Source organism: Psittacula echo, assembly GCF_963264785.1.
Source record: "Psittacula echo genome assembly, chromosome: 2".
Classification (NCBI taxonomy): domain Eukaryota; kingdom Metazoa; phylum Chordata; class Aves; order Psittaciformes; family Psittacidae; genus Psittacula; species Psittacula echo.
The window spans coordinates 27,354,415-27,498,593 of NC_137737.1; the positions used below are offsets into that span (position 1 = coordinate 27,354,415).

The window sequence follows — 144,179 nt, forward strand, 5'->3', positions numbered from 1 at the left end:
ATTAACAGGATGGAGCTATAAAAGACCTTTATCTTTACTTATTGCTCTTTGGTGTTATTTGCTTTGTGACTTGTGCATCCATGTTCTACCTGTGACTCAGTCAGAAAAGATTTGCCAGAATCACTTAGAAAATAGAGAAGTGCTGTTTTCTTGTTGATTTGTCAGAAATCAGACCAAAATAATAGAGCATTGAGGTCTTGCAGGCTTTGTGGGCTAGTCACCACTACTTGTAATCAGCTCCCACATATCTACAGCAGTACAGGGTCATATGTATTGTACTCAAGTTCAACAGTAGTATTATTAATAACCACTGGTAGTAGCTGTAGTCATGGCACAGTGTTTGCAGTCTTACTCTGGGATAGGGTCATATTTTGTTGGGCATAAACAGAGTGGCTTATTAGTATCTAAAATTCTTCACTGAATTAACTGATTTATGGATGTTGTCTCTTTGGGTCATCGATATGGGACTTACGAATACATCCTAGATGTTAACTTTTGTCAATATAAAAATGAATAGAAGGACTCTGCCTAAGCTTAATTAATGTCCAGAGAGTGGAAGAGATCTAGGATTTCCTTCATCACTGCCTGACTGATCCAAGTTGAGCTCTACAAACTGACAGTACCAAGCACCCACAGGGGATGAAAAGGACTGTCTCGTGGAGCAGCTGTAGGCTTCTGTGTCTTTCAGAAGAGACATTTTTTTCCCAATTCTCTGTAATAGCAATCTATGCTAGACCTAGCTGGGGTAGTAGAAAATAGAAAGCCCACAATTTCAGAATATCAGCTGGGGCAATGAGAATGGGCTAAGTTCTGTTGACTAGATAAGCTTAATTATACCATTGGTGAAGCTAGTCAAATGTTTGGGGATATTAAACACATTTTCCCAAGGAACAAAACCAGAGATATGCATTTTATTCTTTCTTACAAAGTTTGTGAATCTGTTTTATGAGAGACTTAACTGACAAATGTGAAAAGTTTGCAGATTTCTCAAGTAATTACTGTAATTCTTCTTGCCTTTAAACACAGCTCATGTCAATGTGGTTCATTGCTTTTTGTGAAATAAGAGAAAATATCTTTTTTTTTTCCTTCTAAGTAATACAGTGATATAAATAGTAAGATAGTAGGAAGCACAGAAGGCAGTAATTCTGCTGAACACTTTGTAAACCTTTAACAGGAAAACTTCATACATTATCAAAACTTCATACTTTATCAAAATGGTGACTCAAGCTGATAAAGACCTGTAGAGATAATTCACAAGACTAAATGTCAACTTACGCACCTATTTCAGAAAGATGGGGAGGAAAGAAAGGGAAAGGGAGGAGGAGCTGTCTTATGTAAGCTAATAACTTATTGTAGGGCCTTCTCTGTATCAGGAGAAAGACATACCAAGAGGTCTTAGTCCATCAGACCAGAAGTATTAGGAAGATGATGTTTCATTAGTCTAACTAAAGAAAAGGACTAAAGAGACCATTACGTGCCTGAACATCTGTTGGGCAACACAAGCAAGAGGAAAAAAATGCCTCTGAAGTTCTTACTTATTGTTCTTATAATATTTTCTTTCAAGAGGTGAGAGAAGTAACTGGAGATGGGCTTTTCTATATTTTATCCTGAGGAGTAGAATGTGATCAACGAAGAAAATTTGCATGAAAGTGATGGTGAAATGATGAAATTCATGATTCTTTAGAAAAAAGAGTGGAATGACAACAGAATAAGGACAATAAATTTGAATATAGGATTATTGTTATTCATGGAAGGGCAGTTTAAGGGAAAAGGGGATAAGAAGAGTTTGAACTAATGAAAACTTGTTATGGCCTTAAAACACAAAAACAAGTGGTCACTCTTTCATGCAGAAGTACGAGATCCTTGTGTAAGAATAATTTATTAATAAGTAGAGGTTGGGAATGACTTTGTAGGCAGCTTTTCTGAAGAATAGCATCTAGCAGATATACTGGGTGGAAAAACTGAGCAGAAGCCAACAGTGTCACACTTCTATGAAAAAAGCACAATTCACAAAAGCACAGAAAAGTCATATGCAAACCACATGGAGTAGTGTTTTCTCTGCGTAGCACTGTTAAGTTGTCATCTGGAGTGCTGTGTCCAATTTTGGCTGTATTTCAAGAAAGATGTGGGTGATAGGAATTACAGAAGAAAGCAAAATTGAAGTAGTATAAAGGACATGAAGGAATTACAGAAGAAAGCAAAATTGAAGTAGTATAAAGGACATGACCTCTGAGGAAAGACAGATGGAACTGGGTTTGATGCAGTGGAAAACATGCAATTCATTTAAAAAAATTATGAGAGATTATTGCAAAACCAATATAATCCTATCCGTATCTACTGTGACACTGAATTACAGTAAGGAAGACAACAAATAGATACTAGGAAAATGGCATTAACTCTATGTATAGTAAAGTACTGGGCCAGGTTACTAATGGAGCTGATGGTGTCTAGATTGTTGATATTTTCCCTTCCTTTTCTTTCCCTTTTTTACCATATGAGATGCAAATGAAACTCAGATTAAGTGGTAGGCCATAAAATATGGCAGCTCCACTCCAAAGGGGCTATTTCTGAGAAAAGTGGATAAAAGCTGTTGAAACCATAAGGGCCAGAAGTTACGTATTACATAGTGTAGACATAACTACTGATACGGTTTGTTCACTGTTAGGGTTTCATAGTGTTTTACTAACATAACCCTGGGATGAATGAAGTTGTGTAGGTAGAAACCACATTTTCTGCTTCTGAAAGGCCTTATTCAAAGTCTCAGTCATATGTCACACTGTCGTGGTTTAAGCCCAGGCCGTAAATCAGAACCACGCAGTCTACTTCCCCCCCCACCCTTCTTCCCTCCGCTCCTGGAGGGACGGGGAGGAGAATCAAAAGAATGCAACTCCTATGGGTTGAGATAAGAACAGTTTAATAACTAAGGTATAACACAAATCACTACTGCTACCACTAATAGTAATAATGATAAAGGAAATAACAAGGAAGAGAATACAACCGCTCACCAACCGGTACCTCACCCCCCACCCTGCAGTGATCCAGCCCTTCCGGGAACTCTCCGTTCTACATCCTGGGCATGACGTGCTGTGGTATGGAATACCTCTTTGGCTAGTTTGGGTCAAGTGTCCTGTCCCTGCTTCCTCCCACCTTCTCCTCCTCCCTGGCAGAGCATGAGACTCACAAAGTCCTTGGTCAGTCTAAACATCGGTGTTATCAGCCCTGTTCCCAGGCTGAAAGTCAAAAACACAGCGCTGCACCAGCTACTAAGAAGGAGAAAAACTGACTGCCACTGCTGAACCCAGGACACACACCAAAAAGTTAGATGATGGTGAATTATCAAGGGCTCACATACAAAAATGTGAAGAAAATATCAGATGTCTTTACTACAGGGGTAGCACCTGCCAAACATCCTTCTTTGACCTGAACAACATTTTGAATGTGCTGTGCAGTGTGTGGACAGCACAGAGAATTTCAGTTATTTTGTCCTTTAGTCTCAGACTCTCAGAGGGAGTTACCAAGGGACACCTTCTTCAAATATTTGTATATCTCAACAGTGCCAAATCCTTATGACAAAGACCTCTCTGTCTTTTGCTCTAGCCTCTTCCACTCCAGTAATCTGGCATTTTGTACATATATATAATTTAAATAACATGAAAGAATCAAAGAGGTGTCATTCACACAGGAAGCATGTGTTTATTACTGAAAGATGTTCTGATTAAATATTTATATACTCCTAAGGGTATAAAGGGTTATTTATATATACTATTTTCCTAGTATCTAAGGGTTGTTCAACATCTTTTTCTGTGACATGGACAGTGGAATTGAGTTGTGGTCAATGGCTCGATGTCCAGCTGGAGACCGGTAAAGAATGGTGTCCCTCAGGGATCGGTGTTGGGACTGGTCTTGTTCAACATCTTTGTCGGTGATATGGACAGTGGGATTGAGGTCACCCTCAGCAAGTTTGCTGATGACACCAAGCTATGTGGTTCGGTTGATACGCCGGAGGGAAGGGATGCCATCCAGAGGGGCCTCGACACACTTGTGAGGTGGGCTGATGCCAACCTTATGAAGTTTAACCGTGCCAAGTGCAAAGTCCTACACCTGGGTCGGAGCAATCCCAGGCACAGCTACAGGTTGGGCAGAGAAAAGATTTAGGGCAGCCCTGCAGAGAAGGACTTGGAGGTGTTGGTCGATGAAAAAATGAACATGAGCTGGCAGTGTGTGCTCACAGCCCAGAAAGGCAACCGTATCCTGGGCTGCATCAAAACGAGTATGACCAGCAGGTCGAAGGAGGTGATCCTGCCTCTCTACTCTGCTCTTGTGAGACCTCACTTGGAGTATTGTGTGCAGTTCTGGTGTCCTCAACATAAGAAGGACATGGAACTGTTGGAACAAGTCCAGAGGAGGGCCACGAGGATGATCAGGGGACTGGAGCACCTCCCATATGAAAACAGGCTGAGAAAGTTGGGGCTGTTCAGCCTGGAGAAGAGAAAGCTGTGTGAAGACCTCATAGCAGCCTTCCAGTATCTGAAGGGGGCCTATAAGGATGCTGGGGAAGAAGTGTTTTACTGTGAGGGTGGTGAAGGCACTGGAATGGGTTGTCCAAGGAAGTTGCGAATGCTCCATCCCTGGTGGTGTTCAAGGCCAGCTTAGACAGAGCCTTGGGTGACATGGATTAGTGTGAGGTGTCCCTGTCCATGGCAGGGGGGTTGCAACTAGATGATGTTAAAGTCCTTTCCAACCCTAACTGTTCTATGATTCTATGATTCTGAGGGTCAGTGAATGTCATCCTTTGCATCTAAAGGAGACTGTGCAAACGCCCATACACACTGAGTATACACTTCATGCACTTCATGACTCTTACAAGCCCGCACCAGGACAACCCACGGTTAAAATGGATTTGATTGTTTTTTGCAAAGATGTGTACAGAGTAGCTTTTAATCTGTACTATTTAATCTAGAAAAAGTAAAGTTTAAAATACATAGTCACATCCAAGTTATATGGTCCCTGAGGGCACGAATGGGAAAAGGCTAGGATTAATGAGGAATTAACTTGGATCAGAGGATATGAAGCAAATTTCTGAAGGCAGCTGCCTTGTACTACCTGTGTGCAAGCTATAGCTGATCACCAGAATAAATTACTCTAATTATAAACCTGGCTTAAACCTCTTGGGTTAAAGAAGATGTTACTCCTGCTAATAAAGTTCCATTGCATAGTCATAAATTTGTTTCCCTTGGTGGGTAATGAGAATGTATTGGATAGAGTAGGACCTGAGCATGACATAAATGTTATGGAATAAAGGGTGGAGAGTGTACTGGTTTCAGCAGGGTTGAGTTTAATTTTCTTCACAGTAATTGGTATGGGGCTATGTTTTGGATTTTTGCTGAAAACAGTGTTGATAACACAGGGACATTTTCATTATTGCTGATTAGTGCTCACACAGTCAAGGCCTTTTCTGGTCCTCACACCTCCCCACCAGAGAGTGGGGTGGGGGAGCAGAAGAAGTGGGGAGGGGACACAGCCAGGACAACTGAACTCAACTAGCCCAAGGGATATTCCATCACGTATGGTGTCATGCTCAGTATATATAAAGCTGGGAGAAGAAGAAGAAAAAGTGGACATTCAGAGTGATGGTGTTTGTCCTCCTAAGTAACCACTATGCGTGATGGGGCCCGGCTTTCCTGGAGATAGCTGAACACCTGCTTGCTGATGGGAAGTGGTGAATTAATTCCTTGTTTTACTTTGCTTTTGTACATGGCTTTTGCTTTACCTATTAAACTGCTGAGTTTTCTCACTTTTCTGATCTCTCCCCCATCCCACTAGGGACACCGAGTGAGCGGCTGTGTGACACTTAGCTGCTGCCTGGGATTAAACCATGACAGGTAGTTATTTTTTTTGACACGACAGCCCATTCACATGGTCTTGGTCGTGTTCTCTTCTGAAGAAAAATATTTTGGCACTTTAGACAAAAGCAGTGGGATTTCTGCCAACAGTGGTTCCTGCATTTCAGACTTCTGTGTCCCTGATAGCTAGTCCTGATGCTGGCTACCATGGCACCAAGTTCTAGTTCAGAAGGAACAAAACTGACAGAGCTGGGAGGAATAACAAAGTATTACACCTGTCTGTCATGTAGATAGCTTGTGATGAGAGTCAGAGCAAGACCTCTATGTCCCAAAGCTGGCTTAATCAAATCACAGTGTTTAAAAGGAAGATGCTGGTATCTTCTAAATACCCTGGTAAGCACTGTATGGTAGACTCTCAGTTATCACTACAACCTCCTTTTTCTACTTCTTCCTCCTTCCACTTGAGAAGAAACAGTATTCACTGACCTTAGTCATTTGCATATACTACAGACTGGGATCTAAAAATACCTCCTTTTCCCATCAGTTCCCAATACAGGCCTTCAGCTGACAGGAGCAGAGTTTAGAAGCATGTTTTGTCCAGTGTCATCTTTAACAATCTATGCTCATGAGAGTGAGGAAGCCCTTCACATGGACCAGGGAGTGCTCAGGCAGCTGAGTAGGCTAGTGAGATACAGATCATCCTAGGTTTTCTCCTGTTGATATGAACTCTAAATCAGGACTGGTTTAATGCAGTGCTGAACTTTTTTAGCTCTGTGTTTGCAGTATTAAACTAGTTACTATAGAATCATAGCATCATAGAACGGTTAGGGTCAGAAAGGACCTTAAGATCATCTAGTTCCAGCCCCCCTGCCTTGGGCAGGGACACCTCATACTAGACAAGTTGCTCAAGGCTCTCTCCAACTTGACCTTGAACACTGCCAGGGATGGAGCATTTACCACTTCTTTGGGCAACCTGTTCCAGTGCCTCACCACCCTCCCAGTACAGAACATCTTCCTTATATCCAATCTCAACTTCCCCTGTTTAAGCTTGAACCTGTTACCCCTTGTCCTGTCACTACAGTCCCTAATGAATAGTCCTTCCCCAGCATCCCTGTAGGCCCCTTCAGATACTGGAAGGCTGCTATGAGGTCTCCATGCAGCCTTCTCTTCTCCAGGCTGAACAGCCCCAACTTTCTCAGCCTGTCTTCATATGGGAGGTGCTCCAGTCCCCTGATCATCCTCGTGGCCCTCCTCTGGACTTGTTCCAACAGTTCCGTGTCCTTCTTATGTTGAGGACACCAGAACAGTACTTCCAAGTGGGGTCTGCTATGTGAGTTTACATTTCTGCATGCATCACTGCCAGTCATTCTTAGACTTCTGTCAAACTTTCCTTCTGTTGTACTAATTTCTAAATAGATTACAAGAACTAATGAACTTCTGGCTGGACCTTACTTAACATGGGAATTGAAAACATCTGATGAAGGATATTTCCTTTTAAGGAGGAGTTGGTGCTTCCAAGGTATGCACAAGAACATACCTGAGTAGCTCTTATACATTCAGAAAACAATTAGGCTTTTCTATTGAGCAACACCATGCCAAAAAAGATTAGACTATCAGAGACTAGTTTTTGAAATGCATTAATCTTCGTTTATGTGCCTGTGATTATGACAGAAAGGGTAGGAACATTGAAAGATCATTGTAACTGTTGTCATGTGTTTTTTAATTCTTCTTTTTTCTTTTCAAAATGATGTCAAATTATCTCTGCTATACCACCAAATTCTATTTGAAGATCTCAAATTGTCTTATAATTGTCTAATGAATGACTTTGTACAGGAATAAATTCAGGTAGCGCATCAGTTAATTAACTGATCCATAAAATAATTCATGTTCAGAGAAGCAGTATTTCATTTTAAAGGATCTTTAGCTGTCTTGCAGAATGATAGTAAAATAGACATTCCAAAAAGTGAGTCTATTTTGGATCAGTTTCATCAAGTGAAAGTCAAAGAAAAAGAAAAAAATCATCTTTAAAGCGGTTGCTACTCAACTGTTTGATTTATTAATGAATACAAAATCGTTTAGGTCAATGAAAAAAGAAAGAAGATTTTTTCCTCCTGTTCCTCCTTGTAACAGTCTGTGTCATTCACCACGACCCAGCTGTACTATTCTGATGAACTGACATGGAACTTATGGAAATAGTTAGAATATCCCAGCTGCACTACTCATTACTAAATATCCTTGAAGTCAATATGCACTGTGTGTTTCCATTTTTGATGTCATTCAAAAAAACTTTTTAATGAATTACAAGTAAATTCATACCATATGTCCAAGACAGCAGTCAGGAGGAGCTTTCAGGCAGTATCAATGTGAAGGCATTGAATTTTTTTCTTTTCTTACTGTTTATATTGGATTTTTTTCTTACTGTTTATATTACTGTTATTATATTTTCTTTCTGTTTATATTGGATGCTATCAATAAGCAACAAGAAGACACTATCTGAACATTTCTAATTCACTTTTACACCTCCAAGCCACTTGTACTGTAATGCTTTGGAATTCAACATTCTGCAACATTCCCCTATCTATTAACCTGGTAAAAATGAATCTAGGCTCAGAATCCATTTGTTTCTCCTGAGAGCTTGGAGATTTATTTATATTTTAATCAAGAAAGCTATTACTCCCTCTTTTCCAGCCCCAGACCTCAGTGTGATATTATGATGGCTTTAACCAATGAGTCCAACAGGGAAAAATCTCTCTCTTACCACGAACACATGAAAGTCCAGCCATGGAACAGAACACAGCCAAAATTTACTGAAGTGCTAAAAATGCTCAAGAGGGAAAGTGAGAAGCCCTCATCCACCAGCAGCTCAGAACAGTGTGGAACATATATTTAAATTCCTGCTCTTCTGAATGTTGGCCGTGGGTCTGGCTTTGTGTCTCCTGGAGGAAAAGGGTGCCCCAGTACCAGGACACAAACCCTGCTGCACTGGGAGAGAGGAGATGCAGTTGTGCTAGTTGAATGTCCAATAGCTGGTAGGGCATTTTGAGTCCTGCTTTTGGTTCAGTTAATACCAAGTTATGTACACAGTGTGACATGATTTTACAGGCAAGATTAGACACCTGGTGATTAGCAAATTCTGCTTGCTAGTGAATGTGGATTAAAATTCTCTTGGGAAATTTACGGGTCTGTGCTTGTCTCTTACAACTTACACCGAGAATGGGATTCAGCTGAGAGAATCAGACACTACATGTCAATGCCTGCGTATGAGCTTTATGTCCAAATTTCCACTATAATCAGCAGTCAATAACATAGATATCCACTTAAAGATGAGCTGACCATGAGTGGATATCTCACTTTGTAGACTAGATCTTTGTTGACAATAATGGGAGCTGGACAACTTCGCTACAAGCTGACATGTAAAATGATGTCTGTGAAAGTGGGACCTGTACCCTACTTTGAATGCAAGGGTAGGTACATCATGTCTTTTTTGCAAATGTCAACTCAGTTTTTCCTAGGTGAAAGCCTGTAAAGAACATGGTTCAGGTTGCCAGAATTTTCAGTAAGCACACTATTTGTTTAAATAAACCAAATCCAAAATTCATTCAGCTCTAGAATCCTCTTGAAATGTTGCACTGGACGAATCACTGTAGTTGACATTATCATGAAAACCAAAACTTTGGGTTTAGGATAACTGTGTTTCTTGCTGTCTGAGACAGTACATAAGGCTCACTCTTTCAGAAAAGAACATCTGACTTGGTTAAACCTTGCATTATAAAAAGCTGTGCTTGTGGTTGTTTCCTTCTCATTGTTTTAATTTCACATGTCACCATGTGTTTTGAAAACATTATGAATTTAAAGCAACACAAAAAAAGAGTCACCAAGTGTGACTTTGGTAAATATTAAGGACTTGCGTTCAGTGATATTTTACATGCAGAAAAGTTATGTGGCTTGTTGTGTCGATGGTTACAAATATGAAAAAAGGCTGAAATCCACAGGTTTTAAACCATGTATATTAATTTCTCCTGCTTTGATGGTCTATTTTATATAAAGCCAGGAATGTTACTATATTGGATAAAATTTGGTGATTTCATTAAAATTTTTATTGAAAAAGAAAGACTGCTGTATCATAGGCAAGACCTTATCTACACCAGTGTAGCATAACCTCTCTGAAATAGAGAGAGGAAGGAATAAACCCCACCTCCCAAAAAAACCCCAAGTGATGCACAATACAATTGCTCACCACCTGCTGACTGATACCCAGCCCAACCCAAGCAGCAATCTGGGCCTTTCAGGTGATTCCTCCCAGTTTATATACTGGGCATGACATGCTGTGGTATGGCATACCTCTTTGGCTAGTTTGGGTCAGGTGTTCTGTATCTGCTTCTTCCCGGCTTCACAAGCCCATCCTCACTGGCAGAGCGTGAGAGACTGGATGGTTCTTGGTTATGGTAAGCACTACTGAGCAACAGCTAAACCATCAGTGTATTACCAGCATTAGTTTCATACTAAAGCCAAAACACAGCACTTCACCAGCTACTAGAAAGAAAATTTGTCCCAGCAAAACCAGGACACTATATCACTCCTCTGGGCTTATAATAATAGGAACTTTGGTCTAAATCTAAAAATTTTTAGAAAACAATTGTTAGAAGTGAGATGTTCTAGCAACTTAGGATTTATTTGCTTTTTTATCTCTTCTATGACTAACTTGTGTGATCTTAAGCAGGTAATTTTCTCCTCCCATTTACAGAATAAAAAAAACCAAACCCAAACAAAACACCTAGAGAAGATTTTATTGAAGTTGTTAAATATTTATCTATTTATGGAACAGAATGAAGTACATCATTCCTGATCCACAGAAGTGCCGTGAAAATACAAAGATACAAAGAAAGGGTGAAATGCTAAGGTTCTATAGACAGAAAAATCTTATGTGTACCTGATGCTAAACATCAGGCATTAAATGAAAAAAAATCCAATAAAATTTTCTTCTGAGAGGGTGAAATGTGTGGGTTAGAGCACTGAGGTATGCATTTTTAATTGGGAATGGCACTTGCCCGCAAGAGATGATCTAGCATTTCTGTGGTATTGGCAGACATGTTAAAGCCAAGGTTAACTTTCCCATTGAGCAGAAGAACTTATTTAATGAGTCTCACTTTTTCAGATCAGATTTTGCTGAATGTTATGGTGTATAGGAGAAGCTGCTGACCTTTCTAAAGAAAGCACAGAACCATACTGGGCAGGTCAGAAAAGCCTTGGCAAATCTGGAAGGCTCCAACAGGATATATCTTCTGTTTAAAGCTTAGACATTTTGTAAAGCATTGTGTGTGCTGAAGACTGTGGAAAAGCTACCATTGCATTTTATGCAAAGTCACCTTCCATCCCTCATTTCCTCTCCCGTATGTTGAACGATTTGTTTAAGGAAGAAGATAAGGATCTCAGTAGCTGAAGCTGGCACTGTTTCTTAGCTCAGTAACAACCCTGGCATAATAGTAAAGCAGTGACTGTACACAGTGGAAGCACTCTAAGAAAAAGCTGAAGGAGTTGGTGAATCATCAGTATGCAGGGAACACACACTTGTGTGAACACGCTCAGCCTGAATGTGCTGCAGCTAGCATTTGCAGTCTGGGCTCTATGTAAAAAGTGATAAAAATGTGAAGGGCAGTCTAATTAAAATACTTAAAATGCTGCACTGAGGTAATTCTAGGTTACCACCCACTATAAAAACGTGCCCTGTCTTGCATGCTGTGTAGTAATAAGCAGAGGCGTAGAAAGGTGCTGTGGCAACCAGCTTACCTCCTACTCCAATTCCTGGGGCCATTTTTTATCCCCACCATCCTCACCCAAAAATAACTATTTTCTGTTGCTACTGGCCTCACCAGCCTTTTTGGGCAGCTACTGGCAAGGCTCAGTAATCCTTGTCCCTGCCTTGTGCCTCCCAAAGGTCACAAGGACAGGTGCCCTTGGTGGACAGGTGCCGTTGGTGCTGCTCTGTGTGCCACTAATGCGAAAAGGTAATCTGAGGCCCAAACTTGGATCTGTAAGAACTTGCAGAGCAAACCAAAAAATCCCTGGGCATCAAACGAAAATCCAGATGTTTCCCTTCCCTCTCTGATCATGCTTGGTATTCATCCATTGTCCTCTCACAGGGGGAACAATTTTATTCTTGGAACCATTATTAACACCCTTAAGTTAGTATTATCTTGAGTTTTGATAATGACTGTCATCTGGGACTAAAGATGTTTTTGTAAGCATTGCTTACATTATTGACTGGGCTTCAACTGCCTAGTGAAGCAGCAAAATGTGTTATTTATCTCCATTATTTATCAAGAAACTAGGAAACAGTATCTGAATAGACAATCAGTTAAGTCAATCATAGTAAAGTAAACCTAGCCAAGCCATGCTGAGTGCTAGCATTGAGCTCCAGCTATACAATCTGGCATTAAAATCTAGTAAGTTGTGGTAAAAATATAATTTGAAATAGACAAGTGAATTTCTGGGATATGATGTCCTTCTCACTGCAAGGCTCTTGAGTGTTACAGGCTGGTGTGGGATATGCAGATGAGATACATGTAATGACCAGTTTGACAAGTGTTTAGTTGAACTTTGCTACTAAAGATCATCTGCATTTAATGTGGAAGGAATAAAATTATGCTTTAAACTTCTGGTAATAAATTACTAGGAAACAGACTGGAAGTTTATGTAGTAGCAGGCAGGTAACTTGATATAACCACTAACAGAGAGAGGGATAAAATCCCTTCTTCCACCAAAGGGGCCAGAAATAGACATGGGGAGTACTACTGATCTGTTGGAGGAGTCAGCTAAAAATAAAAACACAGTTCCTGTTTGTTCCTATCACTTAGAATTTGCAATCCTCATGAAAGAGGTACCCTCACACCTTCATTTGGTTACTGCTGATCTCTCCCCTGTAGACTGATTTTGTATGAACGGAGCATGAACTTCTCTTCAGCCAGAGAGAAAACTTTAAGTCAGGTTTCTTATCTGTAAAACTTCTCTGTTTTACAACTCCATTGCAAAATGCACTATCACTGCCTATCAGAGGGTGGTTTATGTTTAAAATTTTCAAGAGATAAAAGGTTAGGAACCAGGAAACAGGGAGTGGGGTTAATTTTACGTTACCTTTTGCTTTCACCATAAGGCAATGAAGTCATAGCAAGACTTTGCAATGAATAGCACACATTCCTTTCTAGTGTTAACTAATCCAAACAATCGTCACTAGCAAGGGGGCTGGGCAAGCTGCACGGCTTCTTAGCTGTGTAGAAGATAGAAGAGTTGCTCATCAGATCTTGTATTTTACCAGGTCAATGTATACCAGCAGGCAGAGAACTCAAGGAATAATCCTCACGTTGCATTGAATTTTGCTGCATTGTAAGTCAGCCCAGGCGAAACACACTTAGACAACTGTAAGCAGAACAGGGTCTATATTATTACAACTTGGTGATGCAAGGGCGTAAAAGGTGACAAAAGAATGTAAAAACTTCAGAGGTGTAAGTTTGTCTATTGTCTCGGATATTTCCTTTCTAAAAAGAAATTTTAGACACTTTCTGAATCACTGTCTGTCATAGGCCACAATGACCTTGTCCAGGAGGAAGCACAGTGATGTGCTTTGGAAGGTGGAGAGATCAACCTTTCAGTTTTATATTTTGGAAATTAGCATAATTTCTCAAAAACAGAACAAAGCCTCCAGAGCTAGCAGTGAAAAATGATGTATTTCTTCTTACACAAATCATATTGTTTTCCAGGAGGTTATACCTAATATTGGTAAGCTGCCACTCATTTAATACCAAAAAGTGCATTTTCCATACAATACAGAGCATTTCCAGCCTTAGGGATATTGTGTGAATGTTTGTTGGGTAGAAATGGCATGAAAATTATAAATGAAATGCTGATAAGATGACCTGCCACAAAAGTTAAGTCTGTGTCAAATTTCTACATATTCCGATGTCTCTGTGCTTAAGAAATGAGAGTCTTAAATGTACAGCAAAGATGAATTTTTCTGTCATTTTCATGAGCACCTGGGAAAACCACGCCCAGGAAAGTTGGAATTGTTTCATGTTTCCCTAGAAGGCATCCAAAAATGGCATCATCCCCTCCTTAAAAAAAGTACCTGTTCTCAGTTGTCCTTCTGACCTATCTCCACGGAACCAAATTCCAGCCAAATTTGACATCTGTATAACACTTGAAACATTTTTCCTATCAGTGTTCCATTTCAGCTGGAGTTTTCCAGAATACATTAACATTTTTTTCATTTCTTTTTCAAATCATCCCAGTGGCTAATTTCCTTGTTATTTCCAATTAGCAGGATCTTACCTGTAAGACAGTAAGGTTCACATTAGTGTCAAAACAACTTTAAAGTGACAGGGTTTTTAGGCAGAGGATTTCTGAAATGCATGAAAATAATGAAAATGCATGAAAATAATGAAAATGCATGAAATAATGAAAAATCAAATATCATCGGAGGTAGATTTATTATTTTTACCTAATAGGCATTAGATGTTTTCAAAAAACCTTTGTGAGCCACCAAGATCTCCTTTTTCTACTTTTTAGTTCCATTATATATATAAATATATTTAATTTCTCTCCTCAGAGGCGTGCAAGAGCCAGTCCTTTAACGTTTGCTTTTCATAGAACATGTAATGATGAAAGGCCTAAAGAAGAGGAATACAGCTGGAGGCTGTGACAGGGTTTGAATGTCTTGAGCCAGACATATTTTAGAACCAGTTTTTACTCCAGGATTACATAAACTTTGAATACAGCAAATTCTTTGGCAAAGGGAGAACAGGAAAAAACAGTGAGATCTTTCTAAAATTTGTAACTTTTCTTGATTAGACCACTGATTTCTTATGTGAGGAAGATGTGTTAATTCTAGAGTACCTGCCATTCCCTAATGCATTTGGACACTACATGGAGAAAGGCAAGTCAAACCGGAGCAGGTGCAGATTTAGAATCATAGAATCATAGAATAGTTAGGGTTGGAAAGGACCTTAAGATCATCTAGTTCCAGCCCCCCTGCCATGGGCAGAGACACCTCATACTAAACCATGCCACCCAAGGCCTCATCCAGCCTGGCCTTGAACACTACCAGGGATGGAGCATTCACAACCTCCCTGGGCAACCCATTCCAGTGCCTCACCACCCTCACAGTAAAGAATTTCTTCCTTATATCCAACCCTGTTTAAGTTTGAACCTGTTACCCCTTGTCCTGTCACTACAGTCCCTGATAAATAGTCCCTCCCCAGCATCCTTGTAGGCCCCCTTCAGAGACTGGAAGGCTGCTATGAGGTCTCCATACAGCCTTCTCTTCTCCAGGTTGAACAGCCCCAACTTTCTCAGCCTGTCTTCATATGGGAGGTGCTCCAGTTCCCTGATCATCCTCGTGGCCCTCCTCTGGACTTGTTCCAACAGTTCCATGTCCTTCTTATGTTGAGGACACCAGAACTGCACACAATACTCCAAGTGAGGTCTCACAAGAGCAGAGTAGAGAGGCAGGATCACCTCCTTCGACCTGCTGGTCATACTTGTGATGCAGCCCAGGATGCGGTTGGCTTTCTGGGCTCCGAGCACACACCGCCAGCTCATATTCATTTTTATATCGACCAACACCCCCAAGTCCTTCTCTGCAGGGCTGCTCTGAATCTCTTCTCTGCCCAACCTGTAGCTGTGCCTGGGATTGCTCCGACCCAGGTGTAGGACCTTGCACTTGGCATGGTTAAACTTGGCATAAGCCCACCTTACAAGCGTGTCGAGGCCCCTCTGGATGGCATCCCTTCCCTCCAGTGTATCAACTGAACCACATAGCTTGGTGTCATCGGCAAACTTGCTGAGGGTGACCTCAACCCCACTGTCCGTGTCACCAACAAAGATGTTGAACAAGACCAATCCCAACACCGATCCCTGAGGGACACCTTTCTTTACTGGTCTTCAGCTGGACATCGAGCCATTGACCACAACCCTTTGCATGCGGCCATCCAGCCAGTTCTTTATCCACTGAGTGGTCCACCCATCAAATTGATGTCTCTCCAATTTAGAGAGAAGGATGTTGTGTGGGACAGTGTCTAATGCTTTGCACAAGTCCAGGTAGATGACGTCAACTGCTCTAACCCTGTCCATCAGTTCTGTAGCCCCATCATAGAAGGCCACCAAATTGGTCAGGCAGGATTTCAACACATATTGTGAAGCAACAACTGGGTAAGCAAAGGGAATCAGAATGGATCTTTGTCCAAAGAAAAAAAGTTCAATATAAAGTCAAAATTTTCCCCTGGATCTGTTTTTCTTTGTGGAGGCAGCTCTTCCCCAGAACTATAATCCTGCCCTAAACATGGCTGGATTGTAAATTGACTTCATGTAAAGTTGACTTAAAGTCATGCAAAGTTTGAGTGAATGTTTCCTTGCTGGTTAGGAATTTTCTTATGCTTGAAGATCCTTTCCGGATGGATTTTTAGGGTCCAGAACAAAATACTTATGGATGACTGTGGATTTAGCTATAACTTATAATTGTAGTTATTGGAAGCGCTGTGACAGATCTAAACACTACTGCTACTTTGAAATAAGTGCTACTTTAAAATTAAATCACCTCCTGATCCAGCTTACTGGATTAATGAAGGTGGCCGTGACATGTAAATGAAACAGAACAGTTTGGCTTTTTAGCTAAGCTTTAAACTCATGTATTTAAGAGGCAGGGACACTTTCCACTAGACTAGGTTGCTCCAAGCTCTGTCCAACCTGGCCTTGAACACTGCCAGGGATGTGGCATCCACAACTTCTCTGGGCAACCTGTGCCAGTACCTAACCAGCCTCACAGTAAAGAACTCAGACAAAAATAACAAAATATTCATTTACCATTGGGAAAACAAAGCATAACCATTCATATAAAGCATTAAAATATAGTTTGCTCCTTTACTGTGTGCAGTTCCTGTCATGTGGAACATTTGTTTTTTAGCATTTCATGCCGTACTCTGCAGGTTAATTACTTGAGACCTCACTAGCCCTGCAAAAATCATAGGGCTTTCTGACTTTGTATTTATTATATGTTTGATACTTGAAATAAGATAAAAAACATGGAAAACAAACTCTACTGTGTAAGTTATGTGAAGGTGAGGTGGTCAATTCAGAGAACACTGCTCTCAGGAAACTAATAAAAAACCTTCATAGCCAAGAGAGGAAAACCCACCAACAAACTCCAAACAAATCAAAACCAGTGGCCCAAAAATGTTAAAGCAGTTAGTGCTTTTCCTGGAAGTTAACTATTTACTCTGTTACCTTCACTGAAATGCTGATTTATTTCTGATGTCAATTCAAGTGCTAGATAATGGAATTGGATCACACAAAATGTATTTGCGTTTATACCAATCTCAGTATCCAGCATTTTTGGAGGTTTGCTCAAGTTGGCTCTCTTGTTAGCCAAGTTTATTTTTCATATATGCTTATCTCAAAATTGAAGGACCCAGTCGGGAGTGCAAGTAGAAAAGCCAAAATGCTGTCAGAAAAAATTATGCTTGTAGTATTTTTAGATTGCAGAGCTCAGTTAAATCTCTAAAGGAAGATTGCTTTGGAAATGTATAGCCTCCATTTGCAACCCAAAGATATCCAGCTAGAAGTGCTTTCCAGTTTTTTGCAACAGTTCACGGTATAATTCCATAATTATATTATTTAGGAAGGATTTTTCGTTATGCTGACATTAGTTGAAGTGGAATAGAAAAATACAGAATATTCTTTAAAACCAACCAACCAAACAAACAAGGGTCTTCCTTCATAATTTAAATGATCCAAGCCTATGTAGTCACAGTTGGCCTTCTGCTAATGTATTTCTCAGAGAACAGAAAGCCAGCTCTGCTAAGGCTGGTCTGGGAATCACCTCACTGAAAGCTTGGGTAGCTCAGTCTTGCAATCCTGCCACTGAAGTTGCATCTTAAGAGACCACTGCCTCCAAATCACCACACAGCCTTTTTAAATTGTATCAACGTAACGAATTCCACGACATAGTGCATTTCAGCCAAATACCAATGTCTCCTATATTACTGGGAAAAAAAGTTGTCTAATTGACTTGCACCCTCAGAGTGGTCCAGTTGATGGCACTAGAGGTATTAAAGGATACTGCCCCCTATGTCATTAATGAGAGAGGCTGAGGTTATTAATATTGTGGAAGATATTCTGTTAGGTAATGAGCATATACAAACATTTCTTACGTACTTTGTCATATCCTTACTGATGCTTCTATAAATGATTTTTTGAGGCTTTTTTTATTTTAAAGAGAGACCACATAATCAAACAAGCATATAGGGAGCTAATACTGGGAAGAGGTGGGCATTACAGCTGAAGGAAAGAGGGCAGGAGCACTATTGGTGTGCAGAGGGGAGAGCTGTGTAGCTTCAAGGGCAGTGGCAGCTGATCAGTGTGGCAGGATTTTAATATGAGCTTTTTATTATGAGTAGTCTTGTCAGTTCATGCATTTCTCATTGCAGGCAGAGGATGCTTCAGATGCTTTACGTCAGCTTGTCTAGCTTGAGCTAGACAAAATAAATTTTTCATTACATTTTTGAAAGCTTATTAAATTGACCAAAAAGTATTAGAAAATACTATGATATGATGGCTTTTCACTATACTATGACCTTGCTCACCTTGAGTTAGTAGTTACTGAATGTTATCTGATCTAATACAGAACTTAATGAGGAAACAAAAGTACGGGCTGTTTTGAATTAGACATTAAAGTATGGACAAATTTAAAGAAAGAAGAGATCATTAGTCAAATCAGTTGTCTGGCACCAACTGGAAGGCTTCTGAGGCATCCCCAGAAGTAAAGCAGGAAACAGAAGGTTTACCATAATAGAAGGCTTATGTTTTCATGCTGGGTTAAAACTCCAGATGTGCAGATTAGGTAATGTAAAAATGAGAGTTAACTGCTTTTTCACACTGACTGGATTTTTGGCTGTAAAAATTGATCAAGTAATTCACTGAAATATCATATACAGTATATACAGAAGTAGCCTAGCTTTTGTTGGATGAGCAGAATGGAAAAAAAAAAAAGGAAGCTCTAAGAGGAGATAATTGCCCAGCCCACATATTGGGGAAAGTTTGGAAAACAAACACATCTTCAGTTAGAATTTCTAGTGCTGTACGAATAAACCCACTGCAATAAACAGAAACCATGAGTTGAAAATATGAATGGTGTTACCTTTGAATAGGAACATGAAAAATGACGTTAAACTTTTCATCCATTCTGGTGATTTGTACTTTTGTATTGAACAAATATCAATGGCGTTTGAAGCCTGGACTTTTCCCAAAGCCTTCCAGTACCCCCAAACCATGAAAGGACTTGTTCTCTTTGATAATGCTGGTTAGAAAGCAAATTGCACTGCCAAGCAGCATGAGGACCAAGTTTTGCACTTTGAGGTTTGAACCCTTGCTGGGTGGCACTGAGGTCCTAGAGCACAATCTCTTCTCCGGACTCTTCATCTGCTGATTGACCTTAAAATACAAATGAAGAAGCTAGAAGCGAAGAATGGCCTCTAAGACTCTGTCTTCTTCTATTAACAGCTCCAGGGTACAGCTGGTGATACCACCAGCAAGGAGGAGGTTTAGTTCACATGTTCCCCTTACCAGCAGAGCTGGCTAGCACAGCTCCTACAACAGTGAGTGGATCCAAATTGAAAACAACCCTTCTCTTCCATGGAAAAATGCAGCTTCCTGCTGGCCAAAACAGTTCGTAAGCTTTTACCAAATCCAGCATGTACTTCTGGCCAGAGAAAAATATCAAAACTGGGATTTCAAAAGTAGGATATTTTGATTTTGTTCAGTTGTGAATTACAACTTCTTGCATTTTTTCCCTTTACTTTTTATAAATAGATTTCTGTTTTCCTTGTTCTTCTCAAATATAACACTCAACTTTTTATTTTTTTTTTTTTTTGCTGAGGAAAAATCATCCCTCCCAAAAATTGAACACATTAGAATCAGTTAGCTATTCATCAAATCAATGAAAATCAGGCAGAAATGAAGCCTGGGAACTTTCAACAGGAGAAATTATTCTAGAAGCCATGAATTTGATCTGTAAGTTACGTCATCTTTGATCTGTAAATGACATCATCTGTGGTTGTTACTAACATTGACTGAGGATCATCTCTTTCAGTTAGAGTTTATGGCTTTTGTTGCCATTTTTAATGATTTACCTTATTAGTTATTCCACCTGTAACCAGACAATGTGCGTTTATAACTTATCGTGGTTAGGTATGTGTGAAAAACAGACCTTGAACTAACACTTGCATGCCAGAGGTTGTCAGGGGTGAGGAACAATTGTCATAAGAAGGCCAATGCCAGATGGCCTGTCAACACTATCAATATTTTAATAGGCCATAGCTTGTCTACTTAATCATTCTGCTTTCTCTCCAAAAGGTTAGTGATGCTCCAGATGTGAAAGAAGGCAGTAAGTGACTGTGAAGTTCTGGAAGCTGCTTCATTAAAGATTAAGGTCAGGTAGCCTAACAAATTAGAACTATCTGCAGGTAGTCTGCTTCTCTTCACAGTTATATTATATGAATCAGCAATCACAGCAACAGAAATACTTCTAACAGAACAAGAATGTTAGAAAGAATTCGGAGAACTGTTGCGTCTCTGAGACTCTGTAGCAGTACCAAAAGTGGGCAGCATTTGCTGACTGGGTCCTGAGCTTTTGATGCAACATATTACTGAAGATGCTTAAAGTAAAACCATCATTTCTCTAAAAGTGAACATGAGTTCCCAAGACAAAAGAATCTTAGACATGAAAAGTCCACCAGAAAACACCCCAGGAAAATTATATATAGGACCACAGTACTATCAATGAGGAAAATGTCTGTTTACCATAACCTTAGATGGTGAGACAAGATGAGTGAACACAGGTTATCAAGTAGCTGTAGATCTGGATGTGAACACGAAACAACGCAGCCAAAAGCAAACTTTGTTTGCTGAGTTCTGGTAGTTTATTTCTGATGCTGAGTTCTGGTAGTTTATTTCTGATGCTGCCTTCTTGTCTGAAGTTTCAGGAATCAGAGTTGCAATTTATACTCATCCTCATTACTTGTGACTAATGGGACAGAACAAAAAGAGGTTTGGCATCCTCCCCTGGGTAGTGACCACTGTGAAAGAAATAAATTATTGACAGCAATTTGTGTCAGAGTAGCTCTCAAATACTACTGCTGCAGAAGAATTCATAGCTGGAAGAAGACAGAGAATCATCTCTGATGATTGCCTTTGACAAAGTTTCCTTACAAACTTGATGTTGTGGTAATGGCTTTTTACAATGAAAATGACCATTTTACACTATGCTAATAAATGTGTCCTAAGAAGAGGTCATGCTTGGCTGTTATCTTCTGCTATAGATAAGCCACAGAGGGGACAAATATACAGTCCTAAAAAGTATAAGCCTGACTCATCGTGTATTTCTTCTTTTATGGAACAAACCCTGGAACATAGCCCAGGCATATCAAGACTATCAGAGCTTAACTCTAACTTCAACAGGAGTTCATGCCTGCAGAGCCAAGAGCTCCCTCAGGAGAAGGGACATGGGCAGTGGGGCTTAGGAAGGTAAAAATGAATGGGAAAGGAGTGGAGGGACTTCATTAGGAAACCATGAAAATCCACCACACAGGAATCTGAAAACAGTGAGATAACTGAAGCCATACATACCCCAGAAACACTGGGTTTCTGGGGTGTGGTTGGCATACTCCTCTGAAATATTGCAAAAGTCTCATCTCAAAAGATGCTTTGGAATCACTGAGGATTCCAAAAGATGCTTTTGGAATCACTACATTTAAGAAACTTAGATGAATTAGCAGCTCCAAACCACTCAGTATCACTGAGGGACCAGCTTTCAGTTTCTTCTTGTTGATAGATGATACCATGAGTAAGTTTCCGAACCCCCTTATATGCCCTTGAAAAAATCTCCTCCACCAAGTCTAATGCTCAGGAGTTCATGCAAATTGGAAAGCTGCTGTAACAGCTTCTGTGAGGGAGACTTGCTCCAGATACTCATCATGGGCTTTTCTCCTCCCTACTCAGATTTGATTAAAAAAGCTGTGCCGATGATTCTACCAGTATGGTGAGAATAGAAACATATCCCTACCAGCACTTCTCTTCATTTGGCTTATTATTAAAAACATGGCCAGGGTATTAGCCATGTTAAAGCAATAATACTGCTTTCTTCTCTTGGTGCTAAACATGAGGACAGCAGTTTGCTATCAACCCATAAAAAGCTCATTTAGGCTGTAAGAAAGAGTTAAGCTTTTCCAGCTCACCTTAGGTCATCTGTCCAGTAAAAAGTATTCATTAAAAATTCTATAATATTTCTTCAAAAGGGCTCAAACTGAAGTTGTTTCTCCTTTGATCTGAACCGTGGTCATCACAGCAATGTTCATCTCAGCCACAAATCTGTATCCACACCTGGCCCCAACTTCAGATCAATAAGACCCATGCAGAAGGGGTAGCAGAGCTCTGCCAAGTGGACACATGCTCGGTGGGAGTGAGATAGTGATGACTGTCAGCACTTTCCCTCTTCAAAGGGCTCCAGAGCAGCGAATTCTTCATCTGCCTTGGGATATGCCTGGGGAGGATTTCTTCATCCCACCCCCCAATACTCAAAATTGTCATTTGGTCTCCTTAGAGTTTTGCAGCTGACGAGGTGAGAAAAGTACAGCTTGGGAAGCTCTTGCTTCTCCATCTTTCTTGATCTCTCTATGCTGGGTTCTGCATTTTTTTTAATGCTTTTTTTTTTTTTAATTTATAAAAGAAAAAAGAAGAAGCAGATAACTGCATTTAGCTATTATTAGTCTCTTTTCTGAGAACAGATTTGTATAAATTATAAAAAATACAATAAATATATATGTACATTATGCAACATAACATAGCATAATATAATATAAAGAATCTACATATAATATAGTATATTATAGTGTATTAGTATATACTATATATTATTGTATATTATACATAAGGTTGGCCCTCTGGAAGTTAAGACGCTCTCTAAATCTGTAGCTACCTTTTAAACTTCAGGCTAAGGTACAATTCTGTTTAGATCAAAGAGTTTTTATGTGGGAGAATCTTTCTGTGTCTCTGTAACAAAAGGATTATCAGTGTGTTAACTAGTCTCTCATATCATAGTGTGGAAGAGTATGCAAGTCAGTGATGTGCAGTGATTTATGCCCCCAAAATGCAGGACTACTTTAAAAAATGGATTTCCCTAGATGCCCTGCTTGGCATGGGGGAAGTTGCTGCTTGTGTTCAAAAAAATATGTTGGGAAATACTTAATCCTAGAGGAATCACACTGGGTTATAGTGAGTCACACCTGTGTTGGGAATGTAGTGGAGAAGAGATATGGGGAGGACATGCCAGAATGGGAGCTGGATTGGCTGCTGTACCTGGAGTAGTGTTCTTTGTGTGGGGTCACAACATGTGTTTATGCTGCTCCTGGAAGGACTCCACAGCTGGACTATGTGCAAAGTCTGGGAAGCAGAAAAGCTGCAATTAAACCCAAGTGAAAACAAGCAGTCAGTCTATACGTTAAGAAAGGTGGTTGGGCGTTCCCCTCCCCTTTTCTGCCAGGGTCACGAGAGCACAGGGTTCTTGTGCTAGAACCAAGCCATAACTGTACACTAAGACTGTGAATTTTCCATGCCAGAGCTGTACCCACAGCATGAGGCCCCCACTCTACTTTAGCACTGTGCCTTTTCTCCAGGTGACAGTCCCTGGGATGTGTAACTTCATCTGCACAAGGTTATTGTTTCAGGGCAGTGGCAGGTCTAAAAACACAGGAGTAGAAAAAGGAGCCAGAAGAGCCTATCAGAATCTGTTTCCCTTTTTCAACACAGTCGCAACTGTGTAGTATTGTATGTGTGTGAGCCTCTTCCCTTGCATTTCCCCTTCACTGGGCATCTTCTTGCTTCCTTGGGTTTTTCTTCCCACATGTTGCTTTTGTCCAAATTGGAAGCTTCCCGTGAATGCCAGACACTTAATTTGTGCAATGAGGCCTTCCCCAAAACCAGGCTTGTGGCTCACCAACAAAACTTTGCGATCAGGAAAGCCTTTCTTCTTCAGAAGTGACCACAGTAGACTTTGGTTTGGAAATGAGGAGACCTTTTCAAGTTGTGACTCATGGCCACATTTACCATTCTGCTCAGTACAGGCTTAGGCAACAAAGACCTCATCTCACGTTGTGCTCCAGAGAATTGCTTTAGAAATTATGGAGGTGAAATGAAAGAGACTGATCATGTAAGAATATAATCACACTATAGGATTGTCATATTGTCTGCCCATCTGATCTTTCTTTCAGTCACAGAGATGTTTCATGAACTAATTTAAACTCAATTGTGGTTATTATTTTGGCAACACTTCATCAAAGGTTCTGTCATGAACACTGTAGACGAGCTATGTTTTTCTTGCCTCACTATTTTCAGTAGTCCATGACATTTGATGAGAGGATATGCAGTAACTTGCACTTATCTCAAATTGATCCAGAAGGATATATGGATATATAGGCACATCTTTCTTCTCTTTTGGGCCTTCAGTTTGAGTAGGATATAGAAGAAAAAGTGCGAATAGAATTAAATTTTTTATTACATAAGTTAATGGAATGCTGCAATGGAATGGACATTGTACATTAGAGTAATTACATATTTTTGAATAAGAAATAGCAAATGATCATGTGGAAGGAGAAGAAATGACTTAACCTAGCTAGCCACTGGATGGCAGAATTGCTCTATTTAACTATTGCAAAACTGGGTTGCTGTTTTCTTCAGATGCAAGTGAATAAACAAATCAACTCAGATGCAAAGTAGTTATTTACAGTGTAATAAATCAAACTAGAAAACCAAAGTCATACACTGAGTAGGAAGTACAATTTGTCATTGCGCAATTTATGATGTCCCACAAACATTACTTTAATAGATTAATCAATCAAAACTATTTGAGCAGTTGTCAAAACCCTGAACTTTACTTTCCTTCTTGTTTATGCATTTCCACTATCTTCAGATTCATTTAAAAAAGAAAAGAAACGTAAAATGCTGAAAATGTAGAAGTATAAAGATCTTACAAAGTGAAATTAGGCTTCCTGATCAAATTCTGATTGTAATAAAAATAAATTACAATTAATAGGTCTAAACATTGAAATTACAAAAATGTGCCTCATTTCCCAGTTGAGTTTTTTGGAAGCTCATTGCCTATATTGTTTCAAGGAATTTGTTTCATGGTGTTGAGTGTACTGTTATTACTTGATTTTTTTTCTTGCTGACATTCATTGGATCTCACCTTTTTCCTCCCTTGAGGAAAAGTGGTGTGAAGATTTCTGTAAGTCATAGCATGGAAGGTTGTGACATGATGTCTGCCTCCAGTGAGATATGTTACTAGTTACCCGTGTAGTACTTCAAGAAACAAGCGGTCATATAAGGCTGATAACCTCGGTAGTACAATAATAATACACAGCAACAGCATCTTATTGATAAGCTTTACTTGCAGCCTATTGCTTATATGGAACCTCTCCTCTCCAACTCCATTTTCAGCTGTGATTTTGACTGTTTTTCGTGGGGAGATATAAACCCAATGACAACTGCAAAGTGGGTGGGCACCATTATTTGCCCAAATCAACCACAGAAAAAAGACAGCTTAAGAACTACTGATTTAACTTTTATTGTGGTTTTGTTTTTTTTTAAAAAAAAACCCAACCCAAAACAAGTAAAAAAAAAAGCAGAAGAGAGAGTCATATGTTCATAGTCGCATGTTTTTTCAGTTGGCCACTTTCCTGTAATAACTTCTGAAAGATGACAGCAGCCTACATTTCTTAAATGTAGAAATTTCTCCCAGTTTGTGGTTGAATAAAATGGTACCTGGGCACTCAAGACATGGAAACAGCAGTGTTTCCTTACTCTTTCTGAAAGCTGGTTGTTGCTGGCCTGTTGGCACACCAACCTGCTGAGTGGTACATGCATTGCTTCAACCTTTGATTTGACAACCAAATAAATGGATGCATTGGAAAGGGTGCTGGGGTTACTGGAGAAAGATGGGGAGGCTTCTTTCTGGTGTATGGAGAACAACCAGACATCATCAGAGCCATGACTCATGTTTTCTTACTTGTTTTAAAGGTTGAAAGGCACAATCAGATGCCTATTTTCAGATGTACATAAAAAAAAAAAGAGGAATTAAATGAATAACGATACCCGTGAAGGCTGTAGAAGCACAAAGCCACGATGGAAAGGCTGAGAGTAGCTCCAAGGGTTTGCATGTGGAAATGGTGGCATGTTGCCAATTCCAAATCCCAGGGATGCCGTTCTTGCAGCAAAGCAAATTCTTTAATAGGCATAATTCAAAAACAGAAGGATAAACAGTATTTTTATGAATAGCTGACTGGTTCATGTGTGGAGGAGGGATCCCCTTTACAGGGAAATAGAGCAGTACCCCTGAGACCTAAACCCGCTGGATAGAACTGAAAAAAAGACTGTACTTGGTATTACCAAAGACTCCTACACAAACCTGAGGCATGAGCATAAAGGAAAAGCTTGCTTTTCTGTAACGAGAAGTCCTGGCACACCACCAGTGTCTAGCACACAAATTGGCTGCCCTATAGAAGGCATATGACTTACGGATCCTAATTCTTTCCGCTCAGAGCATTTAAAATGCAGAAAAAGAAGCAAAGAGGAGTATGATATACTAATAAAGAGGGCAGAGGCTGACTTGTGTGGGTGCTGAGGCTGCTGAGCAGAGGAGCTGTGACAATGGGACACTAGTCACAGTGCCCAAATCCTCAGCCTGGGCTGGGATTCCCTATGTGGCTTTTCCTGAGATAGCCCTTATTGGCTCTGGCTCCCTGGCACTGCTCTGCTACTTTCATTCCCATCCTGATTTATAAACCAGCTGCTATAGAAAGTGGGGAGGAAAGTGATAGGGTATAGAGGTCCAACCCAGGGGATGTCTTTGATATTAAAGCTTTATGGATAAAAGCCTTCCATTCTGTACATTCAGTGCTTATTTCTCATAAAGAATTTAAAGCAATTGTAACAGAGCCTATAGTATAAATATACTGTGGGCCCCTAATTTATTCTCAGAGCTTTACTGATGCCGCAACCCACGAACAGCAATGCGTGAATAAAAACTTATATTTGGTTACAACCACGGTTTACAGTGCATAGCTTTGAGGCCTGATTCATTCTGTCATAAGGCCAGTTCTATAAATGGCATTTACAGCAACATTAGAATGATGCTTGGATGAATCTGGCTTTTAGTGTTTTAATAGTTAGGTTTTTCTTACCCATCCGAGTCATTACGTGTTGAAAAAGTAACAGTTGAATGTAACTTTCATGGCCACGAGTCCCCTAGAAGAATCATAGAATAGAATCATAAAATCGTAGAATCATAGAAGAAATGTACGGCAGGTCTCCTAACACTGCCTTTTCTTAGGACTGTGGCTATGGACTAAGAATTGGAACATGTTATAGAACTGAAGTGTTGGGCAATATATTTGGGTTAGTTAGTATTTTTTGTGGTGTGCTAATCTGTCATGTGGAAACTTAAATGCGTGATATCTTTGTTGGATATAACTGTGTTTCACAGTTTACACGTGAACAACCCATATGTCGTGGCTGGAGGTGCAAAGGGCTTTTCTGACACCAGTGACAAAATAGTGTGAAGGAAGCCAGTATGAGCTGGCTTAAGGTGGCTACCTTTCGGGGTTGCAACACTGAATTACCTCTAAACAAGAAGAAAGCAGTATTACTGACATAAGAGATCTACTACTAAAGTCCTGCCAAGCTTTGCCCTTCACTTTTACTACCCTGATGAAAAGTGAACAACGCAATCATCAGAACCAGCACTTATTGCAGGATTAAGTTGTAAAACAACAACAAAAAAAAAGTTAAAAGTGGTGGTGGGTTTTTTTTGTTTGTTGGTTTTGTTTGGTTTTGGTTTCCTGTTGCTTTTTTGTTGTTTTGTTGTTTTTTTCTAAGAAATCAAGGTGTGGACTATTGGTCACCTCTCTAAGTCTCTCCCTTGCAGAATTAGACAGGAGTCCTTGCAAAGAGACCAGGTTTTGTCAGATGTAGCTGTTGCAGTCATGCTTGAAAATGTGAGATAACAGAGGACAATAAGTTGATGACGTGTTTCTGTAAATACATGACCATAAAGTAACTGAAAGGAAGTATGGTTTCTTTTAACATTAAACATTACAAAGTTAATTACAGCTCCGTTTTTTTGTTAGTTCCAGTTCCTATAGGTAGCATATCTTGAATTTTAAGGGAGATTAAATGAGTATGCATTGGTTCAGCATTTATTTTGAAGAGTGTTTTATTAGAGCTATAGAAATGCATCCTCTACAAATCAAGCTAAAAATGCCTTTTATTGGAAAATATTCAGTTTGTGTCTTAATCTAGGACTTCTTCCTTTCTCCTTATTTGTTAAACAAGTTAAAAAAGAAATATCAAATCATCAGGGAAGGCACAGATACCAAAAATTAAGTTAGTATTATTTTTCTTTTGTTTCGTTCTTGACATTTTTATTACAAAAAGGGAAATTAACACCAGATTGAGGAGTCTTCACTTTTCTTTCTTTGAAATATTAACATTACTGCACTTTAAAACATTATTGACACTTTTAACTGTCAATAAGTCCATTTTTGATCAGAAAATAAAACATTAGCAAGAATATACGTATCTCTAGTGCCCTTTCCTTTTTTTTCCTGTAGTGTCAGAGTGCCTTCCTGAAATTATCGTGAGTGGCAGTACCTTTTGCTTTGTTTATAGAATCTCTCTTCTATATTTCTCTTTAATATTTAAAATAGCTTGGAGCCTGCAATTTGGTTCTGAGATGCAATAAAATATGTGACAGTGGGCTCAGCTTTCTCATAATCAGACTTTTTTCTGCTGAACTCTGTTTTTTTAAATAAACTATCAGTCAGCAGTTAAGGGCTTAAGTCTCTCCTTCAGTTATAGCCATCCCTGCAGTTGTTTTCACCTCAAAAATTTATGAAAAGAGTTTTCCCTTTAGCATCCCAGTTGAATAAGAAAAATGTTACTGCTGCATCCCAATAGTTCAGGCAATATTGTAGATGTCCAGAGGGGGAAAAACAAATAAATAAACGAAAAAGGAAAAAATATTTCTGTATGACTCTGAGCAGTATGCATACCCATTTTATGGTTTCCATTGTATCAGTTCAAGGTTTTTACATGGAAAATTCAGCTGTTTTATCACTGTCTGTATAGTGCTTGTTAGTAATGACTTGTAGCCATACAAGCCTGGGCTACAATCTCCTAATATCTTAATAGGGTTGTGCCTGCTTGATGCCTCAGTGAGAAACCTCCAAGGAAAGCAAGGGTTTGGGAGGTCCCTGTCCCTGGCCTAGCAGAAGGAACAGTGCTGAGGAGACATGAACCAAGCACTTGCCATCAGCACCAAGGTGACTTGCTCTTGCTCAGACTGTTAAAGCCACTGTGTCACTGATATTTCATCTTGTGGCATTACAATCTCTCCAGTTAAATTCCTACAGAAATCCATCCAGGAAAGTCGTTCCTTATAGAATGCTTTCCTCACGCACAGCAGTGCTGGCTGCTTTAGGCAGCTGTGGTGTTTCAAGATGAGAAGGGCTGAGCTCAGCCCATGGAGACAGTCACATCTCAGGACAAGCCTGACACAAGTTTTGCTGTCGTTACCTCACTGAAGACAGAATGGGGCTTAACAGTAAGTTACTAAGAGTAAATTTAAACTTAGAGTTTGTAAATGCACTTCAGGATCTTCTTGGCTGAAAATGCTGTGATTGTAAACAAGATATTGCTGTAGGGTAAGAGCAGTCCATGCTGTGTTACCTTCTGTGCTGCAAAGCAGAAGCACTTCCTTCTTGGGCATGAGGGAAGCAATGGGATGCTAGAAGATGAGATACAGAGTCTCTCCTCACTTCCCAGCACTTTCCAGTGCACCTTGTGAGGGGACACCTGAGTAAAGGGCGTGCATGTGTGTAATCTCATACCCTGCTCTTCCTAACTTCTGCTTCTGCTTCCAAAAGCAAATCAGACCTGATTTCACACCCACTGCAAACACCATAGCAGATGGACAAGGCCAGGACTTGCTCAGAATGGCTGTAAGGTTCAATTTTCAAGTTTTTATAGTCATATGTGAATAATTCAGCATAATCAGTTATGTATATCTAGAAAGAGGGCATAGATGCCAGCTGTGTTTATTTTAAAATATTTTATCTTGCCAGCTTTGTGGATGCAATCTATACCTGGCCTTGCACACTGCAGTTGGAACAGATCTTGTGCACATATGAGGCTTTCCTTGGGAAAGTCACAGGAGCTATCCTGCCCATGGAGCCAGCCCAGTGAGAGAACGCCTAAGCACATTTTGTCCTGTGTTGTTATTTCCTTATGCTTTGTGACAGTTTCCACTTCTGGCCAACGCTGACACTGTATAGAAAGTTTTCTACACTGGCACCCCATGCTTTGCTGACACATGGTGGATGTCAGTCTCTTGTGGTATTTCTCATACATGTGCAATGTATCCTTATAAATTCCCTATAAATTAATTATGCTTTGCAGTATTAATGAATTGCAGTGATGCTTTGCAACTCTGGGGATGTGGATGATGTTACCCTGGTGTGATGGACAAACTTAAGCTTAATGTGGGAAGGAGAAGATTGGAAGAAGGGACATTTTCCATAGAAAATGCAAGAATGGACTATATGATGAACATTGGCACTTCTCTGAAATATCATATACATTCCACAAGCTTTTTAAACCAAACTAATGAATGGGAAGAGAACAATTGCATAATAAAAATAAACATTCCTCCAGTGTACGGATGATAACTTGCTCATGCAAATGGTGGATGAGCCAACCAGGAGAGGAGCGCTGCTGGATCTCATCCTCACTAACAAGGAGGGTCTGGTCGAAGCAGTAAAGGTTGAGGGCTGCCTTGGTTGCAGCGACCACGAGATGGCGGAATTCAGGATCTTGTGTGGTAGGGCCAGTACAATAGCAAGTAGAATTGCAACCCTGGACTTTAGCAGGGCAAACTTTGGCCTTTTCAAGCAATTGCTAGGGGAAATCCCATGGGCAAGGCTGCTTGAAGGTAAAGGGGCCCATGACACTTGGTTGGCATTCAAGAACTGCTTATTCCGAGCTCAAAAGCACAGCATCCTGACATGTAGGAAGTCAAGGAAGAGGGCCAAGAGACCTGCGTGGCTAAATAAGGAACTGCTGGGTATGCTCAAGTGGAAGAAGAGAGTTTACAGGTCATGGAAGGAGGGGCTGGCCACTTGGGAGGAATATAAGGCTGCTGCTAGAGGATGTAGGAAGGCAGCTAGGATGGCTAAGGCCTCCTTAGAATTAAATCTGGCGAGAGGGGTCAAGGACAGCAGAAAGAGCTTTTTCAAATACATAGCTGATAAAACTAACACCAGAGACAAGGTAGGCCCACTGGTGAATGGGGTGGGTGCCCTGGTGACAGAAGATACCGAGATGGCAGAGGTATTGAATGCCTTCTTTGTCTCTGTCTACTCTGCTGGAGGCAGTTCTGAAGAGCCCTGTACTCCTGAGACCTCAGATGAAGCCAGGTCACTGGAGCAGTTTGCCTTAGTCGATGAGGAATGGGTTAGAGACCAGTTGAGTAATCTGGACATCCATAAATCCATGGGTCCAGATGGGATGCACCCGCGGGTGCTGAGGGAACTGGCGAAAGTCATTGCTAGACCACTCTCCATCATCTTTACCAAGTCTTGGGAAATGGGAGAGGTGCCTGAGGACTGGAGGAAAGCAAATGTCACTCCAGTCTTCAGAAAGGGCAAGAAGGAGGACCCGGGTAACTATAGACCGGTCAGCCTCACCTCCATCCCTGGGAAAGTGATGGAGCACCTTATCCTTCATGCCATCTTAAGGCATGTCAAGGATAAGAGGGTTATGAGGGGCAGTCAACATGGCTTTACCAAGGGGAAGTCATGCTTGACCAACCTCATAGCCTTTTATGAGGAAATAACACGGTGGATGGATGATGGCAGCGCAGTGGATGTGGTCTACCTTGACTTCAGCAAAGCATTTGACACAGTCTCCCACAGCATCCTCATAGCTAAATTGAGGAAGTGTGGCCTGGATGATCAGGTAGTGAGGTGGACCGCAAACTGGCTGAAGGAGAGAAGCCAGAGAGTTGTAGTCTATGGGGCGGAGTCTAGTTGGAGGCCTGTATCTAGTGGAGTGCCTCAAGGGTCAGTATTGGGACCAGTATTATTTAATATATTCATCAACGATTTAGATGAGGGAATTGAGTGTACTGTCAGCAAGTTTGCTGATGACACTAAGCTGGGAGGAGTGGCTGACACGCCAGAAGGCTGTGCTGCCATCCAGCGGGACCTGGACAGGCTGGAGAGTTGGGCAGGGAGTAGCTTGATGAAATATAACAAGGGAAAGTGTAGAGTCCTGCATCTGGGCAGAAACAACCCCAGGTTCCAGTATAGGTTGGGGAACGACCTGTTAGAGAGTAGTGTAGGGGAGAGGGACCTGGGGGTCCTAATGGACGGCAGGATGACCATGAGCCAACACTGTGCCCTTGTGGCCAAGAAGGCCAATGGCATCCTGGGGTGTATTAGAAGGGGGGTGGTCAGTAGGTCGAGAGAGGTCCTCCTTCCCCTCTACTCTGCCCTGGTGAGACGGCACCTGGAATATTGTGTCCAGTTCTGGGCCCCTCAGTTCAAGAAGGACAGGGACCTGCTGGAGAGAGTCCAGCGCAGGGCAACTAAGATGATTAAGGGAGTGGAGCATCTCCCTTATGAGGAAAGACTGAGGGAGCTGGGTCTCTATAGTTTGGAGAAGAGGAGACTGCGGGGGGACCTTATTAGTGTATATAAATATATAAAGGGGGAGTGTCACGAGGATGGAGCCAGGCTCTTCTCAGTGGCAAACAATGATAGGACAAGGGGTAATTGGTACAAACTGGAACACAAGAGGTTCCACTTAAACTTGAGAAGAAACTTCTTCTCAGTGAGGGTGACAGAACACTGGAACAGGCTGCCCAGGGAGGTTGTGGAGTCTCCTTCTCTGGAGACATTCAAAACCCGCCTGGACACATTCCTATGTAACCTTATCTAGGTGTTCCTGCTCTGGCAGGGGGATTGGACTAGATGATCTTTTGAGGTCCCTTCCAATCTCTAACATACTGTGATACTGTGATTTGGTCTAATATTGCTGCGTGACACTTTTGGCCTGAAGCAATCTTGTAAACTTGTATTTCAGATTACCCATGGTCTTGCTCAAGAAATCTAATTAGACTTCAAAGATGTTCCCACTAAATTGAACTCCATAACTGCAGCAACAGGAATAACATCAGAGCCTTTGGAAAGGAAAAATATGAATACTGCGAGAAAAAAAATGTAGGAAAAAGCTTTTAGGAAGCTGTTGACCATGGGTCAAACCATGCCCTCAGATATGTATATGCTGTTCCAATTGAAGCTAAGGGGAATTGTATATGCCTTAGAGCAGAATATGATCCTTTGCTTTAGATGACAAAATCTTCCATAGCCAGATGAGAAATTCACATTCGAAAATCAACATATGCTATGAATTTCACTGTATTGAATTTCCTTATATAGCTATTTCTGCAGTGAAGAAGATCTTTCTGCTTTGTAAAGGAGTTTGAAAATCACAACTTTTCTTCCCAGTGGAGTTTACTGTTCCTAGCAGTAGCACCACTTCCATACAGCAAGCCTTTTGAAGTAAGTGCAGTTAATACAGAAGGGAACAACAGTGTCTTCTGGGAAGTTAATCAGGAACCACATTTATTAAAGACTTTATTAAAGGCTGGAAGGGACCTTTCAAGGTTTCTAGGCCAACCTTCTGCTCAAAGGGGAGTCAACACTGCATCAGACTAGTTTGTTCAGGATTTTGCCCAGTTTGGCAGACAGACACCTGTAGGACAGACACCCCACAAGTTCTCTAAGCAACCTCTTCCAATGCTTAATTACCCTCAGAATGAATATTTTCCCTTGTATCCAATCTCCTGTTCCAGCTTATGTCTGTTATCTGACCATGGACCTTGGTGAAGAGGCTGACTCCATCTTTTTGATAACCTCCCCACAGGTGCTGGCAGGCTGCTCTTTAGCCCCCTGAAGCCATCTCTTCCCAGGTTGAACAAGCTTAGCCCTCTTCTCACAAAAGTGCTGCAAATCCAACATTCTCAGGGGCCCTCCACTGGACTTGCTTGAGGTTCTCAATGTCTTTCTTGTACTGAGGTCCCAAAAGTGGATGTAACATCTAAATGTGATCTAATGAGTGCTAAGTAAAGGTGGACAATCACTTCCATCATTTTACCCGCTATGCACCTATTAATACAGCCCAGGATGCTGCTGGCTGGCTTTGGTGACAGGGTTCCCTGCTGTCGCCCGTTCAGCTTGTGTCCACCAAGGGTCCCTTTACAGGAGAGCTGCTACCCAACCTGGCAGTCCCTAGCCTGGATCAGAGCAAAGGGTTAGTCTGCCCCAGGTGCAGGACTTGGCATTTGCTCTGGCTGAATTTCATGAGACTCCTGTTGGCCCATTTCTCTAGCATGTCAAGACATCTACCTTAATCCAAATACTCATCCCATGTGGAAAAACCTTAGAGATTCATACTGTGAAAAATATCTTAATAGATTTCCACTGTGCTGACTCTTACTTTCAGAGTTATCCCAGTAGTCTTTTCTTGTTTTTTAACTTTCCACTTCTTGGTATTCAACAAATGTAGGAGTTCATTTGGGCCTGTGCTGTGTCAAAGTTGGAGGAATCTCTGCCAAAATTTTTAAGTTCAGAACTTCAAACTTTGAACAAAGCCTAGGAGTGAAATGCTGAAATCCCACCCCCTAAAGAACATTTTTAAGGTTGTAGTCACTATACTAGAGGACATTTATAATTGATCCTTGTTTTAACTGTTTTCAGATGTACCCTTGTTTATGTCTCATTTTATCTTAGAAACAATCTTTAGAAACAATCTCATTGCCATAGTTATATTTAATTAACAATTCAGTTTATAATAAAGGGAGCCTCATGTGTCAAATGATCTGAAGATGCCATTTACAGCAGGGCAGTTTAAGGCCCATATATAAAAACTTTGTCTTCTATGTGACTCAGGCAAAATCCCTCAACTCTGGCCCCCAAACCTTGAAGCTTCCTCAGATTTCTAGGCCCTTTCTCTAAGATTTACTGAGTTTGAGTCTAAGTTACCCAACCACAGGTTAAGGTTGGGTTTTTTTGTTTCTCTCTTACCCTCAGAAATACTTCAGCAGAAATTCTAAAGATAGGAAAGGGATAGATCCCAAAGGATGCAGAATCAGTGCACTGTAAACCAGGCTTAAGACACTGAAAGAGCTGTGCTATGAACCATGGCAAATGGACATGGAAATTTATCCAGGAGGTAGCAGATTCTCTGGGTAATTGTGATGTGATAGGTACCTTTCCCATTGTTGTGAGCTGGCTAGTAGGTAGAAAAGTTAAAAAGAAGTAATAGGCTGAGCTAGTGGCTAAAGAACTTAGTTCTGTCACAGGAAAGTTAGAAGTACTGCAGTCCTTTCAGTTGTAAATCTTATAATCTCCTTAAATAAAAATTGTTTCCACATCCCTTTTGAAACTCTGCAGGTTATAGGACCAATACAATTATCTCATTTAAGAAATGTTCCCTTTCTGAAGAACCCTCTGTAAAGAGCCAAGGTGATAATTAGCTGAGTAAGTAGCCAACCAAGGGCATTCCAGGACAGCAACCCACTCTGGAAAGAGTTTGGAGAGAGGTGAGTGGGAGCCAGCCAGCCACAGGTATAAAGCTAGAGGCAAGGTCAGGCTGCTTTACATGCCTTACTCTGTTAAGGCCAGGTCTAGCATGAAGTGAGTAGGAATTTAGAAGTAAGTGGCTGGACAAGATTTCTGCTCTGCTAGGGAGACGGGAGCAGAAGAGGTTGGTGTCTCCCTATTTTTTTGTGCTGTAGGAGGCTAGTGGAAGAAGGGGCAGCTGGGAAAAGAGGCTGTTAGGAATTGCTCTTGCACCCATTCATAAAGGTGGAAGGAAAGAAGAACACTGGAAGCACTTTTTCCGCAAAGAGAGAGGGAAACTCGTATGAGTGCTTCTCCTTTGGGGATGACAGCATATGTGTGTATGGATATCAGGGTATGATAGCTGACCCAGAGGACAGTTGGGTAATGGAGATATTCACTGAAGACATACTGCAGCTGCTGAACAGTTTAGTCCTCAAAAAAGCAATTTGCTACTGCTGAGACCTAGGCTAACAGAGGGGAAGGAAACATGACTGCAGTAACAGGTTTCTCTTAGATGGTTTATATATATGTGCCCTCTCTTAATGAAAGTGCTCTTCTGGAATTAGGATGTCCAGCAGGAAGGAAAAGAGGAGCTCTCATCCAGCAAACAGGTGTTCAGACATATAGACAGACATACTATTTGCTTACTTAGTGCAAAGCTGGTAAAGCTCAGAGGCAGTGGGTTGCAGCAAGTAGCATTTAGGTGAGCATCAACCACATAAAGAAAAAGGAAGGTAGGAACTTCTGGAAAAAATTACTCTGAAAAAAAACTGGAAATCAGGACATTGTTGGGAACTTTCTCTGAAACATTCACTGTACCCTGTGCAGGGCTTGAAAGATAAGTAGAAAGGCAGAGGTAATGCTAGGAGGGTGGTATCTGAAGGAGATTTCTGCCTCACTAGGAATGGAGCTACTTGCAGACTAAGTAAAAGCTATGAAGAAGATAACTTCTGCTTGAACCAAAGGGGAACCAAATTGCTAGAGCTTGGATTCAAGAGAGCTGTGAGTGATCAGCTTTCCTTCATTCAACAGTTTCAGAGCTAAACATGGTAGGACAGTAATTCAGTGTGAGACCTCTGTTAAGGAGAAAGATATGAAAATTCTGTATCAAATCAAGTTATACGAATGTTAGGAAGTATTATAAAAGGAGTAGGAAAAGACTCACATCAGTATGTCCCTATGCGAATAGGTGGTTCATCTATATTCTGAATCTTAAAAATAGCTCTACTTTCTTATCCTTAAGGAAGGAAAGAAGGCAGGAGAGGATCAGAAAAGGGCAGAAAAGATGATCAAAGACAGAGAAAGTCTTCAGTATAAAGAATGACTGGCTATGCTAGACTCTGCACTCTGGGAAAGGTGACCTAGGGAGATGTGACAATTTCTACAGAAGAGAGTGGCTGGGGCTCAGAGTCCGCTCTGAATGCAGGGCCACTGAGCAAAGTGCTGTGTTAAGAACAAAAGGAAACAGTTCTTCATGCAGCATTTCCAAACTCAGTGAAGTTTTTCTTCTTTTAAGTAAGTTCAATGGCACTTACCTGAAAGTGAGAATTACTGATTAAACAAACTAATCAGATGTAGGAAATTCCCTCCACTGAAAAATGATTGGAGGCTGAGGGAATCTCAGAGAAGTAGTATACACTTAGAGTGTGCTTATGCTTCCCATGGCACCTCGTCTCCACTGTAGTAGAGAGCTACACACAGCTAGATGGACTCTAGGTCTGAAAAAATCTGGCTATTCTCATGGAAGACTGGTATGAAAAGGCAATACTCCTGTCAGAACATTGAGAGCACTTGTCAGTTCCACATCCCTAAGGGAGGGAAGGCTCAGTGCCACCTTGTGGATACTGTAAATAAAATCCTATTTTATCATCCTGTAGAAAGGTGTCCTCGGGGAAATGAAGTATCTGAAAAAAAATCATTCCAAGGGACATCTCAAAAAGATTCTTAAATAAGTCTCTCATGCAATCAATAGCCCTTAGAATTAACAAGATTTCAGGTTTGCAATGCTGGTGACTTCAGGAGTAGCTGTGCATAAATTGACTATAAATCTTACATCCAATAAAACTTCAATTACCCAAGTTTGTAATCAGAGCAAAATTATACTACTGTTTTCTTCACCAAAGCTTGCCCAAGAATAACAATTCCCTTATCTTACTGGTTCAAAGGACATTGCAGACTCAACTTTGTTGGCAATGTGGAAAATGTAGGAATGATTCGTGTCAACAATCAGGAACTCCTTGTGACCATTGTACTTTGTGTGAGATATATAGAAATGATCCTGATGTTTGTTTATGTCACTACAATGATGAAAGGGAAGAAGAAACAAAGGAATAATCCATTTACTGAACTGCTTAAGTGCTAGCATGGTTGGGCAACCAAGAGACACATCCTGTTACAGGATGTTGTGAAACTTAAGTACTGAGCAAATAGGCATACAAGGTGTGGAACAAATAAAGCTAAGACTGTGGTTAAGCTTGTAACAAACGTCTCCTTGTTAATACATTACCAAGAAGGTTGGCAACCACCTCTAAGGAGTTTCTTCACCAAAAGGAAGACCCCAGCAACCAAGGAAGAACAATAGAGAGAAGCCACGTCGACATAAAAGAGAAGACAGGATTGGCTGAGATCCAGGACCACAAAGTATAAGAGACTGAACCCCAAAGACCCCGGTGTGCGTTGTTGGCGGAGCGGAGACTCCCCGGCGCACCCAGAGCTGCTTGCTTATTGCCTCTTGATATTAATCAATTGTAATAAAAAGATTAAAACCAATTATGACTAAATTGGGATATATATAACAGCAAGCACCTTCACTGGCCTAGGGAAGCATGAGGAACTAGGCACTGGCAAAGTAAGGAGTAAAATTTGGCAAGATAAAAGCAACTGAATTCCATAGGAACTTGGTAATCAAATGTATCATAAAGCTTAAATGATAGCAATTAACCTCATAACACACTTTCCTTCAAGACATTTCAAGTGATGTTGGCAATCATTGGTTAAATTTTCCTTCCTCCTCCCTTCCCACCCCCCAAATAACTGAGTGCATTAACACACTTGAGAAAAATCCGGACAAGCAAAATTCCTGGGTAGCACAGGAATTTACAGTCAATTATGCACTGCACTATTTTCAGGTAGTTCAAATCCAAACAGGTTTTGGATGAATGAAAAGGGGAGAAATGGAAAATGTAAGAATACTCCACAATGGCTGCTAGCATAAATTCTTTGTGGTCCAAAGGGGAGCATCAGCTAAGACAACAAATAAAAAGCTTCTAAAGTTTTGACTGCATGATCAGGTTCTGCAAGATTTTGTTTTTTTTTTCAAAGAAGGAATATAACACATTATATTAATATTCTTAATCCGTTATTTATCTGATCTCAAAGGGCATCTTATGAACTTAATATTCAAAGATGCTCAGCATGTTTTCTCCTAACATAGCCTTCAGCTGAACTGCAAGGGCCCAGCAATTTCACAGAATTGAACGTTGGACAAAAGCAAAGGCTTCTTTTTTTTTTCTTCATTTATTTATTTATTCCTTCCCCCCACTTTTTTTTCTCTTCTTTTTCTTTTTTTTTTTTTTTTTTTCCCTTCTCCTCCGGAAATTAATTTACTCAGATTTCATTTGAGGCAGCATGAAATGTCTCACTCTGTCATATGACGATAAATAGTTCTTCTGGGAATGCCACTTTTATTGCTTTGCAAAATGATCTGTCTGACGCATTGTCTTTTTTTTCTTTTGACCTAAGGACTCTTTCCTTTTTAAAAAGCAAGACTTCACTTACAAAAGCATGAAGAATAAATTGGCTAACAAATTATTTACTATTTTTGACACAGAATCACAGAATCATAGAATAGTTTGGGTTGTAAAGTACCTTAAGATCACCCAGTTCCAACCTCCCTGCCATGGCCAGGGATGCCTTACACATGTCACCACAGGCTCTGTTCAACCTGGCCTTGAACACCACCAGGGATGGAGCATTCACAACTCCCTTGGGCAGCCCATTCCAGTGCCTCACCACTCTCACAGTAAAGAAGTACCCTCCTTGTATCTAATCTAAACTTCCCCTGTTTAAGTTTGAACCTGTTACCCCTAACGAAGTGTCCCTCCCCAGCATCCTTGTAGGCCCCCCTTTAGATACTGGAAGGCTGCTATGAGGTCTCCACGCAGCCTTCTCTTCTCCAGGCTGAACAGCCCCAACTTTCTCAGCCTTTCTTCATACAGGAGGTGCTCCACTCCCCTGATCATCCTCGTGGCCCTCCTCTGGACTTGTTCCAACAGTTCCATGTCCTTTTTATGTTGAGGACACCAGAACTGCACACTATGCTCTAAGTGAGGTCTCACGAGAGCAGAGTAGAGGGGCAGGATCACCTCCTTCGGCCTGCTCCTTTTTTTGATTAGAACCTATTTGTGAACAAAGAACCCCTGTGTAAGGTGATGTGCCTGTCTTCCATTAGGGAACACTTCAAGTCGTGGTTTCAATGTGATAGCAGCCTAGCCATTGTCAGAAAACAGGATATGTATATAAATTTTTAAAGGAAAATCCTCTTATGCTTGAGAAATTAGGGGAGGTATCCCACTTTAAATATATACAAAAAGTATTGTAAGACTCTATCTGTATATATAGTACATATATTTTTAAAATTTGTTCTGACAGGCTATTTAGCAGTCAGAGATGGACTTCTTAATGCTTAGGAAAGGTTGATTTGGATGGAACATGCAGACACACACACGTAAATGTATACATAAAGAAATATTTACAAACGATAAAAATTGCCACCAGAATGGTGGTACTGGATGGGAAATGTGGGGAATGAAGGTGATAAGATTTGCATGAAAAAGAGTTTGGGAATGAGCTCTGAGGCCTTGGTGCTTGACAAGCCCTGGGGTAATGAGTTGGGGCATTGAAGGACAGGGAAGGTCGAAGAGCAAGCCTTGGGAGGATGGGCCAGGATGCAGTTGTGGCAGGAATCTCAGTTGGAGGCCAGAGGATGTGGGGGTTGTGAGAGGGTCTGCAACATTGTGATTGGTCTATTTACCTGGAGAGTTTCACAGCGGCCAATGAGATTGAATGTTGTATGTATGTGCAGGTTGGGAAAGTACCGAACAAGGGGATAAAAAGGGCTTGGAGATAGTAAATGAGGATTTGAGTCTGCATCAACTTGAGTCTGTGTCGTGAAATGCCACAGGGAAATGTGTCTCTGGGGTTTGTATGTTGCATACAGCTTGCAGAAGCTGTGAGGTTATCAGATTCAAAGCTTATAGCAGGAGCATCCCAGTGGGTATGTTGAGGACTGACTAGTTCACCAAGAAATAGCCCTGACTTCTTAACTTTGGAAAGGAGCAGAGGAGTGTGACTGCATCTGACCAGTCTCAGAGATGCTCTGTTTAGCTCTGTACTACAGACTTGTTCTTGTCTGCCCCAAAATAAAAAAGCTCTTCTCATCAGCTGTTTCCAGATGAAGCCCTCTGATTCAGTGCCTGCAATTTTCAAGAAAGGCACAGTGAAGATAATTTTCTTTGATAGCTCAATTTAGATATGGAGAGATGCACCAGAAACTGAGAAATATGGGAAGTATTTATTTTAGCTCTTTTTTTTTTGCTTTTTCACAGAGGCCTGGGTACAGCTGCAGAATGATTCAAGGACAGAAGCCAACCTTAAACACTTCTGAAGAGAAGGGTAATCTAGAGAGCACTACATTTAAGCTGTAGAAATCTTTGAAATTCCTGCTTTGTCCAGAGCAGAGTAAAGCGAAAGTGTGCCTAAAAATTCTGTGGAGAACACATCCACTGACATGTGTCCTGTCAGCAGTTCAGCCACAAATCTTACAGCCCCGGTGATGCTTTCAGAATGGATGTGTTAAGGCTATGGTCAAAGGCCACAGAGTCGGAAGGGGGTTTGTGGGAAAGGCTGCTCCTGTGAGCAATTTTGAGAGCAGAGGAACCCTACTCAGGAACAGGTCCTGAGCTCTCCAGATTGCTGAGGCATAAACAACAGGCTTAGGGCCCTGGGAGGGGGACTTGGCAACCTGGAAAGCTGAAAGAAATACATCACATGCACTGATTTCAATAAGCATATGTGATGTAACTTGGCAATATTATACTTTTGTGGTTAATCATTTAGTTTTATCAGCTTGCATACACATCATATTTATTAAACAGTAACTGTCCTTCATGAATCATGCAGTTCAAGGCCAAGAAAATAATCAGAGGCCATATTATGCTCTGGGCTGAGTAGATGATAGAAGGGTTTGGAAAAAGGAAGACACTGCTTTCTGCCACACACCACAGTTTTCCTGGGATAAGGTGCCAGGAAATGGTGATGTTTGGGCCTCTTTAGTTCTAATAAATCAGACTGGCAGCCTACTTCTAGGCAATATGAATTCTGTACAGTCCAACCCAACTTGGATCAGTCTAAGGCTCCCAAGGAAAAAATGAGCAGCCAGAAGCCGCTACACCACACTGAGAATACCTGTGCTCTAAATACAGCTTCAGATCATTTAGTTTTCTGTAAAACTAGATTTTTTATTTAATTCATACAACAGATTTAAGCCATTTAGTTTTAAACCAAGGGTAGCAGGAATGCATTTCCAAGGTTCTTCTCTTTATTGTAGACCTGAAAGCAGAAGAAAGCACTCACTTTTCAGATTAACCCCTTACTAGTTGAAATCAGTCTGTTAACAAAGTTTTTGTTGCCTTTTAGTGATCACCAGCCATATTCAGATCTTCATTTAAGCCACCTGTCCCTGATGCCACCCTCTCTGTGTACTGGATCAAATTCTTCACGTACAACAAAGGGAATCATGCAGGTAGAGAAATTCTATAATAGTGCGCACCTACATGACTGGTGTCAAAAAAGTGTCTGAAACCTGGATCTCTTCCCTCTGCTGGGTTTAGAGGCTGTAATTTAGGTATCTTTCCTCTTGGGAGAGACTGAGCAACAAGCCTGTTTCTTGTCAATGGTACCTGCAACAAAATAGCAGTTGCGTTATGTTGGAATCAAATTAGGTCATTGTTGTGCCCTCATCGACAACTTTGTGGATGTGAATAAAAACTGATGCCAAAACTTCTTTCTGTAATTATCTGGACATTTTAAGTTATATAGGCAAGATTTATTAGCTGGATTTCAGGACATAGGAAGAAAGAACGAACTTTATCTAGATCGCTTACTGTCATTCCACAACACATAGGGTATACAACACAGCTTGGTGCCAGGATCACTGTCTGTAGGAAACTTAAATGTTAACAGTAACCTTAGTTTTGAGATTACTATCAGATGGCAAAATAAAGACCTACGTCTGTAGTTCAAATTGTGTGCGTGGAATTCAGATCTAGGTTTACGTTTACTCTGAGTTGGTGACAACATTAATGTTCCCTCAATCAGGGACTTTCAAGGTAAATGTGTATGTCAAGGGCTGGTTGCATGTGCTTGCTCAGTATGCCAGTGAAGGCTGGTGACTCCTGCCTCTGTGAAATGAAATTCTCAGCCTTAACCTCATCAGGCATCTATTGGGATTATGTTCCTTGCTTTGACAGAAGAAGCAACAAAGGTGAATGAATGTCCTTGTGATATTGACTTCTTTTTTTTTTTCCTAGTTTTGCTGTACAGCTCTTCCAAGGTGTTTCTGTTGTATTGTTAAGTCCCGTACACTAAGTGACGTGATGACTGAGCAAATATCAGTTGTTACTTTAGTTTGCTCTCTCATGCCTAGAGCAAAAACTGGAGCACGAAACCAGCTCCTCTACCACCCAACAGGGCAAAGCAAAAGAAAGGCTATCATAACCACCTGTCAGTCTATAGATTATATTTCTACAAAAATTATCTTGTCCTCTACCAAGTGCTAGTGCCTCCTTGTGCATTCATGCTTCTGCTGCATTGGGCATGGCAAACAAGCTGCACCTCCAAACTGCTAATGGCTACTGTGTCCCTTCCTACCTTCTCAAAGTTCATCCTGAACATGCATTCATCTGTTTGTCTACATATGATAAACATGGTGTTGTGTTTTATCTCTCCCAACACAGTATTATTCCCTTCAAAAAGAGTTGTAATCATTTGCTTCCCTTTGCAGACATTGCTCTTCAATGAAGGTGCCTTCTATTTTTAAAAGGAGGGCAGCATCTGTTCCTTAACTTATTACAGACATAATAAGCATTACAAATATGAAAAATCCATATGGATTAAATATTGATTTTATTTTTTTAGAGAGCAAGTACAATAATGTTGCATTATAATAATGCAATGTCATAGTTGTTACAGCTCTGATAGAAAAATAAACATCTCAATATACTACAGTGTCAAGTCATTAATAAATAACAAAATAGAAGTTAGTAGTCACCTGAAATTAATAAACAGCTATAAAAGTATACTATTTTAAATAATAAAATGTTCAGTATATTTGCAGATGACAAAAGCAGTGATTTAAAAGTATCATTTAAAATGTAATATGAACAGTAGGAAGTTATAAATTTATTAAAAACCTCTTCCCTTACTAACATTCTCTATGCATAAACTCTAGAGAAACATTATCTGTATATACTTTTTTTACAAAAGGTAGTATATATGTTAAACAGAAATTTAAAAACTGTAGCATTATTAATAGCTGTCACACCATTGCTAAATAAGACATTTAAAAATACTTTATTTTTTTAAGCAGTAGTAGGTAAAAGTGAAGATTTTAGCACAGTGAATTCATCGAACACTAATCCCTTCCCAAAATAATCCTTCCTCTTTCAACATGTCCCTTCAAAATAATCTGAAACAGCCCAAATACAGGTATCAGGGTGCTGGGATTTGGGTAGAAGCCATTATTTTAACAAATGTCTGATTTATTTTTATTTTATTAAGTAGGTACTTTTTTTTTTTTAATGTGTGCAGAAAAGGAAACAAAGAGAACATGCAATCCAGAGCAGCATTTATAAAGCTTAAGAATCTACCAATTTTAAGTTTTTTTCTTTTTCTCCCCTCCACCTCCCGCCCCAGAAAGGCTAACCATCCTGAGCTGGCTTGCACTCAGTGAAACCCACTGGTTTGGCTTGCTGTGGAAATACATTCACGCTGGCTAATTTTAACCTTTTTTCCCTCTCCATGAATTTCAATTCTCTGCAAGATCCATGAGATGTCTGTACATTGGAGCAGCATCATTAAAAAGTGGTGTTCTTCTCAACTACTCCTCTAATCTGCTTAGCAAACAAATCTTTCCCCTCTCTTGCAAACAACCTGAGCACTGTCAGTACACGTCACGCACAGTCAGAGCAGAGGAAGTGTCACCCAGCACTGACTCAGCACAAATGCCTCTATGTGAAGTGCCTTTTTCCAGCTACAGCTTACATTCCTTAAGGTTGGCTGGTGGAGATCCTGAGAGTGGATCAGGATCAGTGGGCAGATGCCCAAAGACTTCCCAGAAGCTTTAATGTCAGTCATAAGCATTCAGGTTTACAGTACATACTGGCACAGGCAGTCCCTTGCTACATTACATACAAGCATTTTTTGATGAGTACAGATGCTAAAGCCTGCAGTGCTGAGGGTTTCAGGCTGCACAAAATGCAGTTTCAAAGCATGGCCAAGCAGCTTGGACACAAACTGCACCACCTCTGCTGAGCCAACCTACTTTGAAGAGGCTTCCTGCCCTGGCAAACAGAGAACTGTGTTCTCAGAGCATCACCTCTGTAGGGATGCTGTGGGAACTGCACGACACATCACGCCTGCTGAGGATGCAGTCCTTCTTCAAGGCCTTGTGCAGGTAGCAGTGATCTTGCATCTCTCTGCCTTGGGCATCACTAGGTCTTATGGCCACTTTAGGACTAAGGGCTGTTGGAAACTGCTTCACACATTCACTCCCACGGTTTGCAACACGTGTACATTTAGGTAAGCACACTAAGCAGGAAACAAGTATTATATATGGTCAGACTGGGAAAATAATTTTTTCCACTGCTGTCTGAAGAATACCTTACATAGCAGGTTATCATGACACTGCAGAGAGGAAAAAATAAATCCAGTTGAAAATAATGCATAAAATGTAAACTATGCCTATACAAATGTCCTTCCTTTTTAAGGTTCTCTTTCAACATTCCTTGTGAACGTAAGGGAATTTCAGCTGGGCACAATGAAAATTCCTTGCATACCATGTGCACGTTTTCTGGATGAAACAGCTCTTTTCCCACACACTTCTGTAGCAATGTTATTAATGTACTTATAATGCTTAGAAATAATCAGTTCACGGTATTTCTTCATTGTGAAGTCTTTAAAAAACTCAGAAGTAAAATGTATACTTTTTAATTGTATAAACATGTCATTCTGAAATGTTAGAAAAATAACCAGTTAAAGGTAAAAAAAATGGGATTAGAATTTGAAAAGTATACATATGGATTTTGGCATTAACAAATCTGCTGTTGAAGAATCATACACATACATGGTCCGTTTGTGGAAGCAAATCTAAAAACAACTCCCAGAAACAATTATAAGATGCAAGAGTATCTGCTGGTGTATTTTTGGGAATAGGCATCCAGTCGAATTATTTGACTTTTTTTTTTTTTTTTTTTTTAAGAAGAAGAAACCCAGTAGAAGAAGTTTTATTTAAGAAGTTTGGAACATTCTATTCTGAGCCTAGATATTCCCCCCGCTCCCATGTTTATAAGCATCTTTGATGCACAATGCATTGAAAATGAATATGAACTAATTAGTCTTTAATATCTCCCATATTAAGCACTATAGAAAGCAGAGTCCTTCTGCAATCGCTGAGGAAATTCCTTCTGAATTACAGGCTGCTTTCTCATTTAAGGTCATGTGCTGAGGGAACACAGCTCCCTAAATAGTGAGGCTTTTGTTGGGCTATTCATCTCCTGCAGCAGCTCTTCTGAAAAACATGGTCAAAGGCAGAGGGAAACAAGCACCAAGCAAAGCCAGAGTTTCTCATGGATAGATTCCATCCCTAGAAACAAAGCCTCCTCCAAAGGATCCTGCTCTATATAAACTCCTCATGGGCCTTCTAAAAGTCTTGACCTGTCACACTGGCAGCAGCTTATTCGTTTTCACTGGCCTCTTCCACAATACAGCAAAACCATGAGGGAGATGCAAAAAAAACCCTTTTCTTTTTTTTTTGCCTTTTTTTTTTTTTTTTTTTTTTGTTAATACACTTTCTTTTTAATCTCAGGACAGCAAGCAGTTTACAGTGCAATTCATCCTGTAAGCCTGCTCTGTTTGACCAGAGCATTTTAAACATTCAGGCAGGTGTATGACAAGGAAATACTGGCCGTGCCCTTTCACAGGCAGCACTGCAATGCCAACTAAGTGCTACACAAGAAAAGTAGTATCCGTTTGATGCTATGTATAAGATGAGTGTTATAACTTAAATCTTTCTTTCACAAAGAACATTCATTGTCCCCTACCCATATAACTTGACACCTTCTAACAGCAAAAAGGAATTTCTAAAGAAAAAACATTAGCTATCACTTCGGTAAATGCCTTAAGGGCCATTATAGGAAATACATTCTGAGGAATTGTTTTTTGTTACAAAGAAAACTAGCACACTGTTTAAAGAACACAATCACATATTTCATTATATACTCAGATATTCTCCACTAAGCTTTCAGTTGTTTTTTTTTTTTTGTTTGTTTTACTAAGTGAAACTGATAACCAGAAATTGTGTTTCCTACTCAAAAATACTAATGAATTGTGACAAGGACAATAGCAGCTAAACCTTTATCAATATTCTCTCTTTGTCCCACTGAAACCAACTGTTTGGAATCTGTTAATTTACAGAGGAGGAAAATGGTTCTACAGGTTTTAAAAGAAAATGAAAGTTTAAGATATACATGATAGATTACAGAATTAATCTATAATAAATATATTACAATTAAACTGTCACTAAAATCGGGGTCAGTGTAAGAAAAACCCTTTTCTTTATAAGAGACACTTTTACCTGTTTGGTAGAAAGCTCAGAGACTACTTTCAAGACTGCTTTAGTACACTGAATAGTCCAGTTTACATTTTTAAAAAACCCAACCCCTAAGATCTAAGATTTTATGTCAATTTAATGTCAGGCCCATTGTCTCTATATTATTTTTCTCAATTCCACTTCATGCATGACCCAAGAAACTGTGAACACTCACATAGCACTTATCATTTGTTCTGTGTCCTCCCTTCCTTTCACATGTATACTCCTCAGATTTCAGTGTGAATTTGCAGAAGAAATACAGAATAAGAAATAGGAATATATACTAATCTCTACAAACTGCATATAAAGTGGTCCTGCTTTGTTTCTGTAATTCTTATCTACGACAAGTACAGATCAATATTTACTAAGAGTAATTAATGTTGCTAAAATGATACACTGCATACTGTCTTCTGAGATGATTTTCCTTTTTGCCAGCAAGATTTTAGTGCATTAGAACTTGAATATTTTCATAGGGTTTGGCAGCATAAAGTTAGTAAATCAGGCTGACTCTTCCAAATAGCTTATAACAATAACTCGTCTTCTACCACTGTAGCCAGTTTCAGGGGTAAGAAAACGCTTCTGCTGGACTGTGTAGATCAAATTCTGCTCTCAGATAAGCTTATATTGGTCCCACTGTGTTTAGAAGAAAGTTGCCCATTTCTGAAGGCAGAATCTGATCCCACATTTATGAAGTCATTTAAAGCGTTCTCTTGAGAAAAAAGACTCCTGTTTTCTCCACCTCCTTCCAGATTGCAGGCTTTTTTCCACATCACACTGAACGCATTTCTTATGTCACAAATGAATAGTCACAAAAATGGAAGTGGTTATGTCAGAATTCACAAAAACTAATTCTGTCCATTAATTTACATAGAAAGAAGAGCACGTGTGTAAAATCAGACTTATGTCTGACATTATACAAAAAAGAACAAACTTCATTTAGCAAAACACTGACATGTAGCTAGCAAATAAGCACAGCTCTGGTGTAATTTATCTATTTGCAATGGAAATGCTGCTGACTCCAGAGCTGAAGTCAGCTGGCAGTGATCATTATGCAGACTATGTTGCTGGACAGAAGAACTCTCGCTTTCTGTAGCCACTCAGTTTCCAAATACCTTAAAAATTGTATAAAAGTTTTTACGTTGAAACAAGTAAAAAAGCTAAAAATTACTCTTTACCAGATATAAATTATGTTTAAGTGACATCATACGTATAAAAAATTGTATATATAATTTACCTCTGTGTGTGTATGCGTGTGTGTGTACACACACAACTGTACACCCACACCAGTAACTCATTCAATCCAATTATTTTTATTAAGTAATGAGGAAAAGCTAAGAGGCTAAAGCAGACAAATCAGTGGAATCTGTCAACTGAGAGAACTATAAAAGTACCATTTACTCTATTTAAGAGCATTTGAATAATTTCATCTATTGCTATATTATACAGCAGTGTTAATATTTCAGTCACAGCTTTTGTCCGTTCCCACAGAGCACATCAGTACTAGCTACATGTAGAGTGAGATCAGTGCTTTGTCAGACTGGTTCATATCTACATTCTAGGCCAAAACTAAATAAATTAGAATATGCTAAAGTGCTACATCAACACTAATGTTCCTGAACAGTAGTAATGCACATTTCTCTTTCCAAAAAAATAAATCATTAAAAAAATACAGCAGCTATAGTTTCAAACATAGTCACATTATGTGAATATGCTTACATGTGACTTGGTTACAGTATTCAGCATTGCAGGACACAAAACCATGTGGCAACAGTCACAACTCCGACGGAGTACAGAAGATAACTTTAAAAAAGTTGAGTGTGATGGAAACAGACATTTGCAGAAAACACACTGTCTTCAGAATTCACACTTGAAAGTTTCATTTAATCGTAACTTGCTGATGTTGATATTTATTTCCTCTGGTTTGTCACGTCTGTATGTTACTGTTCTTGTACAAACAGTAGGCAAAAACATCTTATCCTTGAAGGAGAAGATACAATTTTGTCAATGATTAGCTAACTTGTATATGCAAGAAAAAGATTACTGAATATAATGGCTATTGAAATCAATTACCTTCTTTGTTGCAGATACTCTGTAATCAGCTGAAGATTTAATTTTATTGCTACTCCCCTGCAGAATTATTTGCCTGATGATAAGGACAACAAGCAACCCAATCAGAAAGGTAACTATAAAGATTATGGAAAAGACTCTAAAGTAGCTCCGTCCAGGGAAACATTCTGCAATGAAAGGAAAACACTAGTGTAAAGTCTAATGTATGGAATAGGCACATCCCTCAAACAACAGGTATATTGACCGCTGCCTAGTAATGTCACATAAATGTAACACTAGCTTGATAAAAGTTAAGGGAAAATAACTTAAGGGAAGTGAAGGGGAAAAGTTGCCATATACAAGCTTTTAAAGCGGGCATATCAAAAAAGGGAATTTTGATTAAGATCTGCTGTAGAAAAATGGTGGAACTATTATTCCTTTAATCTACGAAACTGAGACTTAGGCTTCATTGTGTTGACAACCATAAATTCTTTGTAAACCACTCAGTTTATAGCTGAAATATAGGATGAAGTGTTAGAGACATACAGGGCCAAGCCAGTTTAACCTTCACAAGATTAGAGTGTAGATCATTGGTGAAATATGTCAGAAAAAGTGGTTTATTGAATCCTTGTCCAGTGCTCTCCCCACTGGTAGACCTCTTTCACACAGTAAGCTTTATTAATTAATTCTAAAGTTATGAGAAAAGTATTCACAGTTAATTTTCTCACAAGATAAAAAGAGGTACAACTATATGAAGTGACAAAAGGTAACCATTTACCTGCATTTTTGTTGCAGCATGTACTGACTGAGCTCTAAGAGATTTTATGAAAGAAAATGTATTCTTTCCGAGCCCTCATAACTATAAAGTATTTTATACTTGAAAGGAATATTTAAACATTACTGAACATGAGGTAAGCATTCTACTTCATTCTTCCTCATTTCTGGTGATGTCAAATAATTTAAGCATATTCAAAGCAATAAAATATACTATATACCATAGCATATTTTTATAAATATTTCTTTAAGCATTGCTCAAGCAGGATTCATTATTATTCAATGTGACTCCTCAAGGAGGTGGGAAATCTGATCTAGCAATGCTTGCCAATCGCATTTCCTGTTATTATTTATCTTCTACTTTCCCTAAAAATATGAGTGATTTTTCTCTTTTTCCTGCTTTCTTCTTTCGTTATTGTGATAATACGACACACTTTTGAAAGACACTGTAACAGTGGTAAATTCTATTATTAATCCCAACAGATTATCATGTCATTAAAATTACCTAGAAAATGTTACATACCTGAAGTTTGGTCAATATAATGCAGCAGGTAAGAGCATGAGGCTGTGCATTGGTCAAGTTTTGCTTGGGATGCATTGTTAGAATGATGGCACTGAACACAATTCCTGTAAAATAAAGATTTAATTAAAAACCTATGTCTTTCTCTGCATTCCCCTTACAGAGATGGTATCAACAGGCTGATGTATTGCTTGTACATAATGCTTTCCTGCTGTTACTAAAAACATTGCAACATTTATTTATTCCTTTCTGAAATGTGATGCCTTTCTTAGCATTTTATCCTTGTGATGCTTCACTGAACAAACTAGTCAGAAGTTGTAAAGTAAAACATGCTTCCAGCCACCTTCATCTGGCCTCTGCTCTGCATTTTGAGATGTGAGTTTTCCAGGGGAAATATCATTGAGATGCATGCTGGAACTGAAAGGCGGATAGGTGTAGGAAACACAGCTTTGTTAGTATTTTTCTGGATGCTATGTTAAGACAAAGCCATCTAAGTTCCCACTGCTGGGTAGTTCAAGGGGTCAGCAGCACAGTGTGAGCCAGCACTGTCAGTTTTACCTACCATCTTCACTGTATAGCCTTGCTGAGGATGGACACCACCAGTTATCCTGCAAAAGCCCTGACTATGCCATGTTCTGAATTTATTAAAGGCACACATTTCACAGTTCACATTTCACAGACTTTGAACAAGTGTAAGCCAGCTGCACTAAACACATTTTATACAGTGAAGTCTTAGCAGTCACCTTTTCAGACATGGCCCACCATTCAGTGATGCTGGCTTAAAGCCACTGAGGGCTTGGTCTAGCTTCTCTTCTCCTTGGACTGCTCATTTTAACCTTCACACTGTTCCTTTTTTTACAAGGGCAAGAAAAAATGACATACTTTAAAACTAGCACAGCAACGAATAAAACTGAGTAGCAGAGAATGTTGATCTCTGTGTAAGACCAGCCCTGCTCTGCTGAGCAGTGGCAATGATAATGCACACTTACTGCTCTTGTTCAATACTCACACCTCCTTCTTTCATCTAAGAAGCACAAGAAATGTGCAAAAAACAAATTTGGAGACTACTGCACTTGGTGGCATTCAAGAGTAGGCTCTACTGTCCATTTTAAAACTCCAGATTCACAAGCTTTATTTCTTGCCCAGATTTCATATGAAGAACAATCGTTTAATAAATGTATGAAAAAACAATACTCATAGGACACACTTCTTTTGACTTCAGAAAGCTGAAAATAGGACACAGACAGGTGAACACAGATACAGACATGCAATTCTCTTAATTGCCAGCGTGAACCCTTCAGTTACATAGAGAAAAGTCACAAGCGTAAATTATTTCCATTTCCTAAACTAAATATCTAACACATGTAGCACATATCTAGCCAAGCAGAAATAATTCTAGTTTCAACCCTTCAGAGTTAAAAAGTCAAGTCTAGCACAAGAAACTTACCAGTTTTCTTCACAGGCTTTGTTACAAGTAGGGCAATATTCACACAAACGGCCAAAGCTTCTTACATCTGTGCACTCACACTTTCCACATACACATTTTCCTCTTCCACTGCAAATTTGGCCATTTGAATTCAGGCAGTACTTTGCTGATTGTAACGAGCAATGGCAACGGTCACCTTCCCAGCCAGTGAAGCATTTGCATTTACCAGCTTCACACTCACCATTACCTACAACAGCAGATAGCCCTGAGTCATACACTTTCATGAAAACACAGGAAGTCAATTTTCATGTGCATACATTTGTATTGTTGGTGCTTTACGTTAAACAGAGCTAATTTAGACCTTGGCTTGCTAATTAATTTTTAAAGTAATGATTTGACTGAAATTACCAGCATGATACATATTTATGGTTGCTGTTTGTTAAGTTGAGCAAAAGCTTCTACCTTGATGTCATCCTTAACACCTCTTACTAAAATTTTTCCCTGTTGCCTTGGATCAAAGCAGTGGGGATTAAAAATTACATAATGATCAGGAAAATGGTCTTCAGCCAAACTAAACAAACTTTTCTTTAGCAAGAAACCATTCAAATCAAATGAACAGAAAGATTCAGTAGACGAAGGAGTATCAAGTTCATGTGAACATGCCAGGCTGGGTTTTTTAACTTTTCAGAAGCATGTTTGACAACACTGGTTCCTGCCTTTCTAAAGGACAGATGACTGAGCTGGACAGGTAGATATGCTGTGCTTATGAACTGTAGGTTATTTAATAAGAACTTAAAATAGACAGCATGAAGGACTCAAAGGCTCTAAGAATCTCTGGTGGCCTTTACAATTTTGTAGGCAAAACAGTGTGAACTTTAGGGTAAAATCCACGTTTTCCATATTGTGGCACATTTAGGCAGGCGCATAACTAACCTGCTGATAATGTTTAGCCACATTTTTACAGCATGTGAGAGCACCCTTAGGAAATACAGAAACAGAGATCACATAAAGCACTGGCAGGCCTAGGAAATCTCATGAGGTCTCCTTAACTACACCTCAGCAGTACTTCAGTTTCACACAGACTGTGATGGCCCTTCTTGTGCTCCAGGAATCCACAGAGCAGCTGTAGGGAGACAGTGCCACCTAACAGACAGGATCTGTCCTGGAGTCAGGCCAAGGTATAGGCTGCCCCATTTTTTGCCTGGGCTGGGCAAAATGGAGAGAGGAAAGGCATCCCAGGACATACCAGAGCAAGGCTTTGCACTGGAAAACATCCCACAAAGAGGCATGCTGCCCAGCCATGGCTCCGGGCAACAGGTTCCCCTTGTGGTAGCCTATAGCAGAACTCCGTACAGGTGACAGTCTCCAACAACTCTTATACAAAGATCTCACTGGCTCCTCTGCCAACCAGGGCACGGTATTTTAGGCTTTAGGAACTTGTAAATTTAGGAGGTTTGCTTATGACAAAGATAATAAATTTGCAAAGTGGGTTAGGAAGAAGAGTGAGAAGATGAAATGCAAGACTTTTTGTTGCAATGAAGTATTTAAAGGACTAGGTAACATTATTTCTCTTCATTTTATGTAAAGTTCACAGTCACCAGCAGAGCAAAACCAAAGTAACTTTACTGAAGTCCACAGTATTACTCTCAGTTTATGAAACTGTGGATGAAAAAATTAGTCCCTTAATTCATCACTGGTTAATATACAGTGAAATAAAAGAATGCAGAACAGCAGTACATATTTTAAAATGTTTAATTACTTCTGAGGGGAAAAAAAAATCCAGTAGTGATACATTAATGATACTGATTCAATCCCATTTTTCCTTTCTAACACTAACTTAGAAGTACATATTTTGTATTTTGTTCATAGGCAATTTTCATTTGCATGTTTTCTTTAAAAAACATAAAGTAGGCCACAAAAAGAATAAGAATTTCTAACAACTCTCCCTGTTTATGTTTCACTGACACTCTCCTTTTCTGAACAGTTTTACCATACTTATCAGTTATTTGAATCAAGTGTCACTGTATCTTCCACAAGTCTGATTTAGGGTGTAAGAAAATCAGATCCTCATCTGGAAGTTATGATTCCTTCCTATCTCTTAGCATCTCTATTCCCACCACTCTGAAATATATCAATTTACATTCTGGAATAATGTTACCATTTTATCCAAGATATCAGTATCGTTACTTCTGAGGAAGTTTGAGATTTAAATCTTAAAATAGTTAAACTTAAAAATAACTCAATAAATCCCCTAAAAAGCAGGGCTGAAGTTTAGAAGACAGTGCATAACTCTGTGGCAAACAAAGCCCAGGATTCCAGAATTCCTACCAGGCTGTTCAGAACATTTCACACCCTAATCCTGCACACAGAGTTCTAGCACCTGACAGCATTACATCATTGTTTTCAGCTGCAGCATATATATAAACTTCAGAAAACAAAACAAAACCAAAAAAAGAAAATACAGACATAAACTCTGCATCTTACCAGAACATAAGTTTCCCTGGTGATATGGGCAGGAAAAGTCATCCATTTCACAGTACTTGCCAAACACCTTGCCTAGCTTGTTTTTGTAGCAGAAACATTTTCCATCTATGCAATTTCCTTGACCACTGCAGATGGGCTGGTCCTGGTGTTGTCTGCACCTCTCAGAAGGAAGTGTATCTCTATTAAAGCTACAGTTACTGTCACTACAAGGGGACTGTTTGCCATCAGGAAAAGTTTCATCAGTCCATACTCTTTTGTGCCTTGCACTGTCTCCATACTGACAAGCACAGCTTTTCTGCACATTAACAATGGCGGTTTCATTGAAACCAATAGGTTTAAGTATTGCATATTGTCTTCCTCCAGTTGTATCGCATCCTTTCATTGTAACTGATACATTGAAAAGTACCTAAGAAGAAATAAAGACAGATTTTACACCATTATTATTTCCTATAAATTGCATAAAATTTTTGACACATAAATAAAGCAGAATCTGACACTGTATACAAATGTGCACTAGCTAATAATGACAAAATACACAGTGGCCATTTGTCAAATATGATACACTAGTAATGATAGGAATCACAAATACAGTTAAAATCCTAATAATGTAAGACTGACAGCAGTCTACTTTTCATGTTAAGAAAGCACAGCTGCAGAAGACAAGTTTAAGACATGTTAAATAGCAACAGAATTACCATCATCATCCTCCTGTTATTATTTAATGTGTATGTTCCGCTATATTTTAGAAATACTCAGATGAGAACTGAGACTGGATTCAGTAAGACAATACACAAACAGAAAAAGATACTCTTTATAAAAAGGATGTATAATGAATGTTCTTGCTGCAGAAATAGTCTGTGAAAATAGAAACCACAGTTTTTTGTCATGGCCCTATCTACTCCTATTAAAACCCAGAAATGGCTCACGCCTTAGCAGGAGCTTATTTTTCCCAATTCTTGCAATGGGGATCATGCAAAACAGTCTTAATGCTTTTGTGGTCCTGGGCAGACCAAGTGCTGCTTCAGAGTGGACCCAGTGTCCTGGCCATGTGGCCATGACACTGTGGCTGTGTCATGGACATCACAACCATGCTGCAGGTCCTCACCCTGGTAGTACCCACTGCAGCAGCAGCCTGTGTGGCTTTCCAGGACCCTGAATAATTTTGGTGAGTAGATGACTGCCACAGAGTTTGCCTCACTACCAAAACTCTTTGATGGTTCTGACTGGATAGCAATCTTGTATTTCAAAATTGGGATTTATCTGGGCTTACGACAGGGTATTCTCACTAAGGCTATTTATCCTGCTGATGTAAAACAACTCTTCCTTGCCTTCTCACAGAGAAAATATAACCAAGAGGAAAGATGAGAAAGGAGACTCAAGAGGAGCAAATACCTCTACTCCTCACCACCAAAGAACAAACACTTCCAAGTAAAAAAAGAGAAAACCTAAGAAACAGATTACATACAAGGTTGAAACTACCCACAAAGACTAAGGCCATTCATTTCTCATCACTGTCTGCCACTCCCGCTGTGCTCCCACATGAGAACAGCCAAGGCCTTGGGGACAATGGTGGCTTTGTGGTGAGCTGGGCTGTGGCTGCCTACACGGACAACAGGAGAAGAATGCTGTGCAGCTTGTGCTTAATGTTGTAACAAGGGGGCACTCGGGCTTTGTCTCACCCTTTGCTTTTCTTCTTGTTTCTCAAATGCAGCACTACACACACAACCCCTCAGTTGCCTACACTCTCGGTGTAGGCTTTGGTTTTGGGACAAAAGTGTGGCTATGCAGTAATGAATTCATACAGCAGGTGCGTATCATGCAAGGAGGACAGGCTGCAGCTAGAGAATGTGCTTTTAATTTAACACAGAGCCCTGCTAGAAAACGTTGTCTTCATGTACAACACAATATTGGAGGAATGACAGGCAGATGGGAGGGAAGGGCAAATCACGTCTTGAGTATGAGTTGTGAAATCTGATGGGTCTGAACATAGCAGCAGAAAGATTAAGCACATTGTGACTAATTGCAACACCATGAACACTTGCTAATAGCCGGTTAGTTTTGCACCGTAGGATTCTTCCAGAATAAAAAACACTTTGTTTTGGTAAGAAAAGGAAGGAAGAAGGATCAGACAATGCAAGCAATGTGAAAATGAAGGAAAAGCCTGTAAACAAATACTGAAAGGAGGATTTACAGTTAAAATAAATTAATCTCTTGAGGGTGGCTCCTTTTCAACAGCAGTTGAGGTTTAGGACCACATGCAATCTTTTACAACCAACTGGCCTGGCTTTTTGTTAAAAAGAAACAGATATAAATATTTTCTTTTTCATTAAACAGAACAAATTCCAGCCTTATTTCTTATGACATGCACAGGGAACAACACTGGAGAAGAGAAGACTTGAGAAGAAAACCACACCAAATCTCCCTTAAACTGTAGAAGCTAACCAGTAGCAAGTCATGCAGACAAAATTCACAAGAGAATAAAATCCATATAAATGAACGTATTTAAGATGCACACATTCAATCTACTGATTTGTTTTGCTATTTTTACTCACACAGACACAAGTGAAATCACATCGAGATGTATGTACATGTGAAGAAGGAAAGAACTCCTTGACCCTACTCTCCAGAAACACAAACCTCTTCCTGGCAAGCTAAATGAATTACTCTACTCATCCAAGGAATTCAATAAATATATCAAGGCACAGAGAAGTTGTTCTGGGAAGAAAACCATGTTCTTTACATTAGCCAGACATCTTCCCCCTCATTTTCATGGTGCATGATGCTCCAGTTTTACAATCCATTTCATTCAATAGATGGCACTGATCCAAATGGGGATAAGTAATTTTATGAAGTTGATTTATAAAATAAACCAATTATCCACAACCCTGACTGTACATGAAGACTACTAAACCAAGGAGAGGAAAAGGTGGCATCTAGTACAGACCCAAGGAACACAAATTCCAGTGATTCTTTTCCATTGGGTGATTATCTTTCAATGTCTTTACATACAGATTTCATCACAATGAACATGGCCATTGTGCTCCATGGAGGACAAAGGAGGAGAGTTTTAATGGATGCTAGCTTTCAAGAAAAGCTTTGAGCCATAGTTCCACAAGATTAGTGAGAATTAAAATAAGATTCAGGAAAAATAAAGCCAGAGAATAATAGAGAGTCTGTGATAATTAATCACATAAATCCATTTTCAGTTTAAATAAATCCCTAGAAGATTTCAAACCACTGAAACCTAACCAAACAGAAAAATAAGCATGTCAGTTGCTTGAACAAGAACTATTGACATACTTCTTTATTATATCCCACATTTTTACATCCTTCCATGGCAGTTTTTTTACTTCCATCAGGACAGATTGCAGTGATATTAAAATTGAGTCCTTGGATCTGGTTATCCACTTGAATTTTCACTTCAGAGATCAGTTTCTGTAACCAGAAAACAAGTTTTAGTTGCACTGTATCTCAACATCTAATGTGCATCAGTGACTAACACCAAGTACTGTGACTGACTAAAAATGAAGAAAGCTTTTCTGTGTGAATAAAGGCATGAATTAAAGCATTGTTTCCCATATAAAGACCCGATTACATTCCAAATATACAGAAACAGTGAACTGGTAATTCTGATGAAGAAGATTACGTTTTCCAGATAAAAAATGCTTTCAGTTTTTCGAAAATGGTTCTGAAACTGTATTTTTTGCAATTTGAAAATCTATTGTAACAACCATGTGCAACAAAACCTGTTTATTGTCTGAGAGGCTATACTGCCTTTTACCACACATTGAAAATAAAACAGTAAACATACATACAACTATTATTATCCAGCAGAAAAGGTTCCTAATTGACTTGATTTTTTCTAAACTTCTGATATTTTGCATCTGTCTTGAAAAGTTTTCTCTGAACAAAACTTAGGGTGATCTGGAGGCTTATTGCAATTATTCTTACTGATTTATTTGGGTCAGGTAGATCTATACATGTCAACAACTGGTTGATTCCCATTAGGGCTTTCTGAAATATAAAATAATGAAAAAGCTGGCTACTTTGCAATTTGTGTTTACTGCATGCTCTATAATCCTACTTCCTTACAAGAAGAAATATTGCTTCTTGATCTTTTAAAAATTCATTAAAACTCTGTACAAACCTATGAGCTGAAAACTGCACAAAGATTATTAAAATTCCTGGCATATTAGTATAAAAAAATTAGTTTAATAGGACACTTTTACTGCTACAACTGGAAATTTAATTACATGGATATGAACACGTTTATCTTGGCAACTTTCTGAAAATTAGTGACTCATCTTTGGCTTTTTAGCCAGGGATTTTCAGCTAGGGTTTTCCACAACTAAGCCTAAGGTTTGCCTGCCTAGAACAAGAGTGCAAGAGGCCCACTGCCATTGAACATAACAATTTATTTTCTTATTTAAGTACTTTTGCTTTCAAGAAAGCAAAACATGCAAGCCCTGTTCACTGTGTGTTTGTATACTAAAAGCCCCTAAACTAGGATAAAAATCTCAAAGTATAAAATCCAGTGAAGTTTAGGATGGGAAGGAAGACACTGCCTAAAAAATGAAAATAAGGCAAGAGCAAACTGGGGGTGGTTGGAGCAGGAAAGTCCCCTTGAATCTTTCACTGAATTAAGTCCTTGTTTTGTAAATGTTTGTTTCCTCTCCTAGTATGTTCACCCTTCGTTGTGCTCTAAAAACTGAGATAGTGTGTAAAAGTGGCATATAAAAGGACTATGATCTTGAAGTTTTTTTTGCCAGCAATTTCCTGCAAACCTCCATATTCAAAAAGACATTTCTTGATTTTATAAGAGAAAGTACAGTAGCAGTGAGAACATCACAATTTTTTCCTCTGCTTTTGAGTGTCTTTACCTTCTGCATGATGTTGCCAACATGACAGTGAGAAAACTGTGCACAAAACCACTCTATTGACTAGGAATAGACATGGGACTGGGCTTTTCATTATAGCCAATTTGCTGAAAGCAAATAGCCTGATTTAGATGGTTAACCTAGTAAAATGGATAATTTCAGCATCTGATGTCCAACTAATTAAAAGTAATGTGATACATGTTGATACCTTGCATATAGCTTTGTAACTGATTTTTCAATTGTTGGAACTCGCATGTTTGTGTACCTTGCACACCTTAACAGCATTCATACTTGGCTTCACTTTCAAAGCTATTTATGCCCACTCTTACCAGACTATCTTTCACTCACTATCAGAATACCAATTTCCAGTTTCAAGCTGCCATTCACTGTCTATCATTTGTGGAAAATGACTTCATGCTCTTCCCATACTATTGCGTTCTCTTTCCCATACTATTACTTGCAGTTGAGAACTCCAGGTAAGAGCCATTTCCACTGTTCCCTCCCAAAGCCGTATCAAAAGTCTTCCACACTGCCATCCTTCAAAACCCCAAGTCATTACCCTGCTTTGTGCTTTCCACAATATCCACCGTTAATTCAAACTACCTCCTTGTAGTTTCCTACCTGTTATCCATGTTCTAAGAATTATGCTGTAAAACTCTCTTGATACTGCACTATCTTTTTGCACTGAATTTATATGGTGCCTAGACAGTGGTGTTTGGTCTATGAACTAAGGAATGCCAAAATTCAAATATATCAGATATTTCTTTTGAAGTTACATGGCAACAGATGCAGAAAATCAAACAGCTTATTTAGAAGTACCCTTAGAAAGGAAAAAGTGCTAGCTCTTAGCTTTGAGACCCTGACAGCCTGTGAATTTGACAGCCATTGTGGGACAGTGTCATCCACCAATCTAGACATTCAGAAAAGTAGGGAACTTGCCCTTGTGGACTTCAGATAGATGCCAAAATCCTAGAAATTCCAGCTTTAGACTATGAAAGGTAAAAATCCCTGAACAAATACAGCATATAACACTACCATTCTCTTCATACCTGATAGGCGTCTACCACCAAATCATTGAGATTTGCTGCTTGTGATTCTATCTGTCTTGCAACAGTACCAGGCAACAGAGGCAATAGATCCTATGAAAAATACAATGATTTATGAACAGTTTTAATTTTTAATATGACTATTGTACTTGTAAAATTGGAAAAAGAAATCAAGTTTCTAACCTACTTTATACCAGTGGAACTGGCTTCCTTGAACTGCAAAAATAACATTGATGTTATTGTCAATCAACTTTTCAGAGAGCTGGCCAAGAGATGGATGCTCCTGCAAAATATACCAGAAAAGAGAAGACTGCAGATTAGTAGGTAAAAGCCTTATATTTAGCATAGAACACAATGCAGGATTCCAAACCCACCCCAATCCTTATTTCTAAAAGTACAGAGAAATGCTAGGCCTAGTTACAAAACATGGTGGGACGAACCAAATAAACACATCATGACAAAAAACATTACTAAGGAATCACACAGACTGTAACAGGCCATTTACTGTTACCAACTATATAGAGAAGTCGCACAGTGGGAGAAATAACTCATATAGTATTATTTTATTGTTTTGAGTTTGATGCTTAAGAAATATGATGTTGTCCCTGATCCATCTAGAACAAGATTCCTCAGAATGACAGGTAGGTTCTTGTGAAAAACTCAGGGAGAAAGTACAACATAAGGAAACTGAGATTAAGTACGCTTTTGGGAACAGCAAGGCAAGTAATTAATGAGTAATCTTGTTTCTCAGAAATGTATTTTGGCACCATGGATCAGACACATCAACTAAATGCAGCCACTGGGTCAGGTTCTAGCAATGTCAGTATTCTGCACATATCTTACTTAGAGCTGACAACTTTCTCCTCCTCTGTATGTCCAAGACCTGCCCTAGGAATAATGCCTCCACTCCTCACTGCAATGACCTGCTACATTTTCTTAACCACACTCATTCTTAAAGACGATAGCATGAGTTTCATGTCTCTCCCCAATAATGACATTGCTCTATTTGGTGAGGTACCTATGATGGCGTGTCCTGTGCAGGTGACCTGCCTTTCTACACTTCTCATTGAGAGATCTGACATGGGTTTGGGAACAAGAGATGCCTATACTTTCATCCAAGATCTGGGGAAGCACAAGGATGTTTGTGGTCCCAGTGGGCTTTGCACACCTCACACCTGGGCTATGTGAGATCTCTCCAGTTCCAGTTCACTAAAACAAACTGTATCTGAAAATCACTGCTTACTTATCACACATCTGTGAATACTTCTCAAGAAGCAAATTCAATACCTAAAATTCATGACTAAACATAGAGAAGTGACTGGGGACTTGAACTGTGTTTCCCCTCACAAAGATTTCATCTGGACACCTCTATTGATGTCAGGTCCTTCAGCCTCTTTCCCCCCACATACTTCTGCTGTGTTTCTCTTCCTGGTATTTTTCACCATCTGCTGCATATTGTCTCTCTCTTACAAAACCATACTCAAGTTACCCTGCACAATTCATTTCTCCCCAGAGTACCACTTGTTACTCAAGGCACCCTGCAAGTCAACTGCTTTCCTAACTGTAATCTGAATGCCAAGACAGCTGAGATAGCAAGGAGGCAAAATTAATTTTCCATCATATCACACCATTATAATGAGCCTCATATAGAAAGAACAAAGGCTTGATCTTAGCCATGGTCCACACCTCTGTCTACTTTTCCACCCTTTGGTAAGAGATTATATTCTTTAAGATAAGCGATGAAAGGAAGGTAACACAGCAATAAATGGGCCTTCTTCTAGCTTCAACTGGGGAGTGTGCCATACATGAGGATCCAGTGAGCATGCATTCCCACTACACAGCAGTTGTGGGTGAACTGCAGCAGCAGTAGTTTTGCTGCCATCTTCAGTAGCTTGCAACTTAGTACTAAGCCCTCCTTCCTTCTCCATGACCACAGAGCACAGTGATAGGGCCTCCATTGTGCTGCACAATCCTACAGGACACATGCAGCTGGCTAGCAAATCCTAGACTCACCAAGTGGTCCCAGGACAAGGGAGAGTGAATCCAGACATTCTGTAAACACTACCTGCACTGTCAGCATGTGAAGGACAGGTGGTGTCAAAGTATCATGAGATGGTGGTCAATTAAATCAGTCTTCCTCCTTAACAACTGAGATTTGACATGCCCGAATTCCAGCAGAGAGGCCCCTCAACATCTTGGCAACTAACAGCAGGACTCTGGGATCAGTAGTATCAGAGATGGGTTTCCAAGTGCTCATGAAACCGAAACTTACTCAGATGGAGCTTACTGAAGTCAAGAGATGATATGCATAGATGTGCAAGGGTTGCAGGGACTGGATCTCCAAGGTACTTAGTCTGCTTACAAATAATGCTGAACTTTATTCTACTTGTCAGCTCTAACTCATTACAGTGTCCAGCTTGGTTAGCAGTACATTAAAGTCTCACTTCAAGTTAGAAAGAAAAATTTTCTTAATTTTAGAAGGGATACTAAAAAAAATCTAACCAAACAAACATCAGCAGACCCACACTTATCTTTTTCATTTAAGCATATGGAAAGATAACATAAGAAACTGTTGGTTGGTTGTGAAGCCTCACTTTGCTTGCTGTGAAAAGCTTGCTGTACTTTATGTATTTTCACCTTATCTCTTCCCACTACAGCTCAGGAAAATGTACTTTATATCATCTTTCTTGTTCCAATTACATCTTTCATTTTAATATTTTAACCCACTGTGTTAAGCTGTGAAGATAAATAATACAGATGCTAAGTATTTCAGAAAGGGAGTTGACCAAGCACAGATCTAATTAAAATGGACTAGATTTCTTTCCTGTCTTATGCTTTTTTTGCTGACACTGTGTGACTGCTTAGCAAAAGTTAGAAAGAAACAGGCAGAAATGTGACTGGAAACATTTCTGATGTAAAGGCTTATGCAAATAAAGAAAGCAAAGTCCTCTTAACTGGCACAAGGAGGAAATAAAAATATTCCAAAATGAAATGTTCTCAAGACTCAGAAGCTGAAAACCAAGGTAGGAAAATGTGATTACAGATGGCTCTTTAATTTTGCATAGAACAACAAAATTGCATTGATAAAGAAAAAATGGCAAAAAAAATGTCATATGACCTATTTTTTAAAAAAGTGTCAGCTTTCCATGACATTTCATTTAATTATCAAGTAGCTCTGATTTGACTTGTTCTGAAAATACTGAAACTGAACAGATTGGCTAGAGGAAAATAAATAATCCTGACATCTGAGAGGGAATATCCAGGAGGTGACAGGGGAAGTATATGAATGCAAGAACATCAGATAATTTGAAATCCAAAAACTTTCCTGTTAGCACATGCTCAGCTCTCTCCTCCACTCAGCAAGGTCCTGGAACACCCACTGATTCCCAGAAACCTCCCAAAATGTCGTGATCACACACCATATGGCAGTTGCTTCCTGCTGCCTCATCATCCTTGTAGGCAGCAGTTGCTGGGATTAAGTTCAGGTCAAGTCTAATTTACATGCAGCCCTCACTGCCTTCACCAGCACGTTGCTGGCTTGGGCTGAACACAGGCCATATACTTTAACTAAGTGCAGCTAGAATAAAACTGTAATGTGCTCCAATGATACCACAGTTCATAATTCTGCTTTCTGATGATTACATGGCAAGTAAGTAGTGATTCATTTTTCTCATATAAATGACTCATAATTTTTTAAGGAAATAGCCAAAACTATTAAATATTAAAAATTTCAGGGGAAAAAATCATTTCTTCAATCACTTATGACTACTTTATAAATTCTTGAATAAATTATTTTGTAAGCTAAAAATATTTGCTAAAGAGGCATTATTTTCTACAGTATTTTTGCACAGGTATGTATTACCACAGATTGTCTTTATACTATGAGATTCAAATGTATTTAGTGCTGCACTACCACCACAAAGCTTTGTGGCACAAGAATATTTTCTAGTCTATCATGTTTGAATTAACACATTGCTGCTGTATATCTTCTGGTCTACTCCTACTAAGTCTTTAAATTCAATGCAGCTGTGCCTCTGTGACCATAAACCATGACCACTACCTTGGTCGTATTAGCAGAACTGTGCAATTCTTACATTTTACCAGCTTCTTCTTGTGCAAAATACCACACAGTGCATTTCCTACATGTATTTTACCAAAATGTGTGTAATGTTAATTAGATGGCAATTAAAAAAACACACCAAAACCAGTAACATAACCTCCTCTGCTGGGTGCTGTTGTCTCAGACTCCAAAATACTTTATCACAGACAGAAAGAATGACAATAGTTCCAAGTGATTGATTCTTTATTTCACAATTTGTCTACCTAGAAAAATACTATTCTGATAACTGAAATAAGAGCAATGCTTTGACAGCAATCTAACTCCTCCTTTATGTAGTTTTACACTGCTTCTCTGAAGGCAGAATCTATGACATATACCTTACCATACTCGTAGCTTTGATGTACACGTTATCTTTCAAATGACAGTTTCCATCATGGGGAATTACAATCCCTGCTAATTTGCTATCAAGGGCCAGATGAGAAGTTTGATCTGTCATCACAAGAAGCAGTCGCTTTGCTTCTTTCCGCCACCCAATATGGCTCTAAAAAAAAAACCAACAAAAAACCCAGCATAACTAACTACTTATTTTCTAAAATAATAACTAACAACATGAAAAATGAATGTGGAAATCTAGTTTCAGATATTACACTGCTTAGCAGCACTGAGTTTAAGTCAGGCTATATAAAGCATTTTCTGTGGAAATGTGTATCATGTCCTACACCTGAAAACTACCACTGTACTCAGTGATCCACTACCACTTTGCTTTGAAATCTTTCTTTAGAATGATCTCTCAAAACATACGTAGGTCATGCATTACACAGTGGGCTTGGTTAACAGCTGCCACATCAGGTGTGTCACTGTTACATACAAATGCAAATGAACTGCATTTGTAAAACACCCCATGCTCCAAAAAGCATTACAAACAGTTAATATGCATTCATTTGTACTGGTAGTTGGTGCTTCTTTTATTTTTACTTTATACATATCTACTTTATTTTCTTAGCATTCCATAATTTTGTTTTCTTACACAGCTTTCCAGAAAGGACATTGAATATGAACAACAAATTAATGAGTGTGTCTTCATGCACCTGCAAATTGAGAAATTCATTATCATGCAGCAAAATACTAATCTATCCACCATCTTAAGGGATTAATAACAAAGCATTATCTATAAGGGTGGATTTAATGTGTTTTGGGAATTCAGTGAAGTGAAAATGTAGAAGGGCAAGCCTATACCTAAACTGGGTTAGGTGCCAACCTGTATTTCCATAACATTTATTTCCCTGCAAGAAATAAATGGCTCCTTTAAATTAAACTCTAGAGGCACACACAAATCACACATATTATTTTTCATGATTCCCTTTCTTGATTATTCCATCTTATTCACTAATTCCGCTTTCCTCTCTTTTCCTCTTTTTTTGCTACTCCATCCTATGACTCTGTCTCACCTCTACCATTAACATGTCCAGGTATCTTTCATCTCATGTAAAACATGTATCAGCAATACAGCCCACGTACTCAGCCAGGCTTTGTCTTATTCTCTGTCTTCCTTTCTTTGCTTTGCAGAGAGGGATTTAGCTCCCTTCTCAGGCTCATTCCCTCCTACCTCTGAATGGAGATTAATTATAACAGTAGGGATAAGTACAGAGGAGTGTGGTGTCTTTTCCAGCTAATACATTAGGCATGAACCTCCCTCAGATAAATCTAGACAGCATTTCCCCTAAAGAAGACATAAGTTTTATTTATAAGCAGTTTGTATCTAAAATAAGCCCAATTCCTCCTTCAACACCACAGAAACTTCTTGTTCCTGATTCCCATCATTTCACCTTGTCACCTCAAGACTCCTACTTACCTACATCACAGCAACCAAAACTTTAAAGGAGCTTTATGACCTAACCTGCTACCTCTTGTAACAGGGCTGTATTGGCTAAAGCAAGATGGAGCAAGTTACGAAGTTCTACTCTAGGCAAAATGAGTCCTCATTAATCTAAATTATAGTTCACTATGGTAGTTATGAATTGCACATTGTTCTCATCTATTTTGGATCACAATTCAGTTAGCAAGAAAACCTCCCTATTCTCATATTTCCATTCTATTGTTTTTGGAAGCATATATTCTAGAGCTCACATGTCGTAAGCGTGGGATGTGTCCAACGACAAACACTGAATTTTAAGGATATTTTTGAAAGCTTCAGAATGATTTTTTATAACAGTTATGATAACAGTGTCTATGAAGAGTGGTTTTTACTTACCTGTTTTACAGCTCATCAAAATTTGAAAATAAAATTGGGCCAAACTGTTAATTTTTAGCATAGTTTGAGTTACTTTCTGTCCTCGATTCATTTTACTGCTCAAAAAAAAAAAAAAGTGAGGATGGACAAAATAAAAGAATTGTCCTGACATCATCCCAAGACATGAGAAACACACTAAGCCTGCGATTTGGACACGAGCTGAATTACTTTCTTTAAGAGAACAGAAAGAGTAGAGAATTAGCAAATCCATGAATCAGCCAACTTTCAAAATTCCTATTGCAGTACTATGCAAAGAAGACAAACAACATGCAAAATAGCCCTTTAGAAGAAACAAATTCTTATTATTTAATATGCTTATGGCCTGGGAATTACTGATGCAGATCTTTTCCACCCTTTTCAGCATGGAGAGATGGTGATGAAATTTTATTGAGATACAACAGTTAATTTTTACTTGTTTCGTATTGTTTTCAAATATAAATTATTTAAAACCTGAGATACATTGAAATGCATTTGTTTTCCTCATCTATACAAGCAGATATGTAACCAATCCTTCAGTTTTCAAACGTTTTTCAGAAAAAGGTATTTTGACATTTCACTTAGGAATACAAGGAGGGCTTTAATGATTTTTGAAACTAATTTTGTAGTGAACTGAACTTAATACTCTTCAAGTAAGAAGCAGTTGCTTTCATTGTCCATCCTATGTTAGTTAGGCTTTTTAAAGCCAGAGTTTGAAGAACATCATTAACCGATACTGACAAATATTCCCTTAGGCCCTCCTTTTTCAGTTTCAATGGGAAACAGAAATGTATAGCTAAGGGGGAAATAATGGAAAAGGAGGAAGAAATCTTATTATCAGGCCTAGAAATGACATTTTGAAATCAGGAATATTGAGCACTGTTTAACTATATATATGATGATGATGAACTATATATATATACACGTATATATACACACACATCTGAACTATCATTTAGTCTTCTGTTAATAAGCTCCTTACCTGGCACACAGCTGCTTGGAGCATCGCATCAAAACCCCCTTCAGGTGTATCAATATTCCCAGAAATTTTTTGTTTATTTACTGCATTTCTGAATTCTGCTATATTGTCAGTCAGGGATAGCACGTGAATATAACCGTGAGGAGGCATACAATCTAAATTATAATCACTGTAAAAAATCAAAAAAGCAAAAGTCTAACATATTCTGTATTTTCCATTTGAATTGTAAATACTGAATCCCTATTAACCTATAAAATCCTGTTACTAATTTACATAGTGCATAGATGCACAGTAGAAGAAATACTTAAAGAAGAATAACTCCACATTAATTAAGTTCAGTAAGAATTAATTCTCATTTACTATGAAAAAAATGTATTTTTTTGGCATTTATGGAAATGTATATAATATAATTTAATATAGTAACAGTATATATGTAGTATTTCTGTCCAGAATGAAAAGAAACACAACGTGAGCAATGGCATGATCTCAGAGAGTATACAATCTGTTTTGGAATGTCTATCAAGTGATACAGCTTTGCTTTTCATTATTTTGAAAAAGAGCTATCACACTGCAGCATTAAGATCCTTTAATATATCGATACACAGGTGACTGGATCAAAACTAAAATATAATATAAATTCCTACATCCACTAGCAGTAAGTATATAAAATGAATGCTGAGATTAGTGACAATTAAAGCGATGGTAAACTCCACTTTCAATAACAGCTGAAAATTATACTCTTTGAAATTACGCATAAGGGAGAAGTATGAAGTTTGACGTAAGTAAGCTAGTGCCACAGCGCTTACTTGGGTCATTGCTCTGCAATCCATTTATAGCAGTGGAGTTTATGTCACTGAAGAAGCAGTGTAGGCCTCCAGACTATAGCCTGCCCACCCCCAACTCAGTTTACAGTCAAGAAAGAGAAACTGGCACTGTAAGGATTAATACTTCCTCAGACATCTGCTTCTAGGCAAATTGAATCGTGTCCTAGAAGTGTTAATTGATCTCCACTCACTACACAGTCTAGATGACTGCTTTATACACAGACATTTATATCGACCTAATGAATTCCACTCCTAGTGCCCAATTCAAACACCACTGAAATAAAAAAAGATACTTATGGACTTCACAGAACTTTGAATCATGCCTTCCCGGGAAAGATAGTAACAATCAAGAAGGTATGAACAGTTAATATTCACTTTTCCAAGTATTATGGTTTATACAGATTTGAATTTCTCATGAATAATCTTGTTCTCCCACGGGTTTTGGAAGTGATCCCTCACTTTATGTAAGCGTTGAACACAAGAAAGAAAAGACATGGGATGAAAAAAGAACCGCAAGCCAAAACAACTTTCTTATTTAAAATGGGAGTTCATTCATATTACAACTGTGGAATTAGATCAGAGGATTGCTTTTATTCATTAAATTAGCTGAAAGAAACTGTATCACAGGACAGAAGTAGCATTCTAAGAGTTCATGAATACACAACCATACACCAGAAGTCCTAATTCAGGAAGTACAAAACTTTGTGATGAATCTAGGCAACATATGCAACATATATGCAAAGTAACTAAGAACAAAACATTAGATTATAGAATTAAGTGCAAAACATACTCAAGTATACCAAAGCAGCGTGTCATTTGGCTTGTTTTGCTGAACCCCCCCCCCAAAAAAAACAAAACCCAAAACCCCCCAAAACAACCCAGCACATTTTATCTGATACGGAAAGAGTTTTTCTGAAATCACTCAGCAGATTTTTCAGAAGTAATCATTATATAATAACTTTCAGCATTTTCTTAGGAACTCCACTGGAGAACCAAGGTATAACGAAACACAGGCAGATTCTGAAGAGTTTTAAAAATAAATATGCATAATGCATATTTGTGTACTTAAGTAATTTCTCAGTGGTACAGTAAATATACAAAGACTACATACCTGCATTGGTTATGGATTCTACCTGGATGAATGCTAATATAGGGTGACACAGTTTTATCCACGTAGGATCCAAATCCAAGTCGAAAATCAAGAGAAATATTCTCCATCTTTTTAGATAAAGCAAATCCAATGGAATTTAGTTTTTCTATATTGTTGTGCATAGAGGCTGAGACGTCAACTAAATAATAAAGATCCACAGGGTATTTCTCTAGAGGACGAACTTTTAACATAAAGTTTGCTTCACTTCCTAATTCAAAGGAAACAAATAAGTTTATTTACTATTTTTAATGGACACTCTTAAGAAACACATTTAGTTTTGCAGCAACCTCAGCACAAAGCTCTTTATGGCAGCAAACAGAAAACAAACAAACAAGAAAACCTCCCAAGAGAAAATGAAACCTTGAAACATCATTCAAATATAAGCCATAAAGGGGCTCTTTGTAGAACATGTTGCTTTTTTTTTTTCACTTGCCGGAGCAATTTATTGTAAAAATCTGACTTCTCCCCAATTTCTTCTAATTCATGGTCATGGAATCCCTTTGGCATTGCTCCAAAATGCAGTTACGACTCACAAAGGACACAGATCTGCATAGAAACTGTGGCCAGTCACTTCAAGGCCAGTCACTTCAAGGCTGACACTTTTAAGTATGTACATGTATCCTGCAAATTGTCTCTCATCTAAGTCTAAAACTACATGTGTACCATAAAGACAGCACAGTAAATTATGCTTCAAGTTTATACCAATCTACTTCCAAAGATTTGATGAGAAAACTCAGTAGGATCAACATTTTTTTTTTAAAAAAAAGAGGGTTTAATTTAAAACGAAAACAGAAAATCCATCTTTTGATGTATACAAAACACAACTCTTCTTTTAGCTAGGATGACAAATGTCTGTATCTCCTGCAGAAGCACATCACATTCTTGTATGAAACAAAAATGTTAATGCCTTGGAAGTCACTAAAAATAGTCCCTACATTTTTGCTTGCCTAATATTATGTAATGAGTGCAAAAAGAGTGAAGTGACTAGAGTACAGGCAGTCTAGGTACAGTAATGGATGACTTCAAGTTGTTCATTATTTTATGTCACCCAAACTGCAAGCTCACGGAAGAAACGAGGAAGTACAATCTTCACATGATGTGTGCAGAATCTAACTGAATATTATGCAACGAAGATACAGCAAAAAACAGGAGGAAGGGAGACATTATAGAAGAATTACATAGGCATCAGTAGAAGCTATCTGAACACTTAAACATGCCTTCTCTGAAATGTGACTTCTCTATGACATTTACTAGTGCATATGACATTGCTAGATAGCATAATTCAGGTACATTCAACAAAGATCTGATCCAAAAAAGTTAAATGCGCAAAGTGCTTTCTTTTGGCGATCTGAACACAATCTACTTGAAAATATCAGGATTTGCCTGTATAAGGTCTTATAAGAAAAAAAGAGAATTTCAGTGTGCTGTAACTTGTGTGTTTCCTCTTTGCCAATGTAAATGGAAATACTTTATGTAAATGACCTTTGCAGGTCTCTAGTTTGCATATAGCGAGATTCTGAGTGCAGCTTCTATTTTTTTCCCATGTAAATCCTGACAGTTGGCTGTATGTAAACAGTGGAAAAAAAACCCCAGTATCAAAACAAAACCATCTTTGCCTGCATAATTATACTGTATCAAATTTCTATTTTGAGGCATGACTATAGCTGTACATCTGTGTATTTCTCTGGGCTATAAAATATGGGCAAGATGTCTATATATCAAAAGTTATACTTAGGAATTTTAGTCTTCTGCCTCCCTGATGGAAGAACTTCTGCAAAGCATATAGAACCCCAAACTTAATCTGGCAAAAAGGTTCATTAAACCAAATTTCATAAAAATATTTTTTTTCTATTAATCAAGTATGCCTTTGAAAATAAATGTGATTACAGACACATCTAGAGCTAGCTCAGTTTCTGGCACCATTTCTCAGTACAAAGTAGAGTATTGGTCATTTCTTTGGAAGGAGAGTGGGGAAAGGAGAGGAAGTGCTCAAGTTACTTTCTCAGTTTTATTTATAAAGATGGTAAACCAGAGCTCCTTTGTGCTTTCCACTCATGAAGAGTCTTCCTGTAACTGACAAAAGATTATCTTTTATACAGTGAAGATCAGTAAGATATTTTTCCTGCTCACTTAATGTTTTTCTACCAAAGACTGATCCCTTATAAAAGACATTTTCTTCTCCAACTCTCATTTGCCAAAGGAAATAAATTTTACGATATGAAACATAGCCTGCATCCTTTCATACCACCTTCCATTTTGCTGTTGTCTACAGCTATTTTAGAGACAGAGAACATACACTGATTTAAACTGAGCTCAGCTGAGGGCAAGTAGAAAATCTCAGATCCATGAAGGGACTTGTAGATTCTATTAGAGCCAGGTGAAATGTTAGGAAGTGAATACCTGTTTCTTTTAGGAATCTAGTCCATTCTTATACATTGGCTATGATGTCTTCGTGGTTGTCTAGTCAATGCACTTAAAAGTAACCAAATATTTGTATGACATATAGTGTATACATGTAGATATAATTATAGAGAATGTATGACAATTATCAAATGATGAATTCAGAAATTCTAACTCAATTTGTTTTCAGTAAGGCATACAGTTGATACTGTATTATATGTACATAAGGGAAAACTATTTGTGAAGTGGCTAAAGAAAAAACATCAAGAAACCACAACGGAAAACAGAAAAGACTACCTAAAATATTTTTTCCACTTATTGCTTGCATTATTCTGATCTTCAGCATTATTTGACAGAAACACTTCTCACTGAAGACAGTACCTGAATATGAGAGCAACACCATCACAGTCCTACAATACGATAGTACTGTTCTTCAAAATAATTATTCCAGCCACTTCTTCACAAAATATCTGTACTTAATATTACTGTACTTTAAATTGACTATAACATCAATGTGTTAGAGACAACCCAACCTGGACGCAGTTGGACTGAAACTTTTCCAGGCGTCACTTGTGTATTTGTCTCATGGTCACTGGGCACTGTGACATGAACTGTGGGATTTTCTAGAAAATCTGATTGGCAGCCTCTTTTCATTAAGTTGAAAACAGTGTCGCAGCGTCCCTTCTGTGTCGTGTCAGCCATGAAATCCTGTTTAATAAGAGACAAAAAGTACAAAACAGTCTGAATGGAAAAAGCAACTGCAATGTCTTCAAAGGAGAACAAAATAATAGTCTTTGAAACAATAAAAAAATGCTACTATAATTACATAATTTGTAGAACGAGTTCATGGAAGCCGTATGTTTTTAACAAGGGCAACGAAAAAATATTTAAATTATAAGTTAAACATAATTGCCACAATAACTTTTTTTTACAAAGGACAAAACTTTTGTATGAGAAAGAGGACCTTGCACAATCAGAATAAGCTGACTGGAGAAAATGAAACTGTACTATCATATCACTAAAAAATGTTCTGTGCTATGCTATGAGTTAGTTATAGCAAGAAAGTGTCATTCACATGACAACACAGGTTAGTTTTCAGAGGAATCCAGTAGCCTCAGGCTAATATTTAAAAGTAGCAGCAGAAGATAGCTTTAGATTTATCTAACCTGAATTCGTCTATCACAGATGTTTTAATCCATACCCTACCCCAAAGTCAAGGACCAGCTGACTACATAATTTCAATCCCCAGAAACAGGAAGCTATATGCTACAGGACTGGACAGTTTAAGATGTCACCAACATAAAAAAGCCCCTGTAAACAACAGGAAAGTGGTTAGAGTGATTAGTAGTAGGATGATCTTGGAAGCAGCATATCCTTTCTTGCAATGAAAAGGGCATATTTGCCAAAATTGTACCAGCCACAGCTGGAGAGCAAACAATGGACAATCTCTGATAGTTCAGAGGCAAATGGGCAAAATAAACAATCAAAAAGTGTATACAGCCAACTGTGTATGAGAATAGATAGTCATCCAGATCCTGAAAAGACCAGAGAAAGCCCCTGAAGAATGAGACTCAACAGTCATATATCTTGTTTTCCAAGTTCCAACTTATTTTTGTAGTTGACCTCTGATACGTTTTTTTCCACAACCTTCTTAAACATACGTAACAGAGAATAGCTTTTTAACTAACTGCTGTTTAAATACTCTTTTTAATGTATGCATGCTTCAAAAAGGTAGATTTTTACATGTATAAAGACATTAGCTGCTCTCATTGCTATCACTAACGACTGATATGTCGCATTTTCTGTAGTTCACTGTGTGGGGTATGAAGTCAAAGCATCTCAAGTGCTCCTCAAGGCTGATTTTCTCATTAAAAATGTTGTTTAAATGAAGCAGGCATGCTAAGCTGAAATCTGCTCCTGTAACTTTACTCTGGGAAGTTTTGATCTGCATGAGTATGGGTTTTAGCATTCCACAGCCACAGATGTTGGTAGGTGAATGGGCTATCAAAAGTGTGGTCTAAGAGGGTTTGACAAATCCATGACTTCCATGAACAGATCTCAGGATTGACATGAGAAGTAAAGCAAGAGAAGCAGACCAGAAGTGAAACTGGTTGAATCTGAGCACCTTGTCAGAAGGAGACGTACTGCAGCTCCATAGTACTTGAAAGCTAGCAAGGGCTGCTCTGTGATAAATACAGATGTAGTAGGATAAAACTGTGCCCTTTGTAAGACAGAATATCAGTCTACAACAATCATAGAATCATAGAATAGTTAGGATTGGAAAAGACCTTCAGATCATCTGGTTCTAACCCCCCTGCCATGGGCAGGGACACCTCACACTAAACCATGCCACCCAAGGCCTCATCCAACCAGGCCTTGAACACCACCAGGGATGGAGCATTCACAACTCCCTTGGGCAGCCCATTCCAGTGCCTCACCACCCTCACAGTTCCTTATATCCAATCTAAACTTCCGCTGTTTAATTTTGAACCCGTTACCCCTTATTCTGTCACTGCAGTCCCTAATGAAGAGTCCCTCCCCAGCATCCTTGTAGGCCCCCTTCAGATACTGGAAGGCTGCTATGAGGTCTCCATGCAGCCTTCTCTTCTCCAGGCTGAACAGCCCCAACTTTCTCGGCTTGTTTTCATATGGGAGTTGCTCCAGTCCCCTGATCATCCTCGTGGCCCTCCTCTGGACTTGTTCCAACAGTTTCATGTCCTTTTTATGTTGAGGACACCAGAACTGTACACAAGTACAAGTATACAACTGTATACAAGTACTCCAAGTGAGGTCTCACGGGAGCAGAGTAGAGGGGCAGGATCACCTCCTTCGACCTGCTGGTCACGCTCCTTTTGATGCAGCCCAGGATATGGTTGGCTTTCTGGCCTGTGAGCACACACTACCAGCTCATGTTAAGTTTGTCATCAACCAACACCCCCAAGTCCTCCACAGAGCGGCTCTGAATCTCTTCTCTGCCCAACCTGTAGCTGTGCCTGGGATTGCTCTGACCCAGCTGTAAGACCTTGCACTTGGCATGGTTAAATGGACTGCTCCACATTATAATCCATCGTGCCACCTACAGATGCCCTAAGGCTTCTCTTGGAAAACAAGACCTCCATGTCCTCTATTCATCCTTGCATTACTTATCCTTAGACTTGTTGCAGACTAAGTTAATAATTCCAAAACACTGTATCTCAGATAAAGTTACGCTAGTGCCTTACACTTCTTATTGCCTCTAGGCACACCCTATGAACTTATTTACCTTCTCTGCTAACCTGATAGCTACTACAGATAATTTGCATGTGACCTTCAAGAGCATATAAGCCTGGAATTGTCAGTGGTAGTCTTCAAAACCTTGCTCTCTGAAGTGCTTAAAATGGATCAGCCTCACTCAAAATTATGTTCTCAACTGTTTTTTTTCTGTCAGATAAAACCTGAGATTCCCATATTCTTATAGTTCAGAAAGCAATAACAATTTCAAGGTAATCCTTCCTACTTAAGATCTATCTTCTGTGGTAAGTCTCAGAACTGATAGTTTCTAATGTCAAAACAAGGAAAGCATTTTTTTCCATTTATGACAGGGTCATAATATATGGTGATGTCAAAGTTAACTCCACTATTAGTAAAATATTTTGCTGAATGCCAACAGGCATATGTATAGACTTACTCTGATATATGAGGACTTAACATAAATTACTGATAAGTAATTTTGCTTTTGAAGCCAAAAGATGCTGAACTCTAAAAGCTACTATAAGTCTGCCAAAGCTGTCTACAAAGCACATGGAATGCATTAAAAAGTTCTCACTTCATTTATTTATTTATTAAAAATTTCTCACTTAATTACTTACTGCAATTTCCCAAATAAAAGATGGTATTTTCTCCTTTGGAAAGTATATTTCACATGATTTCTCAGGTTCTGTCTCCAGGGGTCATTTAAAGATTTTCTTGCTATTTCTTAACTATGATTTTCACAGTTTAGAAGTCTTCTACCTTTACAAATCAGAAACAGCTAAAATATAAAGTCAAATGTAAATAAGCAAAATGCCATACCTCTTGAGCACACCACCCACACTCTGGACCCAAAGCAAGGCACCTTGTGCACGTTGCTGCATTTGAAGTGGCACATCTGTTTTCTGCTGCAATGAAACATAAAACCAAACATTCATGATTTATGATGATATGTGGGAATTGTAAAATACCTGATTTTAAACCAAGATTTCAAAAATTACTTCACCAGATTAAGAGTGATGACAACGTATCCGAACAGAAGTAAAACAGAACAAAGGTAGACTAGAATACTCGCAGCATATTTTTTTTTTATCCACAGTCCAGAACTATATGTAGAGATTCCCAAGGCCAAATTTTTAAGATCCTGATTCAGAGTAATTTTGAAGTGAAATTTTATCTTGGGCATGCACCTTGCTGATTTACTGCCTAACAGGAAAAAATTTACCAGGTAGCTTATCTCTTCATAGACACTTTCTTTTAAGTCATTTACACTTGACTGAGTTACTCATTATTCACTTCATGTGGAACCCAAAATATTTTCTCACCTCCTAAAAATATTCCCCCTCTACATTTTCTGGAATGAATGGTTTCCTAGAAGTGCCAGATTTTATTTTGTTTTTCCAGAAGGAAATACAAATTTATCCAACATTACATGTGTCACAGATTGAAGAGACATCATTCTGTACTAACAACTGTAAAAGAACGTGCCTACGAACAGGTTTATCAACAAAATCACGGAATTGTTAGGGTTGGAAGGGAGCTCTAGAGATCATCTAGTCCAACCCCCCTGCCAAGGCAGGGCCACCTAGAGCAGGTTACACAGGAACACGTTCAGGTGGGTTTTGAATTTCTCCAGAGAGGGAGACTCCTGGGCAGCCTACTCCAGCGCTCTGCCACCCTCAATGTAAGGAAGTTCTTAAACTAAAATACAAGAAGTTTCACCTCAATGTAAGGAAGTTCTTCCTCACAGTGAGGTGAAAGTTCTTGTATTTTAGTTTGTGGCTGCTGCTACTTGTCCTGTCACTGGGCACCACTGAAAAGAGTCTGGCATGATCCTCTTGGCACCCGTCCTTGAGATTTTTATATGTATTAATGAGATTTTATCTCAATCTTCTCTCCTCTAGACTAAACAGTCTCAGCTCCTGCAGTCTTTACTCATAAGAGAGATGCTCCAGACCCCTGATCATCCTCGTGGCCCTCCGCTGGACCCTCTCCAGTAGCTCATTTTCTTTCTTGTACCAAGGAGCCCAGAAGTGGCCACAGTATTCTAGATGTGGTCTTACGAGGATTGAGTAGATTGGGAGTATCATCTCCCTTGACCTGCTGGCCACAGTCTTCCCAGTGCACCCCAGGATACTCTTGGCCTCCTGCGCTGCTGGCTTATAGTCACCTTATCATCTACCAATACTGCAAGGTCCTTCTCAGCTGAACTCCTCACTAGTAGATCAGCCTCCAACCTGTACTGGTACTTAGGGTTCTCCCTCCCCAGTGCAGTACCCTACAGTTGCCCTTGTTGAATCTCATTAGGTTTCTCTCTGCCCAATTCGCCAGCCTATCAAGGTCCTGGTGGATGGCAGCACAACCTCCAGGTGTGTTAGCCGCTTGCCCCAGTTTCGTATCATCAGCAAATTCTTTATATGCTTTTCACATCTTTGTTTTATAGGTCATTGTTTAAGTTAGTACTCTTTGTAATGAAACTTTGGCAGTCAAATTGAGAAGAAGAGATAGCCTTTTCAAAGGACTCAGTCAGCTCAACTTGAATTGGGTGGAGAATCGAACTCGGTGGAGAAGAGATTCAGAGCAGCCCTGCAAAGAAGGACTTGGGGGTGTTGGTTGATGACAAACTTAACATGAGCCGGTAGTGTGCACTCACAGGCCAGAAAGCCAACCGTATCCTGGGCTGCATCAAAAGGAGCGTGACCAGCAGGTCGAAGGAGGTGATCCTGCCCCTCTACTCTGCTCCCGTGAGACCTCACTTGGAGAATTGTGTGCAGTTCTGGTGTCCTCAACATAAAAAGGACATGGAACTGTTGGAACAAGTCCAGAGGAGGGCCACGAGGATGATCAGGGGACTGGAGCGCCTCCTGTATGAAAACAAGCTGAGAAAGTTGGGGCTGTTCAACCTGGAGAAGAGAAGGCTGCATGGAGACCTCATAGCAGCCTTCCAGTATCTGAAGGGGGCCTACAAGGATGCTGGGGAGGGACTCTTCATTAGGGACTGCAGTGATAGGACAAGGGGTAACGGGTTCAAACTTAAACAGCGGAAGTTTAGATTGGATATAAGGAAGAAGTTCTTTACTGTGAGGGTGGTGAGGCACTGGAATGGGCTGCCCAAGGAAGTTGTGAATGCTCCATCCAAGGCCAGGCTGGACATGGCCTTGGATCGCATGGTTTAGTGTGAGGTGTCCCTACCCATGGCAGGCGGGTTGGAACTAGATGATCTTAAGGTCTTTTCCAACCCTAACTATTCTATGGTTCTACAATTCTATGAATGTCAGCATTAGTGTATCCTTTCAGCACATTCAGCACAAGGCTCTTATAGACCAGTGTGCCTCCACATGGGAAAAGTTGCCTGCTCAGAGTTATTCAGAAGGCACATGACTCTTCAGCACACAGCACAGTAGTAGCACTGTTTAACAACATCGCTTTGTGGCATATTCAACATGGCGTATTATAAAATATACTGGAAACAAATGGAAACACTGCATACTGGAAAGGCTACATCTGTTAACTGGTCCATGGTGATAATGTGCATATCATCATATCAAAACAGTCTGAAGAAAGGTTTGTTTTTCATCCAAAGTTTTTACAACATGTACTGTCAGATTATTTCTTTCCAACCTGCAATCATGCAAGCCATCTCTCTTTTTAGAGTAATGAGAGCTACTGCTCACAATGAAAACCTGTATTAGGAAAACACATACTAAAATATCTTTATTGTCTTCATTTAACTGATTTCAGCTACGGATTCAAAGATGAGAACCCATATCACATCAACAGCTAGTCCTCAATAGGTCACTTTGAATAACTGATGATCCAAGGAACTAATCAGAGCTTGCAAGTTATTAGTATCAATGCCATATATACCATTATCAGTATTAACAAGATAGAAAAGCCTAGTATTAGCACAAATGCAGCATTATACTGATAACATATAGGTTAGTGGCCATTTCATTAATTTCAAAAGTCATACCTGTATTTCCATTTCATATAAACTGCTGCTGATAATTTTTGCCATGCAGACAATGGGAGAAAATAAATTATGAGAAAGGGACAGAATCACAGACATGATAGAAACAGTAAGCTGAAAACCAGCCCAGGAAGGTTATGGAACAGAGGGAAAATTGACTAAAGGGTGGGAGAGGTTGGCAGGGATAAATAAAGGAGGAGTTGCTAAGGAGAGAGAAAAGAACAAGACAAAAATACAAAAGTTTTTTGTTTGTTTGTTATAAAAACAAGCATGGCAAGTTTGACTTCCACTTTGGATGTGGAATGACAGCAAGCTCATTCAGTACTAACAAAATAAAACTTCTTTGCATTTGTAGGAAGATGGCAACAGCACTTTCTGTTCTGCAGTCTGAAAGATCAGACCTGGAGGCCGTAGAAAAAATTACCACAAACTACAGGAGAGGAAAATGAGGATGAAGATTCCAGGCAGGTACAGACATGCACAGGGTTATAGAGCTTGCACAGATTCCTTCCTGGAAAGTATTGGTAAAGCACAAAGGCACAGGATGAAAAGTTGCTGAAGGAGTACAATAAAAGGCATGTAATTGTTCTTGGCACAGAAACATCACTCCCATCTTCAACTACATACCAAAGACAGCAGAGATGAAAGGTATTGCAAGGAAAAGAAAGTGATGGATTTGGTAAGGACAAGAAAAGATATGAACTGCTGATCTGCAGCATAATAGTGGCTAAAGACCACCATGGGGCAGAAGAGGGAGGAGATGACATGAACTTTGAAGATACCAATTAAGATAACATCCACCCAAGAGGCAGGCCTGTTCTGATAAGAAGGAATAGTTGACAGGAAAAAATGAGACACCTGTGTTTCTAGCTATACAGATAAGGAGTAAGTCAAGTTAGTTCCTAGTCATCATAATCTGTAAACCAAATAATGAGTTTAGCCTAATTAATCTCCTGCAGTAATGTTTGAGACTCCTTTCTTAAAACATATAATCCTATCTGCATAATACACGTTTCACAAAATTAAATGCCATTGACCATGTAACAAAACATTACCCTCTTATTGTAATGCGCCTGTGCTACAAAAAAAAAATTACAAAAAATAGTATGTGTCTATGGCTGGAACAACTGCACCATAATTCCAGATGCATTGGAAAACTGACTGAAAAATAACTGTACCAGCTTTTTTTTTTTTGTGTGTGCGTGTATGGTCAGTTTATTGAATCTATTGCAGCTTGATTTAGTTTGTTAATAGAGCCTGTCTGGTAAAATGTAGGGGGTGGGTATATCTTTCAAAACTGCTAATGCAGTAGAAAAGATCTTAAAATCCAGTTTGGGTTTTTAATGTGATGATGACAGATGAAATGCTTTAACAAATGAGTTATGCAGTATTGCTGGATGCAAATCTCTTTGCTGACATCTCTTGTCTCAAGAGCTCCATTTTCACAACATGAAGTCATGGATTGGCAATTGACAAACTTGGTACCACTGACTCAAAAAGATGATTTTTTGTGGAATAAAGAGAAACTTGAAAAAGGTTTATTAATGCCCGAGACACATTCTGGCTACATGGCTACTGTAGTTCCCAAGTACATAGTCCCTTATAGCAGTAATGTTTATGGATATGTTTGTTTTCATTCACCAAATATTTATTATCTAGTTATAAGCCTACTCTAAAGTTATAAGCCTACTCTAAAACAGTAACTGATTTAGTATAAATTCTCAGTTTCTTTTAAAAATCATATGCTAAAAGAAGAAACATTTTTTTTTATGAGTTGGTTCAAAAAAGAACAGAGATTTTTCCTGCCACTTCACCAAAAACAGAGTCCAGACAAGACTGTGTTACTGTTCAGCCAAAGCTAAGGACAAGTTTCTACTGGCTTCAGTTATAGCTGATGTATGCCAAAAGGTATTTTCAATGATGGCCAAATTTTGTGCTGGGAACCGTACAGGCATATGCATATAATAAAAAGTGAGTGCAGCAGGTTAAACAGCATTTTTCCAGCCTCATCCACAAAATAAACTGTGTTCCAATGACTGCAGCTATTTACAGTGATCACAGGTGTGGCAAGCCTAAAATCTCAGCAACAAAAGGTATCAAGGCAAGACAAATATGATGCATTATATAGTCATATCCTGCCTCACTATTATGAAAATAACTGTCCTGGGTTCAGCAGTAGCAGTAATTTTTTCTCCTTCTTAGTAGCTGGTGCAGCGCTGTGTTTTTTTAATTTTGGCGTGAGAACAGCACTGATAACACCGATGTTTTTAGTTCCTGTTCAAATGTTTAGTCTGACCAAGGACTTTGTGAGCCTCATGCTCTGCCAGGGAGGAGGGGAAGCCGGGAAGAAGCAGAAACAGGACACCTGATCCAAACTAGCCAGAGGTATTCCATACCACAGCACATCATGCCCAGGATGTAATTGAGAGTTACCCGGAAGGGCTAGTTCACTGCAGTTTTCCTGGAAGGGCTAGTTCACTGCTGGGTGGGGCGAAGTATCGGGCGGTGAGTGGTGAAGTGTTGTATTCTCTTCCCTTGTTATTTCCTTTATCATTATTATTATTGGTGGTAGCAGTAGTGGTTTGTGTTATACCTTAGTAATTAAACTGTTCTTATCTCAACCCGTGGGAGTTACATTCTTTTCGAGTCTCCTCCCCATCCCTCTGGGAGCAGAGGGAGGGAAAGAAGGGGGAGAGTGAGAGAGAGACTGCCTGGCTGATTTATGGCTGACTGGGTTTAAACCACGACAATAACTTTATCACGAGAGGGTTATTTATCTCAGAGATGGAATAGCAATAATGCACACTGATGTTTGAGAGGGGATGTTAAACAGGTTTTCAGACAGACAGCACTTTGTTCAAGTACAGCCAAGAGTTCGGATTTATATCAACTTCACTGATGGTACACATTTGTGCTGATTTTGGAAGGTGTATGGTTTGCTTTTTTAGAAGAGAAAGACAAAATATAACTAGCAGCTTATAGTCCCTGAGCATGGAACAGTAAAGGGGGTTGTCGTGGTTTAAGCAGAAACCTGGAATGAGACTTTTTACACAGGCATGTGGGGGGGGTGTGGGAAGGGCTTTAAGCTGAAAGTTGTTAGATTTAGATTAGACATTATGAAAAAATTTTTCACTATGAAGGTGGTGAGACCCTGGCACAGGGCGCCCAGAGAAGCTGTGGCTGCCCTATCCCTGGCAGTGTTCAAGGCCAGGTTAAATGGAGCTTTGAGCATTCCGGTCTAGTGGAAGTTGTCCCTGCCCAAGGCAGGGGGGTTGGAACCAGATGATCTATAAGGTCCCTTCCAACCCTAATCATGCCACGATTCTATGATTCTGTGGTGCTCAGACTGTTGAACACTAATTAAGGAAAGACAATACAAAATTATCTAGCCTCTGCAGAGCTTTTTTCTTTAAATTCTGTATCCAATCCTGTTCTAGGGCTGCAATCAGCCAGGCTGTCCCCCTCATGTGGCCTTCAGTAACTTGTGTGTACCACCACTTAAGAGGAAAGCTGCAGCTTTTATATAGTATACAGCAGTTACCATCACCTTTCTGTCTTCAGGAGCTTAGCAACATGGCTCCTGCAGAAGGGACAATCAGTAACTGTCCCAGCTAACACACAGCTTCCCAATTCACTCTGGCTGAATATGCAGATACAATGAAAGGCATTGTAAAAATACTACAGAGGGGTATTTTTTTCCCCATGATTATTGTGTCTGACACTTACTTGCTCAGATTACAAGGAAAAAAATGAGTGCCTGTGCTTTAACTGCTAATCCTAAAACCTAATCCTGGAATTAGGGGTTTTTTCACCTTTTTTTTTTTTTTCCCCAAACAAGCAATAATTCTCTTTATTCTTTGTGCCCGATGCTATGCTCTAAAAACACCCTTTGTCACTACTAGTAATTCCAAGTGTTACAAGGTAATCCTCAAAATCAGCTCTAAGAGGTACTCACCCTTGCCCAGAAAATGAGATTTCAACTTCAATACTGTACATCTATTATGCTTTATAATAAATTCCTAAGATTACTTGAGCAAAATTACCAGAAACCTTTTCTTGCCTCTCCCTTTTTTCTATAACATACTGGATTTGTTAATTGGCATCAATTCTCTGTTGATGGTTGTCCACTTTAGTTTCACTATTCAGACAGGAGCTAAGGTGCACACTGATTTGAAAATTCCGTTTAGCAGCAAGAGAGGTAGCATTATACTCAAGCATGTAAGAGACACATGTGTTTGTTAAGATGTGTAAAAAACAAGGTGCAAAACATGACAGGCACTGTTAAACGTTGAGCCCTGGAAAAGCACTTCTGTAAACCTGGCAAGTGAGTAAGAGGAAAAATACTTCTGTAAACATGGCAAGTGAGTAAAAACACCTTTCCATGAAAACAAACAAGCAAACAACAACAAAAAAGAAAACAAAACCAAAACCCATCCTAGACCTTCTTAAGAAAGAAAAAATAGTCAAGTGTTAGTGTTCCTAAAAAAAAAACAAAAATGGGAACTGGCATACTGTTATATATACTGGTATATATATATTGGTATACTGTTATAAATACCGGTAGATATACACCGTAACTGGAGAAGAGATGTAAATGAAACAAATAAGAACTATATGTGCACTTCTGGATAAATGCATTGAAAAGCATCGCTAGTGAACAAGTCCTTATGACTGATACGGGCTCCCATTCCTACCTCTGCCAACATCCCCCTGATAGTTCTCAGGTTCCCCAATTAATCTGCGTGACCATATGAACACAACACCCTATGAACATGAGAGCTCCAGAAAAGATTTAAAAAGCCATCAAAATGCAAAGTAATGCAGCAGTCTGCCTCATTGTATGCAATATTGCCTTTGCAAACTATGGAGCAAAATACCAAGATCTTCCTGGGTTTTTTTCACACTGTGCAAGCTTTGAGAGATGCCACCCCAAAGAACTGATGACGGGTATCAGCTGAACGAGCAAAGGTAAAGGGTGAGAAGGAAAAGGGGGAGACCTCTGTCAACACAGCACTGGGAAAGCTCTGGCAGAAAAGGACAGTTGCAGCTGATGCTGGAGAACAGCAAATCTATCAGAAGTCTGCTGCGTAATAGCAGTGGAGATGGAGTTCCCAGGCAGTGTATGGACACTTCCATAATTAGGGAATAATATAGACATTAGCCTTCCACTCCTGACACTGCTCTGAGCCTACATATGCCTTTCTCAGCCTTAATTCTTTGAAAAGTTCCATTACTTATATCAATGTTGCACATCACTCAAGAGGACAACTTGGAGCACAGAAGCCTCATGCAAATGCATACAAACTCAGGTTTAAAAGTATAAACATTTATAATATATATATTTTTAATATAGTTTTTTTTTGTTGTTGTTGTTGTTGTTTGTTTTGTTGTGGTTTGGGTTTTTTTTTGGTCAGAAAGAGGCACGTAACACCATTTTGGGGAAGGTACTACCCAAAATAGCTACTGGTATATAGCAGTTAGGACTCACAAACACAACATTCAAACCACAGCCTCAAACATGACCTTGACTGTGGGAGGCAGAGCTATTGACTACTCCAGACTGACTTCATTCCCAAGCCGCAATACAGAATGAAAACAAGCAATGTAACCTTGAATTTTTTCACAACACAATTTTTGTAGCCTCTCCTTTCTATGAAACTTCCTTCTTTTTACAGGAGATGGTTATATTTTGTTGATGCAGTCCATGCCTGCAAACAATGAGTCAACCACTATTTTGCTTCTGAAACTGAACTGTTCTGTCTTTTGCAAATAAAAACACACTGGACAACTTATTCTGATTATATCATTAGAAGAGACTCGTTTCCCACAGCCATTAGCTTTTATGGCACAGGTTTGATGGTACTGTTTGCACAGCTTTGCACCAATAAAAATGCAAAGCATATGGAACTAGAAAGCTTAAAAATTTTTTTATTAAATCACTTGATTTAAAGGGAACTTCAGGATGTGTGGAGCTCTGTTAATTCCCTTGTTTCCTAGGAATAGGCATAGAAATCATTATACTCTAGTCATTTCCAGCTGCTAGAATCTCCCCTGGAGTTGGCCAGCTTGGATATAGACATGGTGCTTGAGCAAAGGCTGGAACAGCTACTGCTGTATTTCATTGCTAATTTAATTTCTTGTGTAATACCATGCCTGCCAGCAGGTAGCACATCAACAACCTAGAATGATCAATATATTTCTGTGTATACTACAAATTCTTTACCTAAATATGAGGTCATGACAAATATAAAGGTAGACACAAATGACTATTTTATTCCTGCTTAAGAAGTTCAACCTTGAATAAAAGACAAGCCCAAGCTGTATATCCTACCATTTCCTCAAAGCAGGTCCTCAACCCCAAACCGCCTCCCTAATTCACCTTTCTATTGCATACTTAGTCTTCATCAAATCGTTGCTTTCTGTCCTGTAAGAGCACTAGTTTTTCCTGGCCCTGCATCTTCACTCACAAACCCAGAAGCAGTGCAGAAGATGGGCAACAGCTCAGAGCTATTTCTTCCCAAGGAGTGTTACCATAGACCACCCAAACCACAGGTTCCATGCGAACAGCTTGCTTCATATGCTTTTATTTGCACACATTGCAAGTTGGAACAAACTCTGTATTCAGACTCTGATTCTCAAAGCTGAAAAACTAATGGAACCAGTCCCTCGGTTCTGAACACAAAATGATAACCAAACTGTGCTTCTATGAAAGATTTTCTTGAAATAAACCAAAAATCCCAAAACCAAAATCTGTGCACATGTATATACTAAGAAGACGTCAGGATTAAAACAAAACATTGAACACATAACACATAGCTTATACTCACAATGATAAAGCCTAAAGAATATTATATAAGAGCTAAAACTGGTATCAAAGAGGATAACCACTTCTCCTTAAGGACTTGTAGTATGTAGTGCACAAGTTTGGGAGAAGCATTTATTCAGCAGGGCTATTTTTAAAATATTATTGCCTTCTAGAATACAAAGTGTTTGGTATTTGTTATTTCAGTAATTTGCTTTTCAATAGGGTTTTCAGTCTCTAAACATGGTTACTAGCCTTGAGACAAAAGGAATGTGGTAAAAACTTTCTGGGGTTTTCTTCTAAATTATTTTTGCTACTTTTATCCTCCTTGAATGCAGAAACAGATGTCATATTTTAATTAACTGTGTGATAACATAGCACAAAAAGCTCTTAAGATCCAATCTGATGATCAACAGCTGAATTAGAAGTCCTTCAAAGGTGAGTTAAACCACATGGCCTTTCTGAACATACAGATCAAAAATGGAAGAACAAAAAGATCTTCTCACAGAACACTGAGAAATTAACTTCTCAACTAGGAGATATATGCATTGCTCACAAACAAAGGAAAACCGAAACCCAACCATACCTGTCTAGGAAAAGACACTGGTCAACCTCCATTTTAGGTTTATATAAGCCTCCTAGATTTTTATAATTTGAGGGCAAATATTACACAAAACATGACTGCATGTTACAAAATATGCAGACTCACATATTAACTATAACTGCTGGTGCAGTATGTGATACTGTTTGAATGCAGGCTTCTGCTTGTGTTTCTGCAAGCAAGTATTCACACATGTTTTTGGTCTGCAGGCGCAGCTTAAATGCTCTGGAAGGGACAACCTTCCAACACACAAATTCGAGATTTTAAACAGGTAGTGGTTTATTTAATGTTCTGAAGTAATGCCACAACATTTTTGACAGCAAATGTAATTCAACAGTTTCGCTCAGATTGGAAAAGCATGCTTGCCGATTTCATTAGTTTTATTTTGGTAATTTTGCACCTTCTGTGCCAAAGTGTAAGTTGTCTGAAGTTTTCTTATTTCTTGGGAGTCCTGTTTGTACAAGGAGATGGGATCTTGGTTCAGCTTTCCAGCAAGAAGCTCCCATATGAGAGAAGCAAGTTGTGCTCAGCACAGTACTGACTCCTGTCACCCTGAAGTGATGACATGGAAGTTAATCATACTCTTAAGTACCGTAGAACAAGTGGAATTCACTTGGCCTAATTCCCTTGAACACCAAGAAGAAACAGAATTTATTTTGGAAAATGCGGAGACTGGTCAGGCTTGGATTACTTTTGTGATGCCACCATACATCATGCAGCTGTGTTCATAACACAGCTACAACAACAGCAAAATACCAAAAATACTTAAGTTTTCAAGATTTGAACCCAATGAAATACAGCTGCTAACAACTTAACTCTGAAGACACTGAACAGAGACAGGGCCTGAAGAAAAATAAAAATCAAACCTCCAAGAACATCATTCCCCCTGCTTAAAGCTACAGGATTTTATTCCTCCAATAATTGTAGTTAAAATTTCTGTCTTAATAAATTTTGATAATTATAAATACTTCAGACTCATTACTGTCACCAGAGGTAGTAGCAGGAAGAAGTCACCGCAGGCATATGACAATGAAGTCATGGGAAGCATAGAAACCTATATAGAAAAAAGTCAATTATGAGTTTTGCAAACTTTTCAATTTAGGCAAATACAGCCTCAGCTAGAAGCTGCTTTTTTGGCAGCTTTCTAATGCTGTAAATTCTGATCATCCTGAAACACTTAGATTTTGCTCAAGGGGTTATTCTTGTTCTGCCACCAGAACAAGGGAAAATCCTGAATGGCTGGCAAGCAGCATACTTTTCTTCTTGAAGAAAGGTTCCATTACAGTGGACAGTGAACTAATTCATTAGAGCTCTACTTCCTTCCCAAAAGCTAAACTAAATAGCCCAAGTCCATTTATGTAAACTGCCAAAAGAAAAAAAAAAAAGTATCTTTTAATAAAGTTTGAGTGCTTAGGAAAGAATAACAGACCATATTATACTTTGTCCATCATAAAATACGCGTATTTAAGCAGAACAGAAAGAAGTATTACATCTTTCCACTGGTTAGACAGAAGTCAGCAACTAGTAATGGACACATACAGGAGCTTTGGAGAAATATTTTGCTTGAAAGCAGGATGTAAATAGAAAAATAAACACTGGAGCTGTAAGAATTTGATTAAAAAAAAAAAAGAACAAAACAATCAAAAAACAAACCCTCCCCCCCACCCAAAAAAAAAAAAAAAAACCAACAAAAAAAAACCCAAAAACCAGAAAACAAATTCAAACACAAAAAGTTTACTAACACAAAGGAATTGATACACCTCTCCGGAATTTTGGTTTTAGTACATTCAACTTGAGAAACCAGATTAATACCAAGACATCTGCGCTACCAGTTACAGTAAAAGCACAGGATAGTTCATGTATGTCTTGTATATGTAACATATGATTTTAGTGTCATTAATGTATTTTAAGAACACTGAGCAAACTTTAAAGCTCAGGAGACAAAGTCACTCCACTTGTCCTTCTTACCCTAACAGAACTAATTAAATCATGATCACTGCTTACAATACACCTATCCCAATACTACAGAAGTATGGTTTAGCAACATGCAGTTTTTAAAATGTACATTGGTGATAAATAATTATTGAATGTAGTGTAGATTTTATTTGTGTGATAACACTAATCTTTCTTATATCAGGCCTATTCCAAAGAACCAAGATGCCAAGCTTCCAACAAAGGACTTACTCACAAAGACAGTGATGATAAATCTGACTTTCTGAGTAAGTCTTGATAAATAGCAGCAACCCATGTCAACTTACACAATTTGTAAATATAAGATTTTATGTTTCTCTTCTCATACCTCCTACAAATTGTCCCAAATTCAAGACACAATTAGCATGGACATGTCATTATGAATTCTTTCTAGGGAATTCAAAAATGTTACCAGTATTTATGAACTTTGTGAAGTATAAAGGAGATTATAATCTGACATGTTAATGTCCTCCTGTTGAACATACAACCAGATGAGGGTTTACTTGATGGATAATTTCTAAAGCTTCCATAAAGCTCACATTCTGACATAGAATCATAGAATCATAGAATAGTTAGGGTTGGAAAGCACCTCAAGATCATTTAGTTCCAACCCACTTGCCATGGGCAGGGACACCCCACACTAAACCACGTCACCCAAGGCCTCATCCAACCTGACATCTTTCTGATGCTCTGGGGAGGGGAGGTAAATTAAACATAGATTGTACTTTAATGCAAAATCAAATTTATTCATTCAGGTCTCTTAACTATTGGAGTGTTATTCCTGCCTACTCAGTTGTTGTAGTTCCAGTCCTTGAAAGCTTAAGGACCAGAAAACAAACTACTGCCTCTTCAAACTTCTATACAGAGAATTCCTACTACATAGAATCTTCAGGCTGCCTTCACAACTTCCTTCAGCAACAGCGTGACCTCAGTTACATAGAGATAAAAACTTCCCAAAGTATGGGTATTGCTCTTCTAGTTGGCAAATTGCCCATCTGCTCTCTTTTCCCAATGTTACCTCACCTCAAACATCTTTAGCATGGAAACATTGTAAATACTATACATGCAATCACCAGTACCATTCAATCTGCAAAAAAAACATAAAATTAAAAAAACCAATAAATTACCACATAAACCCCCTGAAAAGACATGAAATTGCAACAGATTATGAGAAGCGTTCAATCTGCAAAGCAAATTTATGCATACCATTGCCATAATGTGCTCCTTGGGTAATGCGCAGATAAACAAACCTCCCCCTTGCTATTCCTTAGAACTGCAACCTACAGCCTTCTCAAACACCCAGGTTGGCTTTCCCGAAGATGGTCCAATACCCCTCAGGAGCAGATCACCCATGCAGGCTCAGGAAATTAAAAATGGGTTTTCTCTTTTTCTTGGATTGCTTCAAGCCTTAGGAAAAGCAGAACTCTCTCAGTGATGAGTACCCCATGCAATGCAGTTTCTTCCACTGAGCCCCAGAAGGAAATGGGCCAGCACAGAAGAGAAATCAACAAACACCAGTTAAAGCTATAATAATGTATCATTTATTTCAGACTTTTTAATGTGTGTGCAGCGACATTTCCTGATCACCTCTCTTCAAAAACAGCTCTTCCTTTCACTGACTTTTCCTATTCTTTTAAGAAGTAACACAGTAATGACTTACAAAACTTTCTAACTAGAGGGAACACACATGAGAAACTCAGGTGACAAGACTGGCAAAACACCCAAAGGGCCAGATAAGATAACCAACACTGATGAATCTGTTTGGCATCAGAAGTCAAGCTGTCGGGAATAAATCAATTAAGTTGTCCCTGCTATGATCACAGATCCTCTCGTCTCCCAAACACTCTGAAGAAGACCGAGAATATTAGCTTTTAAATGGTCAAGAGACTTGTCAGCCATGACTGTATAAGAGAATTATTGTGTGACTGTTCTCCAACTCTTAAATTAGGGACAGATGTTCACACCATCCCATCCCTGTGTGCACATCACAAGTAAACTGTTTACCTGAGCTTCATACAGGAATGACTACCTTGATATTTCTGAAAGCACCAAATACCTAATTTTTCAAATTTTAATGTACATAAAAACTGTTTTTGAGACATTGCTGAGATTTGAACCAATGTCCTCTGTTAACCTTGACTAATCAGTCATTGCTCAGTATTTAAGCCCAACATATTCCATGTGCTTATACAGTAGATAAAAACTAAAGAGTTTCAACAGTTTGGTTTCTGAACAAGGCAAGGGAACTAACTGTCCCCACTGAAATGAGCATTTACACAACTAGTTAAAATAATGCATACACGCGCTTTTACTGTAGAATCCAGCTCTTACTAAGTCCACTGATTTACATCCTTAGGAGTTTGTAAGGTTTTAGCATGCAAATATAAATTTGGGATCTGTGGAAATCACTATAAAACTACCTCAGTTCTTGCCAGGTATTTGTTATAGTTGGCTTGGTGAACTGCAAATTTCCTTTTGTGAGACGTATTGAACAAGTGACCCTTTGTTGAAGGCGGCAACACTAAGTTTTTTATCTGAGCTTACAGAACCCTTAATTTACGATTTGCAAATTTACAGTGTTGTGAGATTTCCTTTTGTGCTCCTCATAACTCCAAAATCAGGGCCAAGTTCTACCTTTACTTATTCCCAAGCAGTAACTGGAATCTCAAACTGTGGTTAGCAGAACACATATCTCAGGTAGCATCAAACCCTTCATTTTTCAATTAGAAGAGCTATACATGTTCCAACAAGAATGAATAAACATGAATTCCATGTACATTTAATATTAATTACAGTCTCTTTTAGAACTGGAGATTTCATGCAACAGATATGCAGGTTCTGCCAACTCGGCACACAAACTGAACTTGCCGATGGCATGGGAACAACAGGATGTTCTTCTCCATGCCCAGCACTATCAGTGCAGAAGCAAAGAGGAGTGGCTGCTCCAACAAAGCTGTGCTGACAAATAGCTGTACATGGAGCTGCTGCCCAGAGTCTCTCTCCGAGCATCCTGCAGAAGATTAAAGAGTCCAGGTGGTGCTGCAGTGGCTGAGAGAGCTACCACAACCAAAAGTAAAAAGCACACAACAACAACAACAATGAAAAATATCATGTGTTCATTCACAGAAATACAAAACAAACCTTCTTCTTGCTTTAACTGTGGCTCTAGTCTGTGAAGTGATTATGTATGAAGGAAAGAATTCAGTGTGACTTTCAGCTTTCATGAATTAGCAGAGGTTTCAAATGAAGAGCAAAAAGCGAGGTCCGAATTACAGTCTGCCCAATCTGGGAGCTGTTGTCACATTCAACACGTAAGTCATGACCATGTCTATTTTCACTATCAAGCACAAAAGAGAGAGCAAGCATCCTGTGGCACAAAAGTACCGTGCACCATCTTCCCCTATGGCATTCTCTTCCAATGCATTTCTTGCACTAGTGTGTACCCAAGAGTGATGCTCATGAGCAAGCACAACACCCCATTTGGGCAAAGAACTATCCTCTCCATAAAGTTTCAATTAATCTTTCAACTCAATTACACTGCATAAAAAAGAATCTGGGATACCAAACACAAGATGCCATGTTTCATAAAAAAAAAAAATAATATTGTATTTTTCCTATTGACATTTAGCTTGGTTTTGAATCCAAAATATGAAGCCAAAGAAGCAAATAAAATTATCCTATGAAAGTTAACAAATTATTCCATTGTTTTTAATAGAACTGGGCAAATCCTACCGAATTAGGCATGAATTTGTCACATATGCAAAAAAGATCTTAAGACTAATACACTGTTCCCATTGTCAGTCTTATTTTTAGAGGTTACATGTTAACATTCTAAATTAACTCCAGGCTTAAACTTGGAATACTCACTTATTCCTCAAGAGAGGGAAAAAAATAAGGAAAAGTGATTGACAACTTGATGTGCTTTTCTGATCCTTTATGAAGTACATGACTAACCTGATAGCTCTGTCTGATCAAATGCTGCATGATCTAAGGTATATTTGCACAAACTCCTCTCAGCCTGCATGCTGATGCCCGCGGGTTGAGGAAGCCCTTCCACAACCTGAGGGGTTGCCCAAATGTATCAGAGCCTTTGCCACCAGCATACCACAGCTCTCGGGAGTTGTCAGCATACACGTTACCCAAGGTAAAGAGAAGACCACCTCCCTATAACTCTATCCATTTTAAACCCCGCCACTACATGCCATATAAACGATATAAACCAGAGTGCTTTCATCCCTAAGAATGGTCCATCCGCAGCTTGTGATCCCCCGGGAGTCCTGCACGCTGCCTCTCGGAGGCTTCCAGAGGGTGACCGGGCACTTCAGCACCCGCTCCCGGGGAGCTGCCACGGCTCCGTCAAGGCTGGACGCCTTCGGTACGTACCATTAGGTCACGGGCTCGCTCTACAAGTACTCAAGCAGCGTGACGTTTGGGCAGGAGCCGGCCTCTCCAGCCCGGCTCTGCCCGCAGGTACCCTCCACCCGCTCCTCTCCACTTCTCCCGGCCGGTCCGGGCAGTGTGTGCTGCAGCGCCGGGCAGCCCCGGCTGTCAGGGCTGTGCCCCGAGGACAGCCGCCGAGCCCGAGCACGGCCCCCAACCAGCGCACGGCCCCAGCGCGGAAACCAACCACAACCACAACCCCGACCAGCCCCGGGCACGGCGAGCAGCCAAAGGGGCTCGGCAACTTACGGTGCTGGCAGAGTCCCGGCACGGCCGCCAGCAGCCCGGCCGCTCCCAGGAGGGGTCCGGGGCCGCGCTGACACTTGGGCAGGGAGATGATCCCCGCGGTGAGGCACGCCAGCAGCGGCACCCACATTGTGCGCCGCGGCCGGCACCGCTCCCGCTCCCTCTCCCTCTCCTCGGGGGCGCGTCTCGGCGCCGCGGCGCGCTCAGTCCCGGCCCCCGCGGGGGCGGTGGCGGGGCCGGGGGAGGAGCGGCAGCGGGCCCAGCACAGGTAGAGTGCGCGGCTGGGCGGGCACGTAACACTGCATCTCAAGGGCAGCGCTCGGGCGGCGAAGGCAGCGGCTCAGTCCCAGCCGAGCGCAGAGCTCCGCTTCCTCCATCCGCCTCCAGCCCTACGCGCAAGGGACGCCCGGCCGCGGGGAGGCACTTGCCACCGTGCGGGGAGCGGCGGCCGCCGAGCACCTCCCTCAGGGAAACAACCTCCCGGCGGCTGCACTCGCCTCCCCCGGCAGATGCCCCCCGCCTGCTCCCGCCGGGGCGCCGCGCCGCCAAGTGGGCGCCCCCCGCCGCCGTCCCGAGCCGTCGCCGAGGCCGCTGCGCCGCGGGGCCGGGGCTGGGGAGCACGGGCATGGGAACGCGGCCGGCGCCGCTGTCGCCCAGGCCGCCCGCAGAGGCGTCGGGCGCCGCCGCGGTCGGTGCGCGCCGGGCCCGTGGGTCCCCGCGGTTGCTAGGAGACGGCAGCGGGGCAGGTTCGGCGGGGGCGGGCCCGGCGGTGAAGTCACTGCGCCCGCCCGCGCCTTTGTTCGATGGCGGCCGGCGGCGCTCATTGTTCGCACCGCCTCTGCCGGCCGCGACAATGGCAGCAGCGGGGGAACAGGCGAAGGCCGCGAGCACGGCACCTTTGTCCGCCGCCTCGGCCTCTCTGCCCTGCCAGCAGCCCCCCGCCCTACCCGCGGTTATGGCCCTCTCTCTGTACTGCAACCGCAGCTGCGTGCCCGGTCCGTGGTGCTGCCTAGCAAACCGCACACCCCCCCCACACGCCCCCCCCAGCCCACCCTGTCATTCCCCCGCCGCCTCCGATTACCTCACGTTACCTAAAAATACCTTCCCTCCTTTTATCGCTCCTATCTCCCTGCCCGAGTATTTTCTGCTCGGAGTTTCCACCCTTTGGGCCGAAGTGGGAGTAACGCAAAGGTTAACCGTGCCTGGTGCCGGGCGGAAAGTACCTCGCCGTGCGGGCCAGGAAAGCCCCGCCAGGCCTAGGTGCATTCTCCTGCCCGCCAGCATGGCCCAGCCCAGCGCTGATCCCCTACTCCCCTGCCCTTCGGTTTGTTATGTTTCTTCGGCCTCAGTGGGCGGAGTTTTACGGGCAGGTGAAACGGGCCCGGGCACCTCGTCCTGTCACCCGGCTGGGCTATTTACACTAGCCATCACCGTGCCACCGCCTCATTCCCCTTACAATCGGACAGATGTCAGTGCATGCAGGTTCCCAAAATAGTGTACCAACAAGCCGTTCGAGTCTGCCAGTGCAGCGCACAGCGTAAGTCATGCAAACACAACTAGTGTAAATACCGTGCTGTTTCAGTCTTCATGGATGAAAGGCTGCTGAAGCATTTTCAGATCCTGTGCTAAGCCTCACAGAGCTAAGGATGGTTTATCATCTGCGTGCCAAAGGTCAGAAACTGAAGGCACACTGTGTTTGCTCAAGGTCGCTGAGGAAGAGATGGCAGTAGAGCCATCCACATGGAGTGTGAGTCCTACATTCACACTCTTGGGAGTTTTTAATCACTGTATCACCCTTCTGCTTCATCTTGAAGAAATCCCCAATTTTAGGCATTTGAATGTCATTCCTGAAATGGCCACAGTCCAGACGGGGATATGGGATGTGAGAAAGCAGTGGTGGCAATACAAAAGGGTAGCATCGCATGACTCCAAATCTTGTGGCATTCGTGACCTAAAAGCTCCATGATTTCAGAGGTCACAATTTCAAGCTATGTAATTGGTGAGCTACGTATCCTGTGAGACCTCAGTTGGGTGCTCTTCTTTGAAATGAGATACACTTCTGACAGGTGGAACTAAATTCAACTTAATCCTGAATTTGACATTGTAATAGCTGTCTCCTCAGTCACAATGTTGCAAAGTCATGGTGATTCACATGTATCTGCAAAAAAGTGTCCAGGATGAGACACGAAGAATTAAAGGAATTATCTTTAAACAAAAGCCCAGCAGAAGCAGAAGTTGCTGAAATTAAGATCTCTCTCCTTTGGGATTTTCACCTTCATAGTCTAAGTAGTGTTGATGCATTTCTAAGCATAGGCTGTTCACCATAACAAACAGGGAAATGGAGTCCTTACGTGCAGTACTGCTGATGAGAATGCCACCCAAGGATTCAGCATTCTGGGCAGAAAGGCAATACCTACAGTCTAATATGAAAGAAAAATAACTTGGTGATTTTCTTATAAAATCTGAGAATAAGATAACCAAAATGAACACACTAGTCACTAATTTAAACGTTGAGAACATGATGAAAAGGATGCCAGTCTAGGCTGAGAACTATGCGCCCTGAGCAGTAAAAGTCACCAGTATCAGCAGTAACAAAGAAACCAAGAGCTGAAGTTTCCAGTAGTTGAGGCTTCCATGAGTTGAGGCTGCTGTAGCTGTTGTTGAAAGTGGTCTGCTGGTTTATGTAAAATGCAGTTTCTCCCTATTTGGTTTCATTCCTTCCCTAGTGAAATCCAAAAACTTAAAAATATTTACTTTGCAGCAATAACATCTTTGAGTATATTGTTGTTTACACAGTGTTTATAATGCAATAAGTTGCATCTCAAAGAACATCATACAGATTTGAATAATTCTGCTAGTTTTGCAAGGGGAGAAGCTGAAGGTTACATAAAAGATTTGTAACAAGTTGTTTAAAACCACTAGAAATGGATTTAAGTCTCACTCCACTGCCCTATCTACAGGGCCATGAATGCTTGAAATAATGTGGTTGTGGAGTTTCTGTCCTTGAATATATTTGAAACTCAGCTGAACAAGTCCCCAAGCAGCCTGACCCCAAAACATTGGGCTAGCTGGGCCTCAGGGGGTCTTTTTCCAACCTTACTCTGGATTTTTATGGTGAAAAGCATATAATTCTCTGTTCTTTCATTACATGAATACCAAATTTTCTGAAGTGTTATCACTGTGGTTTCTTTCTAATATTTACATTTGCCTTATTGAAAACAAAATTGTCCATTGCAGTGTTGGTGATAGCCTCTCTTTTCAGGAAACAGTTTTGAAAATGTTGCATCTGCAAAGAGGGTAGAGGTGGTCAGAAACCCCAAATCATTTCTTACAAAAAACATGTTCCTTTTTTGGTTGAACACACCCAACCATCTTTGATGTGCCATTTCATGAGGGAGAGTCCAAAGTGAGATTGCAAAGGGAATCATAGATTCATAGAATATTTAGGGTTGGAAACGACCTTAAGGTCATCTAGTTCCAACCCCCCTGCCATGGGCAGGGATGCCTCACACTAGGCCACGTTGACCAAAGCTCTGTGCAACCTGGCCTTGAACACTGCCAAACTGATGGTGTTTTGCAGTTTCTAATATTAGAACTTTTTTTTTTTAAATAAAAAATGTGTTATGGGTTCATTAGCCTGTTACATGATTACTTATGTTATCATAGCATCTTTCATCCCTATAGAAAGCATCTTGGTATACTTAATTGCACTTTCCTCCAACTTCCCTACTTTAATAATGTAAAGCATTGCTCGAGTAATTGTTTTGGATTTGGTGGCTTCATTTGATCCCACTGACATGTAAATTGTATTTCTTTGCTATATAACTAAGTAAAAGAATCACATGCTTGTCTGTCAGATGCAATTGCATTTGCTATAGCTGGGGTTCTTTTTTTTACACAACAGTTGAATCTAAACTGCATCTGTTTCAGATAAAGAAGTCAGTGTATTTTGCAAATATTTCATAATCCATCAATTTAAAGTGATGGAACAATTCAAATGCAATAGCTGTTCCCAAGAAACAGATTACCAAAGAGTTATAGGCCTCTCCTTCAGCAGTGCAAATTGTGAACAATCCACCTATGCTGTTTTTTATATCCAGTAAAAATCCAACTGCCTGATGCAATACACAAAAGTTTTTGACAAAATGTAACTTTGTAATTTTGGCAAAGTTATGATGCATTTCCATATAAGATATTACAACTATCTTCTTTGTTTCTCATTTGTAGGTTCAGTTCTCATGGTGAAAACTGGCAATGTCAGCTTTCAAAGAAATATTTACTTCCCAAAATAGTATTTTTCATTTTTTTTTTCATTAATGACTATCATAGTTACCAGTCCACACTACTGAAATTCCCAATGCACAAGGCACAAAGAGAAAATGGTGCATTTTGAGGAAAAACAATAATCCCAAATGGCTGATACTCTATTTAGAGATTTTCATGAAGGCTTCCATGGATTTCACAAGGGCATTTCCTATGGGCTCACAAATCTTGTTTGCGTTTGTAACTTCAGTGACTTCAGTAGACCTACATGAAACAATCAGGCAACATTTCTTCTTGCATTTACCTTCTTAACATTAACAGTTTGGCCAATGTTATGCAGAGACAGGTGGAATAACACCTATTTTCCATGCACTCAGCCTAGTGACTTGTGTATACTGCGTCTGTTGTTTTTATTCACAATTTATTTTAATGGGTTTAACTATAAGATGATTTTTGCCCCCCCTGGGCTAAGTGCCAGCAATATTACCTCCCTTCTGCTTTCCTGTAGAGAATTAATTGCAAAACTCAGCAGTGCACTTCTCTTCCTTTCTTATACAACCAATTGTATTCCAAAATTTGTGTATTAAAAAGATAGAGTATATAGTCCTCTAGAAATCGCAGATCTTGATCTTCTGTGCTTTAGTGCTTGCCAGAAGCCCACTGAGAAAGTGTGTGCTATAAGAATAAACCTGAGACATTTCACAACCTTGCGAGAAGAAATATTGCAGTGCAGATGAACTCTCAACCAAAACGGCCAGCATGCAGTTGACACGGAGACAGCAGTGGCTTCTCAGGTAAGAAGGTATCAGTCTGTTTAGGGTTTTCTAGGTCAAAACCAATGCTTTAAGCTCTATACAGACACCCATTTCCTAGGACATCTGTAGTTCAGACAGCTGATCTGTAAATTAGCATTGTGGGGGCCTCAGTGAAGGTGTCCTTGTCCTCTGTTTAAGAAAAAGTAGGATGATTTTCCTAGAGACAAACAAGCATAAGAAATTATCTGTATAATTCAAATAAGATGCTTAAAAGCATGTATTGTAACAAGTGGTCAAAGCTTAGGGTTGTTTATTGAAATGCTCTTTCTGGAAGTATTTACTGAAAGAAACCCTGCAGTATATACAGTTGAACAGATGTATTCTGAAAGAAGAACATTTTAATTGTTGTCACATGCAGAGTTTTAAATAATGCTGTTGACTAGGATTTTTCACTACTTCCACTACGATTTTTCATGTGACAGAACTCGTATTTCAGACAGAAGTGTTTTCTTCCTTTTGACAAATAAACCTGTGGTATGCTTTGAGAGCTTTTCTGACTTCAGACAGAAGAGCTCCCCTGTTGCCTGTCTTTAAAGTACAAAATTTACCTGGGTTCTTCTAAATGCAGTCATTGATATTTTCTAGATATTATATCACAGATTTACAGACACTTCAGCTTGATTTCTGGAAGGAGAAGGATAGAAGAGCAGTAGGCTGGATAAGTTATTTCATTAACCTTATTTCAGTGGAACTTTTGCCTGATGGACTGTAGACCAGACCTTGTGTTGCTATCTTTCCTGTTTTCCTTCAATGAATAATAGAGTACAAAGAGCATATCGTTTTACTTAGTTTTATATTCACGAAGGACTGCAGCCCACACCAAAACAGTCATTACAGTTTTGATGCTCACTGTGTGGTTTTCCAGCTCCATGGAGGATGGGTGAAGGCCAGGTTTCCTCTTGGTAGATGTAGGTGTAGATGCACAGACACTAAGATTGCTGAAATCCTATGAAAACATTAATTTCAAAGAACATTTGCGAACATAAACAAGTAGCATTTTCTTTTCTACAGGTGAGCAACAGCCACTGCAAAGTTCAGCAACAGTAACACACTTTTTTATGCTGTTATTTTTTTGTGTTATTGCAAGCTGAAACTATCCACAATACACTGGCACTCCATGTGTTTTTCTTTCTTTTACCTCCACACTTTTCCTTCTGTTCTTATTGCCTATCTCCTACCTTTCTTCCTGGTACTTGAGAAAGGTATGCAATCTCCAGTTACTGCTGAGAGCTGGCTTAGGTGCCAATCAAGTGACTGTGTTACACGTCAGGTATTTTAAATTATTTTCTTCCTCAAAATTCAGGTTTTCCTCCCTTTTTTTTTTTTTATTACTCTCAATCTGCCCCTGTTCTCACTTGATTTATTTTTTTTAATTCTTTTCATGTTTTTTTTAATTATTTTTTTTCCCTCTGTCACTTTCAATGGATCCTCAGATACTTTATGGGCTTCTTGCTTTCCTCATCTACCCACTCTCTGCTTCTCTCACTTCTCTAATGGAGTTCTAAGATCATGATTGCTGCTTCTGCAGCTATCTCAAGCAGCACTGCAATTTCTCCCTCATCCGCTTTTCATGACGATTTTATGCCTTCTCTGAACCCAGGATTTAAGATATTGGGTTACCAAAGGGGAAGATGAAATGTTCCATAATAATACAGCAGGCCTGACCACATTTTGGAAAGTTTTCAAAGAAAATTCCCAGGTAAGCCCCTGTCACCATTAGCTCACTCATATTTCCCTGAGGTTTCCTATGCAATGTTTTACACAGAACTGGTAGAAAGAAAAAGGTACAATATAGTGGAGAAATAGCAGGAAGTATTTCTTTGGACTTCTGAAAGATTAAAGTTCTTCCTGAGAAATTATTGAGGAAATTTAAGTGTTTGAGGTTGAAAGGGAAATTTAAATTGTGGTTTTAGAAAGAGTGCAAGTATTGATTAACAGAAATTAGAGTCTATTTTTAGCACAGTATATCCTTTATAGATCAGGCTCAGAAGTATCCTACAGTTAAATGCAGAAGTTTGTAATTGAGTGATTGATGAGTACAAATAATTTCTCCTGTCCATAGCTGAGCTGCTCAATCTAGTGCATGGGTGGAAAAATCCCACAGGCAAACTCTGGGTGCGCGTAGCAGAGGCGGGGAAGTGAGAGGGGTGAGGAATAGGGACAGGGAGGGTATGTTTTCCAGAATTATCAAAGGTTTTGAGCCTGTCTGATTGGATTTCATCTGCTCTTGTCCTCAGTCTTGAAAGGTGGTGTGCACATTACAGCCAGGATGTTCTCTGTGGGGTATTTAGCTGCATATTCCTTCTTTCTCACCAGGTTGCTGCTCAAGATTCATTGGTAATGTGACAGCTAAAATAAATCAAGAAATGTTTAATGGTGAAATTGAGAAAGAATGGAGGCAGATGGGGACATTTAGAAATAATAAAACCCTCATTACTTACTGATTTTTGTAACTGTTTCAAATATGTGTCTATATATATATGTCTCCTCACGTTCTGCTTATTCTTAGATTGTTATCATTTTGGCATAGGAACATGTATGCTTGGGCAGCACCTCACATGAGTTCATCCCTACTTCTGAAAGATATCCCTACTTCTGATTTTTTTTTATTCATATAAATAAAACTTCTCTTGTCTAATTCAAGGATCCAGTAAAGCTGTAGTTATTAGTTTTTCCTTTATGCTATAATAAAAATAAGATTCTTTTAAAAATAATGTATAAGCAACTTGTGGAATTCAATGGCTCCAGATAAGAACTTTGTAGGATTTAAAAATAGATTAGATACTTACGCAAATTTTATGTGTCTTTACACTAGCCAGGATAAAAGTTCACAACGAAGGTAGGCTTTCATGCTTCAGAACAAGAACCAACCACTCTCTGGGGCTGCAGAGAAATTTCCCTCCAGCCACATAATGATGCAGTCCTTTAAAGATGATTTCTACCTTTGCTGAAGCATCTGGTACTGTTAACTGAAGTCAGGGTAAGGCATGAGAGGAACTATGGGATTTATGTATTACTAAGGAACAGACACCACTTTGTTTGGAACAGACACTTCTAGCCTGAGTTGAGGCAGTCTAGAAGTAATGGAATAGTTCAATGGTATTTAAGGAGTCAGAATAAACTGAGAACCAAAATTAAGGTCACATTGTAAGCATGTACTTGATAAGAGTACACAGCTACCTTAGGATTTGCCAGACCTTACCTTTTTATCTCAAATAGAAAATATTTTACATAATTAAGCTACAGCCAAACTAGAAATTTGTTACTTTAAAATTTAGTTAATGTGATACTGTACCGGCAAATAATCCTTGTGTGACATGACACACTAAAGAACACTGGAAGGTGAGGGGCAATAAAGGTTACAAAATAATTTAGTAAGCCTACTAACTGTGTTTGAAAAAAAAATGCTTCTGATTGGATTTCTTCTTTGGCACCATTTTTCATCATGGGTGGTCTTTAAGTCAAGACCCAATGGTTGTATAGAAGACAAACTATATATCACACAGAGGTATTAAGGTTCCTGGAGAAATTGCTGCGTGATTTGTATAGCCTATATAACATGGGGGTCAGAAAAGATGATTATTATGATTCTTTCTCAATTTAAATTCTGTCAGTCTTCTAAGTGTCCAGATTTCTACAGGTAAGTAACAAAACTGTGTAACTTGTACTTGAAAGAAAATGGAATATAAAATTTTTAATTTGTAAGAGATGTGTCCTGGCTGACTCTGAAACAAGTAAGGATTGCATTATGTGAAATTAAACTGAAACTTCACCGTACTCAGAAGAGAAATACAGGTGCAAGACTGAAGTAAAAGAGAGAACAGTCAGCACCATAAGCGGTACAAGTAACAGTGACATATGTACCTTACCTATGCACAAACCATCATAGTAATAGCTGCCATGGAAGGTTACGATCTCAAAGAGATCTGTTCAAGGTAGTAAATTCAAATATAACTGTGTGTGCCACAGAAGACATAGACACATAGGCTACTCAAAAGGACAAGAGAGAACAACTAGTTCTTTTGCTCTTAGCCATTAACCGTCTCCCAGGGAATACTGCAAATACACTATGATCACAGCTTGAAAACACACAGTTATGAGTTTACTGATTACTTGTTTTCATTTTCACAATGTGGGCCCAAATGCTGCTGTCACTAAGCTTCTTCCCATGTGTGGGTGGAAACCACTAGTTCTCTGTAGACTCTTGGTTTATTTTCTGGTGCATCATTGTCAATTGGTCGGTCTACTTCCCTTTAAGAACATGAGAGGTGTCATTCCTGTAGGAGGAGAGGGTAAACCAAAAATAAACCAGAACAGATCCTGTGGAGAGTGAAAATAGAGCTGGATGTGTAAATCAGGATTAAACTGCAAAACCAAAGCAGAAATACAGTTCTTAGTTATCTATAAATTCTTTGAGCCTATGATAGTATAGTTTCTTCTCTCTTGGAATATCTCCAACTTAATTTGTTCTGTTGATTGCTTTTTGTGCTCCAGAATGTAAGACATATATGATGAACATATCATGGAGAAGATAAAAAAGCATGTGCAATTCTGTTACTGTAACTCTAAAAGTTGAGTACAACTTCATTTCAAATTATAGGTTAATTCCCAGTAGTTTTACATTTGTACTTTGTGGCCATATCACTTCAGATCACCCTCTTTCTCCTTATTCAGATCCTCATTCTGTATTCTATAGCCTACCAAAAAGTTTTTATGAGATCCACTTGTATAAGGAGAAAAATCTATAATTTATTATTATAATGTTATGAATTCTAGATACATACTTACATCAGAAAAAGTTTTCCCAACATATGATTTCATTATGTAAAACTGATAACCTATTAAAATAGAGCATTTTATAATAGATCCAAAATACCTGTAAATTGCCTACCTAGTAGAGACACCGTGAATAAGAAGCAATGATTTTGAGTTAATTGATGAAAATAAATGATAGTTGTAGCTAGATAGAGAGTTGAGGCAGAATTCTGCCTGCTGGTGCAAAAAGGAGTCAGTGGCCAGGATTTTCTTTGCCATCTGAGCTTCAGATATTCTCAAGTAGCTTGAGTTGTGAAGAGTGCTTAGAGAGAGCAATCTCTCCTCAGTGGAGAGCATAAGTCCTACACAATCTGCCGGCAGTTCCTGTTGAATTACTCAAACACTGGCTGGGCATACCAGCCCCTTCTGCAAGTAATGTATATTATTTTTTCCCTTAGTTTTTTTACTGGCTTTCAAATCCAAAGGGTAGGCAGAAAGAAGGAATTGCTCTTTCTGGAGCACACTTGGCTTAATATGTTTGGGTTTTTCCTTTCCTTTTTTTTTTTTTTTTTTTTTTTTTATTTTTTTTTTTTTTAATCTAGAGTAATTTTGTCCCCTCCCTTTAATATCTCTCAGCAACAGGGAATGTAGAAGCTGTCTGTAACAATACTAGGCAAGCATTTTTCCATTCCAAACACTAGAACAGTCTGACGGTACCGCTCCAAAGAAGTATATGAAACCTTTAGGTGGCAGCCAAGGGCTACAGTTTGAATCCATAGATTTATTGCTTGTGTGGTTTATGGTCTCTGCTTCAGGTGGCAAAGAGGGTATGATGACAAATGAATTTCTAATCCACCCAAAAGTAAAGCAGAAGAAATTTCACACAGGTAAAACAATTTTAAAAAGACTGGATATGTCTGGATATACAGAAATATGCCTGGGAGCTCTGTGGTCTTCTGCCACCCTCTGTTTCCTTCAAAATACTTTTGAAAGAACACCCTAAAGCTTAACTAACATCATATCCCTATTGACACATTTGTTATAAAAATGTCATTCAATATAATGCTTTCATGTTGTATTCAGAACATGAATGATAATCATAGAATCATAGAATAGTTAGGGTTGGAAAAGACCTTAAGATCATCTAGTTCCAACTGCCCTGCCATGGACAGGGACACCCCACACTAAACCATGCCACCCAAGGCCTCATCCAACCTGGCCTTGAACACTGCCAAGGATGGAGCATTCACAACCTCCCTGGGCAACCCATTCCAGTGCCTCACCACCCTCTCAGTAAAGAATTTCTTCCTTATATCCAATCTAAACTTCTCCTGTTTAAGTTTGAACTTGTTACCCCTTGTCCTATCACTACAGTCTCTGATGAAGAGTCCCTCCCCAGCATCCCTGTAGGCCCCCTTCAGATACTGGAAGGCTGCTATGAGGTCTCCACGCAGCCTTCTCTTCTCCAGGCTGAACAGCCCCAACTTTCTCAGCCTGTCTTCATACGGGAGGTGCTCCACTCCCCTGATCATCCTCGTGGCCCTCCTCTGGACTTGTTCCAACAGTTCCATGTCCTTTATATGTTGAGGACACCAGAACTGCACACAATACTCCAAATGAAGTCTCACGAGAGCAGAGTAGAGGGGCAGGATCACCTCCTTCGACCTGCTGGTCATGCTCCTCTTGATGCAGCCCAGGATACGGTTGGCTTTCTGGGCTGCGAGCACACACTGCTGGCTCATGTTCATTTTTCCATCGACCAACACCCCCAAGTCCTTCTCTGCAGGGCTGCTCTGAATCTCTTCTCTATGTGTCTAGACCTGAGAGGAGGTTGGAAACACTTGGTGGTCCCCTGACACGCACCTCCTCTGGCGCTGTAATGCCTCAACAAGTCTCCTGGGCAATTTGAGGCATGCTGTGGGACACTGCATACGTAAAGGTGGTCGTTCAAATGATATCTTCAGAAATTGTAATTCAGGCTTGTTATCCCCATGCCACTCTAAAACAGAGCTTTGTGATGTTATGTAAAAGAAAAAAGAATGGACTTGTCAAAATCCCGAGGTTAGTTTGCTGCAGTTATGTAGTAGCCATGTTGAAATTCTCCTGAAATATATCCTTACAATATATTATTAAGTCATTTAAAAATGTCAAAATATTTGACAATGAAGGTAAAACTATTTGAAAGAAACTGTAGACTCCAGAGATTTTCTTTTAGGCAAGAAAATGCATCTTTGTTTTTACGAATAGCTGTGCAATGATAACTTTTGATATAGAATATACTTTTTTAAAACTTACTGTCATTTTCATGCAAGAAAACATAGCCACATTTTATTATGTATTTGGGAAGTGAAAACCGGAAAATGAGAGATTTACAAATAACCTCATCTATTTATTATACTGTTCCCAAAGTTTTCTTTGTCATTAGCAATCTCATGCAGCTACAAATCGTGTTGTTTACCTCTGCATTCTCATGCAGCATGCATCATCTCACCATCGTACAGATAGGCTGAAGTATTGAATATTGTAGTGCCAGGAACTTATATACGTGCAGAACAAACATCCAAGTTCAGCAGTGAGACAAGTACTTGTACCCTGATTGCACACCAAATGTTAAAAAAGTACTTTAACTTAAATGACTAGTGGTTCAATGACTAACCAAGATTGGTTTACATCAAGATTTGCATTAGAATATATAGCTTCTTTTCACAGAGTTTGTGAATGTGTCAAGTCTGTCTTAGTGTGTAGGTATTTATTAGGTAAGATGTAGCTTTTCTCCCGTTCCCTTCTCTCTTTGTTTTAATATTCTTTATTTTGTGCGAACCCATATGAATGTCTGAGGCCATATGTAAGTACCATTTCCACTATTTCTGAATCTTCAGGTACAAGCAAGGGTCTCTCTAGAAGACTTCCAGCTGTTTAGCACACACCTGGACTAGAGCTAGTACATCTGCCTCCCTGCAGAGCCTGTTTGTTGGTTTGTGTCTAATTAGCTCTGAGCAGAAGCAGAGTGAAAGGAAAGAAGTAAGTGAGCCTGGCCTTTCCCACCTGCGGAGGGGTGCCCTGCTTTTCTTATTAAGGTTGTATCCCCTTCCTCTCCTTTGTTGCTGCATACTAGTTCACCTCCCATGGCATAGAAAGGGCAGGCATCATGCTTTACAAATTCTTTGCTTTTTAATTGTTCACTCCTATCATCTGGCTAAAGCTTCCTCTCATCAAGTCCCTGCTTGACTAGCTACAAGATGTCTGCATTCACCTCCAGGAAGCAAAGAAAGAATAAGGCATCTAATTCACATGGTTGAAATTACTTAGGAAACAGGATAGTCTGGTCTGATGTGGAATATAGCCAAGATACTATAAAAGATGCCCTTGTTATTCAAGAGGCACCAATAGATGTTTACATGATAAAAAAGGTAAAGACAAAAGTTTTCCACTCAAGAGACACCCACTCCTCTTGCACGTATATTTCTTATTACTGGCATTTTGTTTGTTTATCTAACAAAACATTGGAGGCTGGCTTATTAGAAGCTGAGTTACTAAATGATCTTACTTTTTTGTTAAATAATTTATTACTGCATAAACTTTTTTTTTTTCAATTAAAAAATGCCCATCCACCTCCTATTCAGCTTTGCAGTCTCTCTTGTTGTAAATTTTCTTTGGAGGCTCTATCTCATGACACTGGTTTTGTAAATGACAGTGACCAGCTGGGCATTTATCCACTGTCTCGTGCTGAGCCACACGGAGATGTTTTGTGACACGTTTCCCTGCCTGGGGAATATTCGGGATATGGGGGTGGTTTAAAATGTTTGTTTGAGTGAGATGAGAAATGATCTCACAAGTTGCTGGAAAGGAGCTTAGTGCAATGGGAGGTAAGAGAGGACGTGTCCAGTATAATGAAGAAGGAATTACTCATTAGCTCATATAAATAATAATAGCAGGTGTGGGTAATTGCACTTTAGTAAAACTGTATTTGAAGGCAGTTAAGTTGTAGTTTCTTAGCAACTACTGCTGACAGCCACATTTTAAGTGGCCAAGGCTTTCCAATTATGCAACACGCATACCCTGCTATGCAACAGCATTAAATGGGGAGAAAAACCAAAGCAGAAGTGTTTTTACTCTCTAAACAGAAAAACGACAGAAGGCCAGAGCCACAGAGCAGGTGATGAAGTAGAAAAAGCAGAAATTACATTTACATTCCCAGGTAAGCATTTTCAGGAAGAGCTGCTCAGTAAGCACTGTTATTCATAATCCATAGCCTACTCAATGCAGTGGATAGACTTTAGGGAATGCTGCAGAAGCATAATTTGCATTTAGGTAACTTTGTTATTTTGTTAACACGTTGTTATGTCTTTTTTAGCATCTGTCATGTAAAATCTCTGTGCGTGTATAGATAAGGGTGCATGTGAAGGATTTTATTTTATGTGAATGAGTGTTTCTATGTTTCGCGTGAAATGTGAATGTTATAATTAATGTTCACCTCTTAATACCATCCTGCTAACAAGATGATTTTGAATGTTGGATAAGAACGTTTCATAGAAGAAGACTGTGCTAAAGCCAACCAAGAAGGGATGAAGAAACTTTAAAGAGAAGTCTGAAGGGTTTTTGTCCAGTTCATGCAAATTTACATTTGGCTAATTCGTCTTGTAGTGTCTGTGTTGTTTTCAATTCCTTATGGATGCTCCACAGAAAGCACTATTTCTGATTGTTAATATTATCCCAAGTTAGCTAGGTCCTATCCTAGTAGCTGACAACATGCTCTTAATTCATTATCCATAAAGCGAGCAAAAAGTCATGTATAATTTTTTTCCTCTTTTGAAACCAGAATTTTTTCTTGCAATACATAGGCTTAGATACATTGTTCTGGGGATAAGTTCCCCAACCCAAGATGGAAAAGCTAATGTATTAGTTAACGCACTCCCTGTATTAACAAGCTTCAAATTCTGGGCCTGTGCTCTAACTTCTGCTTTACTATTTCGGTGGGTGTGAATGTCAGTCTGTCTCTTGCATGGTATAGTATATTATGCCCTTATTCCAGCTCTGTAAAACTATTCTTAATTTTTAAAAGTAAAACTTTTGTATGCAGAAGAACAGTAATTGCCTTCTACAAGTTTTTAAACACCTTCGGTATTTCCTTATTTTCTTCCAAGTGCAAAGCATATTTATCTGGCCTAGCTTTGTTTAACATAGATATATATAATACAACCTGTTCTAACATGACACCCCACTGTGTCCTTCATGAGGAAAGTGTGGTGTTTGTTTAGAATGAGACGAGGCTATACAAAATATATACAGTACCAAAGACTAATAAATAGTAATAACGTTCTTTTTTTTGCCTTTTAATAACTCACCGAAGTATCTATCCATGAGCTTTTATAAAACTGCATGAGATTTGCTGATCACTTGAATTTATTGAAATTACTCTGTCGTTTTTTCTTCTCACATTTCAGTGTTTTTTATTGCTGACTTCCTTGGTAATTCTCCCTTTTATTCATGTGACATAAAAAAAATCTTTCAGTACTTCACTGTCTTGTTTTTTTAATTTATATTCCACAGAGTTGATGAATGCCCATAATTTTCACTGTGAGAAGGTACACAGATTTTATACTGCAGGATATATTTATCAGCTTGATATTTAGGACAGAAAACACTAAAACTGCATGAATCTGAGCAATAATTTAATTTGTCTTCAGTACATTTAATTCTGATGAACATGCTCTTCTTTCCTTCTGCAGGTGTCCATAGATTTTTCAAGCAGAAGTACTGATTTACAAATAAGAGTGGACTCTTCAAGTGAATATAGTCTGCTATACACTGAACCCAAATTTTTGAAAATGGCCTGGAATTCAATGTACCTCAGAACTGAGCAACACAATTTTGGATATTTGATTCAGGCAGGAGCTGATTTTCCCTCTAATACCCCCTGAAATCAAGTGGATTGCAAGTTGAAATCTGAAGATGATTGACTAGTTCAGTACGCACATTACAATGATAAAAGCCACATATGCTACATGGGATTTTTTCTTACAGAAATCCAATCTTGGTGCCAGATAAAGCTGCCACACTTTTCTATGTTTCTTCTTTTATTCTTTTTTTCTCTAGTTGATCGAGAAAATGTTGTTTAAATAATCTAAATAATGATCTAAATGAATAATTTGGATTAACAATAAATCACAGATACTGCTTAATTTCTTCTTTTTTTTTTTTTCATTTTGTGGAATAGGAATATATTTCTTTCTTTTGATATTTTTACTCAAAATTAATGATACCATCTTTCTTCAGTAGCTATTTATCAGTTATTCTTATGTCAAGGATATTTTTCTGAATGATATTTAGAAGCCACTTCCATAATTGTATGTGCTGTTTTTTTAAGCCATGTAGAATTTTAAAGTTGTCTCCATTGGCTGATGGCAGGGCACCTATCCTGTAAACGAACATGTTTTTATAGTTAAAAGAGATATTGCTGTCTCTACATAGCCTTTGGCTATTATTGCCAATTAAATCATTGACACTTCATTTCTCTTTTATTGTCTGTAGTGTATGATTAAAATGCAGAAGTGACTCACTGTTATATAAAACAGGTCCATATTTTGCTTCTTAAATTTACGATTCTTTTCAAAGTATGGGTGTGCCAGGTCTAATGTGCATTTGGCATCACTGGGAAAGAATTTGGAGGCAGAATAAAAGTATTCATTACTTTCACCAGAATATTCCACCTATTTAAAGATCTTAAAGTAGGCGTATGGGAAATGCCTAAAAAAAATACAAACCAGGGGAAGCAGAAAAAGAACAGGTTGGAATGAATGATATGTGAAAACTTTTTGAGTATCAGATGTAAGACTTGAATAGCTGGCATAGAGAACAAAAGCTTCATTACTTCCAGATGATGCAGATGCTGTGTCTGCCTTAAAATATTGCAGAACTGTTCAAACTTCACAGCAGTATTTCTGGTGAGTTGGATGAGTAGTATTATCTGAGCTGGATTCAATAGGCTGACACTATCTGAGCAATTAAACGAAAGGGTCCTTCCTTTTATGCCAGTCTATATACAGGATTTTCAGTCTTAGCCCTATTGTGCAATGCTCATATTGGTCAGAAAAAATTGGCAATTCCATGAGAATTCCTGGAATAATTTGAGTGAAAATCTAGCTGGATCATTTTACTACTAGAGTTAAAAGATGTACCGATATATGAAAAGTCATGATAAAAACCATACTATATAATTAGGGATAATTTTCTCTTTCTTTATTTTCTTTTCCTGTAGGTTCTGATGGAAATATTTTCTCTTTTTTTTTTTTTTTTTAGATTTCTCTTGGTGCATACATTTTAAGGCATGAAGAAACAATTGTTTAATTAACATCAATGCTAAAGATCAGTAATCTTTTTAAAAAATCTTTTTTTTAACACTGTTATCTTGTAGACATAAAGACTTCTCAGCCATAGAATCTTTCCCTGAGATCAAAGATGGAACAGCTACAGATACGATCAGGAAGTTATACTGTCTATAATTTAAAGACCACTTCTAAAATGACCTATGTTATTTTGAAAGTCATCCTAAAGTCATCTTGCCCTGTTCTTTTCACCACTCTCCTCATGAGATTTTTGTTTATTGGGGTTTTTTAAAGCAAAGATCCCATGTTCTGAGGGAAAACTTGGAATATGTGTATATAACAACATAATTAGTGAATACAGTGAGCCATTCAAATTGGAATGAAAAATTCCCCTACCAGATTTTATAACAGATGCTAAAGTCATGTGGATAAGCCTGCTCCCAGTCTGAACATCACGGAAAAGAGAGATCAAAGGCTTGTTCATAGCTAACTATGTCTTGAGTATGGTAAAAGAAACAAGGACAAAATTATGTTTATTTTCTGAGGGTTTTTGAAAGTCCTTTTGTCCATAATTATTTTATAGAGAACAGAAATCTTGTTTTAAAAATTTCAGGCTCAATTTGAAATTATTCATCCAGATTCTCCGTAGGAGCAAACATGTTGCTATGGAGATGGACCAGAGCAAAGACAAAATATAGATACAGATAGATTCCCCAGAGGAATGCAATTTAAAGCATAAGTACACTGCTTGAACTGTATAAACACTGTTCTGGTATTCTTGTTTTCTCCATTAAAAGTACAATAAAATATCCCTAATCCTAAACAATCTGTTGTTTTAGGAACAGCTTTTAGAAGATTAGTCATTCTTGCAGTATTTACTTTTTTCTTTTTTCTTTTTTTGTCATAAAGGACAATACAGAAACTTTTTTGTTACTGCCTAAGTGCTATTAAAAGAAAAGGGTAAATCAGCAATAAAGTGGGTAAAACTTTTCAGACAAAAGCAGTGGTGAGGACTTTGCTGATGTAAAGAGATCCTTCATGCTGTGAGTCCAGTATTCATAAAAAATATGTAAAAATGTATTCTTTTTTCTTCATTGTTATGAAATATGCCAAGCCCATGTCGAATTTCTGAGAGAGAAATGATGAGTGCTTCTGCTCTGAAACCCATGCACTGGCCACTTGGCATAAGAAAAAAACTTTATTAAGCTTTTGAGCAACAGGCCCTCTAGCTAGCAATTCTTCAAATGGAAAACTCATGCCAATGTCAGTGCTGTGTTTATTAAAGAGCACTATTTTACCTGCATATGCTGTCCAAAATGATATCTTCTATTTAAGATTAAATATCTCATTGTATTAACACTTTTTTCTAGCTCTCTGTGAAATAGTAAGAATCCTAGTACATTGTTTCAAAAAGCTCGGTTTTTTTTCTTGTAGGCATTATTTTCATAGTTCTCTCATTTTCTACAAGTAGTTTGTGGAATTCAATATACATGGCCTTTTATATCATTGCATCACTGTGTAGCACCACAACATGAAGAAGAAAATATTCAAGCTATAAATTAGATATATGTCTTTCACGTATACCTTATTCCTAACATTACATCTGGAAGCTATTAAAGCAAGTGGACTTCTCTTCAGGGATGTTTTAGAGACAATAAGGCACACATTTTTAAATATTTCTCTACAGCTGTGACCAGCAGCCAGGTTTTCTAATAAACTTGACTGTGTTCTCTGTCTCATATGTATTACCTAATACTGAGGTCTATCTATGCTCATAATTAATGTCATTAGAGAACTAAAATATTTGGAAGCCCTTCCAAATAACTGCTAGATCAAATGAGAAGTAGGCACCAAATTCCCTCCTCCAGAGTTCTTCTGTGTATGCACAAATACCTCTTTTTTAATGAACTCCAATTCCTTGAAAACTGAAAGGTTGAATGTAAGTTCCCCAGATCTCTTGCATTTTCATTTCTAAAAATAAATTTTTGGAACACACTAACATTTTTTAGTTTTTTATTGTCACTAGTGTTTGATTAAGTTGTACTGTCACCTTCCCATTTAATTCTGGAGGCAGATTGTTAAAATAATGCCCTTAGGAGTTCAGAAATATTATTTGAGCCCATTCTTTACCTAAACACCAGCTGAGCTATTAAAGGCTCATTCTTAGTTACTCTTTCATTAGTAAGGTCTGGTTTAAAAGAAATATATGTATGCTTGTGAAGGTGAGTAATAGAGAAAGCTTAATTTCCAAGAACTACAAATGTTCCCAGTGCTGAAAACAGGCTAATTTATGTGTGTGACATAACTGGTTTGGTCCTTGGAAACAGAGGAGGAATTAACTGAAGTTTTGGAGGAGTGTAGAAGGTAACCAAGTTTCTGTAACCAGGGTATAACTAAAAGCTTAAACAAAAAAACATTAGTGCTGTGAAAAAGGATTAGCTTGAAAGTTTTGCTTTTATTGAGAAGGGTATATATATGCCACAGACAGGAAAAACGGATCAAAAAGAAAAATGGCAAATCTAACCTTTGGGCACCAGTAAGAGTCACAGCTACATTAAAATCTCATTAAGCAAAGAATGCACACTCCACACTACACAGGTAACAAATCAGTGGATGGTGGCAAAGTTCTTCAGGCAGAAGCAATGCATTAAAATGATTGCACTTGGGCAGGCTGAGCTACTGTACTGAAAACAAATGCATTTTCAATGTCAGCAAGAGAGACGTTGAAACCAGATACTTACTTCTAAATAAGCTGTGGCACCACCATGTATTCTGGATCATGTCAAATTTTTTGTGGTGGCAAAGCATAGAATGAAGGTGAGATATCTGGGTGTTGACAACATAGGGTAAGATAACTGGAAGCCCAGAGGCCAAGAACAGAGAGGTAAGAGTAATGCTGGAACCTCTCTTGCACTGCACAGTGAGCCCTTTGGTTACCCTGCTGTCACTGGTGGCACTGGTCTCCTAGTCAGAGGTGAGGTCTTCATAGCTGAACCTGAGTGCTGCCAGAGTGTATGAAATACCTGCCAGGGATTTGCACAGTGGCACAGCTGGCATTCTTGAGCTATTCCATCAGGACAGGATAGTACCTTACCTTCCCTCAGTAGTCTCAAGGTAGAGGCTTTTTTGGGTGTATATAGCCCTGTGTTCCTCTGAGGCAGATGTGTAAAGACAACTGGAAGCTGGTGCACCTCCTTTGAAACAGACTTCAGGGGCCAATCTGGCTTTTGTTAAAAACTTGACATGAGAAGCGTAGAGATGTCTGCCTTTCTGCTCCAGCATATTTATTTCCTGCTGCCTCTAAAAGGTTTCAACACATATGTACTTTGGTCATACGAAACCTAAAGCAAGTTTCTCAGAAAGCCAGGTATGAATAGTTTCTTTACATTCTCTCAACTGAGAAAGAGTTTTTAGTATTTTAGTTTAAAAAAGCTTATTAAGCTACTGCAAATGGAGGTTCTTATGTTACTTGGAGTATGTGAAACAGAACTCTTTAAAAAAACCAAACCCACAAAAAGGCTTCACCTACCCCCACAGAGTTTACCCAATGATAAAAAACGCTCCCCTGCACAATGTACACAAGCATACAGCACAATGGTTTGCACAAAATGTAGGTGATAAGCAAAGCGACTGAAGAAGACAAAGTCGTATCTGGAGATGAAATCTAAACTAATTGCCCTAGGTTCAGCAGTAGCAGTCATTTTTCTCCTTCTTAGTAGCTGGTGCAGTGCTGTGGTTTTGACTTTCAGCCTGGGAATAACACTGATAATACCAATGTTTTTAGTTGCTGCTCAGTAATGCCTACTCTGACCAAGGACTTTCTGAGTCTCATGCTCTGCCAGGGAGGAAGGGAAGCTGGGAGGATGCACAGACAGGACACCTGACCCAAATTAGCCAAAGAGGTATTCCATACCTCAGCACATCATGCCCAGGATATAAATTGGGGCAGTTACCCAGAAGGGTGAGATCATTGCTCAGTCAGGCTGGGTATTGGTTGGCGGGTGGTGAGAGGTTGTATCCTCTCCTCTGGTTATTTCCCTTATCGTTATTATTATTGCTGGTAGCAGCAGTGGTTTGTGTTATACCTTAGTTGCTGAACTATTCTTATCTCAACCCGTGGGAGTTACATTCTTTCGATTCTCCTCCCCATCCCTCCGGGAGTGGGGGGGAGGAAGGGGAGGAGTGAGAGAGCGCTGTGTGGTTCTGAGTTATGGCTGGGTTTAAACCATGACACTAATGAAATATAAATGTCTTACAAAAAGGGAAACAATTAAGTAGAGTCTCTGAAAAGGCTTAGTGACATCTGGTGATAGTAATGCTTGTCTAGATTTTTCCATCAAAAATGACATCAAATATTGGTTTGGGGGAATCCATATTACGCTTTAAAGGAAAATTTGATTTGTGCAGGTGCACAGATTTCTATTGGGAAAATCCAAATTATAAGTTTGGGGGTGGCATTTTAAAAATTACTTAAAAATTAAAGTGAACTACAGGCAATTTGTGGTCTAGCTTGGAATAATGGAAGTGAATAAAATTGAGTGAACCAAGATGTAAGCAAATATAAAAAATGAAAAATGTAACTGAAGCATGATTTTACAATGAAAGAAATCCCAAGAGGAATGTTCTACTCTTAAGCTTGTTGAAATTGGATTACTTTAGACATTCAAGTATTTTATAAAGGCTCTCCCTTTTATAGATGCAAATTCTGAAGCTCTGAATTGACTGTGGCATGTTTTTATACCATAGCATGGCATTTCAGGCATTTGAGACATTTCAGAGTAATGAAATCAATGTAAGTACCTTTATTCTTTGTCTCTAGAGCCCCAAGGACAAGATAACTGTGAAGAAATTAAGTGGTATCACTTTCAAGAGCAAGATTTTTTTAGTAATAAAAACAACCAAAAAAATTAATAGAACTACAAAAAAAAATCAGAATTTAAACTAATACTAAATAATTAGAATAATTAGAGGACCTTTCTTTCCTAAAAAAACCAAACAAACAAGCAAAAAAACCAAAACCCCCCAAAAACCAAACCCGATGTAGAATATCGAAAGCTGTATAATGAAGTAGTAGTTCAAGGCAGTGGTCCAGTGTCAAAACAGATTTGGCTCAAATCAAACAGTATAATTTGTTATGTCACAAAAGCCATATGAGACTGAAGCCACTGAGAATATTGTTCCAGCTGTATCACTTCTAATCAAGCAGAAGACATTATCAGCAGGTGCTTCATAATTAGATATCCTATACGCAAATATCTGATTGGAGTGTAAAAATATGAGAATCAACAGCAATAAAGTATACTCTTTTCATATTATGCAGGTTTCTGACAGGAGATTACCCCTCATAAATAACCAGTTGTTCTTCTTAGAACTTTCACATCTCTCTTCCATTCTTGTGTTCAGCTTTTCTGTTCCCTATCTACCTCAGCTATACCCTTTCCTTCTTGTCTCTTTTAAGTTTTAACAGTTTGATATGTTACAGTTGCTCTGTCCACCAGGCTCAGTACCATCTTGAAACTTTGACATCAATAAAAATCTTTCTTTCTTTTGCTAAACCAAGGGGAAAAACACAGTTCTTTACTACAAGTCCATAACTTCTCTATTCCAAGAGAAGACTCATTATTCTGCTGCTGAGGAACAAGCATATGGTAACTACACAAGAAAACTGAAGAGCTTTTTTCTAGTTCTTCAACTGCACTTTTTGGTGGGCGGGTAGGTATTGTTGCTTCTTTTGTCTTTCTTTTTATCTAATGAAAAGTTGTCACTAAGCACAACTGGGCATGATACCCTTAGCTGTGATATAAAAGATGAGCTAATGATGTCCTGCACAAAGAACTTTTTGGGAAGACCAAATTGTCAGTATGATTACTGAATACCTGATTCACAAAGTTTTGACAGGGAAAAGGTCATATTCCCTTATATTAGCACAACCCCAAAGAACCTAGATCAAGAACTATTGCAGAAATCAGAAGGGCTCATATATGCTTCTGCAAAATAGGATTCCAGACAATCTGGAAAGATAAATGCAGATTTGGTGCTGGGAAGAGGCTCAGAAGCTGGAGCTGTGATGAAATGCTGTATTTTGTATATACAGGCTCTTTGTGCAGAAATGCAATAAGGTGCGCAGCACAGTGGGAATTTTCTGATGCGAAGTTACTCTGTTCAAGAAAACTAATCTACTGAAAATGGAAATACTATGTATTAGTACTAGCATGCCAACGAAACCCTTTAAAAATATTCATAATAGCAGGTAAAATGGATCAACTTCATATCTGTGTTTTGTTTTTGTCTTTTACCTTTGCAGCATCATCTGCTGTTTTCAGCCTAGAGCTGCATGTTCACATAGCATTTATCAGTATAACACTGAGGGCAAGACTACTCACAAAAAGACAGTCCTCCTAGAGTGCATCTCAAGATTTTCAGCTTTTTAGAACAAAACCCCAGGGTGAAATTCTGATTATAATTCTGTGCATATCTACCCTTTTATGCAGAACTCTCCCAAGAAATCTCATTTTCATTCTATGCAGAAGTCATTCTTCTGCCCCTCTTACTGGCTACTGACTTGACATGTACATTGTGACTTGCTTAATCATCATCTAGTTCACTTGACATTGCAGTTTATTTAGTGCATTTCTGTTATGGGGATTTTTTAACTTCTCATTCTATTCATCCTGACCGCTAACATTCAAGCTAACATTGTTATTCACAGTCATTACTCATCAGCTGAGGTATTTCACTTCTTGTGTGATATTTATACATCACCTGAGTTATTTAAATGCTTGTATGATCTTTATATAATTGAATTTTATTGGGCAGTTTTTGGTTTTGTCATAACATATAGCTCTTCTGCCAATCAATTTTAGAACTATTTTCTTCTCATGCAGATTTATATCAGTCTAAATCATTATTTCAGTTATTTACTTTCACAGTATAACATAATCATAGACTTACAGAAAATTAGGCTGGAAAGGAACCTCAGGAAGCATCTTACTCCAACTTCCTGCTCACAGCAGCTATGAGGGCAGATCAGGTTGCTCTGGGATTTATTGTGGTCTCAAAAACAAAAGATGGAGACAGCACACCCCCCTCATAACCAGGCAACCTGTTTCAGCTGTCTGTCTGTCCTCATGGTAAAAGTTTTTCCTTACATCTAGTCTCCATCATTCTTTTTTAATTTGTCCATTATCTCTCATCCTTCCCTCAAGCATTACCATGAACAGCCTGCCTCCACTTTCTCAATTCCACTCCATCTTCTTGTAGGTAGTCCCTTTAAAATCCTCTCAGCAAGATATTCTTCTTTTATTTGGCCACAGATAGCCACTGAACTGAAATTTTTGTGTGATTTAGCCATTGACTATTATCTTAAACTAGTGCCAGTATATGTGATTTTTCTACTAGTTTACCCTTTGCTACACTCACTTTGTGTCCTTTGCTAGACTTTTCACACAGAAGATGATTGATTTACTCCAGTCAGCTCTCACAAGATCATGGTTTAGACCATTTTATCTTATCAGGAAGTAGTCAGATTGGGAAATGATGGCACTGTTGTTATATTTAATTAAGCAATCACCTTTTCAATGTGTATTTTGGCAGAAGTCAGGTGCTGGACCCTGACTGACTTTCTCTGGGCAGCCTCCTTTCTGGTTCTGAAGCCAAGACATTCACTACAGACCTTGCTGTGTTTTCCTGGGCAGCCCATTGAGATCTATCATCAGGTGCTGAATGTCTGAGATTCTATCACTCTTTTAGTTCAGCTCTGTCTCTAATTCTTCATTTTTCTTTTCCATATTACATATTTCTGGCATTTTGTTTTGACTTTTCCCCACAAATAACTGCAGATAAATATTGAGATATCATGTATGTTACAGCTGCCCAAATCTGGTTATAAAGCACCACATTTTTATATATGCACCTTAGTTTAGAACACTTCCTGCAACAGTGAAAGTAATAGAAACGCAGTTTCAATATGCAGTTTGTGACATTTTCTAGGCATAAAATTCTTCCTTAAACTTCATTAGGCCAGCTTTCTGAGGCATATCTAAGAGACTAAATAGCTGAGAAAACCTAAAGCAATTTGCAAAATTAATCTTCTCTGATGTCAGCAGCCAAGACAAAAGTCTGCCTTTCTTGGCCTGTGGGTGTGTGTGAGTCTCTCTCTACACAGTCTACTCACTCTACAGTGTGCTGTGAGTCTCCCCACTTCAGGAATCCTGGAGTCAGGACTGGCAGAGTGACACCTGTGCATTTAAAACATTGCTTGGAAAATTTTGATCCATCCCATCTATTGGCTATTCACAGTTATACTCAGTGAACCATAGAAAATTCCTTCAGGATCTGCAGGAGGACTAAGAATACTTTAGGTTTGACTTAGATACGTGTAGGTGTAAGACCTTGTCAAGAGCTGATGGACAGTTCTTTCTTTTCCTTTGTGTACAAAGACAATGGTATCACACCTTAGAATCAAACCTTAAAGTTTGTGAGAGTTTTAGCAGGCAGGGAGGTTCTTCATGCAGCCTGTTGAAAAGCTTCATTACATATAAGGTGACAAGTTATGGTCAGCTTTACAGATTTTTGACCAGCTTGCCAGAAAAGCGGCGCAAGCTGGTGATGAAACTGTAGGGAAGCTACTTTAAGTGCAATTTGTCCTTCTCACCAAGTCTGATTAGTCAATTTATTAGTTTTAGGCCCATGCTGTGTTTTTGCTCCATATAAATTCCTGTGACAGTTATTTTAAATCAAGCTACAGACCTGCTTCCAGAAGGTCACCCAGTAGGTGGCACTCCCCATTTGACTTTAAATGGAACAGAGAGCCAAGAAAGGAGAACCCGTGACAGACACAGAGCAGATCTGTCAAGTCTCACATACTGGGTGGTAGACCCACGCCTTTATCTCCATTCCTATTTTCCCAGACTGCACAACATGGGGGCATATTTTGGGCCTTTTCTGTTGCCCCGCTTGCAGAGGAACCTTTCCAGATTACACATCACTTTCTAGCAGCTTTACGCTGTGGTTTCTTCCCTATTACATGGCCTGCTGCATAGCCTAGAAAAAGGCTGAAAAGTCAGACTAGTGGAGAGAAAACTGGGAGTAGCAATGACCAGAAAAGAGCTGGAGAACTTAGCTGAAGGGTGATGTGGAAATCTGTAAAGTGCATGCCTGAAGAAGGCTAAAATAAACTTGGCATTTCAGTGAATACCAGATAGATTGACATGCTTAAATGTCTGTCCCAAGATTTGCAATTTACATCTCACTCTTCTGTAGGTTTTTGTGACCTTTTCGATATTTCAAGTTTTGCATAATTAGCACAGTTCTTCTGGTTAGAGAGTTTGAAAGGTTAGAAAGGTCAAAATCAGAGATAAATGGGTCTCTCCATTGAGTCAACTGATAAAAAGGTTCAGGGTGACACAAACTAAAATTATAATTAATGGAAAATATGAGACAGAAAAAAAAAATCAAATATGAACCAAAATGTCAAGCATGTAGAAAATTTGACTCTGAGTTGGCTTCTGCTTAGCCCCAGTGTTTCTCTGTATTTTGGTTATTTTTAGCTTTCCATGTCTCATTTTTACCATTGGGAAACACCTTAAATGCCTTTTTACATTCTTCCTCCTACTGCAAATTCTGTTCTCTCTGCAGCTGCAGTAGCTTTACTATTCCCAATTAATATAATAATATTTCTCTTTCAAGGCATGTTTGAATTAACAAAAAGTGATGCTTCAGTACAAGCTCTCATTTCTTCACAGCAAACCCCATCGCAATAAGCTTGTCTTCAGCTCCCATGCACGTTTCTAGAGGCCTCCTCTGCTCTTTTCTTGCTTTATCTTACCACCCTACTTCCTTCCTCTATATACTCTTCCGTGGTCACTTGCAAATGAAATGACCCCGTTACAAATCATACAGGAATGTTAAATTTAAGATAGACTTTTAGGTATTTATCATCTACATCAGAACACGTCAGAGGAAATTCGCTTTGATATGCTGGAGTTAATATTCCTTACAGCCTAAATGAAATATCATTTTAGACTCTAGTGACTAATCATGCAGCTGAATGTTCATATAATGATAGGTCATTCTGCTACTGGTTTGTTTTTTTTTTATCTAGATCTTCTTCCTCACTTGCATCTGTTCAATAAATTGGTGCTTGTCATTATATTTTGCAGTTTATTTCATACACAAATACAGAAATTCAGTATTTGAGAAAGACACATCAGCGATTGCTGAAGTAGAGACTTAAAACCACTGTCTAGAGTTAAAGAATTGACAATTTGAGCAGTACAACAGGATTTTATTTCCTCATATGGTGCTGGTGAAGTGCTAAAGTGGTGTGTGTATCTGTAAGAGTATGCATGTTGTGTTCTTACAATAAGAAATCCTTATTTTTACCCTTTTGCCATTCAGGGATGGGCTTTTCAGGCAAGATTGTGTGTGTCCTTTATCACAGTCACCAAGAAAAAAGAATAAACCATCTGCATTATGTCCCACAGCTATGAAGGGGGGGGTCAGTTGCAGCTCATTTTCCACTTGCTGAGTTAATTATTAGGTACACTTCATATGGTTGTGCATGTGTATATGGCCCTGTTCTTTCAGTATGTAAATTCTAAATGAATTATAAATTTAAACTGAATAAAAGTGAGAAAATGCTGCCACAAAATGTGGATTCCAGAATTTTTCTGTCCTAGGCAATATTCCAAGAAACAGAACTACTGATGTTATTTCTATTACACAGTCATTACTGTCAAACTCAAAATAATAAGCCAAAGCTCAATTTCTCAGAATTGTGAAATGATATCTTTTTAATTTGCCTCTCACTTTTTAATCTTTTACAGTTGTTTTTTTGTTGCCTTTTTTTTTTGCTTTTTACTAGCTTTTCTCAATCAGTATAAGATGGATACACATACCTATGTGTACTTTTCTATATTCACATACAAGTATGTGAAAGTCTGTGCATAGTACTTACTTTTCCATATATAGATTAATTTCAGGGGAAAATCACTCCCAGTTGCACACACCTGAAACATCTGTTTTCCATAGCCTGTCTGGCAGAAAATAATTTGTTCTGTTGGGACCGTGATAAAAGGGAGATATATGAACTCTTTCATGTTTGCATGCATATTCTCAATCTTCCATGTACAATGACCTGTATTGTTTTTTTAGCTCTTTCAAAATGATCTGATTAAACAGGTTTGTCATGACAATTAAAAGTAGCTTAATTTTTTAGTAGTTATCATATATTAAATTTTAAGTTGGCATCTTAACTCAAATTACAGGCATTGTCTTGCTTTCAAAGACAGAGACTAACATGTCTATAATTATAGTTTGTATAATTTAATAATTTGTCCCAGCAAGAACAAATATGCAGACTACATGTATAATGCTTCATAGCAGTGTTATTAAAAAAAGCCTTCAGTATCTGACTGCATTAAATTTTTCAATTTGTAATTTCATGTGACATGTAAGGTAGAAAAGTCTTGTTATCTCCACTTTATATGCCAAAAAAATGGTAGATAAAGAAGCAAGATTAAGGTCTGACCTTCAAATAGTTTTAGCTTATTTTAAAAAATCTAACTTATTTAAGGTCACATGGGAAATCTAAAGGAAAGGTCTCAGATTCAAGGCTAGTGCCCTCCACACACTACGTAATATGCTAGGTAATATATTGCTAGAAGAGATTCCCGAAATCCCTTTGTGGAAAAGGAGGGAAAAAAGGGAAAAAAAAGCAAAAAGAATTATATCCTTTAGAAAAAGTTGTGTAGAAGTTTGAACCTGCATTCAGGTCCCACTATTTTTTTTCTGTGAAGCGAAAGCACACAGTGTTTTACAGGAGTGTTCACCTACAAGTGTACTGAAGTGTTTCACTCCTAGTGCAGGTCCTCAGAAATGCATGAGCATTTTTTATTCTGCCAAAGAAATGCATGCTACAAGGTGCAATCACTCTTTCAAACATTCTTTATTCTAAGTTGTGACTCACATATTTAAATTGCACCTTTTTCTCCAAATAAACTGAGTTTTCTAACCAGATTTTTCTTACCCCCTTTCCAAGAATTTGACAAGTCACTTGATTAAAGATCAATTTTTCAAAACATCCCCATCCCAAAGCTTCCTTAGGTTTTAGACACAGAGTTTTTCATATATATGGGTTTGAGTCTATTCTTAAGGAAGAAAAGTAGACTTCACATTTTTTCTTTCTTAAATTCAAATCAGACATGGGAAACAACAAACACAAAAGCTAAATTCATAGTTTTGAAAATGCAAAAGCTTAGAAAAAGAATTACTAGAAGATTTTTCACTATAAACTTTTGAACGATTCATAAGGTTGTATTAGTCCAGGCAATACAGATCTTCAAAACAAAAATCAAGTGTGTAAAACCTGTCCATTCTTACTAGGAGGCTGGCAAAATGAGAATTACGCAGAACTACCACCAAACTTTTGCTTGACAAATTTTCTTTCTCAGGACCAGAATGACACCATTATTTGCTACCTTTGTCCTTAACCCAGGACAGTACTATTTCTGGGCTAAAAATTAGACAACAATCTTTGTTATTCTGTACATTACCTGTATGACAAACACTACTTCACCAGGTGAATAGCGTATTCACTTTCTATTCTGCTCTAAACTAGCAATATTCCCAATATACGAAATTACATTTCTAAGTGTGTAACCTTGATTCTGTTCTAAAACATGGTCCTTTAAATCCTGTGAGAGTTTATTATCACTTTTGAATCTGCTGAGCTGAAGGAGTAATAGTAGTTGTGCAGTGAGCTGTGCAGTGTACAACTGACTGTGGCATCTTTCACTTTCATTTTATATCTAGGCTGCACTTTGGAGGGGCAGCCTGTGAATTATATATTGCATTGACAGACACATATTGGGCAGGCATATTTTTAAGCTATTATTCGTATTCATTCTCCCAATTATAATGCACTTTTCTGCTTGCTCTGTGCTGCAGACTGAGTAGCCAGCCAGATGGCTGGGAACAGTCTCTCCTCCTTTGAATGCCAGGCAGCTTGAGCAGCAAAAGCTTCTCTCCAAGGTAAAGCAGCCCTGCACTATTTTGCACCCCAATGACAACAGCAAGCTGGAATGTAATTAATTTTTGAAAATCCTTTTGTATATTACTTCCTTTGATGCAGTTTTGAAAGGAAAGTAAGAATCTCATACAAAATGGTTTTATAGCAAATTTACTTTATCCATAGTCTGACCTTTAAACAGTAAAGAGTATAATACAGAGTTCCCCTAATACAAAATAGTATTATTATACTTCAGTGAGAGATCTGCCTTCAAAACCTGGCGCAACTCTGACAACTGTGACTTTTTTTGGCACTGAGACCTCTGGAAAACATGTATGATAGTAGGATGAAAGACTGCAAAACAAGGTTAGGAGTGGAATCCTTTTCCTGTAAATGGAGAAGTTTCCAAGTGCTAATCAATTTGAAAAAGAGGTATTTTAATGGAACACCAACTTGTTACAATCAGCTTTCAAGACCAGTACTTCCTATTTCCAAGCGACAAACTGTCTCTACAAAGCACACAATGATCTTTTTTTTTTTTTTTTTTTCTTACTGCCAATAATGGTCAGAGAAATCCCAATGCTTTGCAGTTCTGTTTATTTTAGCCAGCATTCTAAAGCACAGATTCCAGAACTGTGGTCTGCAGACCACTGGTGGCCAACACCTGGTCTTACTGAACATTGAAATATATATACACAAGTCAGATTTTGCTCCTAAGACTGATGTTTTTTCTTTGACAGACTTGTAAGATTGGTAACAGTCACTTGTTATGAACAGCACTAGAAAGCTTTTGCCACCCTTAGTTACTGGATAACCAGGAACCAAACATGCATTAAGGCTATCTTAACTATTTTCCTGAGCATTTACTTGTAGCCTGAAAACAATGATTTCCTCCCAACAGTCATTAGCATAAGGAAAAGGTGTTACAATTAACATCCCACAGAGGCCTGGCAAATATCCCATTAAACACAAGAAAATTGTGTTCTCTCCACCTGATTAGTCTTGATTAAGACTGTAAAGAGATGGTTTGCATGCCCACTCCTCTATTGAAAGTGTATGTTGCAAAATCGAAGGCTCAGAAGTTAGGAAATATTGTAGTTAAGATTTTTTTCTGTGCACAGTTACATGATTTCAAAGTATTTTTACCTCTGTTCCAGGAGGCAACATCTTTCCAGATCCTGATGGCCCATGGGATTAACAGGTCTCAAATTTCTGTAAGATCCTGTTACAGCTCCTCAAGTAAGGAACATACAAGGCATCCCCAAAAATCTCTTCATTCTCCCCCTGTTTTTTTTCTCTGGGTTTCTTCTGGAGTATAGTTACTATTAGACACCAGAGCAGATGCAGATCTGAAACAGGTATCCCCCAGGTATTTGTAGGCTTTCTGGAACAACACTAGCGCCTTTTCACAGTGTTTCTGGCAGCTATCAAGTATAAACCCTACAGGTTTATTTTCAGTCAGTATTACAAAAAGAAAACACAGAAAAGCTGCTCTGGAGCAAGAACAGTTTTCTTTCTCCCTTAAGACAACGTGCAGTTTGAACATCAAAGATAACGACTGAAAAAGAAGCAAAAGGATGAATAAACTCTGATAACTTCATAGAATCATTGAATAGTTAGGGCTGGAAAGGACCTTAAGATCATCTAGTTCCAACTCCCCTGCCATGGGCAGGAACACCTCACACTAAACCATGCCACCCAAGGCCTCATCCAACCTGGCCTTGAACACTGCCAAGGATGGAGCATACACAGCCTCCCTGGGCAACCCATTCCAGTGCCTCACCACCCTCACAGTAAAGAATTTCTTCCTTATATCCAATCTAAACTTCCCCTGTTTAAGTTTGAACCCGTTACCCCTTGTCCTGTCACTACAGTCCCTAATGAAAAGTCTCTCCCCAGCATCCTTGTAGGCCCCCTTCAGATACTGGAAGACTGCTATGAGGTCTCCATGCAGTCTTCTCTTCTCCAGGCTGAACAGCCCCAACTCTCTCAGCCTGTCTCCATATGGGAGGTGCTCCACTCCCCTGATCATCCTCGTGGCCCTCCTCTGGACTTGTTCCAACAGTTCCATGTCCTTTTCATGTTGAGGACACCAGAACTGCACACAATACTCCAAGTGAGGTCTCATGAGAGCAGAGTCGAGGGGCAGGATCACCTCCTTCGACCTGCTGGTCACGCTCCTTTTGATGCAGCCCAGGATACGGTTGTCTTTCTGGGCTGCGAGTGCACACTGCTGGCTCATGTTAAGTTTCTCATCGATCAGCACCCCCAAGTCCTTCTCTGCAGGACTGCTCTGAATCTCTTCTCTGCCCAACCTGTAGCTGTGCCTGGGATTGCTCCAACCCAGGTGTAGGACCTTGCACTTGGCATGGTTAAACTTGGCATCAGCCCACCTCACAAGCGTGTTGAGGTCCCTCTGGATGGCATCCCTTCCCTCCAGTGTATCAACCGAACCACACAGCTTGGTGTCATCGACAAACTTGCTGAGGGCGCACTCAATCCCACTGTTGATGTCACCGACAAAGATGTTGAACAAGACCGGTCCCAACACCGATCCCTGAGGGACACCACTCGTTACCGGTCTCCAGCTGGACATTGAGCCATTGACCACAACCCTTTGCGTGCAGCCATCCAGCCAGTTCTTTATCCACCGAGTGGTCCACCCATCAAATTGATGTCTCTCCAATTTAGAGACAAGGATGTTGTGTGGGACAGTGTTGAATGCTTTGCACAAGTCCACGTAGATGACGTCAACTGCTCTGCCTCTGTCCATCAGTTTCATAGCCCCATCATAGAAGGCCACCAAATTGGTCAGGCAGGATTTCCCCTTAGTGAAGCCATGCTGGCTGTCACCAACCACCTCCTTGTTTTTCATGTGCCTTAGCATGCCTTCCAGGAGAATGTGCTCCAAGAGTTTGCCAGGCACAGAGGTGAGACTGACTGGTCTGTAGTTCCCCGGGTCATCCATTTTCCCCTTCTTGAAAATGGGGGTTATATTTCCCTTTTTCCAGTCATCGGGAACTTCACCTGACTGCCATGATTTTTCAAATATAACGGACAGTGGCTTAGCAACTTAATTCACCAGCTCCTTGAGGACCCGCGGATGGATTTCATCAGGTCCCATGGACTTGTGTACATTTAGGTTTTTAAGATGGTCTTGAACCAGATCCTCTCCTACAGTGGGCCTAGGGTCTTCATTCTCACAGTCCCTGTGTCTGCCTTCCAAGACTTGGTTGGTGTGGTCAGAGCATTTGCCAGTGAAGACTGAGGCAAAGAAATCATTAAGAACTTCAGGCTGCTCCAAATCCTGGGTAGCCAGTTCTCCCGATATCTTCCAGAGGGGGCCTACATTGTCTCTAGTCTGTCTTTTATTCGGTGTATAACTATAGAATCCCTTCCTGGTATCCTTCACATCCCTAGCCAAGTTTAATTCTACCTGGGCCTTAGCTTTTATAACCTGGTCCCTAGCTTCCCAGACAACATCCCTGTATTCTTCCGAGGCCGCCTGTCCCTGCTTCCACCTTCTATAAGCCTCTTTTTTCCTTTGAATTTTCCTGAGCAGCTCCTTATCCATCCAAGGAGGTCTCCTGGCCCTCCCGCTGCACTTCCTTCTAGCTGGGACACAACACTCCTGAGCTTGTAGCAGGTGATCCTTGAATATCAACCAATAGTCTTGGGCCCCCCTGCCCTCTAGGGCTATATCCCATGGAACCTTACTAAGCAGGTTCCTGAAGAGGCCAAAGTCTGCACTCTTGAAGTCCAGGGCAGTGACCCTGCTGCACGCTCTTCTCACTGTCCTGAGGATCTCGAATTCGACCATCTTGTGATCGCTGCATCCAAGGCTGGACTTAAAGGTGTTTAGCAATGTTTCAGCTGGATAATTGGGTGACATCATTTATGAAACCCACGGATCATTTCCATTTAATATGAAAGGAGTATCATGGCAACAGAGACTCTGCTCTTGTAGTCCTTGGCTAGTGAAGCTGGTGAGGTTACTTCAGCCAGCCAGTGCTGCCACAAGCCCTCAGAGCACACACTTTGCCCACAGCCATGTCATGACTTGTGCAGAAAGCATATTGTATGCCTGCTGCATTCACACTGCTTGGCAAAGAAAGATAACATAGGGGAGTGTCCTGGGATCAACAGTAGCAGTCATTTTTCTCCTTCTTAGTAGCTGGTGCAGTGCTGTGGTTTTGACTTTCAGCTTGGGAACAACGCTGATAACACCAATGTTTTTGGTTTTGCTCTACTGAGCCAATGTTTACCTTACCCAGGACTTTCTCAGTCTCATGCTCTGCCAGGGAGGAGGGGAAGCTGGGAGGATGCAGAGACAGGACACCTGACCCAAATTAGCCAAAGAGGTATTCCATACCACAGCATGTCATGCCCAGTACATAAACTGGGGACAGTAACCCGGAAGGGCTAGATCACTGCTCTGGTCAGGCTGGGTATTGGTCAGCGGGTGGTGAGCGGTTGTATTCTCTTCCCTTGTTATTTCCCTTATCATTATTATTATTGGTGGTAGCAGTAGTGGTTTGTGTTATACCTTAGTTACTGGATTGTTTTTATCTCAACCGGTGGAAGTTACATTCTTTCGATTCTCCTCCCCATCCCTCCGGGAATGGGGGGAGGAAGAGGAGGGAGTGAGCAAGCGGCTGCGTGGTTCTCGGTAGCCGGCTGGGCTTAAACCACGACAAGGGGCTAATGATAAATTATGTTCAACATGATACTGATACAAAAAAATCAGCCTTTGAGTATTTGTAAAAGCTGTGTATTGTTCTCTTCAGCCCGATGGTCTTTACAGTGGGTTCTCAGGTCTTTTTAAAAATGGAAAATACATTTTAAAATCTGTCTTACTGTAATCATTGCATGAAAACTACATTGTCAAGAGAAGGCTCCAAGCCAAGCATTTTCTTCATACCTCTTACTCATTTGAATTTATCACGTGGCCCTACCAAGCTGTTCTACATCTTTCATATATTGGCCCTTTCTCCCAAACCCTTCAGCTGTGTTAGTACAGTTTTCTTGGTACAAAGCATCCCTGACCTGCTCTTTGTTGCTGTAGCACATTAGGCCAGTCTTGGCTCTATAAATTCCCTTCTTCACAGGCTCGGCCATATCAGTGTCTTAAATACTCTTCTGGACTTTATGGAATCCTTGATTTTCATAGATTGTAAAGGTAGAAGGGACTTTTGTGATCATCTGTTTTGCCCTCCCAGATAAAACGTTCCACAAAATGTCTCTGAAAAAGATTTCACTTGAATGGATCTGCCAAAGACCTATCTCATAACTCTCAGTAGGCTTCCCATCCAAGAATGCCAGGCTAATATTTTTCTGTAATACTTCCCTCACTTTCTGTTGGCACTATTTCTGATAGAACCTCAGTAGTAAAGATCTGCATAGCAAATTGTATGGTTTATCAAAGGTGGCAGGATGCCAGGCGCATTGAGTACTCTGAAGGTCATCACCTGAAAGCAATTGTAGAGTGCAGCATCCCTCTGCTGCTCTCTTAAAAAGCTCTCTTCCTGGAACAAAAGCTGCAAGGCACAAACATACCTGATTTACATCTGCTTGCTTAATTTTCTGACTAGTTGGAATACGTAAGACAGTGATAGACTGACTCAAGTTTTTTTAGTATATTAATTAGTGATCCAGAAAGTAAGTTTTAAAATAAACATTCATTAGGTTTTGAAAATTCTAATTTTTAGAAAATGGTTTATAAACCTTTTCACTTCTGTTGTCCTCATCAATAATATTTAAGTCAACATCTAATGATAAGGATAAATCCCTCATTTAAAATGTAAGTTCATTGACTGAAATATAAAGAAAAGCAAAATATGCTTTTATTTCTAATTATATTATTCTGTTACAAGGAGGCTCTATGAAAATGCATACGCTTTTCTGGTGCTTAAGTACAATGTGTTTCCAGCCTGTATTTCATGGGGAAAGATCTCCTGTTTCCATAGGGAAACAAACCAAAAAAAAAAAAATTAAAAAAAGAGTTGGCAAAAGAACATCTTCTGGAATAGAATTATTCCACTATCAAACTAATGTGAGTTTGCAATAGATTTTGTGTGTGCGTGTGGAATAGAGCCCTGTTATAGCAGCTTTTTATTGCAAAGCTTCTAAAATATGACTCATGGGTGTTTCGTCAGTGGAAATGTTTGTAAAAGATGTTAGAGGATTTTTTGTTTTCAAGATGTCTGTTAACCCTGATTTCAGATGTTTATATACAGATCACATTTGACAACCTCTTGATTCAAATCATCTGAATGTAAGTTGATGTGGATAAAAATCACTTCATCACACTTTTTGTTCAACTTTCCATGTGACATCTGTTACAGAATAGTGAATTTTAAAAAATAATGTCTGTTACTGTAGAAATGTAAATTAAAGACATTTTTTGTTTAAATATCTGACATCAGAAAAGTGTGAATTCAATGACCAGTGACTAACTGGGGTAAGGATTTTATAGAAAATGCAACAACAATGAGAAAAGATATCAAGAAAGTTTTTAAGGTATACGTAAGGTCATTCTGCATGCTGAAATTACCATTTGTTTTCTTAAGAAACATGGCCTTAAAATCCAAATACTCAAAACCTAAGCCTCTATTAACTTCTGAACTTACAGAACAATGTGAAGTTTTCTGATTCTTTATAAGGGGGCTACTGCTGTTCTTCATGATGAGCACTGACTGAGTAAAAGATAATTTTAAAAGAAATCAGAAGGGGAAGGAAAGGGATAGGGAGAAAAGTACACCTTTCACACTTCACGGATGTAACCGATCAAAACCCCTGAAACATGGCTTCTGGCTTTTTAATTTTTAGGAACACTCTGTTCTTGGTGATGGAATGAAGAAAGGACAATTCATTTCTGTTTATTTAATGGAAATATTTTTCTTAGTCCTCTGATTTGGTAAAATAGTGTTTTATCTCTAGCAAAGTATTCAGTTAAATAAACAAAAATATATTTTGTTTAAATTATAATTTGGCAGCATATTTCTTTCTCTCTGATTCATCAGTATTTTGCTGATGTTTAGAGCCACAAGGACATATTTCAATTCTGGTAATATTGCTCTTTCTCATGAAAATGAACCTGAAGCATTTGGCAGTACATCTCCAACAATAAATAAATAGTAAGTTTTTTTCTTTTATCAGACATATGTCTTTTTCTGCTTAAGAAAAAAAGAAAAAAAGAAAAAAGAAAGAAGTGAGGGCAAGTGGTAATTACAGAAAAGCTGATACTTAGTGAAAGTTTGGCCTGTGTCATTTGGGAGCTTCATATAAGGCACTGAAGTAAAGGTGGACCTTGTGGTCCTTGTGTGATCAAAAAGTGATCAAAAGGTTTTAGTTAAAAACTCTGCTTAATTACTTTTTGCTATTGAAAAAATTTAATATAAAAGTATTTTTGTCATGAATTTGCCAGTCTTTTTTATGAAAAAAAAAAAAAAAAGAAGGAACAAAAGGTTTTTAACCTTTTTCTCCCCCCCCCCCCCTTTTTTTTTTCCCTCTAAAATTCTATTTTAACAAACCGGTTACAACTAGTTATTTCAGAAGCAGACAAAGGTACTTTTTCTGTGTTCTTCTGTGGACAAGTATGAACCTAACTTTCTTACTTTCCCTTCATCATTCTACTGTATTTCAGATTACTTTAGAAGGACAGTTAACAACTAAACCTGAATTTAACTGAACAATTTGATTTGTCAGGAGTCCTATATATTTTAAGAAATGCAAAATAATTAGAAAGTATGATGGTTTTCAGAAGATAAAATTAAATATATTTAAAGTGAAACATATTTTAAAAGCTTTAAATAGAAAATGGAATTCTGTTTCTAACAAAAAGTGAAACATTTTTCTTGGTGAAATAATGGCCTATACTTATCAGCATCCGAAACAAGAACAAACAGTGCTCGATCCCAGGAAAACAGTTGAAATATTGCATCAGAGGACCCTGAAGCATTTCCTTCTGTGCAACCCTGAGAAATGAAACCCTTCCTCCAATCACTGTAATTTGAAGATTTTTCAGGGTTTCTTTTTTGAAGTCTGTGACAATGAACGCCATCTCTGTGGTTATGCAGCTTTTAATTGTGAATAACTTCTGATTACCTACACAGAAGAAACATCTACTTAGCCATGGTCCCCTAATCAGGAAAGAAGTTTGAGGCATCAAAGCTCTTACCCTACAAGGAACCACAAAGAATGAGGGTGACTTGGTAAGTTTTCAGTATTCACAGGACAAAGAAAGAAAAAGGGCAAATGATTTAATTTAAATGGTACAAAATTGTAAATAGTATTAACCATCTTGCAAGACAAAGATTTGCACCACGAGATCACTGTACTGAGCAAGCTGAAGACATGCCTGCCTCTCAGAAACTGGGTGTAACTTGATTCAGCTGCTTTTTGCAAGCAGATGTGATCCTGGTATTTTATAACAGCTGGAAAAGGATCAAAACAAATGCACAATTACAGTTACTAAAAATGAGACAACAGAAATCATGGATCTTGAGTCTACGAGGGCTATTTTTGCTATGGTTTCTTGTAAACAGTATCCAATTATGGCTGATGAAACAGCAAACTTCCCCAGGAAAAAGCAACTGATTTTATTCAAACTTAGATGGATAATGAAAGAAGGTTCATATAGAGTCCAAAAGATTACTCAATGTGGAGAAGTAGTTGGAGAGATAAAGTTACCATATTTTATTCGGTCTTGAGGCTCAACAACTGTCATGGAAACTTCTGCAAGGACACCAATACCATGGAAAGATTAGCATAGGTATCAAAATGGAGTTGGCAAGGGCTCTTACAATGCCCATGCTTGGAATTTGGCATTGCTTCAGATTGTATAAATACTGCTGTTGTATGTGATATCCCTGTAGTTGTTTACCAAACTATCAAATTTAATTTAAATGATACAAATAAGATGTTATTTTTCAGGGCAAATAAAGAAGAGTAATCATGACATCATAAGGAATTTGACCAAAAGGATAGCATCCATTTGAAGGAGCACTGGTTTTAATTTCTGAACTGATGAGAACATGTTGAAATAGGAAAACTGAGAGACATGCAAAGAAAGAATCTAAAATGATTGTTTGAACTGATTGCAAAGTATTGTGAGTTTTAAAAATCACCTTCTTTCATACTAATTATATAGAAAAATTCCAGGGAGGGTAGACCTTCTTTTCAATGCAAGTTGCTGCAAAAGAAGGCAAGTCTTACTTTTGTTTACTCACATTGCTGAAATCTACAAATAAGATATCAAGGAAAGATTAACACCTTGTAATCCAAATGGCAAAATGGGGCTGCAGTAGGAGGCTTTTCATGATACAATTTTAGATATGTATGCAATGAGAAGCATTCCCTGGATATGTTATGTTAGAAGAACTTTAGCTACAGAATCCTTGGAGGAGAAGCAAGGATAAAAACCTGTGAAGAGTGCAATTTCTGAACTGCCACAGGTATTTTGGCAAAAATGATTTGCCAAGGGTTATATTCTAGGACAAATCCACCAAAAAGATGTGAAGTTAGAAATTCTTGGAGATGCCTAAGATTCCAGGGAAGAAGAAAGCTTCAGAGAAAGCATGGCTGATAAATAAAACTAGACTTTCAGATTCATCACAGTATTTTATGATTTCTGCATTGGCTCTTAAATAGATTTCCCAATATCTAGCACTCAATCAAACACTGAACAGAAAAGGCATCAATTATATAAGATCTGCACACTTATAAGGATGTCAACCTTAATAGAAACATGTTAAGCAGACATGCTTTGGATGGGTAGTTGTAATTGAAACTGATTGACTGATTTCCCAACTTTATTATTTTTTATTTACTATTTATTTACTTATTATTTACTTATTATGTTTCTTTTCAAGATCCATCTGCTTCAATGCATGAGGAAGATTCTGGATGATGGAAAGGGAGACTTGGGGTTGAGACCTGAGTCAAAGGGTTTGGCATCATTTTACTCAGGGAAATGAGTCCTGGATGTAGTCATTCCATATAGGGCAATCCAGCACACTCCCCTTCTCTGTAAGCAAACACTCCAAGTGCAACTGGTCAGCAGATAAATAGCAGTAAGAGAACCAGAGCAAAGGCACTGCATAGCTGGTGCAGGAGATGTGGCCCAAGCTGCAGAAGAGTAAGAGACTGGAGCCACGTGTATGAGTTTCAGCCTCTCAGTGTGTGAAGTGTGACAAGTAGTTCATATCTTGTGAGACAGTATCAGCTCACAATGATTGTTCAAGTAAGATCAGAAATACATACACTTGTTCAATCAGCCACCAATACAATCTGTTTTCAACACCAGTGAATGCAGTAAGAACAGACTTGGTGGCACCAATAAGGAATGCTCTTTGTGGGCATGTTTTAGTACTGTCTTCATTATAATGAACTGTGGCCTTGATCCACTCTTTAACAATCATGACTGAACTTGTATATGATTTTACATGTTTATGAGGGGGAAAAAATGCTGACTTACAACTTGCAGATGATGCTGAAGAGCGCACTTCAAGGTACTTGTCAGGAAGATCACTCTCTGGATATTTTACAGATTTGTAAGTTGTTCTTTCCCCTCGTATTTAAAAGATTAACATTGTAATGAATAGTACTTACTATGACTAAACTTGTCCATTATTGATAAAGTGAGATAATGAGCCCCTATTCCAAAAAGTATTTATTTATATAGGAATTAAGTCCAAAATTCCAGTAAACTAAGCCCATGAAGAGAGTAGCAAAAATGTAGTTTTTCTGAAACAGGTAAAAATTTATGAGCAGTTCTTACTTACCATACTCTGGAAGTTTTACTGAAGCGTACCAGCATCACTACTCAATTTATATATGTTTTTGAACTTGGCTTTCAGCAATTGTAGAGGGGATCATCTTGGATCCTCTGTGATCCAAGCTGTTATTCAAAATCATCTTACTTTAAAGATTAATTAACTTTCATGTGTGTGTTTACTGAGATGGAACTGGTTAGGGTTTTTTTGTTGTTACATTTTGAGATGGCTTTACAGCCATTTTTATTTGCTGTTCCTGCTTGAACTTCCATCCACAGGGCAGTGTCACTGCTGGTCTCAACTCAAAGTTTTCTGAAGTCAGTGAAGTTGCAGCTGTTAACACCACAATTAGCTTTGGTGCAGAACTGCAATTTCCTTACCCCTGAATAATCACAGCTTCCTCACTCCATTAGTTGTAAAAGCCAAAGGGAATTGTTATGACACTGGAAGATGCCAGGTTAAGCATTGGTTGTGTTATTTTGCTAGAAAATATTTCCTGAAACCATCCATGTAATTTGAAGAGCAGTTCATTATTTGATCTTATCCTGCTACCGCAGGTGTCAATGAATATAAATCATTACAGTCAAAATGAAGGCAGCAGGAATGAACCTTGTAAAATTTCTGAGTAAGCACTCCCTTGAGCCAGTCAGCACTGAAAATATTCAGTGCATTGTAGGAACCTGCCTTCCTGAACAGGTCCTGTAAAGGACTTGAAACAAAATATGTTCCTATTTCCATAGCTTTAAGTTAACAGGGATATAGTGTGCTGAAGCGATGTTCTATGTTTAACAGCTTTTGTGGTAAATGTACAAATAGGATCCTCAGAAAATGTAAACTGGAATTACTCCCTTCGTTTCAGCAGAGTTGTTTTGATTAATAGCAGCTGAAGATCTGACATTTTTTCTTTTTTATAACTGCATTTTCAGCATTTGCTGTACTTAAATCATATTACACCTTGCAGGTTTTCTCTAAGCTGGCAAATAATTTTTAGTCAGAACTTTTGAAAGTCTTAAAAGAGAAAACAAAGAGAAACATTATATTAAAAGACAATGAGGTCAGAATATTGTTTTCTTGCATTACTATTATTCCAATATTAGCAGTCTCAATGTGAAAATGTTGGTACATGCAAGGAGCGCTCAGCTGTTGGTGGGTGGAGAGCTGCTATATAAGCACACACTGCTCTGGTAGCACCAGCATTAATTACGGCTATTATGCTAATCAGAGGCAATTGGAGGTATTATCAAATAAGAGGATCTCTTAAGTACCAGGACTCACAAGTGGCAGCACCTATTCCTGGCCAATCTGGGAGTGGCTTTTCAGCTAAAATGCTCTTGGGTTCTGGCCCTATTGCTCCTAAGGCAGTCAGAAATTATCTTCCCTTTTAGTATAAACCCTTAAAGACCATTTAGCAAGGTCTTAGAGACATTAGGTGTGCTTCTGATTGGCCATGTGAGGTCACTTGGGAATTAAATCTGGATCTTGTTTTTGCCTTGCAAGGCTGATAATGCCAGGCCTTTCCTGAAAGGAGAGGTGTCAGTACGCATTGGGAGAAAGCATAGTGTGCTCATTGTGCACCAGAAATTTCTTGCTATATGAAGAAGATTTTAGCTCCAGAAATAGTGCTTTGCAGATCAGGTGGGTGTTTTTAAAGCATTTGGAAAATTATATGCCAGTTATTAAAAAGTGAGATGGTATTATCAGGTTGGTGACAGTGTCTGGCTAGAATCAGTTGCTTGTGGAACTGAGAGGTAAGTACTCTAGAGCTTAGATTCCAGCTCAGACAAAAACATATACATATGCAATATAAGTATGATAATGCTATTCCTAATGAGCAAAACACCTAAATACATAGTTAAATATGCATCAGAATTACATCAACAACAACAAGTTTAACTGATATTTTGATGACTCAAACCTAATTGAACACCTGAGTGATTACACAGCTGAACGGTTTCTTTATCAGTGATGTGGGCTTTTTTTTTTTTTTTTAATTCACCTTGATTTTCCTTTGTATTGTTATAAAATCTTTCCCCTGCTTGAAGTACCTGATAGTGAGAAACAGAGTACCTTTTTCCAGACAATGAGTACACAGTGAGAGCTCAGAGCTGCAGTTCCGTATCTCAGATCTGTAACAAAGGCATAGTAGAAGTTAACTGATTGGAGTCCCTATAAAGGTAAGTATGATCAAATTATCATCAAGTTCAACATGGGCAAGTGTAAGGTACTAGTGACCTACTAGAGAGCAGTTCAGCTGAGAAGTACTTGGAAGTATTGGTGGATGACAAGCTGACTATGAGCTGGCAGTGTGCCTTTGTGGCCAGGAGGCCAGTGGTATCCTGGGTTGCATTTTGACGTGATTCTCTCTCTCTTCTTGATCCTGGTGAGTAATAAAAGAAAGCTCCTCAGTACAAGAAACACAAAGAGCTACTGGAGAGTCCAGCGGAGGGCCACAAGAATGATCAAGGGTCTAGAGCATCTCTCTTATGAGTAGAGATTGTAGGAGCTGAGACTGTTTAGTCTAGAGGAAAGAAGGCTAAGAGGGTATCTCATTAATACATACAAATATCTGAAAGGTGGGTACCAGGAGTATGGTGCCAGGCTCTTTTCATTACTGCCCAGTGATAGGATGAGGAGCAGTAGCCATAAGCTAAAACACAAGGGAGTTTCACCTCAACATGAGGAAGAACTTCCTTACAATTGAGGGTGGCAGAGCACTGGAACAGGCTGGCCAGGAGGGTTGTGGAATCTCCATTTCTAGAGACATTCAAAATCTGTCTGGACATGTTCCTGTGTGACCTGCTCTAGGTAGCCCTACCTTGGCAGGGGGGTTGGACTGGGTGATCTCCAAAGGTCCCCTCCAACTCTAAAGATTCTGTGATTCTGTGAAAATAGATGAAAAATGCAACCAAAACCTGTGCATTTTTAATCTATGAAAATGGTGTGTAAGTAATTGATGAATAAAACTTCATCAGTCCATGTCTGTTATGCTATTCTATGGTAGTTTTACACATAAATTATTTTTCATGCTACAGATGTTATCCAAACCGTGATTCATATTTCTAGTTGCATGCAACATTTGAAAGGAAATCTTTTTATTTCTTTATCTGATAATACCACACAGTAAATATGAGTAATGAATAGCTAAGGTATTAGACATAAGGTATCAGGTATGATAGGTCAAAAATGTAGTAGACCTAGACTATTGCTTCAGTTTTTGCAGAAATATGCAGTCTTCTGGCTTATTGTAATAGACTCCATTTCATGGAAACATCATAGTGAGCACCAACATGCTGTGATTAAGGGTGCCAGGTGATTACAAGAAGAGGCTAGAAGTTAGCCTTCAGCTCCATTCACAGCTTCACTGCTAACTTGCTATTCAGCTGCATTTTAGATCAGAGTTCAGCAAATCAGCTACATTTGGGTGTATTACTAAACACAGACTAAAGCATTACTAAACTTAAAATAGGAGAAATATTTTTTACTGAACTGAGGAAATGTTCTCAACTGGAGAAAAAGAAAAAACAGAAAAAAACAACTCTCACTTTAGAATGAAAAAACCACTGAATTTGGGCCCTAGTTTTTCAGGGGTTATTAGCTCCTATATTGGTGGAGGTACAGTCTGTGTTAAAGGGATGAATAGTTGGTTTATAGGTAAAAAGTCATAAGTATACTGTAATTGATAGATATTTGAAAAGTAATTATTTGAGTGGATAAGATGGTACACACGAAGTTCAAGCCTTTCCAAAATTGCATTTTTATCAATCTGAAGTAAAAGGAAAAAACCACAGCTAGTAAATACTTTCAGCTTTAAAGTTTCACGTAAAGGACATGAAACTCCTATTATTTAAGCTAGTGTTCAATCCTTAGCTAATATGGAGACATCAGTTTTAAGTTTGTAATGGTGCAGCACTTCCCTGGCAGCTAAAATCTGATTTTCAGAAGCACCTGCTTTCAATATAGGCACCTAAAATGCTTGACTTTCAAGAGTATCTCCTGACTCCCAGTGAGGCAACAGTGGCCAGATTTTCAAGTGCTTAACATACTCATTGCTGAAAAACTGGTCCATGTTGACAACCTATACGGCCAAAGCTATCCACCTACTACCTAATTCAGCAGGGCTGCTTGAGATCTGCAATGAGCTCAAATTCTGAATCTTTATGTCTATGTTGTACCATCTCTAGACATATCAAGGATGAGGGGGTCATTAAGAGTAGCCAACATGGTTTTACCAAGGGGAAGTCATGTTTGACCAACCTTATAGCCTTCTATGAGGAAGTAACTAGGTGGAAGGATGATGGTAGAGCGGTAGATGTGGTTTTTCTTGATTTCAGTACGGCATTTGATACTGTCTCCCACAGCATCCTCATAGATAAGCTAAGGAAGTGTGAGCTTGATGATCAGGTAGTGAGGTGGATCAAGAACTGGTTGAAAGGAAGAAGGCAGAGAGTTGTGGTCAGTGGGGCAGAATCTAGCTGGAGGTCTGTGACTAGTGGTGTCCCTCAGGGGTCGGTGCTGGGATCAGTGCTGTTTAATATTTTCATCAACGACCTGGATGAGGGAACTGAGTGTACCCTCAGCAAGTTCGCTGATGACACTAAACTGGGAGGAGTGGCTGACACACCAGAAGGCTGTGTTGCCATTCAGCGAGACCTGGACGGTCTGGAGGGTTGGGCAGGGAGAAACTTGATGAAATTCAACAAGGGCAAGTGTAGAGTCTTGTATCTGGGGAAGAACAACCCCATGTACCAGTACAGGTTGGGGGTTGACCTGCTGGAAAGTAGTGAAGGGGAAAGGGACCTGGAGGTCCTGGTGGATGGGAGGATGACCATGAGCCAGCACTGTGCCCTTATGGCCAAGAAGACCAATGGCATCCTAGGGTGCATGAGAAAGGGTGTGGTTAGTAGGTCAAGAGAGGTTCTCCTCCCCCTCTACTCTGCCTTGGTGAGGCCACATCTGGAATATTGTGTCCAGTTCTGGCTCCCTCAGTTCAAGAAGGACAGGGAATTGCTTGAAAGAGTCCAGCGCAGAGCCACAAAGATGATTAAGGGAGTGGAGCATCTCCCTTATGAGGAGAGGCTGAAGGAGCTGGGTCTCTGGTATTGAGTCTTTCATTAGTAAGTTTGCAGATGACACTAAGTTGGGAGCTTGTGTCGATCTTCTGGAAGGAAGGAAGGCTCTGCAGAGAGACCTGGATAGGTTGGATAGATGGGCAGAATCCAATAAGATGAAATTTAATAAGTCTAAGTGCCGAGTCCTACATTTTGGCCATAAAAACCCCTTGCAATGTTATAAGTTGGGGACAGTGTGGCTGGATAGTGTCCAGGCAGAAAGGGATTTGGGGGTATTGGTGGATGGCCAGCTGAATATGAGCCAGCAGTGTGCCCTGGGTGGCCAAGAAGGCCAATGGCATCCTAGCCTGCATTAGGAATGGTGTGGCCAGCAGAAACAGGGAGGTTATTCTTCCCCTGTACTCAGCACTGGTGAGGCTGCACCTTGAGTACTGTGTCCAGTTCTGGGCTCCTCAGTTTAAGAAGGACGTGGAAATGATTGAGCGCGTCCAAAGGAGGGCAACGAGGCTGGTGAGGGGCTTGGACCACAAGCCCTACGAGGAGCGATTGAGAGAGTTGGAGTTGTTTAGCCTGGAGAAAAGGAGACTCAGAGGTGACCTTATCACTCTCTACAACTTCCTGAAAGGAGGTTGTAGACAGGTGGGGGTTGGTCTCTTTCACCAGGCAGCAGCTGACAGAACGAGAGGACACAGTCTCAAACTGCGCCAAGGAAGGTACAGGTTGGATATTAGGAAGAAATTTTTCACAGAAAGAATAATAAAATATTGGAACGGTCTGCCCAGGGTGGTGGTGGAGTTACCATCCCTGGATGTGTTTAAGAAGAGATTGGATGTGGCACTTGGTGACATGGTTTAGTTGACGTGTAGGGCATGGGTTGGACTCGATGATCTTGAAGGTCCCTTCCAACCTGGTAATTCTGATTCTGATTCTTTAGCTTGGAAAGAGGAGACTGAGGGGTGACCTCATCAAATTTACAAATATGTAAAGGGTGAGTGTCAGGATGATGGAGCTAGGCTTTTCTCAGTGATGTCCAGTGATAGGACAAGGGGTAGTGGGTGTAAACTGGAGCATAAGAGGTTCCATGTGAACATCAGGAGAAACTTCTTTACTGTGAGAGTGACAGAGCACTGGAACAGGTTGCTCAGGGATGTTGTGGAGTCTCCTACGTTGGAGATATTCAAGGCCTGGCTGGACAAGTTCCTGTGTGATGTACTCTAGATTACCCTGCTCTTGCAGGGGGGTTGGACTAGATGGTCTTTTAAGGTCCCTTCCAACCCTTGGGATTCTGTGATTCTGTATGAATGCGCATAAGTATCTTCTTTTGTGCCTAGGTATCTTCTTTTTTTTGTGTGTGTGGACATTGATTAAGCAAAAGAAAAATAATGTATTCCTGTGAGCAAGAGGAACTCCCAGAGCTGAATTTCTCATGAATTTGTGTTTTGAGCTGGATTTTAAACTGTTAAAAAAGGAAACGTCCTCTGGATTTTGTGTTTTGATAGAAGCCCCTCTTTCATTTGTTGTTCTCTGTGTGATTCTCTGAGGTTTAATACAATAGTAACCTTTCCTTCATAGAGATGCTCAACTTTCTATTTTACTTGGATGAGCCTTTTCATAAACCTTGCAGCATTCTACCATTTTTGAAATTTCTGTCCCTGCATTAAGCTGAACTGGTTAATGGATCCACAAATTGGTGGTATGGGGTATCAGGCAGTCTTAGGCAGACATGGCATGATTGTATAGACCTTGTTTCCTGAGGAACTCTGGCTAAAAACAACAACTAAAAAGGCCTTACTTGCTTCACCTTTAGTAATCAATTATTTTCTACCCAAGTGTGGCTGATACAGTGTACTAATAATTTATAGAAACACAATATAAGAAAAGCTTCTGAGATGGAACATTATTTTTTTTACCTTACTGCTCATTACTCTAAGACATGAACATTTTTTTCCTGAACCTCATTATTTTGTCTTGTTGCTCCCACCTGCAGAATTTTCTTTACTGTCATATGGAACATTTTCCTTGGTGATGTGCAGTGTAAGTGAAATGATCCTTCTTAATGAGTCTGTGGGATTTAATGAGGAAATAGGACAAAAATATGGTTCTCCTAACCTGAAAGATGTTATTCTTTTGCCCAGCCTAATGGTACAGGAGTAAGTGCTATGTGGCCCTGTCATCTACTGCTACTTCTGCCTTGGATCTGGAGGCATCAATGCAGGATGGTTCTCTGCAAAACATTACTTGGGGTCTTTGCCTGTGTCTTATTGACGGAGGTGGTAGGCTTGCATGCTCAAGACAGATTTGTTTTCCTTCTTTTGAGGTCACGTGGTGTCTTTTCTCTGTGCGAATAGAGTACGTGAACATTCCCTGCAGACTGCAGCAGATTCATCTGTGGGAGAGAGAGGTTAGACAGCAACAGAGTGAAAACGGTGTAAATACAAGAAGAAATTATTTATTTAATGAGCACACTTTGCATAAAGTAATCTACCAATTTACCAGGTTAAACAGCTTAGTTATACAAAGGAAACAAATATTTTCATGTTACAATAGACATCTTGTGAGTCCTTCCCTAGGGCACAAGTTGCAGCCTACTTGCTATTTCAGGAGAGATATTTCTCTAATACTTTCTGAGCCCTTACTCCAAGTCCCCTTTGGCAACCATATGCTCGCCATTCAGGAAGGTTCCTGTCCTAATATTCTTCAGTCCAAGTTGCCAGATACTTATAATATAATATATGAATGTTATGATTGAACGATCCTCTTTAAAGTTTTCATTAGGAAAAGATAAATCTGTTTTAAATATAATGTTCAGAATAAGGGTATGGTATTCTGAATATAGAATTAGATATACTCATTCCTTCACTAACATAAATATTTGAGGAAACCAATGATTTTCCTTGATTTGTTGACACATGCAAATCAGAACAACTGTATTTTCACTAGGACTTTCTGGGTGGTATTTCGCCCCATCTACTTTTTTTAAAAAAATTAAGTTCTTGGTCCAGCTCACCATGGAGAACTGATTCAAATTTAAATTTTTTCGGAGCATAAGTAGATATAATAAATGCAGATATAGCTTCTGCTGCTCAATATTACATCTTCCTTGCTAACTTTTATGCTGCACAGTGTTGTTTCAATTTGGTCTGTTGCCTTCAGCAGTTTCAGTATATATTTTTGCTGCTGGCTTTGGCTGTAGTTTCCCATACTGTGGTACTGTTGTCACAAGTTCTATGTGTTCATTAAAATGAGATGCCACAGATTTATTTGGTTTTTTTTTTAAACCAAGTCTTCACCTGGATTAAAGTGTTAAAGTGCTGAGGATACAGCATGCTTTGGGTTGTTTTTCTGGCATTAAAGATTGCCCAGAACTGCATCCAGCCCTTCAGAAACCAGGTACAAGCTTTCTATTGCTTTGGTTCACTATCTATCAGGAAAGGTGGTTTTGTGTGCTTGGGTGGAGTAGTCCTTAGTGTTTGTTAAGCCTGTTTTGCATTAGAAACTTTTGTTAATTGAAGTAATGTCCCTTAGGAATGTGATTTTTGGTGACATTTAATACTGGCAACAGCCCTAATGTGGACACAGATCTGGCAGATGATGTGCTTTTGCTGGTATAGATTACATGCAGGGTTCTGGAGTCAGTAAAACCAGTCAAACTGCTTTTGCCAGCATAACTATGCTATTAAATATTTTCTAGCTTAGACGTGGCAGAAACCCAGTTTTCACCCCCACACCTGTCTTGGTTATTAAATGTTATTTCATTTGGAGGTACGTGCAAGCTGCTACCTCATGTGTAAACATCTTCAGCCAGGATATTCTTTGCCATGAAAGTTTTTTCATGGTGGGGAGTGTGGGGGAGAAAAAAACATATGTATGTGACCTCTTTTGAGTGGTTTCTTTATATCCAGAATGGCCTCACATTGTACCTTTATTTCCTCTCACACATGCATGCATAAATTATGATGTAGTGGCCACAGCTAATTTTCATTGGAAATAATTGTACAGGTGACTGTCACATAGCATAGGGTTTATGGTGCCTCTCTTCTAATGCTTTGATGGGCAGAAGTATATTTTTTTTTCTCATGAACTTTAAGGACAACTGAAACAAGCAGGATGAGAACAATATGTAATGTACACTAAAGCCTTGGTGTTTATAATTTTTCTGATGAGAACTGCAGCAAAACTGAGATCAGGTCCAAAAAGTTTTGCTGCTTGCTGCGTCAGCTATTGAATCTGTTGCAGGCAAATAAAATAGGTTCTGTCTGTAAATATAAGTGACCCCTTTGCCTCTGCAAACATTGCTAGGTCTAGCTGTTAAAATATGTAGTTATTTAAATGAAAAAAACAAGAAAAGATCACTGAAATGGAAAGTGCATACTGTAGTCAAATGAGAAATGAAGACATGGCTGCGACTTCCCGTATAGAATCATAGACTCATAGAATAGTTAGGGTTGGAAAGGACCTTAAGATCATCTATTTCCAACCCCCCTGCCATGGGCAGGGACACCCCACACTAAA

General features: G+C 39.3%; 1 protein-coding gene across 1 annotated transcript; it reads right to left on the reverse strand.

Annotated features, from left to right (window-relative positions):
* Nucleotides 1-42,175: 42,175 nt before the first annotated feature.
* ITGB8 (integrin subunit beta 8) lies at nt 42,176-93,786 on the reverse strand (the record flags this gene model as incomplete). Its single annotated transcript, XM_080611448.1, has 15 exons — nt 42,176-42,229; nt 42,454-42,579; nt 49,617-49,780; nt 50,890-50,993; nt 52,334-52,559; nt 54,797-55,202; nt 58,097-58,231; nt 60,723-60,812; nt 60,907-61,002; nt 65,162-65,320; nt 68,028-68,193; nt 69,960-70,206; nt 72,932-73,106; nt 76,449-76,534; nt 93,660-93,786. 15 exons carry the CDS (start codon nt 93,784-93,786, stop codon nt 42,176-42,178), a joined length of 2,361 nt encoding a protein of 786 aa, XP_080467574.1.
* Nucleotides 93,787-144,179: the final 50,393 nt, after the last annotated feature.